At 44.1% G+C, this 144,179-nt stretch overlaps 5 protein-coding genes and 1 long non-coding RNA gene across 15 annotated transcripts; 3 read left to right on the top strand and 3 right to left on the bottom strand.

The window, feature by feature from the left end:
- The first annotated feature begins 1,084 nt into the window (after positions 1–1,084).
- SLC19A3 (solute carrier family 19 member 3) lies at positions 1,085–12,336 on the top strand. The gene is made up of 5 exons (XM_069975581.1): positions 1,085–1,313; positions 3,912–4,695; positions 7,067–7,259; positions 10,035–10,176; positions 10,651–12,336. The coding sequence occupies exons 1-5, from the start codon at positions 1,164–1,166 to the stop codon at positions 10,780–10,782; spliced, it is 1,401 nt and encodes a 466-aa protein (XP_069831682.1). The 5' UTR covers positions 1,085–1,163; the 3' UTR covers positions 10,783–12,336.
- AGFG1 (ArfGAP with FG repeats 1) lies at positions 12,196–62,001 on the bottom strand. Of its 7 annotated transcripts, none has more exons than XM_069975575.1 (15): positions 61,550–61,994; positions 38,899–38,992; positions 35,844–35,959; positions 35,065–35,227; positions 34,299–34,364; positions 30,129–30,309; positions 26,989–27,108; positions 22,766–22,948; positions 20,820–20,901; positions 19,643–19,719; positions 19,327–19,410; positions 17,657–17,758; positions 14,354–14,506; positions 14,130–14,221; positions 12,196–12,964 (listed from the first exon to the last, which is right to left on the bottom strand). In XM_069975575.1, exons 1-15 carry the CDS (start codon positions 61,714–61,716, stop codon positions 12,905–12,907), a joined length of 1,740 nt encoding a protein of 579 aa, XP_069831676.1. In that variant the 5' UTR covers positions 61,717–61,994; the 3' UTR covers positions 12,196–12,904. The 7 variants fall into 7 exon arrangements, with proteins under 7 accessions (XP_069831676.1, XP_069831674.1, XP_069831680.1 ...); XM_069975573.1 differs by having other exon boundaries at positions 14,354–14,521; XM_069975579.1 differs by lacking the exon at positions 22,766–22,948 and having other exon boundaries at positions 14,354–14,521; positions 61,550–61,997.
- Positions 62,002–72,783: 10,782 nt separating this feature from the next.
- Positions 72,784–85,992, top strand: TM4SF20 (transmembrane 4 L six family member 20; the record flags this gene model as incomplete). The annotated part of the gene is made up of 4 exons (XM_069974247.1): positions 72,784–73,029; positions 79,468–79,533; positions 81,336–81,487; positions 85,566–85,992. Coding segments are annotated over 4 exons (780 nt in total), but the record flags the coding sequence as incomplete, so codon positions are not given.
- A 9,297-nt stretch (positions 85,993–95,289) lies between these two features.
- Positions 95,290–98,033, bottom strand: MRPL44 (mitochondrial ribosomal protein L44). Its single transcript, XM_069975582.1, has 4 exons — positions 97,807–98,033; positions 96,554–97,022; positions 96,290–96,468; positions 95,290–95,622 (listed from the first exon to the last, which is right to left on the bottom strand). Exons 1-4 carry the CDS (start codon positions 97,953–97,955, stop codon positions 95,451–95,453), a joined length of 969 nt encoding a protein of 322 aa, XP_069831683.1. The 5' UTR covers positions 97,956–98,033; the 3' UTR covers positions 95,290–95,450.
- An 11-nt stretch (positions 98,034–98,044) lies between these two features.
- Positions 98,045–108,146, top strand: LOC138795891 (uncharacterized). Its single transcript, XR_011363682.1, has 3 exons — positions 98,045–98,149; positions 107,551–107,740; positions 107,831–108,146. It is a non-coding gene; the product is annotated as an uncharacterized lncRNA (long non-coding RNA).
- MFF (mitochondrial fission factor) lies at positions 105,973–119,831 on the bottom strand. Of its 4 annotated transcripts, XM_069975583.1 has the most exons (8): positions 119,687–119,831; positions 116,227–116,444; positions 115,944–116,116; positions 115,608–115,696; positions 111,226–111,384; positions 110,978–111,040; positions 108,929–109,013; positions 105,973–108,017 (listed from the first exon to the last, which is right to left on the bottom strand). In XM_069975583.1, exons 2-8 carry the CDS (start codon positions 116,441–116,443, stop codon positions 107,886–107,888), a joined length of 918 nt encoding a protein of 305 aa, XP_069831684.1. In that variant the 5' UTR covers position 116,444; positions 119,687–119,831; the 3' UTR covers positions 105,973–107,885. The 4 variants fall into 4 exon arrangements, with proteins under 4 accessions (XP_069831684.1, XP_069831686.1, XP_069831687.1 ...); XM_069975585.1 differs by lacking the exon at positions 110,978–111,040 and having other exon boundaries at positions 119,687–119,828; XM_069975586.1 differs by lacking the exon at positions 111,226–111,384 and having other exon boundaries at positions 119,687–119,826.
- Positions 119,832–144,179: the final 24,348 nt, after the last annotated feature.

A 144,179-nucleotide genomic window follows, 5' to 3' on the forward strand; every position in this document is an offset into this window, starting at 1 on the left:
TACTGCAGTTAAACAGCAACGTGTGTGAACACAGCCTAAGGGGGAGGGAAATTTAGTTTTAAATAATTCATTATGGTCTGCGACTTTGCTTTTGCCTAAATATTCAAGAAAGCTTAGTTAAAAAAGGGAGTGTGTCATTGGAAAAAGGTATATTGAATAAATCAAGTGTTTATGTTAAGCATAGTATGTAAGTAAGTATGTATAGTGTCACCCCTTGCCTCCATCCCTTTATAGTGTCACCCCTTGCCTCCATCCCTTTATAGTGTTACCCCTTGCTTCCATCTCTTTAAAGTGTTACCCCTTGCCTCCATCCCTTTATAGTGTCACCCCTTGCCTCCATCTCTTTATAGTGTTACCCCTTGCTTCCATCTCTTTAAAGTGTTACCCCTTGCCTCCATCCCTTTATAGCATTACCCCTTGCCTCCATCCCTTTATAGTGTTATCCCTTGCCTCCATCCCTTTATAGTGTTACCCCTTGCCTCCATCCCTAGAACATACACAACTTGAATTTTCTATGTCTCTCACTACCCTATGCCCCACATCACTGTCAGACTTCCCCTTCTGGTAGCTGCAAGAATAGTTCCCAGTAAGTTCCCGGTCAGTCATTTTCCCTCTTTTGGTATCTATAAGTATAGTCCCCGGTAAGTTTTCCTGCAAACAGAAAGTACTTGTACTATGGAGTCTGAAGCAGTGGAAAAAGTCAGTGAGGTAAGTGACTGAGCATGAGTGTCCATAAGCACTTAGCTTAGTAAGTGGACTTACATGCTGATGTATAGTTTGAACACCAGGTGACACTATTCTATGAATACTCAATAGCTCTTCAATGAATCCTTTTTTATACCTGTAATTTGAAAATATTCAGAATGGGACATGAACATCTGCCTACTGGACAATAAGGAAGAGGTCACTTTATGTTTCTTGTATTCATTTGTATAATGCTATTAAGCCATAGGGATTGTCATAGATAAGCAATATGCACCTTAATGGAGATATTTTGTAATCCTCTCTACCATTGTGTATCCTTGCTCCTCCCATATGATGCATAACAATGTACTTTAACCTCCCTTAACTGTTACAGCTCCAGCAGCCTACAGATCACTGATTCCTCAGTGTGGGAAGAGATGAGGCTTTAACTCAACTTGTGTCTCAAGATTCAGTCAGCTATGGGATTATGTACGAGGAACGGAAATGATAACTGGAAGTACCCCACCATCCTCCTTTGCCTATATGGATTTTTCACCTACTTCAGACCCTCAGAGCCTTTCCTCACCCCTTATCTGACGGGACCTGTACACAATCTCACACTTGAAGAGGTAAGTAAGGAAGCTCACATGTTGCCTACAACAGGGAACTATAATCCAGTAGTAATCAGGTCATTAATATGTTCACAGAGTCCCCAAACTCATCTTTCTTCTATATAAATGAGGCAAAACAACCTACTGTATACAGTACTGTCCACCTGTGCTAATGTGTAATATATTGCAAAATATATGTCAACTGGATTTATCCTTGTTGGCAATGCAGGCAGGAGAATAGAGCCCCAAGCCCTAGTAATACATTATAGTATAAGAGGGTGGGGGCCTTGGGCAGCTGACACTTTTGCCCTCCCGATGATTCAACCTTGAAGGTCCATAAGAAATCAAGTCCCCAATGAATATAACTCCATCACAGAATATTGCACCATCCACCTGCCATAGATGTAGATGGATCTGATTATTTGCTGAACCTAAAACTTAAAAGAATGCACCTCTATTCACACCGGGCAGAAAGTGTCAGATATAGGGGCCGCCTCAGTCCCTTTCATCAGACCATACGCAATAAAGATACTGACACCACAGTTTTTGCTTAATCTCTCATATATAATCTTCTTTGCAAAAGTAATTCAGTACAAATTCAACATATATCACCCGTGTGAATCACGCTCTCATGGGACCTTGTCTTGGCGTCCTGCTTAGGTTGCTGATAAAGTCCGCATGTCGGATTGGACGGCAGAGACCTCTATGACGGAAAGGAAGTGATTCTGAAACGTCACGTGATGACGTAAGACGCTACTACCTGGCCTCCTTTCCGTCATAGAGGTCTCTGCCGTCCAAGCCGACATGAGGACTTTATCAGCAACCTAAGCAGGACGCCAAGACAAGGCCCCATGAGAGCGTGATTCACATGGGTGATATATGTTGAATTTGTACTGAATTACTTTTGCAAAGAAGATTATACATGAGAGATTAAGCAAACACTGTGGTGTCAGTATCTTTATTGCGTATGAACCTAAAACTTTCCTGTATGTCCCCTGCCTATAAATGGGTGAGGACAACTCCCAGCACTTCATAAGTCTAAAATTAGTTTTCTAAAATTATACTCGACCTAAATACTGTAATAGAAATAAATGTGAATGGACATCCAGCCCTTCCTCCTTATGTATATCATTGTCTCATTGCACTCCTAATATTGTAGGTAAATTACTATAGGTTATTAACCTTATACACAGTTTAGGAAATCCTTTTTTCAATGGATTATCTATAAAAACAAGGTAAGAGATAACAGACTATACCTATAGGGAACATAGCTGCAATTACTCAGTAAGGTTGCACAATAGTTGACACACTGCTGAAGTTGCAAAATGTATTTACTGGTGTTCTTATGTATAGGGTGAAAGGTGTAATTTATCGGTCGTTTAACCACTTCATGATCAGTAAACTTTGGGCTGTGTTCCCACTTTCGTAATTTTGTCGCATTTCTTTCTTTGTTTGCATTTTTTTGTGTGGATTTGCCTTAGAGGACTGCAGGGGAGAAACCTTTTTTTTTTTTTTTTTTTTTTTTTTTTTTTTAACTCAATGAGAAGCAGCAACTGGCAAAACATGGTTCAGCAACAGAGCTTCATAAGCAATCTGACATGTCTGGTATTGGTAACCACATTGCGGAACCCAGACATACAACTGACATTGTAGTTATATGAATAAAGAAATGCAGCAAAAGACTCAAAAAAAAGTGTGAATGTGGGAGAACAGATGAAATTTAAGCACTGAGGAGGAGATTTATCAAATATGGTGTAAAGTGAAACTGGCTCAGTTGCCCCTAGCAACCAATCAGATTCCACCTTTCATTCCTCACAGACTCTTTGGAAAATGTAAGGTGGAATCTGATTGGTTGCTAGGGGCAAATCTCCCCCCGAGACTCCAAATTGTATCTTATTAGCATTGCCAGGTTTAATCAGATTAAGGAAAACCAGATTAAGGAAAAATTAAGCCTGGCAATGCGAATAACATTACAAAGCCACAAAGGCAATTCAGATAATATTGCAATGTCTGCTCACTGCAGCATATCTGCAATAAATGCTGTTGGCTCTATCCATAGGTATACATAGCATTTCTCAGGGAAATGATGGATCCATGTATCTTGCATTTTGCAGATGACACTATGTAGTGTTATAAATGTCTGGTGAGGTTCATTAGTGATTCATCTTGGGTTAAAAAGTAAGTGATACAGCAAGGACGACACTAGTAGACACTTGTAGATCACATGGTTATATAGACTGCAAGGGGCCATTCACACGTCTACAAAATACTGTCTGTGCACGGACAGGCCGGACCTCGGGGCTCTCGGCATCAGCATTCATTATGATGCTGGGAGCTCCAAAACTGTTTAAATATTTACAGTACTGTACAAAGTGTGTCAGTACAGTAGCACAAATATTTAAATAGTTTCTGTGAGTAGGTAATACCCTTTAAGAATATGATTCAGGGTTAAAGTTTATAGTCATAGCCTGGGCATACATCTTGCCCTTCCTTTAGTTTTTCTTTATGTATATGACTGATATATGTTTTTGTTAATTATAATATACACATATTGTATGATGACCGAATCATATACCAGCCAGTGTAACGTTAACACACCATATACTTATGTCACAGGTAACAAACAGTGTCTTCCCAGTATGGACATACAGCTACCTGGTAGTATTGTTCCCGGTATTCCTGCTCACAGACTATGTAAGATACAAACCAGTGATAATCCTGCAAGGCCTGAGCTATATAACTGCATGGATCCTCTTGCTCTTTGCCCGTGGTGTTCCTGCCATGCAAGGCCTGGAATTTGTCTATGGCATGGTCACTGCCACCGAAGTGGCCTATTTTTCATACATCTACAGTGTAGTGGATACAGAACATTACCAGAAGGTCACCAGCTATTGCCGCAGCATAACATTGGTGGGATTTACTCTTGCCTCTGTATTGGCGCAGCTTCTGGTCTCTCTCGCTGGACTATCTTATTTCTACCTCAATGTAATGACTTTGGTAAGTGTCTCAATAGCCTTTGTGTCCTCCCTGGCACTCCCCATGCCAAGAAAGAGTATGTTTTTTCACAAAAAAGCTATAGGAGACTCTGTGGCACCATCATCTGCAGAACAAGAGGAAACTGGTTATAAACCAGATGTGACAAATACAGAATCATCGGCAACAGAGGCTTCAAAGGAAAATCCTGACCTAAACTTCTGTAAAGTGCTCTGGCTCCTGTGTAAGGACACGAAGGAATGCTACTCCTCAGCCCAGCTCATATACTGGTCTCTGTGGTGGGCACTGGCTACAGCTGGATATAACCAAGTGGTAAACTATGTGCAGGTTCTCTGGGAACATGTGGAACCCTCTCAGAATTCCACTATCTATAATGGAGGAGTAGAGGCCATCTCCACGTTTCTGGGTGAGTACATCAGGCGATTTCTTATACATTATATGAAGGGGTACAACTAGAGGTAAAAAAAAGGAAAATAAACTTGCTGCAGAAGCATATAACATTGCTTACCTGTCTAACCCAGTTCTGAAACTACCAAAAATCCATTTGTTTGTGGGGTCTTAGTTCTGTATTGTGTGGTTGTACTTCCTAGTTAAACAGTTCCTCAGTACCACAAGTTCCAGAATGCAATGCTTTCCCTCAGCTGTTCATCACAGTCCTCCACCCTGCCTATTCCTCGCCCAAATTTGTTGCAGAACATCTAGGCTGTGTTCACACATTGCAGTTCAATGTGTTACTGAATTATTTAATTGCTGTACTTTATCATTTCATTGTGGCCCCTTCCCCACAGCGCACTGTTACTACCTGTAACACCACACACCACGCTGTTACTACCTGTAACACCGATATTGGAATAAAGTAATGATCTTTTTTAATTTAATTTGTGCATTTTTTTTACTTTTCATTTCCTCGCACGTATTATGATCAAGCATGTTTTATCTTTGCAGTTGAGCCCCACAATAAGGACTTTATCCGATATTATCTTACATACTATACACTGTTTATGCCTTGTTTTTTCTCCAGGTGGGACTGGCAGTGCCCAGCTCTGATCCTTTGTGGCGTTTAGCATTATTTATTTGCATTACAGCAAAATTTTTGTGAAGATGCTGCAGTACTGCAATGAAACTCCAACATGTGTGAACACAGCCCTAATTTCACTGCAGAGTTTTGCACAATCAGTGAAGTTGCAGCAGCTGCTTTTGTCACTCCTTGTCTGCTCAGGTGTAGGCTAGAGGGTCTGGTAAGAGATGGTGAATCACTCAGGGCAGTGGGAGATCCATCCACGCCTCCTGTGACATCAGAGATGATGCATTGACACAGGGGAGAGAAGCTGGGGCTCAATACAAGTTTTGTAGTCCTTCCATTTTCCATTGCCTGTCAGTGGTAAAAAGCCACTGAAGTCAGGACTATTGGTAATATTATATTAGAAAGTTATATATCTTGGGGTGATAGTTTATGCTGGAGAACCCCTTTAAATGGAACCTGTTTTATTTGAATTATTGTAATGTTAGAAAGCCAATAAAACATGTTTTAAAAAAAACAAAAACAAAAAAACTATTTAATATAAGAGAAGACTAGTCTGCTGGAATCTCTCTATGGCCATAGAGACATGTCAAAGGTTTTGATCAGTAGGATTCTGAGTGTCCAGACTTCCACAAATTTCTAGAATGGCTAAGCACTGCTTCACCTGAGCTGCGCATGCTTAGATAGTGCTTTGGTAAATAAAACAATAAGCATATTAAGGATTGGACTTTAAGGCCTACTTCTATTTCCTATCTAATTTCATTCTCATAAAATATGTGGAGGGTTCACAAATAGAGATGAGCGAACCTGGAGCATGCTCGAGTCGATCCGAACCCGAACTATCGGCATTTGATTAGCGGTGGATGCTGAAGTTGGATAAAGCCCTAAGGCTATGTGGAAAACATGGATATAGTCATTGGCTGTATCCATGTTTTCCAGACAACCTTAGAGCTTTATCCATGTTCAGCAGCCACCGCTAATCAAATGCCAAACGATCAGGTTCGGATGGACTCGGACTCGAACCCGAACCCGGTTCACTCATCTCTATTCACAAACATGTGGGGTCTGGGAGATAAAGGGACATAGGATAACCATGAGAAAGCAGCTATAGGATTGCGCATGCTCTGGATGAGTCTTCCTTATTAATGCTCATACTGGGGATAAAATCAAGATAACATAATGTGAAGACCCTTGGTCTCCAAAAACAGCAATTCCTTACTCAGGATGGAGACATGTTTGTTATTCATACAGGGTATTGGCTGCTAGACATCCATAAAAACTGAAAAATCCATAAAATTCCAGCTGTGGCTAACATAAATAAGACTGTTCCCCAGGTGTCAGACGCCTACACATTACTGAAAATATATAACATGATATTATCTACATACAAGACACTTTATTATGTGAATAATACAGTTATGCTCCATCGCCAGCAAAAATAGGAAACTCCCAGAGTTTAAGAATTTTAGCACACCTTAAAGATAACAGCTCAGTGTCTAGGCCTGAATTCTTATAAGGGTCTGTGCTTGTGTTTTTATGATAGAAAGTTTTATATCCCAGTTACCCAGAGCATTATGCAGTGGATATTGCTCAAATTCTGTTAGGAGCAAACACTAGGGGGCGCTCCCTTCATATGGATTACCATGGGCTTTATTGAACTTTACCAGCAGTCAACTCACCACAGAACAAATCTGGTAACACAAGGGACCAATGTATAAAGTTTTCCTGACCTTAAATATAACGTTGTCTCCTGCAGGCGCAGTCTCCTCATTCTCAGTGGGATATGTGAAGGTGAATTGGGAGTTGAATGGAGAATTAGCACTCGCCATCTTCTCTGCAGTCAATGCCGGCAGCCTGTTTCTCATGGACTACAGTATTAACATCTGGATGTGCTACGCTGGCTACCTGATATTCAAATCCTCCTATATGCTTCTTATCACTATTGCTACGTAAGTAGATGCTTAACATCCATTAGGTGTACCCCAAGACCAGAATTATTAGGCCATGTACACATGACAGCTTTGTGCATACCTCCCAACTTTTGCGGGGAGGAAAGAGGGACAGTCACGGCAATGTGCCAGGCCCCTCATAACCGCATCACCTATTACCATTACATAAGAAACAAATATCACCAGATCTTCACCACAGTCACTTATCCTCCCCCCATACCATTACTACATAACATCCACTAAACACAGAGCAGTACTCGCCCTCAGCAGTGACCATATAGCGGTAGGTGATTGTATTGCAGGTATTCTGTGACTTACAGGGGATGTCTTCTCTGCTTCAGTTTTGTGTTTCTTGCCATCGTTCCTCTTCCCCTGTGCAGCAGTCACCATAGAGTATAGCCCTTCCCCGTAGCAGCTCCTATATAGAATATGCCCCATTCCTATGCAGGAGTCCCAAAAAAGCACATGGTATAGCCCCCACATAATATAAACCCTTTTTTTTATCCCCCACATGGTATATAGTATGCCACTGTTGTATAACTCTTAGTATCCCCTTAGTATGCCCCCTTAGTACTTAGTAGGTGTCGCTTTGAGCGCTCATGAGGAGCGCTCACAGTGAAAGGGCTGCAGTCTGCGAACACCAGGGCCCGTCCGGGGTGAAGGACAGCGGGACACATGGGGACCGTTAGGACATCACCGCAAAACCAGGATTGTCCCACCAGATCCGGGACGGTTGGGAGGTATGTTTGTCGGATTGATTTCTGACTAGTGTGTCAGGAAAGTAAAAATGGGCCATCATGTCAGGCTCAGAAAGCCAAAGGCTGTGTTTAGACACGTTGCACTTTCATTGCAGCACTATTATGGTACTGCAACATTTTCTCTGATGTGACACATCACCACAACTAAACTTCAATGTGTGCAGACTGCCTAAACCTCCAGCACACTACTAACCCTTGCCCTCTGGTTACAGGCCGGAACAAAGCCAATCATCCTTTAGTTTACCACAAGATAACTTATTATGGGATTATGAGACTGGAAGTTGAGATGATTTGCATGCTCTGCTATGTGCAGATTTACCTTTATTAGTGGTGTGTGTCTTCTTTTAGGTGTCACAGAGGCAGGGCTTTTCTTCTGCTGAGTCCTCTCTCTACCGCCCTTCTTACCTTGTGATGTCGCACGAGAGGTGGTCCTATTCCTAGTGAAGCTAGCACTGGACTGGGGCGTGGAGAGGAGACTCAACAGAAAAGACACTCTCACCCTGGTGACACTAAAGACGACGCACACCACTAATAAAGGTAAATGTGCAGCAGCCGCTGTGATCACCACCTGTTCCAACAATCCCTTTAAGTCCCTGTTCACACAATGTATTTTTTCAATTAATAACAGCCGCTATTTATTGAGTGTCAAATGACACTGTATTCTATGGAATCCCAGACAGAGTGTATACACTCTGGCCGGGATTCCATGTGGCTGCACTGAAAACTGACGTGTTAATTTTGTGTCGCATGAAATTGACAGTGCAGACAATGTAAAGTGCGTCTCCGGCTGTACTTTAGATTGTCTCCTATGGTTAATTGGAATGCAGGCACACCTGAATGTGACCGCATTCCAATTCAAAAGAAGTGATGTTCACCGGTCGGGATGAACTTCACAGACATCGGCCATTCTATGACACGGCCATGTCGCAGAATTGCCGCTGTAAGGGCGGGTTCACACTACGAAATTCTCGTGGACAATGTCCGCGGAATTCCGTCAGCTGTCAGCCCGCACGGGCACGCGCTTTTCCGCTGGCTCCATAGACACCATTCTATGGGCCGGCGTATTCCGCGATCCGCTAAAAGAAGTGACATGACACTTCTTTCAGCGTATAGCGGAATACACCGGCCCATAGAATGGTGTCTATACGGCCGGCGGCAATGCGCCCAAATGTGCGGGCGGACAGCTGACGGAATTCTGCGGACATTGTCCACGAGAATTCCATAGTGTGAACCCACCCTAATACAGAGTGTGAACGAGTCCTAAGAGTGCATACACAAATACAGGATCTGCAGAAAATGTGATGCCGCAGATTTGAATCTGCAACTTCAAATCTGCTGTGGATCCTGTACATGTGAACACACCCTCAAAGCAAATCTGCTGAGGATCCTGTACGTGTGAACGCACCCTCAAAGCAAATCTGCTGCGGATCCTGTACATGTGAACGCACCCTAAACAGGTGTTTAGATAACAGCTGAATCAAGTGACTATTATGCCATTTGCCGATGCAGTTTATTTAGCTGTAGACTGGTCATGGTTATTCTATGAAAATCTGCAACCAGGTACAATACACTACATGTCTTAGTCAGTGGGTCATTTGAGCACTGTTTCTGGGAATTACATACTCCTAGATGTGCAGCTTTGTATCTGTGTAGGATGATATTTGGGTCCTACTTCAGCAATATTGCATTCTTGTTCTTGTAAACACATTATGCAAAGTCACCAAAAATCTAAATGAAAAGCTCCTCCATCGTGATGATGAAACAGTTTTGATGCAGAGTACAGTACACCAGTCTCTCCACTAGATGGCGATATATACTCCTGGTAAAAGTTAGTTTAGTTGATGGCAATGCAATCAACAATTACATTTACTAATCCTATTATTTTCTGCTACCACTGTATACTAGAATATTTACTTTACACCTTAAAATAGCTCAGTGACCGTGAATAACCATTTTCTGGTTTCTGACCAGGCTAGGGGATTTTATGTCCACATAACCTAAATGTGTTCGCTTACAGGTTCCAGATTGCAGTAAACCTGACCATGGAACGCTACGCACTGATGTTTGGGATGAATACATTTGTTGCCCTTGCCCTTCAGACCATACTGACCGCTATTGTAGTGGACAGTGGAGGCCTTCATCTGGATATCATTACCCAGGTGCTTACCATGCTCTTTCTTACAGACTAATGCAGTGCTTTATAAAGGGTTAAACTTTTGGATTCAAAGGGTATCTGTCTGCTACATGGCGTGCTCAGAGCTGCACTTTTATTGGTAGTCTCTCCTACTGTATGATAACCTCACAGACCAAAAATTACTAGTCTGTAAAGTTTCAGAGGGAAATGTATCAATGGTTTTGATGCCAATGTGTTGCAGAAATTAAACAGTCTCTTTTTTTTTCCCCATTAAGCACTACACAAAAAAAATCTTTTTTTAGCTAGTTTTCTGGCAAAAACATTGATAAATTCCCACTGGTGTTATCTGTTGTGCTGCTAACCTTTTCACTATAGTAACTGAAAATCAGTGACAGGAAATCTGCTCTGGATAAGGGGGTGCATTTCTTAGGAAATATTGCACATAGTTGTGTAACACAATACCCAGGAACTTACATCAGTTACCTGTTTCTCTCCTCAGTTCCTGGTGTACGGAAGTTACTTTGCCGTCATTGCTGGAATATTCTTCATCAGGAGTCTGTATATTATAATATCATATCACAAAAAGAAGCACAAAGAGAAGCAGCAAAAGAAGGCCGAGACTCGTCTTTAGTGTTTGGGATCAGCGTGCCGTGTACATAGGGATATATGGTGGTTATAAGGTCCTGTAATAGAGCATGCACATCACACAGGCTATGCTCACATTGCAGAAATGCTATGGATTTTGTGATTGCATCTACAGATTCAAATAGAAAATTCATATAGAATTACCTATAGCATAAGATATATGGAAATGTACAGTGTTCCTCCAAAGTTTAGATCCAGCATTAACAGGTACATTTTACACTGGGTGCTGTGACAACCATATGTCACCCAGCCAAGTTCCATACACCGCCCTTTTCTAATAGGAATAAACTTCCTGGACGTTGGGTGGTTACCCCAGCATGGACTGCATCTCTCCACACCCTATACAAAGATCTGGCAGGATCTGTAATATGGAGATACACTTGAACAAATCTCATCCACACGCTGCAGAAATTATCCTACATGCAGATTTTCAAGTCCATTTACATTGCACAAAGATCATGGATTGGTTGTGAATATTCCTCATGGACTTCAATGGAAACTGAAAACGCACAGTGAAATGTTAACGTTGCAGATTATGCCGCAGCTTGCCTGTGGATTTGTATGTGAAACTGTAACATTAAACTAAGTCTTACAGAGTCTATCACCAGACTGAACAATGTTCATAGTCTGGAGAAGTTTTTGTATCAAGAAAATAGGCACTACCTGGAAGCAATGGTGAGATGCCTTTGGTCTTGCCTCTCACTCACTTACTGTAGATACAGTGTCACTGCCAATGTGTGTGTGTGTGTGTATATATATATATATATATATATATATATATATATATATATATATATATTCCTCAGACATCATCAATGAGCTTGTATTTTCTTTTAGCCAAATAAATAATTAATAATAAATGAACTGGCTAACATACCATACATTTACTATGTGTTTGTTTGTTTTTTTGTTGTTTTTTTTTTTTGCATGTCCGAAGTGAGTGATCAGCTGATGAAAGAGTAAACTGTGTACTGTACAGAATATGATATTTTTATTAGTTATTTGCTTTAGTGATTTTTTTTTTATACAATTACCAATTCTCTGTAGATTTATGGCCTTAAAATGACCACAACTCGAGCATATTCAAGTCGGATCGTTGGGTATTTGAATACCGGTGGCTGAAGAAGTGGGATGCAGCCCTACAAAGTCTAGGAAAACATGGATATACTATGGCCTAAGACTGTCTCCATGTTTTCCAGGACTCCCTAGGGCTGCATCCAACTTCTTCAGCCACCGTTATTCAAATACCTGCTCAAGTTGTGCTTATCTCTAATAGTCTCATAATACAATGTATTCACCTTACAATAATCACTCCAAAACTAACTAATCCTGTGGCTTCAAGGAGATTGGTAATCAGTTAGAACAAAATAAAAAAAAAAAATTAAAAAAAAACTCACTATTGCCATTTTTCTAATATTTTAATATTTTTTCACCTGCAAACTGTAGCAAAACATTATTAGCTTTATTATGCAGAAATGAGTCCTCAGTGTGGAGAATTTAGGCGTATAGAAATGGATAGCTTTATTGGGCAAAATAAAAGTTTATGGGATTGTTTTGTTTCCATTTTTAAGTGAATAAAATTTATATATTTTCATCATTTAACATTGACCTCCCGCGTCCCTTTAAGCCGGATTGCTAAAATTACTGAAGTCCTCTTTTTTTTTTTAGTTACATGGTGGACTCGTACACCCACTTGTTTGCTCTTCCACATAGCATAAAGTGTTATGAGTTAGAAATACTGATATGAATAATTACCTAGTCCCTAAGAAAAAAAATATATACAGTACTGCAGCTTAATGAATATGGAATCTGCAATAACTTACCAAATTTAATATACATGATACGCCTTCAATTAACCCCTTGGCTCCCCAAAGTCTTGATAGTTATCCTCCAGGCAGCCAGGGATTGAATGAAAAAGAAAAGGCTTCCTAATTGCACATATTACCTTGTTTTTCGTCTTTTTTTTTTGTTTAAATACAAAAAAAATATAATTGCAGGCTCTGAAAGAACTCCCTGTGTTTAAAGCTTACGCTGGTTAAACAAGACAAACAGTGCAAGAGGCAGTACATGTACGGTGATGCCTGGTAAGCTCCTGTGTTAGTCTAAGGCTATAAGAAAGGATTTGTCGATGAACTTCCTGCTGGAAACTGTCCCGAGGGTGCCCCGGCCTGCAAAAGATAAAAAAGGAAGAAAAAAGTCATGGCTCAGCAAAGCATATAGTACCATATAACAAGGTCACACTTAAAGGGAATGTGTCATCAGAAAATAATCTATTGTTAAAATCACGTTTTCCTGTTTTAATATGTCATAAAATAATCCTGAAATCCTGCAGTTTTCTTTCCAACCACAAGGCCTAAAAAGTAAGCGGAGGCTGTTCTGTGCAGATAACCTTTCACCACTGTCCTCTCTACAATCACAAATAGGAGTACAGTTAAAGGATATATCAGTATATATAAAGGACAGGGTCAGGCCATTCACGGGACAGAGTTCAGCATCCATGCTTAATTACCTTTGCACAGATCACAGAGCATGCCTAGAAAACTAACAGAAGTAAATCTGGTCCATTCCAGTCTATTTGTATTTATGTCCATGTTGTTTGCTGTAAAGCATGTGTCTAAATGCTGTTTAAGACAACATAATGTAGAAATAATAATAATAATAATAATAATAATAATAATAATAATAATATACAAAAAGAAAATTACAATCACAAAGTAGAACCTCATTAGATAAAAAAAAATAAAAAGCACATGTTTCAGTATCTGCCTGTAACCCAGGCGCTACATTCCCTCCAAAGCTACACGGAAATGCTTTTGCTGCGCTCTGACAAACCTTTAATGGACTCATTTAAGGACTCTGATGACATATGCATTAGATGGACAATTTTTTATTTTCTCTATAGATCTTGAAATGTTTTGCTCTGCATAAATCATAAAGCTTAATTTTATGTACAGGCAAAGTGTGGAAAAACAGCACACAGAACAACCAGATCCAAGAGACGAGTGGGTGAAGTGAACCAATAAAACATCAGTATGACTAACAGAATGGGTACTGATTACATCTGCCTCCAGACTGGCATCGAGCTCATTGCTATTGATCTTACAGGAACGTGCTGCCTGACAAGACACAAGGCGACTTGCAAATAATTAAAATTATTCTAAAATGATTCATATATTGCCGGGGCTGGTTATTAAAAAAAAAAAGGTAAGGAAAAGAAAATAATTTATCTCCCCCCCTCCCCTACAGTTCCCGCTGCAATATATCAATATTAGAACACAGCAATCTCCCCCTGCAAGCAATGTACAACCTTTGTGTGCCCATGAATGCACTCACCATGAAAGGATTACTAGAGACTGCAGGAGCTGCAACCTGTCCAAACGGAGTAACCACTGACTTCGCTGGAGCAAACACACCAAAACCAGCTCCTTAAAAAGAAAAGTACAAAAGTAATATAGATACTACAAGTAATTTATTATAACAGAAATTTGTGTTCTGGCAATACCCACATGCTATATGTTGGTATGTAAGTAGAAGCTTAGTTAATGCTCATAACGTACCTTGTATATTACCATTAGGCTGCTGTGAGTATGCAGTCTGTTGAGGGAAGGCCGTCTGAGGGGGGAATGCAGGCTGATGAAAAGTGCCACTAAAGCTGGTAGGAAGACTGTACGAGGCCGATGTCCCGAACCCAGCGGGCATGCTTAGTGAGGCTGTTCCAAAAGAAGCTGTTTCAGATACAATCGATAACACATACATTAGGATGTATAAGAAGGCCAGCAGACTGCCTGTGCCAGGGCTCATAGTGGGGGAAAGAGTTGTATCTATAATACCAAAATAGTCTCTGACTACCCACCAAGTTGGGTAACATGGAAGGCAATATGACTAAAAACACTATGCTGAAAACATTAGACTGATGAGGGGGGATGGTGGGATTTATTCTACCTATAATGGCCTATCCTTAGGCAAGACCATCAATACTAAGATTGGCAGGGGTCCAACTACTGACACCCTCACTGATCAGCTGTTTGCAGGGGCTATACCAGCACTCATACCTGCAGGTACCTGCAACCAGCCTTGTTCTATTCAGGTGAACAGAGAAACTAAGGGTCCTATTCCACCGGACGAGCAACAACGTAAACGAGCGCTGATCTGCTAGATCGGCGCCCGTTTACTGGGCCTATTCCACGGCCCCGATGATCGTGAAACAAGGGCTGCAGGGACATAGTTACCGATGCCCTTGCTTCATACATTACCTATCCGGGCGCAGGTCTTCTTCTCCCGGTCCCACAAGCCGCAGCAGCTTCGGAGCGGGGCTGTCTGAACTGACAGACCGCTCAGCCAATCACTGGCCGCGGTGGTACCGGCCAGTGATTGGCTTAGCGGTCTGTCAGTTCAGACAGCCCCGCTCCGAAGCCGATGCTGCCGCGTGGGACAGGGAAAAGAAGGCCTGCAGCCCGGACAGGTAATGTATGGTTCTGCTGAAATCGTCGGTCGCCGCCGCGCACCGCTATTCAACCGTACCGATGCGCTGGTGGCGAACGACGATTTTTAGGTCTGAACCTAAATGAACGATAAGCCAAAGACACGATCATTGGCTGATCGTTCTCTCTATTCCACGGAGGGAAAATCGGCCGAATGGGATGATTATCGCTCCGATTCGGCCGATTATTGCTCCTGTGGGATAGGCCCCTAAGCATCGTGATGGATTTAAAATGCATTTTATGTGAAAATCTTTTTGACTCCTTGCTTTAAAATGGACAAATAATGTTTTCAGTTGTATTACATGCTGGGAGCTGGGGATTTAATTCTTCGTATATGTGAAACACTGCAGTACCTTACAATGCCACAGTAGTACAGCAATGCAGGTACTGAGCACATGTAGATATTAAAGGGATGCAGCCCTTCAAACTGTTGGTCAGTGGGAGTGCCTAAAGTGAGACCCCCGCCAATATAGCTTTGATGGCCTAATCTGATGATAGAATGAATTATAGGGGTAAATACCTGCAGGGAAATTGGAGTCCTGTACCAGTTCAACTGCAATACACTAGTGCATTGGCAATTTTTTAGGACCCACAACCTTAGAAGATAATACTGGTGAATGCTGCTACTGAAGTCATCGGCAGGCATTCACTGCTGCCTCTGCCTAAGGGCATGGGTATCCATCCATAATAAGGAAGAAATACCATCAGTAAGTTATCAGTATTGCAGTGATATTTCTGATGCATAAAGCTGAACTAGATTCTGAAAAACAAATACTGATGATATATGGATGCCTACGTATTTTAAGGGAATAGCTGCTTTGTGGTAAAATATCATAAGGGAGTTTGGTAAGCATGAAAACATAGCAGATCCACCATACCACAATGTCTGCTGTAGGAAAATCCGAGCATAAGCTCCACTGGCACAGAGACAGACATGAAATAATTCTGTGAAACAGAGCCAAGTTATATGATCTCATCATATAACCACTAAAACATGGGGAGGGTGAGAATGATGGCACTATGAGGTGTTTTTGGAGAAACAATGATATTGTGGCCTGAACAAAAAGCAAATTGAGTGCTTTACAATGTATGGCTATACATCTGTGTCACAAACACAAAGTAGACCTGAAAACATGCAAATGAGGCAATACTCCATACAGAGGAGGGAAGCAGAATGCATTGAATATAGGTCACGCAGTAAAAACCCAAATCACAACAACAAATAAAAAGAATAGTTTGGAGACACTAGCTAGCTCCCGTAGATTTCTAAAAATCAACTAAGACAGGTTCATGCTAATATGTTTCCACACACAGGAAATAAAAGGAGCTGCAACAAGAAGTCCTGGGTAGAAACATGCAGTGTTCACCTGTATTTATGGTCTGGCATGTAAATGGGAAGACTGGGAATGTCCTCGGGAAGAAAACTGAAACATTGCAGGATGCGTTAACCATAAAGTTCAGTAAGATTTACACCAGTGCTCCCCGACCTGTGGCTCTTCAGCTGCTGCAAAACTACCTTCACATGTCAGGGCATTATGGAAGTTTTGCAGCAGCTAGAAAGCCAAAAGTTGGGGAACACCAATCTACATAGTGTGCAGAAAGCCGCTGCACTACATAATACTGTCTTATTATAAACTATAAAAATACATGGAAGAGAACGCACCACAGTGACCATGGCCTGTGTGCAGTATTGCAGCTGAGCCCCATCCTAGTGGACAGACTGCAATATCAGACACAGCCCACCGTTTCCTGACTGTGAGGACAGCAAAGTTTTTTTAATTCCAGAAAACCCCCTTTAAATCCGCAAGCTTTAGACACATGTAAGGCTTCTCGGTAAACCTAATATGTTTCAGGTAATTAAACATGCAACCCTATCCAGTAACAGGAAGCCAATAAAAGTTATCAGTAGATACTCTACAAAGTAAGGTCAGAAAACCTATTCAATGTCTGAGCTGCAATGGACTGTATCTATCCTGCCTTGATGCTGCATGGCTGCAGTGTGATCCTCATTTGCACTACATGCATCTCTTGGGTCATGCCACCTTGTGAAAGCTTTATCAAGGCTATATCATTTTAAAAAGGGAGCTGGTTAAAATAATGAAATTCTGGGAAACGTGCAAACTGTGAGCTCTGCAGGCGCATTGGTGTCACCGCAAATCTTACAGCAAAAATGCTGATGGTTCAATACTCAACATTAATTCAAGACAAACAAAAAGATAAAATTTCGATGGGTTGGTAAAATGTTACATGCTGTGGGTGGTGGTGAAAAATGAAAGGTCGTCTTGAGCTGTAACATATAATATGCATGCCAAACTTTCTACAAAGCCAAAAAAAGATATCCGCTCCAGGGCGGGATAAAAACTGGGGCAGACTACTCACAGACATCCATTGCTCCTGCAGCTGTCGGTAGTCTGGCCTGGTGGAATGGGTGATATGGGGCACCCTGGTAGTCCATCTCGGTCGTGTGACCATCACGGACTCCTGGTTAAGAATTTAAGAAGTGGTCTTCCAAGGCTTGTAGTTTACCAATACAGTACAGAGCAGGCATGCCAAATGTCAAGGACAATGAGGGCAGAATTCAGTTGAGGGGATAAAGCTCAAATAGAGCCGTGATGAATCTTAAAGTAACAACGAGGTTATACCTTCAAAGGTTTCCTTAACACATCCTGATTTGCCACATTTTGAGCAATATACCACTTAAAGAGTCACTGTCGTATTTTTTTTTTTTGCAGAAATCAATAGTCCAGGCGATTTGAAGAAACTTTGTAATTGGGTTTATTAGCCAAATCTGCCATTATCTGCATGTAAAAAGCCTTTTCCCAGGCCCTCCCCTCCTTCCTCTTTTTTATCCACTCTGAAAAATCTGAAAATTGTGACTTGTTGCAGGAGACGTCCCCAGTCTGCTCTAGGGAGAGGGGAGGGGGGAGGAGGAAGGAGGGAGTTAGCCGGCAGCAGAAAGCAGATAACAGAGGATTATAGGCACAGAGCTGGGTGACAGCTGTAATCCGAGCTCAGACAGGTCACTGGTGATGGTCAGAACAGATAACGGGTGAGGGATTTGTAGATTAACTCTTTGTTGTCCTGTTTTGGTCTTTTCTTTAGCTCTCTCCATAGGAGAACAATGAAGACAGGGGGGAGAGCTTCAAACTGATTTTTCATGATAAAAATGCATTTTTCGGATAATAAACCCAATTACAAAGTTTCTTAAAATCGCCTGGACTATTGATTTCTGCAAAAAAAAATTTCATGACAGTGACACTTTAAAGGGTTTTCCAAAGTGATTACTCAGTCTCCTGTGTTTGGAGGGAAAGGTACTCACCCTTAGGCCTGTTGGGATCTGTGAACAGTTAGCTCCTCACCAGTCATAGCTGTATGACATATACTACTTTGACACTACCATTAAAGGGGTATTCCAAGATAAAATAACTTGTCCCTTATCCACAGTATAGGGGACAAGTAAGAGATTGTGGGGGGGGGGGGGGGGGGGGTTTGTCCTTTACACTCCCCCCAACAATCCTCGTATTGGCCTGCGGCTTTGCCACGTGACCCGCGCCTCTATTCATTGCTATGGAGCAGTCAGAGATGTCTCTCCGGCAGCTCCATAGAGAATAAACTGAGCCAGTGGCACTATTCAAAACAAAGAAGCTGGGGACCGGTACAAAGATCACCAGGGGTACAGAGTTTATACAGCCCTAAACCAAAGCAGCAGCTTCTTCATTTGCCGCAATCCTCATGATATGCCATCCCTTTATGATGGGAATAACTGAAGTGAAAATATGAACATAGCTATAATGAAAGGATCAGAATTATGATATTTTCTGCTTGTACTGAGTCCTACAGGGTCAACAAATCTACTACACTCGTAACCCTTTCCATGTAAAGGATTCTATAAGTCCCCACAGAGAAGGATAATTACCCAACAGATCTTTTTGTACAGCACAGCAAATTCAGTAAGATAGCCAGACATCTATGACAACTCCTAAAATACCCTCACTGAGAAATGATTTGGTATTACGTACTATCGTACATAAGACCAAGTCCATGTATACCTGGAGGCGCTCGCCCATTTGTCTGGAACGGGTTCACAGCAGGTGCAACAGAAGCGGAAACAAACGGGTTCGTTGAGGCAGGGGCTGGAAAAATAGAACATAATGGTTAGCAACTGCTCATATATAAGTATATTTCACAGCAAAGTCTAAATATATGAAAACTTATGTAGGAGACAAAGAGGGATGGTATGTTAGTGTACTGTATATTCAGAATTACTGCAGGTGGATTCAGCCATATTTAAATAAATATGATTCATTGGCGTTCCGGCTTCAATCCACTGTGGCAACATTAAGACGGCTTTTTAAAGTTTCTTACCTCCAAATGCTCCTGCAACGGACGGAGCTGGGTGTGTGTGCGCTGCTGGGACTGCAGCTGGGATCCCAAAAACATTGCTGCAAAAGGCATGGAACAAACCATAAAATATACAGGAAGATCATGCACTTGTAAAATATCCCTTCTAAAAGCTTTCTGCTTCAATAGAGCACCAATCTTTAGGCCATACATAAGTTGTCGACATTCAGACCAAATCAAGCATATGGCAATATGCTGGGCAAATGTCTGAAAGTCTACTAAACACACGGATGACTAAAGCGGCCTCTCTCTGTCAGTCATATTACTGCCATATGGAAAGGAATAAAGCAGGCAATAAAAAAGTGATTTGCTTCTTTTAGTTGCACTCTGACCCAGGCAAGCAGATATATACGGCCCTATAGAGCTATAGAGAACAGCAACATCCCAGCAATGTGCCATCACTTTATAGAAGGAAAAATTAACAAATCATGGCAGGTAAGGATTTAAAAAAAAAAAAAAAAAAGTTTAAAAAAGAATTCTGTTTCAGCAACTTAAAGGGGTTATCCAGCGCTACAAAAAAATGGCCACTTCCCCCCTACTGTTGTCTCCAGATTGGGTGGGGTTTTGAAACTCAGTTCCATTGAAGTAAATGGAGCTTAATTGCAAACCGCACCTGAACTGGAGACAACAGTAGGGGGAAAAGTGGCCATGTTTTTGTAGTGCTGGATAACTTAAAGGGACTCTGTCACCTCCCACCCACCCTCCTCAAAACCCGAAACTAAAGTCATCTGTAAGTAGGATAAAGGATGCCAATTCCAAATCTATAATGTGTAGCTTTCTACTCCTTTGTATTTCCCCGCTGTAAGCCTACAAACTGGCCATGTTGCTGCATAGAGAGAACTACTTAGCTCAAGAATATAATGGAGAGGACTACTTAGACTACTTGTGGCTTATAGCAAAGGAAAGCAACAACATAGAAAGATAAAAATGCAGGTATAGCATCAGCGTTGTATACTCTACTGATAACTTAAGTTTAGCAGGTGTTTTGGAGGCAAGTCCCTTCAAAGAAAATCCTGGCCAATATATGCATAGATTTAATACTTCTACCTAGGTTTCTAGACCCCTCCACAACACGACTGAAGCTTTTACAGCTCTGTAGATATCATGAAATAAAAGATCATAGTTTACTCAAGAAACATACTTATCTGTTGGGGCTGGAGCAGCAGGGACTGGGGCAGAAGAGACGGCTGCACCACTATAGTTACTTCCTTGTGTGCTGCCTCCTGCAAAATAGGAGTCTGGGTAAGAGGGTATTGTGAGAACTAGAACATAATAGGTGATCAAATTATAGGATGGACATGCACATCTCTATATCATAATCCTACTAATGACAGGGAGGATTGCTGGTGGACTGGTCTGGAGATCTTTTGCAGGACAACCCTGCAGCCTTCTAACAAGTTCAACTCTGACACTCAGAAAGTAATATATTTACTGGTTCCACAGGGGATCAAGACCAATGGCTGGGAATGTGCTGCAAAGCTACAGGAGTGGCCTGCAAAATTAGCTCTATACATCCCTAAACACTGACCAAGAAGATACGTGGAGTATTACTTATAGGTAATAGACCTGGACGAACATTACTGTCACTTCAACTAAATTCTGACATTTCGCATTATCAGTATTGGGACCCCTGGGTTACAGCTACTCACAGGGGGTGGGCTCCATTATAGTCTAGTAATCAGACAGATGGGGAGGGGGGATGTTTTTACACTACTAAACACAGGATAGAGGGGGAGGCTCCTGCTGCAACCAGTTTTCTTACATCTAGACAGAGGCCATGTCTGATCAGTATTAATACATGAGACAAATAGGATAAAATGAAAAGTGGAGATTAAGGAAGGAAGAGTATATAAATATCTAAACTGCTCAAAAAATATAAAGGGAACAGTAAAAAGACCACAATCTAGATCTCAATGAATAAAATATTCCAGTTGTAAATCTTTATTCATTACATAGTGGAGGAAACTCATGCGTTGGGACCAATAAAACATAAAAATGATCAATGTAAAATCAAAATAAATCTCCAATGTAGATCTGGATTTGGAATGATGCTTAAAATCAAAGTGGAAAATGAAATTACAGGCTGATACAACTTCAGTGGAAATGCCTCAAGACAAGGAAACGAGGCTCAGTAGTGTGTGTGGACTCTCTGGGGGACAACATGGTGCTGGTGGATGGAATGAGACAAAACATCCCAGATGTGTTCACTTGAATTTAGGTCTGGAGAACGGGCGGGCCAGTCCATAGCTTCAATACTTCATCATGCAGGAACTGCTGAGAAACTTCAGCCACATGAGGTCTAGCATGGTCATACATCAGAAGATACCCAGGGCCCACTGCACCTGCATATGTCTCATGCGCTCGGTGTCATCCGTGAAGAGCCGGCCAATCTTGGTGTTCACTGGCAAATGTCAATGCCCTGCACAGTGTTGGGCGTGTATGTCAGGCTTTAATACCATGCTCATGGAGTCTGTTTCTGAGTTTGAGCAGACAGTTATTAGTGGCCTGCTGGAGGTCATTTTGCAGAGCGTTGCTCCCCCTGTTGCCCTCCACATCTCCTGGTATCTGCTCCATGTTCTGGACACTACACTGACAGACACAGGTAACCTTCCTAGCACAGCTCACACTGATGTGCCATCCTGGATGAGCTGCACTACCTGAGTAACTTCTGTGGGTTGTAGACACCGCCTTATGCTACCTCTAGGGGTAAGAGCAATGACAAAATGCAAAAGTGACCAAAACAACGGCCAAAAAGGATGAGAACAGAGAAATGGTCTGTGGTCACCACCTGCAGAATCTCTCCATTATAGGGGTTTTCTTGCTTGTTGCTTATAATTCCTACCTGTTGTCTGTTCCATTTGCCCAACAGGAGGAGAGAGTCACAATCTGTGCTGCTTCATAACTGGACAGGTTAATGTCACAGAAGTGTCATTGACTTGGACTTACACTGTGTTGTTTAAGTGTCCCCTTTATGTTTTTGAGCAGCGTACACTGGGACATTTTATAGGTTTAATGTTCCTTTTAGTTCTATCCATCACACTTTGTAATCTTTTTTTTCCCCTGAGCCCCATTTATAAATAATCTTACCTTGCACACTGCCGAAGATATTGTCTAAGTCTGCGAGAGCGGCATATTTATCTGCTGAAGGCTGACTCGGTTTACTAGCAGCAGCCGTTTTACTAGCTCCAGTTGAATTAAAGGCCCCAAAGTCAGCACTGGAGGACTTAGGAAAGTTGTCGAACTGAGCAAAGTTTGCATTTGCATTAGTACCTACAAAATAAAGAAGGAATTCTTGGAATACTATGGACTGATGTTCAAACATTGACTCGTAACAGTGGGATGTCAACCTTTGTTTAAGTATCAGCTGGATAGAGAGACAGCAGGCTGTTACAAAACAGTGGTCTCATGCCAGAATGCTTTGAGCTAAGTTTTTATTAGGTTTTTAGAAGATAATGTGAATAAAATAAACACATCATCCATAATCCATCTCCTTAAAAGGGGTACTCCGGGCTGGGGTTATTTTCAGTGTACGGCTGGGGAGGGGGTGGATATAGAAGCCGCCAGTCACTTACCTCCCCGGTTCCAGCCCCGGGTCCCGGATCGCACCGTCTGATTCCCCCGCCCGGCTGCCGCTTCCTGGTCTGAGCTGCGGCTTGAGACGTAACGTCTCAAGGCAGCTCAGCCTTTCAGTGGTTGTAGTGGTCCCGCCTCGGCCGCTGAATGGCTGAGCTGCCTTAAAGATGTCATCGGACCCATTGCTGGAACCGGGGAGGTAAGTGACCGGCGCCTTCTATATCCACCCCCTCCCCAGCAGTACACTGAAAATAACCCTAGCCTGGAGTACCTCTTTAAGTGAAGTTTTAAGGCCTAAATAAGAAAAAAAAAATTTAAAATATAACTTTTGAAAATAATGTCTATTTGCCCCCAAATTTTCACTTTATTGGTCTCATTCTAGAGATCCCCCAGTTGTCCTTTTTCTGCTGAAGCATGTTCTGGCCATGGCCACCAAGCAATGCTAATATTAACTATGGAATTCATATGGAAATGGCAATTTCCAACTAGTGCTGCCAACACTAAGATGCAGGATGAAAAGTGTCTGATCCTGAGGGTCCCCCTGTCCCCACAGCTGAATGAAGCTTTCGTTCCATTGAACCTCTTCGGGACATAGACATGAGCTCTATTCTGCTTCTTCTGAAGTCCCATAGACTTTGAAGGGAATGGGAGTGCATACCTGACCGCAGAATTAGAACAGGGAACTCAAGACCCCCATTGTCATAAGAGTGAGGATGTATTCAGCCGGACACCGATGGGTGCACACTGGTGGTGAAGACAAAAAGAGGTGGGAAAAAAACGGAACTACAAGGGACATGAGGTCAGAAGCAAGTCTGGGAGATTAGAGGGGACCTCTGCAGCACATTGCAGTCACAAACACAAGTACAACTAATCTACAGACTACAGCAAGTACAAATACAACATTAGTAGTCATCCCATGGAGGGACGGGTAAGACTTACGGTAAGGGGTCTGCAGAGAGAAGGCAGACGTAAAGTCACCAATACTGCAGCTGGTAGAGAGCGTTCTGAACGCTGAGTGGCCATGAAAGGTGAAAATGAGGAAGATGGAAAAAGAAAAAGGGAATTGCAGAGAAAAAAAAAATCAAGATGCCATGTTTAAAGAAATGAAAAGATCAATAAACAGAACTAAAACAGAAAACAGCAAGCAAAGACCAAATGAGAGAAGATGCAATAACATGCTGCATAGCATTAACACAACCAGGCTGTAGGGAACATGTCACAAACACACAAGTGTCCTGTCTTGTGTAGGGGGCCAACACTCTGCTGAGAACTACAAAGGGGGACACCATGGTGGTGATCAATACGATAGAGGAAGACTATCTTCTGTCCAGGGCTAGGACAATGACTTATAATAGGCTGTTTACTTTCCGGACCACCCACCACTACTCTCATCGGGAAACGCAGGAAGGCAGTGCTATAACCTTGAGCTCAGCGAATTCCTCCAGGTCTATGTTATTATACAAAAGCTGCAGGAAGCAGGAAAGCTGGATGCTGTGAACAATCCCCTACAATTACTCTACAGCTCAAGACAAGAGGGAGCAGGAAACTCCAACACAGGGAGAGACCACCACAGTGCCAGGAGCTGACCGTGATGGACAATAAAGAACTTGTGTTATTTTAATTGGTTCAAAATAAATAGTTTGGGCAAGTGACTGCATCATCAGTGACCTGCACAGAATGTATGGATCCCACAGAGACTTTCCTTTATCAGTAATATATTACATGTTATGTGGAGAAGTTGTGCATCACAGATTATGATAGGGCTGACTACCTATAATACAAGAATAAAATGTTTGGGCTACTTTTATACTAGTCAAAAAAAAGTGGTCTATACAGTGATTCCTCAACTGAAGGTCCTATTCCACGGGCCGACGAAGAGGAGCTCCTCGTACCCCGCTCGCTGCCGCCATTCCACGCGGCAGCAGGTCAGGGGCAGCCGCGGGGAAGCTGCCCAGGTGATCACTAGATTGTCCGGGCAGCCCATAAGAGGATAACGGCAGTCTGCTGCCGCTGCTCCTATTTCACGGGGCGACGGCAGCAAATCGCTGCTATATCAGTCGCTTGTTTTTCAACATGTTTGAAAAACAAGCAATGCAACAATCAGCCGAAGTGAACGATGTCGGCTGATCATTGGTTCCATGGGGTTCCGTGGAATAGGGACTTTACAATGGCCTCAATATACAATATTTTCAACATACAATGTTCCTTTCTGGACCATCGTAACTTAAGACCAAACTCAACATACAATGCTACAGACAGTCAAGATCTGCGGAACATGTAAAAAAAAACTAGTTGATTGACCAAAGAAAGTGGCCATTTTACTAATAAAATTCCAGTATTAGTGAAGTGCATGCACTGGTTGGCTGTCTGGTATCTCCTCTATACAGTATAGTGTGATACTACATGTCCTGTACTGCTGTGTGTGTCTAGTATCTCCTCTCTACAGTACAGTGTGATACTACATGTCCTGTACTGCTGTGTGTGTCTAGTATCTCCTCTCTACAGTACAGTGTGATACTACATGTCCTGTACTGCTGTGTGTCTAGTATCTCCTCTCTACAGTACAGTGTGATACTACATGTCCTGTACTGCTGTGTGTGTCTAGTATCTCCTCTCTACAGTTCAGTGTGATACTACATGTCCTGTACTGCTGTGTGTGTCTAGTATCTCCTCTCTACAGTACAGTGTGATACTACATGTCCTGTACTGCTGTGTGTGTCTAGTATCTCCTCTCTACAGTTCAGTGTGATACTACATGTCCTGTACTGCTGTGTGTGTCTAGTATCTCCTCTCTACAGTACAGTGTGATACTACATGTCCTGTACTGCTGTGTGTGTCTGGTATCTCCTTTCTAAAGTATAGTGTGATACTACATGTCCTGTACTGCTGTGTGTCTAGTATCTCCTCTCTACAGTACAGTGTGATACTACATGTCCTGTACTGCTGTGTGTGTCTGGTATCTCCCTCTCTACAGTATAATGTGATACTACATGTCCTGTGCTGCTCTTTACCTGTGCCAGGATGCCTTTGGGCACCAGGTGAGGGTGGCTTCATTTTATTTTTCTAGGCCCTTGTGTGATCCCTACAAAACCCTGAAAATGCTCCAGTCCTTTACATAGAAAGAAATTTAGAGCCTCTTGTAGCTCTTTCTTACTGTTGTATGAAAGGACTAGCTGTATCTATATTAGTTAGCTGCTTATTTTCCTTTAAAGTTTTCTTTTTTCTCATTTTGGGGGATTTAGAACCAATTACCAGTTTTCCTCAACAGTTTTGGCCTCACCATACAATGGTCATCCTGGAACCAATTAATATTTTATGTTGAGGGACCACTGTATATGGAGAGCCCATAATATAAGTTTAGCGAGTGCACATTCTAGAAAAAAACATGCAGAGCCCTTGAATGGCGACCATACATTAACATCTACACATAATACAGTCATAAAAGAAGACAAAAGCAAACACAGATGGCTGTGGTCATAACTGTTAAACAGGAGGAAAGCCAAGCTGCTATAATAAAATCATATGTATAAAGAGGGGGGGGGAAAAAGAAACATACAAAAATGTGCAAATTCAGGACACACACATGGCACAATACATAATAAAAAGTAATTTATGTACACAGCATAAGCAAAATGACAGGCACAAACAAGCACATAGAGGAATGGAGAGGTCAGCACCTTGCTGTCAGCTACAGCACAAGGCTTTTCCTAGGCAAGCTGCAGTAGAGGCAAGACTACCTGTATTTAAAGGCTGGGTGGGTGTCTGACTTGATGGGGGGAACGCTCCAAAACTACTGGTGCCACTAGACTGTCCAAATGCATCAAAGTTTGCAAAGTCTGCATTGGCAGAATTGTGAGCTGTAAAATGTGAAAAACAGAAGGAAAAAGGAAAGCAAAAAAGAAAGAAAAAAACACAACATAATGGGGTTAATGAGGATGAGGAACATAATAAAAATACATGCAAACATCAAAAGAAACTGTTCAGTAATCCATGAAAACACAAATGTCATGTGACACACAGTGAGGAAATGGTTTTATTAATACTTATCATTGTATTTGGTAAAGGAAGAACAGCATAGTTTGCCTGATGCAGCCATCTACCATAACTTGATCCCTCCTGGTCTGGAGTGCGGCCGGTAATTAATATGTTTTATAGGTAATGCTCTCAATGTACATGCGATAGCATCAGCTACCAGCCCCAGCATACATTTCCATGTGGTTTTCAGTGATAATGGTTAGAGATGAGTGAACCTGCTGAGGTTTGGGTTCGTATGAACCTGAACTCTCTGCGTCTGATTCCCTCTGTCTGCAGCCTCTGTGAAGAGGGTGGATACAGCCGGAGGACCGCCTGGAAAACTGGGATACAGCCTATGGCTATGGCTGTATGCCTCCCTCTCCATGGAGCGGGCAGACAGCGGGAATCAGACGCCAAGAGTTCAGGTTCATACAAACCCGAACCTCGGCAGGTTCGCTCATCTCTAATAATGGTGTGGGTCATTAGAAAATCAACAATATGCAATCAATAAAAGGTTCAATCACAATAATGAGAGTTTTACCAGAGACTGCCCCCTTCTCATCCATGTGTTGTGTTTGGCATTGCACCTTAGGCATAGTTCCCTCCAGGAACCATCTGTCATCGACAGACTCAAATCCTATAGATATGGAATGGTGTAATCTATTATACTATTCTATACTTCCTTTTTTCCTTTTTGTGGCATACTGAAATGCACTGGCCCAGTGGAGGCTAAACATATATAGTTTGACCTCCGCCAAGCTAATGTCACCCTATAGAAACATTAAATATGTAAGTTGGGAGCTTTCCTACATACTATATATAAATTATCTGGTAGTGGCTTATTCTCCATTCAGAACACATGCATGCACGGCCAAGTCAAGTGTGCATGTGTATGGGGGGGGGGGAATAGCTGTTCGGCTGACAGCCATCTTATATGTATGGTCAGCTGTAGCTGTCAGACCCCCAAGGATTACATACTAATGACATACATTATCTATGAACCCCATTCATTTTATACTGAACTGAGAATGGTAGACCAAAGATATACATCATGAAAACAAATTACTTTAGAATAAAATCAAATTCATATATATATATATTTTTTCTGTAACTGCAAAAAACTCCTAATAAGAAAAAGTAGCACAATACAGCAGATGTGTTACAGCTTTACATAAAAGAGAGAAAGGAGGAAAGTGGAAAACAATCGGGCACAATGAGGTGTGATGGCAGCTCACCTTACAGCTACAGGACACTGAGAAGGACGGGATGTCATGATAGACATAGGATGCATTATATTCCCTAGCAACTGGCCAGAATCCAGAATAACCTGACACTGCTTCTCAGGGAACCCTAAATTATGCAACAAGCCCTCTGCATTATTAAAGCTGCCCCTTGACCAAAGCAAACAAGCAACAAGTAGGGAAATATGGAGCCACGGTGCTATGACCTCCAGATATACCTCCTCCTGCATCGTACTTCTATCCAGTACTCTTTTGATTCAGGGATGGCATACACTTCTCAAAGGGAGGGGGTCACACCACGATAGTCTCTTACGTCACACGTACACATTGGTAACCTGTTAAAATGGGATTCTGAAATATACAGGCATGCACAGGTACAGGCCCCATTGACTTTAATGGCCCACACATATATAGTCAGCCAGGGATGATTCTCAGGTCATATTCCGCATGAATATGTTTTTCTCCACAGACCCAAAAGTGCAGAAAACCATGGGGGACATTTATGAAAGTTACGGTAAGGGCATACCGCAGAAGGCATAGATTCGCCCCTTCTGCCTGGAGTATGCCGGCCATATCCCCGGCTGGCCTGATGAGCGGGCAGCGGGGGTTCAGCAAGGCTGGGGGGAGGCTTGGTCTCCTCCTGCCTCTCATTTCTCATGATTGGATCAAAAATCATGATCCAAATCTACACCTCAGGCTTGGGGCGCCCGGCCAGGTTCCCTAGGATGAGCATGCCTCTTAGTGAATTCGACCGGAGAAAGGGAGGGCCTAATTTAAGCCGGTCCAGCCTTGATAAATCAAACAATCAATTGAGCAGCAGGAAGCACAAACAATCACTGTATTGTTTGTTTACCCATTAACACTCACTTTTTATTGGCAGCACATCTCCTATTTACATAAAGAGATGTGCTGCCGATAATACATTTTATCACCACATAAAAGATATGATCAGCTGGTGCTTTCCCGCTCCTCGGCTGATTGCTGACACTTCTACATGAAATAATTATTGCCCCCCCCATCAATCTTAGCATAACTCCTTCAAAAGAGGACCTGCCATAAGTGCCTAACATACACATTCCATGTAATACATATTCTAGAGCACCTTCTGGAGATGGTGAGTCCTACTACATACTCATAGTCCCAGACTATGTGCAGTCACACCCCACTGAGAAAGGGAATGATAACAATGAAGATCTCTGGGAAAATATAATCCAGCACTGTTATTTCAGGAAGAGTGCAAATCATTTCTAAGTAGGAGAGGAAAAACAGATGACAGATCCTCTTTATACTAGTTCACTTGAAGAATAGCACCAAGAAAGAAGCATCAGTTATGTTGGAACTGTACAGTACTGGGACTTATGGGGACACACCATTTTAGGCCAGCATTATAGCGACAACATAAAACTGCAGGAAGCACATGGTCAGATTTTATTTTTTGCAACCTTTTATCTCGCAGGGAAAACAAGTTGCCAGTGCTTTTCACAAATGCAGCAATTTTGCCAAAAGTCTCCTATTACGATAGAAAATGAAAGGCAGAAAAGAACCGGAAGTTCAAAGTACAAATTATTGTCAAGCATTAGTATAACTCAGGGATGGAATAATGTTGAGAACCTTTTTCCTACCTGTGTGACTGTTGAAGTTTGCAAAATTGGCAAAATTAGCAGTTGCAGCGGGCTGCGGTGCAGGGGCGGCAAAGATGTCCGCTCCGAGGTCATCCAGGAGGTTAAACTGTTTCTTCTCTTGATGGTGGTGGTGATGGTGCAGCTGCTGCGGGGGCATCTGGTTGCGAGCCACAACAGGAGACTGAAAACAAGACCTTTGTTAGCTAACAAGGAAGCTACTTAATCCATGTCATGATCACTTCAGCTACAGGCTATAAGGCTTATCTACTTTCCCAACAGACACATCAAAAAAAGCCGGCTGAACTAGTCAATTTTGCCAGAACGACCGAATGTCCGATGTGTGTGGGGCCTCCCGACTCTCCCACAACAAATAGGACATGTAGAATTTCAAAAGCCGAGGAGATAAACCTCCAGGGGTATGTCAGCAGCTTTCTTCCCTCTTCCAAATCAGAACACATGAACGCTCATGCCAAGCCAGGTGCTATCAGGAGGGATAGTATTTGGCTGACTGCTATCTTATATGTATAGCTACCTTAAAGGGTGTTCCTATCCAAAGAAGATATCGCCTAGTCACATCATAGGGATAACAAGCTGAACATTCAGGGTTCAACAACTGGGAGGAAAAAATACAAAACTGTCCTCAGAATGGTGCGCACCTCGGGTGCACCCCCACCACTCTATTGTCTGTGGTGCCACCTCACATTTCGGCGAAGTTCAACAGCCCTATAGAGAATGAATGGAGCGCTGGAGGTGAATGCACAGTGCACAACATTCAATTAAAGGAAAATCTGCCCCATTCCCATCATCAGTGGAGGTCCCAGCCATCATACCCCATCATCAGCTTGTTATCCCCTATTCTTTAGATGGGAATCCCCACTTACGTTTTAGTAACACTAAGATCTGGATTACAGGTGAACCTGCTTGCTTATGCATTCAGTGTGTACAGACTAAATGAGTAGTTGAAAATATCACATTATCATATACAGCAGATTACTAAAACACCGGAATTAGAATTACAACTACACACACAATTACTACTCTATATACTCTATCACTGTATACTACTATCTGCTATACTATATAATACTAGTACAGCAATGCCCAACCTCTCCAGTTGATGCAAGTCAACAACTCCCAACAAGACCTGACAGTCTGTGGCAGCCAGGGGATGATGAGATTTGTAGTTTTACAGCAGCTGGAAGGCCCTGGGCAAGCAACCACTACTTTACAGACAGGACTACTAGTAGTGGGGTTCCACATTGTAGCATCATTTGGAGAAATATTACTGCACAGTGGAAAACAGAAGTTACCACTGTCCATTATATCACATGCATCCATATTCCTAGTCGCTGGGCAGCGATATGGACAGGAATAATTCACCAGCTCCTATGTATCTGTCCCCCGAGATCACCCTTGTGTTCTAGCAGGTGGTTGAGAGAGGTAATAATAATGGGGTGGCTCCTTAGGGCTGTACTTATGGGAAAAGCACAGCGACATCTGCAAAGTCACATGACCAGGCAAACTATTACTACTTGTGGAGAATGCTACTTCCAGGAAAAAAGTGGCCACTAAGGGATTACTAGGGAAAAGATTTTTAGGAGAAAGCAATGCTGGAATAAAAGGTCGTGCGCTGAGGGATGACAGTGAATCACTGACAGGAAAAACAAGAGGAAGTACTCATTCACCGCCCCGACGATCCGAGACTCTAGAGGGGAAACAACATAAAGAAAAGGGAAATGCAATTGAGAGAGGGGTCAGAGGTCGCCTCAGCATTTCTGACATGGAAGGGGACAAATAAGAGCAACAAATACCTAATAAACTACAAGGACTGAGCTCCATGCTAGTTTAATGTCTCAATCTACCTACAGACTCTGGAGTGACTGGAGTTACCCGGAGCAGCCCACTCTGCCTCTATGTACATGGGCAGATCAGCAGCACATGAGCCTTCCTAGGATAACTGGCCTGGGATCAGCCTATAAATGAGGAAATGCTAGTTCTTCAGCTGACCGATGCCGACATTAAAGGGAGTCGGTCACCAGAATTGAGCTTAAAACCCACTAGCTGTGCCCAATAGAGGTTGGAAGGTTTCCTACCAAATCTTCTTTACATGAAGTGATAACAGTAGATGTGGGGTTAGTGTGTTTTAATCCAATATGCAGGATATGCAAATCCCTGCTATGTAGGCTTCAGAACAGAGACCAGGCTGTGACTGGCTGTGGTCAGTGGGGGTGACCGAAAGGCAAAGAGGCTTCTACGTTGCACAATGCCTATATAGCGGGGATACCCCGTCCATCACTGACAACCCTTTTCTGATCTGGCCATTTATTTCATAACAAGGAAAGTAAAAAATATCATTCCTGGGCAGGGAAAAAGAAATCCATCCTGGCTCTACAGGTATAGTCTGACACTAAACCCGTATTAACCAACTAAGTTTTTTTCTTTTGCCTTCTTACAGGTCACCAGCCACAATTTTTATGCGCTGTTTGGGGGTAAATATAAATCACTGCATGAAGTATATAAAAAATAAATAAATAAATAAATAAATTGCACCAATAGTATAGTATAGTCTTCTGATATATATATATATTTATTTATTTTTAAAAGGGATATTCCCATCTGGACAAGTTCTGCCCTTACTAGAGATGAAGCGAACCCCAAGCACGCTTACTAACAAAATTATAGTAGATGAAAATGGTCTCAATAATAAGTCCAGACATCTCCAGAGAAGAACATCATGTGATGTCACATTCACCACTGAACAAGAGTGTCTATGATTGGTCAGAACGCTAGAAGCTCCACTCCATATAGACCCTCAGATATAGGCCAATCCCTAAGGGGTGCTGCCAGCTAATTAAATTTCCTGGAAATAAATGGTGCTAAAGGACAATGAAGTAGTAAGAGACGTCAAGAGAATATTTAAAATAGCCTCAAACTGTAAGAGAAGCTTTAATGAAACGGTAATGAGTATGAGCTCTCGTGGGGCGCTGCAGCAGCTGAGGTCATCTGTCAGGTGTGCATTAGGTGCGGCTAAGTGCTTTATGCTCACACACCACATTTACATCAAAGCACCAGTCACTTTCAAGTAGTATATATAAAAAAAGAGGCTTGATCGAGAAATCTCATTTTTTCCATCGGTGATTCTGGACAGCGTGAACATGGAATGACTGAGATGTATAGCATAATGTGATGTGGGCAGCTCTCAAAGGGAATGAAATGCTTTCAGAAAAGTAGGTTAGTGGAGCTCATTCCATCAAGTGGCTCAGGCGGACACAGGGCAGATCCTTCCACAATGTGCGGAGTAGTACATTCTCATTACAACTCTTAGGGTCTGTTCATACTACGCTTATTGTCAAGAGTTAAAGAGGAAAAAAACGCCAGGCAGACTGGCTGGGGTGGGTGAGAATAACAAAAAACAAACAAAGAACTCACCCGTTTTCCCAGGGTCCAGTTCTTCACCACTGGTTGTCATATTCTGCAGGAAATCGGGTATGTCACGTACCCGGCTCCTACAAGAGCAACGTTACAGCTTGGCTGAGCGATTGCTCGCTCAGCAAGTTATTGAGTGGGGTCGTGTCCCATCTCAGTCACAGATTAGCCGGGCGGGCAGTCACTCAGCTGGGGTCGTGAAGTTGCAGCTAGCAGAGCAGCAGGATCCCAGCTGATGTGAACAGGACCTGGAAGCGGTTCTACAGAGGCACGAGGAGGGGTGAGTTCACTTATTTGTTATTCTCTCACCCACCCCGCCTGCCTGACGTTTTTACAGTTCAAGGAACTTCTCCTTTGGAGGCGTTTTAGTTATTTTATTATTTTATTATTATTTATTTAGTATTTTTCTTTTTTTGGGGGGGGGGGCTGAAATAGATCTGTCTACAGCAGAATGCAGCAGATGTTAACGGAGGCTTCCTTATAGGCACAGTAGACAGGCGTGTACATGAGGCCCTGGAAAAAGGTCTCTACTCATATACACACATATATACTGATCAGTAACTTGGAAATATCAATGTGTTATTATGCACTCTCAGTGCTGTGCAGATGAGAAGATGACACCCAGGGACAGGTGGGTAGACATGAAGGAAAGGCTGCAGGGGGCACTAAATGTTGTAAGGAGCGCATCAGTCTTCTACTTTGACAAACATTTTAAAGCCATACATGACCTAAGATGTGGCCTACATGATGGACGACGTCTAAGGCGCCAGACAACCTGTGCCTACAGGCTCCTGAGTTGTAAATCCAGTACTGTATACAATAAAAAAAGGAAAGGGGTATGGAGAAAAGAAAGGTCTTATTAATAGAAAAACATTAAGATTAGAAATATCTACTACATGTAGACTGCATCAATATCTATGAGAATGCAGATGATCCTTATAACTATACACATAGGTCAGCCTCAGATCCCTGCAAAAGTCGATGGCTATTAGCACTATGCACAGAGAAATCAAGATGGGGTGTATATAAAAGCAACAACAGCAAAGATCTCATTCCACTAACTTTTGCACCTTTGGGCTGGGTTCACACTATGTATATTTGAGGCTGTATTTGGTCCTCATGTCAGGTCCTCATAGCAACCAAAACCAGGAGTGGATTGAAAACACAGAAAGGATCTGTTCACACAATGTTGAAATTGAGTGGACGGCCGCCATATAACAGTAAATAACTTCCATTATTTCAATACAACAGCCGTTGTTTTAAAATAACAGCAAATATTTGCCATTAAATGACGGCCATCCACTCAATTATAACATTATGTGAACAGAGCCTTTCTGTGTTTTCAATCCACTCCTGGTTTTGGTTGCTATACAGCCTCAAAAATACAGCCTCAAATATACGTAGTGTGAACCCAGCCTTAGAGGGCAAATACATATCCTGGTGTCAGTCTTGTGACTTCTATAGAATTATACTGTATATACATTATACATATGCACAGCAAGGTGCTGACCTGGCTAGGGGTCCCCTTGTTCAACTGTAGAGACGGTGCAGTTTCCCCCAGTAGAGTTTTTAATGGTTTAACTTCTGGTGTACTACTGGCGCTACTTGCAGAGGACCCGGATATAGAGGCATGAACAGAGGCCACCACCCTGGCCTGTTCTGGAGGAACATACCTGTGGAAAGTATAAAAAAAGTCATGAAAAAACAATAAGAGAACAGTGATGGGAAAGGAAAAGGCCTATATATGCTAACTGTAAAGCTGGACACACATTACTAGCAGGACAGGCCGTGTATGTGGGGGGGGAAACTCTCTTTACAGGGGGACAGAGGAATCAGACATGTTTTAAAGTGCCTGATCCTCCTTGAAAAAATAAGCAACGCACAGAGGGGTCTGGCAGAGACTTAGGGTGGTATTACACGGGCCGATGGGGACCCGATAATACCTGTAAATGAGCAGTGATCTGCTAGATCGTCGCTCGTTTACTGGACCTATTACACGGCCCAATAATCGTTAAACAAGGGCTGCAGGGACATCTTTACCGATGTCCTTGCAGCCCTTGCTTAATATATACATTACCTATCCACGTTCCAGGGCTGCTGCTGCGGTCTTCTTCTACACGGGTCCTGCGCGCTCTAACTTCAGAGTGGCCTGCTGGCTGACAGCTATCTTATGTGTATGGTCCGCTTATGAATATAAACCTTTATGTCCAAGTGGTCATAACATCTCTTATTATTGACCTTCATCCAACAAATCTCTTTACCTTAGGACTGCAGGCAGGTCAAACTTACCATCGCTTCTTCTCGTATTTTTCCTGTAGGAATTCTTTCACTTTCTGCGGATCTCTAAAGTCTGGGATAGCAGAAGACCTATCATCAAATAATCCTAGCCAAATCTGTTTACACACCTAGAATAATAAGAAAAATGGATATTAAACCCCAGCTAAAGGTAATAAAGCTTATAACAGCCATTACGTTCATAAGCAGGACACAAGGTGAAAAGTTCACTGAGTGAGGCAGAACATTTAGTACCAGTCAATGTGGTTAAAACTCCAACTGGGAAGGAATTACAAGAGGTAAAACTCCAGGTGATTGGGAAAAGCTCCAAACTCAATACTATTTACTCTACAACTGCTTGCTGCGTCCTCTGACAATAAGAAAGGGATGAAGCTGTCAAAGGAAGACCCTTTCCACACTGCGGAGATCTAAGGGTCCTATTAGACAAAGCGATTTTGTTTTCTCCAATAAACGATCGTAAATGTGCGCTTTGCGAACAACCTTAAAGTGACACTGTCACACCCTTTTTGCATTAGGACTTCTCTACACAGGTATAATGGGTAAATTTACCAGTTTTCACGCCTTATTGTATATAATACGTCGTGGTGCTTGTTCAAGTAAAAAGTGATCTTTTATCAACTGCAGATTATGCTAAGTGGGCCACAGCAGCGCCACTTAGCCCCGCCCCTCAGTGACGTCATAGTCACACAGACCCCTGGGCCTAGACTTTTAGGCCAGTCTGTTCCAATGGTCAGCAAGGAGAGGGGCCTATGTGCCTATCACGTCATGGAGGGGCGGGGCCACCGATGGCGCTGGCACACTTAGTACAATCTGCAGTTGATAAAAGGACACTTTTTACTTGAACAAGCACCATGACGTATGATATAAAATAAGGTATGAAAACTGCTAGATTTACCCTTTACACCTGTGTAGAGATGTCAGAATGCAGAAAGGGGGTGACAGTTTTACTTTAAGTCATTCACCATAATACAGTGAGCTACAATCGTTATTAGGATCGTTCGTATACTCTACTGTATATGAACACTTGTAATAACGAATTAACAATGTGTTCATACACCAAAAGATTTGCAAACAATTAACAACGATTTTATGGTTAGCTCAAAAGATGAGGTCAAAGACACACGAACAAATTTTCTGTAGTCATTTGTCATCTTCATACACTTGTACAGATTACCGCTTAAATCCGAATAATAAAACATTTTTTTGCACAATAATCTTTCTGTGTAATAGAGCCCTAAGACTAGGTTCTCATCAGTGTCGGACTTCGACAACACATCTATACATATGCCCACATATGTATGTGCTAAAGTGACAGCCTATTCTATGTAACTTCAGCAGCAGACGTGTGTCCGGGATAGGAAACAGATGCATATAAGTGCACTTTGCTTTCCGTAGACCAGGCAGTAGCTGAGTTGGCAGAAAACATAAAGGTCACCATGTATAATTTCCCTTCTATAGACAGGTCTTCCTGCTAGAAAACAAAGACCCGCACAGAGATCAGTAGATCAGGACTGGACAAGGTAGAGCTCCACACCCAGAAAAAGTGCAGCAAGGACATGAAAGAACTGGGTGAGACAACCCCATGCTTACACATGAAACACTCCAGACATCATGGCAAGAGCAGGATTACACTGACTGAAAACAATCCTAAAGAGTTTACATCAATTCATTGTGTTTACATAGTTTGACATTTTATCACCAATCTAACCTGGAATAATAGGCACAATGTCAGGGTTATCTCCTGCAGATCACAATTTCCACAGTCATACACAGAACGCCCTTCAGTGTATTAGAAAAACAGGCACTAAATATTTTACTGTATACTAACAACACCCCCTATTCAAAGGGCATCTATCACCTTCACAAACATTCAACTCATGTCGAAACAACTTTCTGCTTGGTTTTCTCAGAATGTGTTAAAGGACCAGTGCCATGAAAAACTTTTTCCCAGTAATTGAAGCACATTACAAAGTTATATAACTGTGTAATATACTTCAATCACCTATCTGCCTCCCTTCCCTGTCTTTTCCCCCCTCCATCCCCCACCAGGAAGTGTCCTAACTCACACAGACCTGATTACTGCCGTCACCGTCACCAGGCAGCTCCTTCTTGTGAGGATTAGTCATCAGCAGGAGGGCTGCTCTAGCTCCTGTTACACCAGCCTCCCCCTCCTTGTCAGGTGACTCAAGTGATGGCTTGCAGTTGTTCAGCCAATGGGAGCTGAGCAAGCTCAGTCACCTGACAAGGCAGGGGAGGGGGAGGCTAGTGTAACAGGAGAAGGAGCGGAGAGAAGAGCTTGGTGACGGTGACGACAGTAATAAGGTCTGTGTGAGTCAGGACACTTCCTGGTGGGGGGTGGAGGGGGGAAAAGACAGGGAAGGGAGGCAGATAGGTGATTGAAGCATATTACAGAGTTATATAACTTTGTAATGTGCTTCAATTACTGGGAAAAAGTTTGTCATGGCACTTGTCCTTTAAGTACAGATTCATAGAAAGTCTCATTGACTACCTATAAATCCATACACTGAGCATATCACTCTTGGAGCAGAACGGAAAATTAAAAAAAAAAAAAAAAAAAAAAAGAAGTGATGCCCTCCCTGGCCGGCCATTAAGTCTCATAAACCTACATTGTTGGAATTAGGCATTAGGGAGACACAGTCGGGAAGTGGATTGCACTGCTGCCGCGCTCTCTTTCTGGCTAGATATCCTGTTCACATGTCTGATGACTTGTCAAAAGTTATTTAGAATTTTTACTCTTTAAAGTGCTCATGCCCCCATAACAGTGCCACTGGGAAGCACTCAGAACAACTTAGTGGGCCTCATGTAGCCCAATGCTCCATATAAACATAACACAAGGAACTGTGTTATACTCACAGGGTCTATGGAGGTGGAATATTGTTACACATTAACCTAAAGAGCTCTTTTACACTACCAAATATATTCTGCATTCAGAGCAGCTCGGTTACATAAGACTGCTGCCTCCACATGATCAATCTGAACGTGTGATCTGAAGGGGGGAGCGCTGTACGGGGAACGTGGTGACACTTACGTCATTGCCGTGCTTCTGAAGGAATTCTATTTCTTGTTGTGTAAACGTGGTCATAGAAATTGACTTCACTCGGTGAGGTGGGTTCAAACCGCGCCTACAAAAAGAAAAGGAAAAAAGCATTTTAAACAAGAGGAAACAAGCAGATACTTGAGGGGTAATCCCAAGAAGACTGAAAGTTATCACTACTGGATTGCTGGAGGTCCTTGCTGACTGCCAGGACCCCTACTAATCACTAGAAGTCCCATACAGAAAAAAAATAGAGCAGTGGTAAAGGATAATGCAGCCCCACCATTTACACTGGAGAAAAGGGGACTTCAACTCTAATCAGTGGGCGTCCCAGTGGTTGGGCCCTTACAGATGAGCTATTTACCATCAAATGATGAAACATTTCCATTTTATTACTGTTCACTAGCCAATGTTTCTTTTTTATTTTTACTGCTGACAGCTTTGCTGTGTAGACTAGGACAGAGGATGATCACATAACAGCTCTATGTAACTGCTGGAGGCCTAGATATAGATGGCCTTGCAACATACAGTCAAGCGACCGATCATCAGATGAACAATTGTTTTACCAATACAGTCATACACATTTTCGTCCCTACTGGCCATACATATCAATGACAATAGGCGAAGAATCTTTCAGGAACAATTCTGAGAAGATAGTAACACCAAACACTCAGATCAGCCTCTACTGATCTATTTAGCCATACTGTCTATTTAGTGCAATAAGATGCAAGAAAACATGTGTGCCAATATGCCGCCGCCCCCCCGCCCCCCTCTTTTTTTATCTAAACCTGAATACCTCATCCATAACACATTACTTTTAAGGACGGAAAACAGAAATACATAAAATGTTTATTATAAAGGCATTGCCTGGTATTAAGGCAATTAACATGAAAATCTGATTTTCCTGTAATCTGAGAAGCACAGACGCCATGTAGCCTGGTCAAACGCCAAGGAACATGATTAACCCAAGAAGACAGAAACACGGCACAGTATCAGCAGCACCACTACTACAGGTCCCCACAATCTTATACTAATGAAGATCTGTCTATTACAGATAACAGGTTATATACACCCCGGCAGATAGGATATCCGTGTACAGTTACCTGTATATGTACCTTGCAGCATGGCAGATGCTGTAGGTGTATAATACCCAGGACAGCTGGCACACTCCGCACATACAGAATATATAGCAACACTATATTACAGTCATCACAAAGCCCTTACTCCCTTACTGCTCAATAATGTATACAGGGAGAGGAAAATAAGGACACTTTTCACAATAATTCTCCTGTTATAAAGGTATTCAATCAATTCTCAATGGGAAGTTCAGAACCTGTATCTTAGCCGAAGCAGTAAACCTTTGCATTTACTTCTGCAGTCGTGCAGCGCTTCTGGCTTTTACAATTACAGAACTAGATCCAACAGCCCCTTGAACTACCAGCTTATATGACTCTGTATACATTTGCACTAGCACTCTTAAAGGGAACCTGACAACCCCTGTGCTGGGGCAGAGCCCGGCTGACCCCCGCTAGAGACCCTTATACTTACCCCGGAGAACGAAGTCCCGCTCCTGGAGCCGCTCCCGCTGCCGAGATATCAACGTCGGAAGCCCGGCGCGCGCGCACGCATCGGAGATGAGTCCGATGCTCATAGAGAATGACGCCTCCATTCATTCTCTATGGGCATCTGACTCATCTCTGATGCGCACCAGCCGGGCTTCCGACGGTAATATCTCGGCAGCGGGAACAGCTCCAGGAGCCGGACTTTGTTCTCCGGGGTAAGTATAAGGGTCTCTGGGGGGGTCGGCCGGGCTCTGCCCCGGCACGGGGTGTGACAGATTCCTATTAAGCAAGACATTCAATGGTCCTTCGCCAGCCTGGAATAGGTACGGTACGGACAGGATCTGACAAGATCAGAAAACAACTTCAGGTGGTAAAGCAACAGATACACACGCACATCTACATATATACACACTTCTATTTACATACAGGGAGGATTTGCGGTTTGCAATTAAAGGGGTACTCCAGCGGGGGGGCTATTTTAGGATCTGGCCGGGGAGGTGGTGGCTGAGAGAAAAGACGTCCACTCACCTCCCCAGATCCAGCGGCGGGTCCCGTATCGCGGCGCTCCGGTCCCCGGCCGCTTCCTGGTGTCTGACACGGGCTCGAGACGTGACGTCTGCCAGTTAGTGGCAGAGGCGGGATCTGAGCAGACTTGAAACGTATCCCACCTCTGTCATTGACTGGCTGAGCGTCAGACATGAGGAAGCGGCCGGGGACCGGAGCGCCGCGATACGGAACCCGCCGCTGGATCCGGGGAGGTGAGTGGACGTCTTTTCTCTCAGCCACCCCCTCCCAGATCCCAAAATAGCCCCCCCGCTGGAGTACCCCTTTAAGCTCCATTCACTTCAATGAAACTGAGCAGCAAAACCCCGCCCAAGCTGGAGACTAGAGTGGTGCTGTCTCTGGAAGAAAGTGGCCATGTTTTTGTAGCGCTGGATAACCCCTTTAATATTTAGGCTAAATCCCAGAATCCTGACAACACAGGAGTGACCCTAAAGGGGTATTCCCATTTCAAGAAGTTATCCTCTAGCCAAAGGAGAGGGGCAATGCTCAGGGGCCATATTGAGAATCAATGAGTGCTGGCTGCACATAGGCATTCATTCCAGAGACGGCTTTATCCCCTTCTCAGGACTGTGGTGGTCAGACCCCCGCTGATCTGCTAGTAGCAGTTTCTTGAAATGGGAATACACCTTTAAAGGGGTTTTCATTATGGAAAATTCATATAATGTTAGCAGCATCCCCTGACAATGAGCAGATCACAAAGTAGAAGGGGAACCTGGTAGTAAATGTTTAGTTTCCTTGTAGCGTCACCACAGGAGGGCAGGCATAACAGTGTTCATTCAAATTGTCAGTGTAAGGGTACAAACCCACTTGACGTATTTGCTGCGTGAATCAGTCTTAAAAATAAGCAGGCAAAACGCAGGTTGGCTTTATACAATTGTTCTGTGCTAAAATACGCAATTGCGTATTTTTGAAGCATGAAGCTACATGCGTTTTTCGCACAGGTTGTTAACAACTGATGCTTTGCTAACAACAAGCTTCACGCTTCAAAAATACGTAATTGCGTATTTTAACGCAGAACAATCGGATAAAGCCAACCTGCGTTTTGCCTGCTTATTTTTAAGACTGATTCACGCAGCAAATACGTCAAGTGGGTTTGTACCCTCACACAGGATCGGGCAGGTCCTCTGGAGTGACAGGCGCTCTTTGTGACTCTGTCCACTCAGACCACGCGAGCAATAAGGAACATATGACTCCTCTCTATCAGAATTCCTAATAGGGTATATGTTTCCTACACAGAGTGGTGCAGTTTTTGCTGCAGTATCCTGAGCCAAGGCCAGGAGTGGTTCCAGCGGAAAGAAGTCGTACAGACGTGTCTCATTTATATTCTCATCCCATTTTGGCTTAAAAAAGCCGCATGAAAACTGCAGTGGTGTTTTTTCAAATATCACATGTGTGAAACCACCTTTAATGTTCCCCTATGAGGGATACAGATTTAGGTGACAACTGCTAAACTTTTGTCCATGCCTGGACTCAAGTGTCAAAAGACTTTTCTCTGTATAGGAAAGCACTAGTGTTACAGTAAGAAAAAAATAAAAAAAGGACAATGACCAGCTGGTATTCTCACCTCTAGACCCCATATCACATTAAACACAGTCATCCATGAACACGGTGACGATGATAAAGTAGTCCTACCATCTCCATGCTGTGACACTATGGTGTCCTTATGACTAGGGGTCCACACAAACGTCTGCTGACTAGCTGCTGCAATAGTGCCGATAGCATTCTGAGTCGCATGCATCCTAGGACTCTCTTACTCCAGAGAAAGTGATTTACGATTACTGGTCAGGAAGGGGAAGTCCCATAATGTCACAGTGAATCCGTCACCCCCTGTATAGATGGATCAATAAAAGCCTCTAAGGTCTGTATTAAACAGCATGACCCTGCACTGTAAGCGAGCGCTGCTCTGCCAGTTTGGTGCTCACTTGCCCACCTCTGTGCTCAGCTCTCCAGCGTCTCTATACAGAATGAATGTAGATGTGGCTCTGAGGTCAGACCCCCGCGATCTCATACTTGCCCCCTATCTAGTGGATGAGGGACAAGTTATTGTTTTTTCTTTTTTCAGAAAACCCCTGTAAGATAACCCCCCTTCCTTGGTTTGCTCCTGCTTCGGAATATTTTCTTTGCTCACATAGCACCTTGCAAAGCCTGCGCATCAGTAACCCCCTTCTCCTTTCCAATGCTATCTTTCATATTGTACTGCAAGGCCCTGTTCACACTGAGCAAGAACGTCAGAATTCCGTGGCGGGAATCCCGCCGTGCTCGGTGTCCTCCTTCACTCAAAGCAGCCTACTGAGCAGGGCGGGATTCCGCGGTGGAGAGCTCGGACTTTCTTGCTCAGAGTGAACAGGGCCTAAGGGTATGTGCATACCGAGGAAAATGTGAGGAATAAGGTGAAGAATTGAAGAGGAATCCGCTCTTATTTCAGCTTGAAATTCCTCCCGTAAAATATGTACAGAGCAATGTCCCATTGTGTTCAATGGGATTTCCGTTCTGTTGTTCACACTGCACAATTTCAGAGCAGAATTTTCTGCCTCAGATCTGCTTTTTGCCCAAAGCAATGACATGTCAATTCTTTGGGTGGATTCTGCTAGAGAAATCCTATAGAAGTCAATGGGGGCTTGAATTCTGCTTGAGTTCTGCTTGCATTCTGCTCAAATTCCGCTCGAATTCCGCTCAATTTCTGCTCCTATTCTGTCAGAGCTGAATAGGTGAGGAATTTCAAGCAGAAAACTTTTCCATCCTCCAGCCCGTGCATCAGTTACCCCCTTCTCCCTCCACATGCCATCTTTTATATTGTACTGTAAACCATCCTCCAGCCCGTGCATCAGTAACCCCCTTCTCCCTCCACATGCAATTTTTTATATTGTACTGTAAACCATCCTCCAGCCCGTGCATCAGTAACCCCCTTCTCCCTCCACATGCCATCTTTTATATTGTACTGTAAACCATCCTCCAGCCCGTGCATCAGTAACCCCCTTCTCCCTCCACATGCAATCTTTTATATTGTACTGTAAACCATCCTCCAGCTTGTGCATCAGTAACCCCTTTCTCCCTCCACATGCAATCTTTTATATTGTACTGTAAACCATCCTCCAGCTTGTGCATCAGTAACCCCCTTCTCCCTCCACATGCAATCTTTTATATTGTACTGTAAACCATCCTCCAGCTTGTGCATCAGTAACCCCCTTCTCCCTCCACATGCAATCTTTTATATTGTACTGTAAACCATCCTCCAGCTTGTGCATCAGTAACCCCCTTCTCCCTCCACATGCCATCTTTTATATTGTACTAGTATAAACCATCCTCCAGCCTGTGCATCAGTAACCCCCTTCTCCCTCCACATGCCATCTTTTATATTGTACTATAAACCATCCTCCAGCCTGTGCATCAGTAACCCCCTTCTCCCTCCACATGCCATCTTTCATATTGTACTGTATATCATCCTACAGCACACTGCAGCCTTTTAAGTTCAGCGCACTTTCACCAGCACTATGTCATGGCATAGCAAAGAAGTGGTGTAATGCAAAGCATAAAAGGGTGTCTGCTGTAAACCATGGATGCCTACACTGTGCATGAACGTCCCAGCAGACCTCCACTAACAAGTGCACCTTTTAACAAGTTATTCATTTCCCCCCACTGACTGTCCGTGGTGAGAGAAGGAAGTGGGTTCCTGCACAGATGTCTTCTCTACCCACCATAGGTTCCAGTAACACTCAGCTGATATATACAAGCAGCTCCTTCTCTGTGCTCATACACATTTAGAGTGTGTAAATAATAGTAAAATAGTTCTTCTTTGTTCTAACAGAACATAACACTTACTGATTCCATTTTTTGGCAGGAAAACAATACCTGTATTGAGAGCATCCTCATAGCTTTGCATTACTGTCAGTATTAGAAGTCACACAATTACCTACTATACACATCAAGTATCATATTTTGTATACATAGGGCTGATGCACAGCATTGGGCTCCTTTCACATGGGCATATTGCAGCATGTCGGAGGTTTCCATAAGAAAACCTTGGGCACATACATTTATACAGATGTCACTTGGAGGCTTATGACCCCCATAGATTCCCATAAAAACCCATGATAATGCACAGCAACCGAACAACGGCTACAGGAAACTTTTTCGGCCTCCATCCTCTGAACGTGATCCAACAGATTTATCTTACATTAGAGGCAGGAGATTTTTTTTAATTAAAGTAAATTACAGCTCTCTGGTAATTTGACACTAGTTGTTTTGAAAGAGAAAAAAAAAAAACTAAATCGGTAGAGCAGCTTTTTAAACGGATTTGTAAATTAGTGCTGTTAAAAAATCCAGTACTTCATCTGCTGTATGTCCTGGAGGAAGTGGTGTAGCCTTTCTAGTCTGACACAGGGCTCTGTGCTGCCATTCTTATCCGTGACAGGAAGGTAGAAAATCCCCATAGCAAATCTCTATTGCTCTGGACAGTTCCTGACATGGACAGAGGTGGCAGCAGAGAGCACTGTGTAAGACTGGAGAGAAAACACCACTTTTTGCAGGACATACAGCAGCTGGTAAGTGATGGAAGACGTGGTTTTTTAATAGTAATAATTAAATAGTAATAGTAAAAAGTAATTTACAAATCTATATAACACTGTCTCGTATAGGCTGTATAATAGGTGTGCTCCTCAGATGGGTGCCATTCAACCAGACTAACAGGGTTGACAAGACTAAAAATACTCAGTACCTGAACAACATGTCAGTGAATGGCCCAATGATATTGACAATGATATTGAACAAACACAAAGTAAGTGATCAACCAGAAGAAGTTGTCCTCTCCTCAGCTTATAACTAGTCTACGTGCCCTAACATAACAGGTGACAATGACTTCCACCAACATTAAGCTATGAACCGACCAAGTGTTCAAACCAATAGGACACCAATGTCTCAGAAAGGAGAATCCCTATGAAGATTTTCCTGTGGTTAATCTACCCCTATATACTTAGGAAATGCCTAAACTTCAGTGGTTACCCATGAAGAATCACTCCCTTCCTCTGTCAGATCACATACAATGGAGGAACCTGCACAGGACAGTCATTGGGAGGACACAGGATATTTAACAAGTGAATATCTGCGGCAACATAGTAAATGCCATTTTCAATAGTGCAGAGCAATGGTGGGTATCCAATACACTTACCTCACTCTAACACCAGATCTCTCCCACTCAAACAGATGTATATTAGGAAATTCCTGTTTATGCAATCCTCTAATGGATAATAGTAGGCTGACCTAATGTGAACACAATCATGATATCAGTTGTTCTTACTACAGTATTGCAACTTACTCATCTCAAAATATGGCACCCCATTATAATTGGTGGGGGTCTCACCTCTGGTACACTCACCGATCCTGAGAAAAAAGGGAAAGTGCAGCAAGGCTCCGTTCAGGTTAAAGGGGCCAATATGGTTGCCAGCTCACTGGGGACCCGGAAGTGCAAGCATTGAATTCCCACTGACCAAAAGGGGACTGCATAACCTAGCAATAAGAGATGACAATACCCTTCTATGCTACGGACCAATAATCATCTAAGGTCTAGCTAAAAAATGGCCTCTGAATTGGTCACAAGTCCTTAAAGGGGTTAACCTGCGCTACAAAAACATGACCACTTTTCCCCCTCTCTTGTCTCCAGTTCAGGTGCGGTTTGCAATTAAGCTCCATTTACTTCAATGGAACTGAGTTTGAAACCCCGCCCAATCTGGAGACGAGAGGGGGGAAAGTGGCCATGTTTTTGTAGCGCTGGATAACCCCTTTAAAGAAAAATTCCTGCAAAATTCAAAAAAGGGAGGAAGCAGGAGGTTGTGGGGAACTTTATTCAGTAAGGGGGTGACACAGCTGCTACCAGTGACTGTCAGGGTGATGGTGGTGACTGACAACTATCCCAGCTCTCTGCTCTGTAGAAGTAAAAACATATCTACAATTTCTTTGAAAAAAAAGTTATATTACAAAGTCATATAACTTCCTTAAAGAAATGTAAAATAATATCATTTTTATTTGCTGGATTACCCCTTTAAAACTGAAATTCACATTGGATATTGTTTTTTAGCCAGTACTACTTTATATTCTTCTTACTAGACAGCGATAACATATTTCACAACAGTGTAAGGAGACTGTCATCACCCGCATCAGTTCCTATCCCCGGCAGGGTTTATAATCTAATCCCTGTATCTCCCAAACATACTAGGGCAAATGCCAATCCTCATCTGTAAACTGACATTCACAGCACACCCCACCGATCTCTGGCTGACAGATGTTATAGTGCAGCAGCTTCCAATAAGAAGAATATCTGTAGTGGGATAGAGCAGAACTGCAGTCATGGAAGGAGACAGCGGGTCACTGTAATGTCAGATGTGTAGAAGGCGATGAAGGGAAAGCACACACCATGGTGATACAGGAGCGTTTATCACCAGCAATAAAGCACTATTCTGTGGAAAGTGGCTAGTGGTGTATGCAGGTGAAGCCCACTGGTGTCTCTGGATAGGAGTATCCCCTTTTCCAGGAATGATCAGCACATGTGAGAAAATATGTGCAGAAGCGGCTGCCAGCGGCAGTACAGACATAAATCTGTCCACTCCAGGTGCATCCAGCCACTGCCGAGCTACAGACAGAGGAGACGGCAAAGACAAAGCCCAGACAGACAGCTAAACCTGTGTGCAGAGGGGGGACGCTGCTGTCACTATGCCAGGAGTGCCCACACTGTGGCTGCAGCTTTATATTCTGCTCTCAAGATGTCTGATGTTATTTCTGGATGGGTAAGACGGGTTGCTAGGAGGGATACAAGTGCCCACGCAGTACAAAGGGGGGCTACATCACTTAGCCAGAAGGTCGGGCACCTACAAGTAAAGCATTCAGATAACTAAAATGTGATGGTTTTGGGTGTAACCTAACAGTAAGGGTAACACTACGTCATGCTGAAGGATTCCAGACTCTACAGACTTTCCACAAATCGCTGATAAAACCAAAGAGGAAAAATTCTGCTTGTTTTTCTACACCTGGTTTATCTAATACCCACTACACAGTACAGAGCCGGAGCAGATAATGTACTGATGCCAGGCTGGCGTGGGGCACCACTGCCAGGAGGAATAAGGCCATTGTCACAATCAACATTCTTTCTCGTGTGCCTAAATGTTAAAAAAAAAAAAAAAAAAAAAAAAAAAAAAATGGTGGCGCTGCTGTTTCTTTCTTTTCTGTCCACATAGCACATTGCAAACCTAGTGCATCAGTAACCCCCCCTATGTTTTCTAGTACTGTACTGTGTCAGTGATCCTAGAACAGTGCCAGCTTAGTCAGACCAGTGCACTTTCTGCAGCACACTCACTGATCAGAGCCGACATGTGAATGCTTATCAACACATTCCTAGAGGTTGTAATGCAGTCCTTCTCACACTGTGAGGCGCCCCCTAGTTGTTGGGGAGGCACAGCTGGGGGTGACTATGAGTTGCACAGTTGTAACAATATCTGGTTTAGGAACATTATTGACTCATTTTGTACTTTATTGTTATACAGAGATTAGGAGACAATGGGTAGACTGTTCCCTTTGTCTTTATCAACTCTTATGAAGTCGTGGCACTACAGGTTGCAGCTAGCCCAATACATATCTCTGCTGGAATATATTAGGGCAGAAGGATATGCCTTGTACAGGGATCACCAATACTGCTAGTTACTCTAAGGGAGACATATACAAGGACTGGTAGTGTCATCAGACACCTCTCCTCCAGTCTGCAGGGACAGTCCTCCTCACTAGCACTGTGCGTGTCCCGGTAGTGGCCTCTGTCACAGGAGCGGGCTCAGGCGGGGTGCATGTCCTTGTAGTAGAGATTAGTTTTTGCGCAGCTGATGCGGCCTAGGCCTGAACTCCTACAGCCCAGTTGGCGTAGTAGTATGGCACTAGCGTAGTGGTAGGTGTCATACCGCGTCCGTCTGATTTCTTCTGCTGGCAAGTAGTGTGGGATTTAACTTGTGTTACAAAGGTTGCAGTCTATGATCTATATAAATATAAATATATATATATATATATATATATATATATATATATATATATAAAAATCTTTAGTAATAATTAGTGCATAGGAGTGGTTTGCAGACGTGTTTCTGGGTCCTACTTAGACCCCTTCCTCAGTGGCTATAATATAGAATATATTTCAATAATACAGCCCCTGAGGAAGGGGTCTGAGTAGCTTTTTCACCATAAGAGCCCTACGGTTATATTCAGGTCTACATGTTCTTGTTTGTCTTCTATAAAATTCAGTGGTTTGATTTTAATAGCAGCATCTGTGCAATTATTACATAGTCAAGACATAGGCCCCGTTCACACTGGGCAAGAATGTCGGAATTCCGCGGCGGAACTCTCCACCGCAGAATCCCGCTGTGCTCAGTGTGCTGCTTTGAGTGAAGGAGAGGGCGCGTGCGCATCCGCTGCCACCGCTCTCTGCTCAAAGAAATTACATGTTACCTCATGGAGTGGAGAGCGGCGGCAGCGGAGGAGCGCTCTCCCTCTCGTTCACTGAAAGCAGCACACTGAGCACAGTGGGATTCTGCGGTGGAGAGTTCCGCCGCGGAATTCCAATGTTCTTGCTCAGTGTGAACGGGGCCATACAGTAGAACACTCAACTGTCTAACACACAGATATAGATACAGATATAGATATATACACACACACACACGATTTTCTAGCTGTATACAACAGCATAGCTGGCTATGCTTATGTATAAGGCAAAAAGTAATTAAATATGAACACAAAATGTAATGTGAATGTAGCCTAGGTATGAAAGGTGTGCAAGACTTCCTTTTCAGCTTCTAAAGACACGTCCATGAAGATTCCCTGTTACCACGTTGTTGCATTTTTCCAGATTCAAATAGCCACAAAACCATCGGGTCTGAGCCTGTAGTGCAGGGATGGGGAACATTGGTCCTTCAGCTGTTGCAAGACTACAATTTCTATCATGCCTGGACAGTAAAACTACTTTGGCTGTCCAGCATAACGGGAACTGTAAGCTGCGGGGCCAAAGATTCCCCATCCTGCTGTAGTGTATAACAGTCTAATCTCCTCTCACAAGGTCAGGATAAACCCCAGCTATGTGATAACCAATGAGCCTAGACTATGGGGCAATTACTGTTCACGACGACTATGAAATCTTGACTGTTCAGTAAAAATGGAATGGCTGATAAGGTATGTAGCCTGGTCCCTAATACATCAGAAACCACTATTATGTGTGCGACCATTGCCTTCTGTCTACACAGCTGCTGATTCCAGGCTGCAGGGTGATGTTTGTGGCCTACAGGCTTCTATTTTACAGCAGGTATATTACAGCTGCAGATGCTTCTTGGCCCCCGGAGGAATATACATTGTAAAGATGGAAACCACTGCAGGTGAATTCCCATGTGTCATAATAAGGCCGGGCATGATGGGAAATGTGCTAAGCTGGATCCTGTGCCCTGACCACCCTGCAGACATGAATATGCTAATGGCAGAGATTTGTAGATAGGACATGAACGCCAAGCTGGCTGCCCGGCGTTGTGACGCAGGTAAATATTAACAGACCTAACTAGCGACAAACACTTGGAACCCGTTCACATCTTATTGATAAAAATACAACCTGCTCAGCAAGAACAGCCGGACTGGCTTCACAGTCGATGTGGCAGGATTGTTCAGCGGAATTATCTAGAGCTTTCTATACAATGTAAAGCAATGTTAACATAACACAGAATACTATAGCACTGTTGTCACACAAAGCAGATTTACACTAGAGAAGATAACATTTTTAGCAATGATGGGATTACAGCAAAAGGTAAACCGAGTGTATAGTATAGATAAGACAGGATCAGGTCATTCACAATAGGTGAACACAACTAACTCTTCCCTGCACAATGACCTCTGCATAGGTCACAGAGCATGTCTAGACAATAAGGGCCCTATTACAGGGGATGATTATCATGCGAAAAATCGATAAATCGTTTAAATTTAAACGATAATCGTTCTGTGTAATTGCAGGCAACGATCGAAAAATCGTTCGTATGTTGTTGATTTAGATCCGAACCTAGAATTATCGTTAATCGCTCGCTAATCGTTCGCTGTAATTCCACGTACGTTCGCTCAAGTTCCAAGTTTTTTCACTAATCGTTCAGTGTAATTGCACATTGTTCATTCTTTTTCTGGGATCAGAAGGAATAAACGATCATAGTAACGATCGCAATAGCAATCATAGTAATGATCGTAACTAACGATTATCATTCTGTGTAATATGGTGAACGATTTCAGGTTAATGATAAACAATCTCGTTTGCGTTCGCTTATCGTTAGTCGTTAAAAATCGCTCAGTGTAATAGGACCCAAAGTCTCCTCTATCGTTTCCTATATCCATGCGGCTTGGGCAAAAACCTTGGGCAACATGACTGCGATCCAGTGATCTTTCATGTTATTACCAAGCAGTCTAATAGGCTCTAGTTGAACGGTGACAAGTTGGACAGCAATATTTCAGTTTAATACCACCATAAAGCAGACTGATATATCTACTTACATAGATATTCAACATTGCCTGTCGTCTGCCACATAACGGGACTGGGGTCTCTTTACTAAAAGAAAAAGATCTGCTATAAAATGGTAATTATGCTGACATCAGAAAAAGAAAAAAAAATGATCAAAATGTCACCAAAGGTTACAAGTGAAAGGTTATCAGCGCAAACCCATGATGTGAAGTATACAAGAACTTCCTTTTCTTCTATCGTCCCTTTACGCCATGCATAATCCTAGAGCCATTACCAATACCTGCAGATATAGGATGTAAAGTCCCACCGCAGGAGGCAATAAAGATCAAAAAAGAAATCTCACTTGGATTTTATCTATGACATTTACATCTTTTTCCCAGAAGAGTCAGAACTTTCAGGAGAACCAACCCAGCAAAAAAGATCCTGAGTCGGGGAGGGGGTACAAACGGGCTTTACACACATCACATGCTGTGGAAAAAAACTCAGGATTATCATCACACAGGTACCAATGAAAACATCACAAGGAACAGCGGCCACAGCAACCAATCATAGTGCAATTTTCATTTATTAAAGGGCAATGATGTGGAGTCTTATGCCCAACATGTCCATTCCTCATTGACATCTGCCGCTACCGCTCCTACCCTCCTGGCATTAGTGGTCAGACCCTCCTGGCATCACCAATCAATATACATAAAGTTTGTGGTGGAAAAAGAAGCTATATGAAGAATATGTTTCCACTGTCCGTCCACACTCTTGGATCAAAAACATGATCTGTACTAGACCTAAGCCATTGTTAGCCCAGAGGACAACAGGTTTTGCTCAAGATAACAGTAAGGTATAATTACTTGCCCCTGATCCCTTACATCTCCCATCCACTAGTGCTCTCCACTTCTTCCTACCTCCAATCATGTGTTGACCCTGCAAGAACTGCTCACTGGGGTGACCCAAAACAGCAAGTGATTGGCTGAGGACTTCCTGCAGTTGGCACATCACTGGAATAGGAAGAAAGTGTTGGGGACAGGAAGCCATCAGAGCACCTGGTCCTCAGTGGAGAAAAAAAAACCTTTAAATAAGTCTTAGGCTAGGTTCACACTGCATATTTGCTGTCCATTTAGCATACATGAAATCTGTGGGTGACATTGCTTTTTTCAGATAAAAAAAAAGCTGCACAACAGTTTACAGTGTGCAGATTCACATTAAAGCGGCACTATCAGCAGGTTCGGGCCAGACGCCTCTGGATTCCCTGGCCGTCCTCCGTATAACGGTGCGGTCAGGTATACCGGTGTTTTCGGCTAATTCCTGGTATGCTAATTAACGTGCTCAGTGCATTTGGGGGCATTTCCCATGCTCCCGGAGCACCCACTCGGGCCGCCTAGCCTGCCGCCTCCCGGCCCGCCTACTGTGCATATTCATAAATGCATAGCTAGGCCGCTTGTTACGGGCTGCTTTCTGCATATGCGCCGTAACAAGCGGCCTAGCTATGCATATATGAATATGCATAGTAGGCGGGCCGGGAGGAGGCAGGCAAGGCAGCCCAAGCGGGTGCTCCGGGAGCATGGGAAACGCCCGAAATGCTCCAGGTCTGCTAATTAGCATACCAGTAAATAGCCGAAAACGCTGGTATACGGAGGATGGACAAAGAGCGGCTGGCTCCTATCAGCAGGTTCACTGGCCCGAATCTGCTGATAGTGCCGCTTCGAATACAAAGAGAAATTCCATAGACTTTATGCAGATCAAGTGTGAACATTACCGAAGTAGCCAGGGAGCTGAGATTATTCGGGCGTTTCTGTAAGGTCTCTTGCACACGGCCATAGAAGATGGTCCATACACTGCAATTGCGGATTCTATTGGACCTATTTTCGTTCATGGGCCAATGCCCATGACTGTAGATTCCACAGTCTGTGCATTTACCTGGACATGAAAGGCCAGCTTGCAGTCTGGGCTCATATACTTTAGGTCTCTCTCGCACATGCAGGATCAGTGACTGTAGGTGTCCCATGGATGACTCTCTATGGGCCGTCCCTACCCTATGGATCCACTTTGCCTGTGTGCAGGAGGCCTAACAACCATAGATCTTTATTCATTATCCCCCAGAATTATCAGCTTCCACATTAGGCAAAAGGGTTCTACCTGTCCCTTTTCTTTCCCAGGTTGGGCTCCTATCAGACATGTATGAGATATTCTGTGGATGACACTGAAGTACCTTATTCTCTATTCAGTAAATCTTTCAATTCCAGAAACAATTGGATTTTATTCCTCTATCCACTGCAGCTCTGCTGCCATTCCCCATCATGTTGTCTAGGCAGCTCCTCTGTACATGCGGCCCTTCCATCTGGACGCCTGGCACCGCGCACCCCGCTGAAGCCTCTCTATACTGATGTGATGGCATTCTGTCCATAATTTCTGTCATGCTGCAGTAAATTATTTCTATGTTTAATGAAATAACCAATATCAACCACAAAGGCGGCATAACCTGGTTGCTCTGGTGCTAGATAAGTTATTATGGTTATGAGTCAGTGAACTCCACAGCCTGGCGTCCCTGGGGTTATCGGCTCATCTCTGCTATGTGCTATTACACGGAGATATACAGATGTAAGGTAATGACAGGAGACATACTTCAGGTTAGGTTACAATGATTTTCATACCAGCTATACATACGCTTACACCATGATAGTTACACTATAGATCAGCACTACAGCCCTATTCATCTGGCACAGGCACAGCGTTCTGTAAGATCATCAGTAAGAAAACGCCAATCCAGCAGTTCTGTGCTCGCTTCCGCCACACATTGGGCCGTCCTCAAGACTGTGTTTTTATATCCGTATTCTGAACATGGCTGAAACCACAACCCCATTTGTTCCCGAATAGCCGCACAATGTTGCCGATAATCCCAGCAACATCCCAAAGCTATTGGGGAAAAAAAAGGGGCCTGGTTTTGGTTACGTTGCATGCCGAACACAATTGTGAAGACACAACCTGAGGCCAGAGTCACATGTACATGTCAGGGTACTACTCAGGGCTGTGGAGTCAGCAAGCCGCAGCTCCAACTCCTGAATTTTATCAGGGACCGACTCCAGGTCCTCCACAGCCCTGGTACTATCACACCAAACTTGGCCGATTACTGGCCATTCCAGCCAATAATTGTTTAGTGTAATAGGTCACGCGTATGCTGCGTTTACACGGAACGATCGTGCGAATTTGCACGATAACGATCGAATTCGAACGATAATCGTTTGTGTAAACGCTGCGAACGATCAAACGACGAGCGAGAAAACGTTCATTTTGATCTTTCAACAACTTCTCAAATCATCATTGATCGTTCGCAAATTCAGATCGTTCCGTGTAAACAGTCGTTCGCCGATTTAACCAATTTGTGAGATAGGCTTAAGCGATCGCAAAACGAATTTTCTGTACGCTATATCGTACCGTCGAAACGCTGATTGTTATGAAAAAAAAATGTTACTCCGACATAGTTAATCGTACGATCGGGCGAATTATCATTCCGTGTAAACGTAGCATAAAAGGTAACAATCAGCCTAAATGTACAATGTCGGCTGATCGTTTTCTTTAAAGCGACTCTGTACCCACAATCTGTCCCCCCAAACCACTTGTACCTTCGGATAGCTGCTTTTACTCCAAGATCTGTCCTGGGGTCCTTTCGGCAGGTGATGCAGTTATTGTCCTAAAATAATACTTTTAAATTTGAAGCCCGTGCCAAACGGGAGTATCTGTGCCCTAACTTTGCACTCCCTCCTCCCCACCCTCTCCATCATTAGGAATGCCACTGAAACATTTTCTCCATGCTGAACATTGCACAGGTCCTTAACGATCCAGCCCATGTGCCGGGCTGCCACAGGTGGGGAATAGGAGGCAATCTGCCTTGAGCATTCCTAATGATGAGGAGGGCAGGGAGGAGGGACGGAGGGGTGGTGCAAAGTTAGGGCAAAAAATACTCCCATTTGGCACGGGGCTTCAAATTTAAAAGTATTATTTTAGGACAATAACTGCATCACCTGCCAAACGGACCGCAGGACAGATCTTGGATTAAAAGCAGCTATCTGAAGGTACAAGTGGTTTGGGGGGTCAGATTGTGGGTACAGAGTCGCTTTAAGGCTGGGCTCACACTACGTTTTTGCAATCCGTTTTTTTTGTGTGTGCATCCTTTTTGATGCGTTTTTCCATTATAAAAAAAAGGGATCCTTTTTTTAAGGACAAAAAATGAGGTTGACTAATTTTTTGTGCACGTTAAAAAAACGGATCCGTTTAGCTCTTTTTTTATAATGGAATTCAATGGGAAAACAGATCAAAACGGATGCACACACAAAAAAACTAATTGCAAAAACGCAGTGTGAACCCAGCCTAATCCTGTTGAAAAAAAAAAAAAATCATCACAATAGCGATGGTTTGCTGCCTGTCGCCCCAAACCACCACTCTCTTCTATTTATGGGCCATCTAAACAACATCCAGGTAGAACCCCCAATCTCCCAAGCCCCACCCCCCACCTGCTCGATGTCTGTGTGTGTAATAGCACAGACAGTGAGTAAGGGACGAGAAGCAATCGATCGCTGACCTGACAGGTCGGCGCTTACTTGCTTCTAAATATCGGGATGTGGAAAACGTACGGTCTGTAAGGTGACTGTATATCACAGACTAACTTTTCAACTCTTGCAGGACTCCCTGCATCATAATTCAATATGATGCAGTAAATACCGAAACAGTTCAAGCTCCCCGCTGTGTCAGAACAGCAGCATAGTGCTTTAACTATTTGGGACCAACAAATTCCAATACGAGCACCAATCTTGTAGATGGGCGATGTGTAAGGAGCCAACTAAACAGCTCAGTCATGGCAATGATAGGCTGTTATCTTCCTTACGGTTGCACATCCCCATTTCCACGGAGAGATTTCTAAGCCTGCAGTTCCCAGACCCTGCTCTGATCAAGCATAGCGCTACACAGAACAGACCTGTATCCAGCACCTGTTCAGGCCTATGGGAGCCTATACAGCTGGCTGTAGCTGAACAACATTCTTACAACTACATGAGAATACAAAGTAAAAAAAATGAAGAACTGAAACTTAAACAGGCACCATCACTAAAACTAACTTTTCACATGTTCTCAGACATGCCTAAAGTAATTGATCAGAGTGGATTTGACTGCTGAGATCCGCTCTGATGAGAAGACATAGGCGGGGAAAGATCATGGCAGCACGACCCTCTTCCAGACGGGCCCTGTATTCCATCAATTATTTCTCATAGAAGTCCATGGGGAATATTGACGGACGGCAGGACTGCCATCGCACAACCGCAATCTTTCCCTGGCTACATCTTCTGATCAGTATGGGTCTCGGCAACGAGACCCGCTCTGATCAATAAAATTTGGCATGTCTGATGACATGTGAAGAGTTAGTTTTCCTTTTAAAGGGTACTAACTTCAGATGTCATCAGGCATCAAGTTATTGATCAGAGCAGGTCTTATTGCCGAGCCCCGCTCTGACCAGAGAATATAGCCGGGGAAAGATCGTGGCAGGTTGATGCAATCCCCGGCTGGCCCGACAGTCTGTCAATAATCCCCATAGACTCCTATGAGAATCTATTGATAGACTATAGGGCCAGCCGGGGAGAGGGTTGTGCTGCCATGCTCTTTCACCGCCTATATCTTCTGATCAAAATAGAGTCTCAGCAGTGAGACCCGCTCTGATCAATAACTTTAGGCATGTCTGATGACATCTGAAAAGTTAGTTTTAGTGACAGGTACCCTTTAAAAGAAAACTATCTGGATGTTTTCACATGGGAGAAAGTATGCAAACTGAGGCTCTTTGGGTCATACAGACATACAGAGCGCCGGAGAGTTTTATTCTTTCTGGAGGAGGGATCATTTGCATACGATTTCCCTGTATGATAATTTAGCTCTATGAAGCACATGGTTTGGGTGACACAGAACCACTGACATCATGGATCAAGAAAAATATGTCACATCAAGGACAAAGCCATGAACCATGAATGAGAAGAGAGCAGTTGACAACTTCCAGCACTCTACTACATCTCCTAGCATGGAGAGCTATAGGTCTATGGGTCGTCCTATTCAGATAGCTGCCCCTTACTGACCCAACAATAAAAACATAAGATACCAACAATAAGAAACAACATAGTATGGTTAAACCACTACAGAACTAGAAGCTAGTCAGACCTGTCCAGAAACCAATGTTATTTTATTAATGGCCAAGTAAAAAGTTCTATAGACATCTATAGAAAACGCTCCAGTAAGTTGCCTGCCTGCACTGACTAGGGTCACTGACAGACTGCATACCTGTACACACACACAATCTTAGGGATATCTAGCAAAGCCCATGGTCAACACCATCCAACAGGCACCGTTTGGCTCCATGAGAGCAGTTTATCTTCTTGATTTCATAAACATACTCTCACACACACATATGTGTGTGTGTGTGTGTGTGTGTGTGTGTGTGTGTGTGTGTGTGTGTGTGTGTCTACGTATATATCAGGACATGCATAGTGATCGGCTGTGTAAAGGTATAAGAGCATGGTATATATGTATGGCGACAGGTTGCACACCTATGAAGCACATACTATAAATGTAGGGTGACAGCCTGTCTATAGATATGAATGGTGCCAGGCTGTATACATGTATGAGGACATGTATGGAGCCAGGCTGTATGAGGAGATGTATGGTGAAAGGCTGTATGAGGATATAGTATACATGCATGGTGACAGGCTGTATATATGTATGAGGATATAGTATACATACATGGTGACAGGCTGTATATAGATATGTATGAGGATATAGTATACATACATGGTGACAGGCAGTATATAGATATGTATGAGGATGTAGTATACATGCATGGTGACAGGCTGTATATAGATATGTATGAGGATGTAGTATACATGCATGGTGACCGGCTGTATATAGATATGTATGAGGATATAGTATACATACATGGTTACAGGCAGTATATAGATATGTATGAGGATATAGTATACATACATGGTGACAGGCTGTATATAGATATGATGATATAGTATACATACATGGTGACAGGCTGTATATAGATATGATGATATAGTATACATACATGGTGACAGGCTGTACATAGATATGATGATATAGTATACATACATGGTGACAGGCTGTATATAGATATGATGATATAGTATACATACATGGTGACAGGCAGTATATAGATATGTATGAGGATATAGTATACATACATGGTGACAGGCTATATATATGTATGAGGATATAGTATACATACATGGTGACAGGCTGTATATATGTATAAGGATATAGTATACATACATGGTGACAGGCTGTATATAGATATGTATGAGGATATAGTATACATACATGGTGACAGGCTGTATATATGTATGAGGATATAGTATACATGTATGGTGACAGGCTGTACATAGATATGTATGAGGATATAGTATACATACATGGTGACAGGCTGTATATAGATATGTATGAGGATGTAGTATACATGCATGGTGACAGGCTGTATATAGATATGTATGAGGATATAGTATACATACATGGTGACAGGCAGTATATAGATATGTATGAGGATATAGTATACATGCATGGTGACAGGCTGTATATAGATATGTATGAGGATATAGTATACATACATGGTGACAGGCTGTATATAGATATGTATGAGGATATAGTATACATGCATGGTGACAGGCTGTATATATGTATGAGGATATAGTATACATCCATGGTGACAGGCTGTATATAGATATGTATGAGTATATAGTATACATCCATGGTGACAGGCTGTATATAGATATGTATGAGTATATAGTATACATCCATGGTGACAGGCTGTATATAGATATGTATGAGGATATAGTATACATCCATGGTGACAGGCAGTATATAGATATGTATGAGGATATAGTATACATACATGGTGACAGGCTGTATATATGTATGAGGATATAGTATACATACATGGTGACAGGCTGTATATAGATATGATGATATAGTATACATACATGGTGACAGGCAGTATATAGATATGTATGAGGATATAGTATACATACATGGTGACAGGCTGTATATAGATATGATGATATAGTATACATACATGGTGACAGGCTGTATATAGATATGATGATATAGTATACATACATGGTGAAAGGCTGTATATAGATATGATGATATAGTATACATACATGGTGACAGGCTGTATATAGATATGATGATATAGTATACATACATGGTGACAGGCTGTATATAGATATGATGATATAGTATACATACATGGTGACAGGCTGTATATAGATATGATGATATAGTATACATACATGGTGACAGGCTGTATATAGATATGATGATATAGTATACATACATGGTGACAGGCTGTATATATGTATGAGGATGTAGTATACATGCATGGTGACAGGCAGTATATAGATATGTATGAGGATATAGTATACATACATGGTGACAGGCAGTATATAGATATGTATGAGGATGTAGTATACATGCATGGTGACAGGCTGTATATAGATATGTATGAGGATATAGTATACATACATGGTGACAGGCAGTATATAGATATGTATGAGGATATAGTATACATGCATGGTGACAGGCTGTATATATGTATGAGGATATAGTATACATACATGGTGACAGGCTGTATATATGTATGAGGATATAGTATACATCCATGGTGACAGGCTGTATATAGATATGTATGAGTATATAGTATACATCCATGGTGACAGGCTGTATATAGATATGTATGAGTATATAGTATACATCCATGGTGACAGGCTGTATATAGATATGTATGAGGATATAGTATACATACATGGTGACAGGCAGTATATAGATATGTATGAGGATATAGTATATACACACATGGTAACAGGCTGTATATAGATATGTATGAGGATATAGTATACATACATGGTGACAGGCTGTATATAGATATGTATGAGGATATAGTATACATACATGGTGACAGGCTGTATATATGTATGAGGATATAGTATACATCCATGGTGACAGGCTGTATATAGATATGTATGAGTATATAGTATACATACATGGTGACAGGCAGTATATAGATATGTATGAGTATATAGTATACATACATGGTGAAAGGCTGTATATAGATATGTATGAAGATATAGTATATACACACACATGGTGACAGGCTGTATATAGATATGTATGAGGATATAGTATACATACATGGTGACAGGCTGTATATATGTATGAGTATATAGTATACATACATGGTGACAGGCTGTATATAGATATGTATGAGGATATAGTATACATACATGGTGACAGGCTGTATATACGTATGAGGATATAGTATACATCCATGGTGACAGGCTGTATATAGATATGTATGAGTATATAGTATACATACATGGTGACAGGCAGTATATAGATATGTATGAGTATATAGTATACATACATGGTGAAAGGCTGTATATAGATATGTATGAAGATATAGTATATACACACATGGTGACAGGCTGTATATAGATATGTATGAGGATATAGTATACATACATGGTGACAGGCTGTATATAGATATGTATGAGGATATAGTATATACACACATGGTGACAGGCTGTATATAGATATGTATGAGGATATAGTATACATACATGGTGACAGGCTGTATATAGATATGTATGAGGATATAGTATACATACATGGTGACAGGCTGTATATAGATATACATGGTGACAGGCTGTATATAGATATGTATGAGGATATAGTATACATACATGGTGACAGGCTGTATATAGATATACATGGTGACAGGCTGTATATAGATATACATGGTGACAGGCTGTATATAGATATACATGGTGACAGGCTGTATATAGATATACAGGGTGACAGGCTGTACACCTATGAGGCACATAGTATACATGTATGACCGGCAGATGAGGAGCAGCAGCAGCGCCCCCGCCCTCCCGATCCCCCGTGTATCCCCGGTGGCCCCGGTACTCACAGGATGCCGGAGCACGACGTGCACACGAAGGCCCCCGCCGTCATATTGGCGTAGGTCGGGCCGCGCTGGTCGCAGTCGAAGCACTTGCGGTTGTGCGGGAGGCTGGTCATCTCCCGGAGCAATTTCAGGTGCTTTTCCTCCTGCTTCCGTTTGGCGCTGGCCGCCATGGTGAAGCACCGGGCGGGGGCGACACACCGGGAGACACCGGGCGGCACCTAGCAGGCACAGTCAAGGGCCAGTGACGTGTTCTGGGGGCGTGGCCTCGGAGCGTCACGTTCCTGAAGGCGGGGCCCAGTGACGTTAAAGGGCAAGCAAGTAAGAAGAGGAATGGTAACGGCGCTGTATGGGGCAGAGGGTTGCGGCAGAGGACGGGTCGTGCGACTTCTTCTAACGATTTCATGTGGATGAACGGGATTGAATGAAAGTTCTGTCAGGAAACGTCAGAAGGGAGGGAGGCGGAAGTCGGACAATAAACTTCCGGATTCCTTCACTGGTTGCTAAGCAACGGGATGGGAAGCGGGCTGTACAGTAGCGGGCGGCAGGGCTTGGTCCATACGCCGTGCGCTCGTGGATGCGTCACGTGGGGTGGTCGTCTGCTTCTCAGTGATGTGTCAGCAGCGGCGCCTGGAGCCAGAAGGGGGCGGTGCTGCGCTCCTAACCTCTACAGCAGGGATGGGAACCTGTGGTATTCTAGTCATGCCTGGACGACCAAAGCTTTCACAGGCATGCTGGGAATTGTAGTTTGCAAGAGCTGGAGGTCCATAGGTTGCCCATCTCTGCTCATAAAAGATTGGCTGCAGAAAAAGACCACCGGGTCCATCTAGTCTGCCCCTTTAGTATTTCCCTTCTTATTATCTTAGGATAGATATATGTATATCCCAGGCAGGTTTACATTCTGTTATTGTAGATTTACAAACCACCTCTGCTGGAAGTTTGTTCCAAGCATCTACTACTCTTTCAATGTTCAATGTACATATAAAGCTCTAGGATGTTCTGCGACCCTACAGACACAGAAAATCTTTCTCTCCAATGGATGTTTTACTACTTTAAGGCCTCCGCCAATTGTGGGTCACATTGAGGCCCTGTTCATCCGCATGAGTGTCGGTTTGCGGTTATCACCCAGCATAGCAAAGTGCAACATATAGGAGGGGCCGCTGATAAGTCTTTGGCTTTTCCCCGAAAGAAACAAGATAGGAAGATGAAACTTTACATTTATTCCACATACTCTCCACTGATGTCAGCACACTTCTTACTGCGGTATTCCAAGTTCTGTAAACCTTACAAAAAGAAGGATTTTGGTTGGGCCTCAAACTAGTCACCCGTAGCAGCAATGGCATAAGAAATGGGGTGAAATTTGGTTCCCCTGAGGTGTTTCTTCAGGTTTGGAAACAGATGATAGTCGGAGGGAGCGATATCTGTTGGGTGGTCAGCCAGCTGGAAGCCTGGCTCCATCACATTTGCCGTGGTCACTTTTGCAGTGTGAGCGGAGGCGTTGTCTTGAAGGAACAACCTATTGGTTACTGCATGAGGGTCTGGCATCTGCTGCATGTGGGGATGTACAAGGAGGGCCCGATCAACTATGTAAACGAGCGGCGATCTGCTAGATCGCCGCTTGTTTACTGGGCCTATTCCACGGCCCGATGATTGCTGAGCGAGGGCTGCAAGGACATCGTTACCGATGTCCTTGCAGCATCATACATTACCTGGCTGCAGGGCTTGTCCTTCGCTCCGTCTCCTCCTCGGGTCCCCCGCACTCTATCTTCTGAATGGCCGGTCAGCTGACAGGCCACACTCAGCCAATCACAGGCCGCAGCGGTCACGGCCTGTGATTGGCTGAGCGCTCCGTCAGCTGACCGGCCATTCAGAAGACAGAGCGCGCGGGACCCGAGGATGAAGACAGCGCAGAGAAGAAGCCCTGCAGCCAGGTAATGTATGATGATGCTGCTGCTGTTTCTTCTCAAATCGTCGGTCGCCCGCCGTGCACCGCTATTCAACCGTAGCGATGCGCGGTGGGGGAACGATGATTTTAGGTCTGGCCCTAAATGAACGATCAGCCGATGATACGATCATCGGCTGATCGTTCTCTCTCTTTCACCGAACGATAATCGGCCGAATCGGGCCAAATGGGGCCGATCCGGCCGATTATCGTTACTGTGGAATAGGGCCCTAAGACTGATGAGATATCAATATGATGTTCAGAAGATAGAAGATCTGATAGAAACAGCTGGTAATACAGCCCTGAGTACACTGACTAGTTAATTTGGTCTATAGGAGAAACATTTATTTTCAAAGTTATGTTGTGGACTTGCAAGATATCTGCAGAAAAAAAATGCCTACAAAAATTCCCATAGAGATGTGTCAGCCATAGAAGGCTAGTATCAATGGTCCACGTTAGGGCCCTTTAACACAGGCCATTATCCGTGGTCAGCTCAGGGATTCTGTCCTGATTTCTATGGGAGCTTCAGAGCAAAAACAGGCAGAAAAAAAGTGACATCATGTCTCCTGCATATTTCACCATCTTCTATCGAAATCAATCAGAGTGGACTTGGATCTCCCCTGCTTTGGCCTATGCAGATTGTTGTAACATTACATGATGACTGCATCACGTGGCCATAAACAGAGTTTTTACCTTCCGGAGAGATAAGAGAATTAAAGTGTGGAATTTGTCCCTGCAGTGGAATAATAGAGCTGGACATAGCAGACGTTGCACAATAACACATGCCTGGGCTTCCTGTGGGATATCACACTGCATCAGATAACTCCCAGCTCATTGCTGATTAACCAAATGCTGCAGGCAAATTATTCTAATATCATGAATATTAACCGCAGTGAGTTAAGGTCAGCAAGGAGATCTTCTTTAATAGATCCTGAAAATAGCTGGTGTTCTATATTGTGCGGTGGAAAATGATCATTATGACCACTAATAAACTTACTATGAGAAGTGATGGAAACTGCTGTGAGATGTGAAGTTATAGATGTATGATCCAGTGCTGAGTTCACATGACATCACAGACATCCCATGATTAAAACAAACAGTTTCATCATTTCTGGGTATGCTGAGTGCTATCGTGACCGTGAAATCCAATAACAAATGTTCTTACATCGTATTTAAGTGTAATATAAGCACTTTCTTGTGTCCTAGCCCAACCCCGGGTCTAATGACTCCAACAACATTATAGATTTATGTGATAAACCAGCAGCCGGGCTGGGACTCACAGCTATAATACAGGCACAAATACAATTCCATATTATGTGTGTGTGAAACCAGTCTTGCATAGATGTCTTAAAGTGTCATTATAACTTTCAAAATCTAAATCAGCAGTAAATGTGATATAAAGCAAGTTTGCAATTAACATACTTTTTTTTTAAGTTATCATGGAGAACACGGCACTTCCTGTTTTCTGACTTTTTTTTTTATATCTCAAAAAACAGGAAACCGTCAGAAAACAGGAAGTCCTGTGTATCCCAGGTCATATGAGCGCTCACAGAGAGAAGGCAGTCATGTGATTGATGGACACACTGAGCCATGACTCTGTACTGGGCGAAATTCCTGAGTTTAGTCTGTTTTTTGCAACCAGCACAAGTCAGAAAATCTGCCTTCAGGAGACTGGACCTGGATTTCTGGTGAGTATAGCTTTGTATTACAGCATGATAACAACAACAAACAAATAATTAACCCCTAGACGACCCTGGACGTAGGGTTACGTCATGGAAGTCTGTCCCCAGACGACCCATGACGTAACCTTACGTCATGGGTGTTATTCCCGCTATGAAGCGCGCTCCGGAGCGGAGCGCGCTTCATAGCAGGTGGGGGCCGGCTGCAATCAGCAGCCGGGACCTCACCGGTAATGACACGCTGCAGCGATCGCGCTGCCGCGTGTCATTAACCCCTTAAACGCCGCGATCGCGGCGCGACCGCAGCGTTTAAGTGTAAGTGACAGGGGGAGTCCCCTGTCACTTACCGATCGGGACCCCCGCAGTGTGACTGCGGGGGTCCCGATCGTTGAAACGGACTGCTGGAGGTCTCTTACCTGCCTCCATGCGGTCCGATCGGCGCTCTGCTACACTGAGCCTGCACAGGCAGGCTCAATGAGCAGAGCGCCGATAACACTGATCAATGCTATGCCTATGGCATAGCATTCATCAGTGTATAAATCAAAGTACTGTATGTAGAAGTCCCCCAAAGGGACTTCAAAAGTGTAAAAAAAAAAAAGTTCAAAACACTATTACACTACCCCAAAGCCCCTCCCCCAATAAAAGTCTAAATCACCCCCCTTTCCCATTATATAAATAAAACATATAAAAATGAATAAATAGATAAACATATAATATACCGTAGCGTGCGTAATTGTCCGATCTATTAAAATATAACAAGCGCCATTGCGACCGGTAAACGGCGTACACGAAAAGAGGGGAAAAAGTGCGCAGATTACCGATTTTATGTTACATTATATATTAAAAAAAATCAATAAAAAGTGATCAAAACGTCCGATCTTCACAAATATGGTATTAATAAAAACTAGAGATCATGGCGGAAAAAATGACAACCCATACAGCCCCATAGGTGAAAAAATAAAACCGTTATAAGCGTCACAATAGGCCCATTTTATTAATATTTAATTGCCAAAAAAAAGGATTTCATAAAAAAATATATATATAACATTAGAGAATCAGTGTAACCTGCATATGGTTGTGTTCGTACTGACCTATAGAATAATGGTATCATGTCGCTGTTACCATATAGTGCATTACGTAGACACAGGAACCCCCCAAACCTTACCATATTGCATTCTTTCTTACGATTTCACCTATTTATATCTTCATAAATAATATATTTGGAATTCCATCATACATGTTATGGTAAAATGAATGACGCCATTACACAGTACAACTATTCCTGTAAAAAACAAGCACTTACATGGCTTTTAGATAGAAAACTGAGAGTGCTAGAGCTCTTAGAAGGGGAGGAGGGAAAAACGAAAGCACTAAGATCAAAATTTGCGCGGTCCACTGGGTCATTTTGGGCCTGGTCCTCAAAGGGTTAATGTAAATAGCAAACTTGCTTTATATCACATCTAATTTTGATTTAGATTTTGAAAGTTATAAGGACAGTGACACTTTATGGCTGGGTTCACACTACGTATATTTCAGTCAGTATTGTGGTCCTCATATTGCAACCAAAACCAGGAGTGGATTAAAAACACAGAAAGGATCTGTTCACACAATGTCGAAATTGAGTGTATGTCCGCCATTAAATAGCAAATATTTGCTGTTATTTTAAAACAACGGCTGTTATATTGAAATAATGGCAGTTACTTACTGTTATATGGCGGCCATCCACTCAATTTCACCATTGTGTGAACAGATCCTTTCTGTGTTTTTAATCCACTCCTGGTTTTGGTTGCAATATGAGGACCACAATACTGACTGAAATATACGTAGTGTGAACCCAGCCTAAAGAGAACCAATGAGCCCAATTCGGCTGATATGGTTCCCTGTCAATCATCCTGCCGAGCACGCTGACAGGCAGAGAGCGGTGACTACACACAGGTGGGAAGCCACCCAGGTGACTACCTGCCCGCCTGTCTTAATTTTCTCCGGTATAGAGCTTCTGCAGCAGCTTCGGTCGGTACATACCGCTGGCTGCTCAGGAGCTGTATACAGTGCTCCATAGCACTGTATACATATCATATAAGCCCAATTGGGCTGATTGGTTCCCTTTAAAGGGGTAATCTGGAGAATAAAATGCAGGAATAGGTACAGAACCCTGTATTATAGCTAAAGCGTTCATTTTACATTAGCTTCTGAGGTCGTGGAGCGCGTCCTTTTTTCACAATCAGAACTAGATCTGACAGACCCTTGAATTATCATCTTATATAACTCTGTAAACATTTGCACTAACACTCTTCTGCGAGATGTCTATTAAGTATTCAATGGTCCTTCACCAGCCTGGAATATGTACGGACAGGATCTGACAAGATCTGATAGCAGCTTCAGATAACAGTGAGTGGAGGCAAAGAAACAGAGATAATAAAAACATACACTACCGTTCAAAAGTTTGGGGTCACCCAAACAATTTTGTGTTTTCCATGAAAAGTCACTCTTCTTCACCACCATACGTTGTGAAATGAATAGAAAATAGAGTCAAGACATTGACAAGGTTAGAAATAATTATTTGTATTTGTAATAACATTGTTTTTACATCAAACTTTGCTTTCATCAAAGAATCCTCCTTTTGCAGCAATTCCAGCATTGCACACCTTTGGCATTCTAGCTATTAATCTGTTGAGGTAAGCTGGAGAAATTGCACCCCACGCTTCTAGAAGAAGCTCCCACAAGTTGGATTGGTTGGATGGGCACTTCTAGCGTACCATACGGTCAAGCTGCTCCCACAACAGCTCAATGGGGTTCAGATCTGGTGACTGCGCTGGCCACTCCATTACCGATAGAATACCAGCTGCTGCTTCTGCTGTAAATAGTTCTTGCACAATTTGGAGGTGTGTTTAGGGTCATTGTCCTGTTGTAGGATGAAATTGGCTCCAATCAAGCGCTGTCCACTGGGTATGGCATGGCGTTGCAAAATTGAGTGATAGCCTTCCTTATTCAGAATCCCTATTACCCTGTACAAATCTCCCACCTTACCAGCACCAAAGCAACCCCAGACCATCACATTACCTCCACCATGCTTAACAGATGGCGTCAGGCATTCTTCCAGCATCTTTTCATTTGTTCTGCGTCTCACAAACGTTCTTTTTTGTGATCCAAACACCTCAAACTTGGATTCATCCGTCCACAACACTTTTTTCCAGTCTTCCTCTGTCCAATGTCTGTGTTCTTTTGCCCATCTTAATCTTTTTCTTTTATTGTCCAGTCTCAGATATGGCTTTTTCTTTGCCACTCTGCCCTGGAGCCCAAAATCCCGCAGCCGCCTCTTCACTGTAGATGTTGACACTGGTGTTTTGTGGGTACTATTTAATAAAGATGCCAGTTGGGGACCTGTGAGGCGTCTGTTTCTCAAACTAGAGACTCTAATGTGCTTATCTTCTTGCTTAGTTGTGCAACACGGCCTCCCACTTCTTTTTCTACTCTGATTAGAGCCTGTTTGTGCTGTACTCTGAAGGGAGTTGTACACACTGTTGTAGGAAATCTTCAATTTCTCGCATGGAATAGCCTTCATTTCTAAGAACAAGAATAGACTGTCGAGTTTCAGATAAAAGTTCTCTTTTTCTGGCCATTTTGAGCATTTAATTGACCCCACAAATGTGATGCTCCAGAAACACAATCTGCTCAAAGGAAGGTCAGTTTTGTAGCTTCTGTAACGAGCTAGACTGTTTTCAGATGTGTGAACATGATTGCACAAGGGTTTTCTAATCATCAATTAGCCTTCTGAGCCAATGAGCAAACACATTGTACCATTAGAACACTGGAGTGATAGTTGCTGGAAATGGGCCTCTATACACCTATGTAGATACTGCACCAAAAACCAGACATTTGCAGATAGAATAGTCATTTACCACATTAGCAATGTATAGAGTGTATTTGTTTAAAGTTAGGACTAGTTTAAAGTTATCTTCATTGAAAAGTACAGCGCTTTTCCTTCAAAAATAAGGACATTTCAATGTGACCCCAAACTTTTGAACGGTAGTGTATACACTCACCGGCCACTTTATTAGGTACACCATGCTAGTAAAGGGTTGGACCCCCTTTTGCCTTCAGAACTGCCTCAATTCTTCGTGGCATAGATTCAACAAGGTGCTGGAAGCATTCCTCAGAGATTTTGGTCCATATTGACATGATGGCATCACACAGTTGCCGCAGATTTGTCGGCTGCACATCCATGATGCGAATCTCCCGTTCCACCACATCCCAAAGATGCTCTATTGGATTGAGATCTGGTGACTGTGGAGGCCATTAGAGTACAGTGAACTCATTGTCATGTTCAAGAAACCAGTCTGAGATGATTCTAGCTTTATGACTTGGCGCATTATCCTGCTGAAAGTAGCCATCAGATGTTGGGTACATTGTGGTCATAAAGGGATGGACATGGTCAGCAACAATACTCAGGTAGGCTGTGGCGTTGCAACGATGCTCAATTGGTACCAAGGGGCCCAAAGAGTTCCAAGAAAATATTCCCCACACCATGACACCACCACCACCAGCCTGAACCGTTGATACAAGGCAGGATGGATCCATGCTTTCATGTTGTTGACGCCAAATTCTGACCCTACCATCCGAATGTCGCAGCAGAAATCGAGACTCATCAGACCAGGCAACGTTTTTCCAATCTTCTACTGTCCAATTTCGATGAGCTTGTGCAAATTGTAGCCTCAGTTTCCTGTTCTTAGCTGAAAGGAGTGGCACCCGGTGTGGTCTTCTGCTGCTGTAGCCCATCTGCCTCAAAGTTGGACGTACTGTGCGTTCAGAGATGCTCTTCTGCCTACCTTGGTTGTAACGGTTGGCTATTTGAGTCACTGTTGCCTTTCTATCAGCTCGAACCAGTCTGCCCATTCTCCTCTGACCTCTGGCATCAACAAGGCATTTCCGCCCACAGAACTGCCGCTCACTGGATGTTTTTTCTTTTTCGGACCATTCTCTGTAAACCCTAGAGATGGTTGTGCGTGAAAATCCCAGTAGATCAGCAGTTTCTGAAAAACTCAGACCAGCCCTTCTGGCACCAACAACCATGCCACGTTCAAAGGCACTCAAATCACCTTTCTTCCCCATACTGATGCTCGGTTTGAACTGCAGGAGATTGTCTTGACCATGTCTACATGCCTAAATGCACTGAGTTGCCGCCATGTGATTGGCTGATTAGAAATTAAGTGGTAACGTGCAGTTGGACAGGTGTACCTAATAAAGTGGCCGGTGAGTGTACATGAGCACTTCTATTCACTTACAGGGAGGATTTATTCATGGATGATTAAAGCGACACTATACGCAGGCTCTTCCCAGAGAACCTGCTGATATGCCGCAGTAGGTGTGTCCCTCCAGTAGTATATGGCCATTACTTTAACCCCTGTCCTCCCCCGCATTGTTTCTAAAATCGCTAAATGCTCTTATGCAAATTACAAGCATAAGAGCATTTAGGACGTTGTTCGGGGCCGGAGAGCATCGCCGTGCCCGCCCCCTCCCGTCCCACCCACTATGCATATTCATAACTGCATAGTGGGCATTTTACACGGCGGTTGCGCAGGGAAGCAGTCCTGTCGGACTGAATCCCCCAGCCGACGAACCACCTGGAGATCCCTCAGGACGTACGTATAAGATAGACTTATATTTACGTCCAGAGGGACCTCCGGGAGGATCAGCGGCGGCCCGGAGGATTCACGCATGCGCGTGAAGCAGCCCAGTCTCCAACAGGACTGCTTCCCTGCGCAGCCGCCGTGTATAGAGCACACTATGCATATATGAATATGCATAATGGAGGGGGCGGGCTGGGTGGGGCGCAGCGATGCTCTCCGGCCCCGAGCAACACCCTAAATGCTCTTATGCTAGTAATTTGCATAAGAGCATTTAGCGATTTTAGAAACAATGCGGGGGAGGAGAGGGGTGAAACTAATGGCCATAAACTACTGAGGGACACAGCTACTGCAGCATATCTGGGAAGAACCTGCTGACAGTGCTGCTGTAAGTTTAAAGGATACTCCAGTGAATTTTTTTCCCCTTCACATCAGTTGTATCAGAAAGTTATACAGATCTGTAATTTACTTCTGTTTAAAAAGAAATTCCAGTACTTAGCTGCTGTGTGTCCTGCAGAAAGTGATGTATTCTTTCCAATCTGACACAGTGCTCTCTGCTGCCACCTCTGTTTATGTCAGGAACTGTCCAGAGCAGGAGCGGTTTCTTGTGAACAGTTCCTGATACATACAGAAGTGGCAGCAGAGAGCACCATTTCAGACTGTAAACATTACACCAGTTCCTGCAGGACATACAGCAACTGATAAGTACTGGAAGACCTGAGTTTTTTTTTATAAATGTAATTTAAAAATCTGTATAACTTTCTCGTACCAGTTGATTTAAAAACATTTTTTTCCCCAAAGTTTCCCCTTAAAATATGAAATATGTACCCCTATGTCACATTACTGTGTTACTTTCATTTGGAGTAACTCTTGATATGTCATCACTCATGATCCAAAGCGTCCAACGGTATCCAGTTAAAATAATCTACAAAACTTTATTCAGGTGCGTAGAAAGAAAGTATCAACAATGATATATAGAAATCCTACCAGCGGACATTTCTTTCTCCCAGCAGCAGATGTCAGGCTTTACTACTTGTAGCTCTCTGATCACTGGATGATTTGCTTCTTCATAGATACAGTGATCCGGTATTCATGGGGATCACGTCCTACCAAATAAAACCATGGCTGAATATAATTATTATTTTTTTAAATCCAGGTAACCTCTTTAACCTTACAATCTACTTCTCGTGTACTCCTCTTTTCTTATGACTCCATACAAACACATCAGGTGCTGTCTGTCATGTACAGCTGACACCCGCTGCTAAAGACCAACATCAGTGATCAAAACTGACAGCGGCATAAACAGTAGTGCTGTGCATCGTTGGTAGTTTAGGGGATGAAACATCCCCCTGTGATCAGTTCTCCATGGCTGCCATGACTGATCTGCTCATACTTTCTGCCATCCCACAGGCTGTACCAGCAGGACAATGGTAAATGGATTTAATGCATTTCAATAGTAATGCATTGAATTGAATAAGCATATATATGAAACACCCCCGAAAAAAAAAAATTTCAGTTTTTCTGCACATTTCATGATAAAATGAAAGGTGTTATTAGAAAGTACAGTTGGTCCCACAGAACACAAGCCCTCATATGGCTCTGTATATGGTAAAATAAAAGCATTATGGCTATAGGCTTATTTGTTTAGGGACCACAAACCCTTAGTTATCGTATACAGTAGGAGATAAAGGTGCGAAGATTACTACATAAAGATCAGTCAGATATGGGGCAGAACTAGCTTGGATATGATCATTCAGTTTTGTTTATGGGGGGGGGGGGCAGGAAGTACAAGAACTAAGCTAAACTAGTTACATAACAAGGTTAAATCCACGATAAGAATCTAATACCATAAACCAATATAACACAATTTTATAGCTTAATTGAGAGTCTTGAAGAATTATTCCTTATTTAGTTCCTCCTCTATGTGGACTCTAGCCCTCTTAACACCCTTTATGCATTTGATCAATTTGTTACTCTGGTAAACGTTAACTGTTGTTTTTAAGAGGCGTTGATCCCATTGAGTCTCCAGCATTAGTAGTTACTTCGCTCTCCACCAAAATTACTTGCACAGAAAAGTGGTCGTCCTGCAATGGTTTCTTTCTGCTGGTGCTGGCTGTGTTGGCGATCGCATTTAACTTAACTCCTCTAGTTGCTGACTATGTAGAAGAAGGGCGGCCATTCTATAGTCCAATTTCATGTTATGAGTGGTGGCTTCCAGGACTGGTTGGCGGAGGCTTACTTGTGAGTATCACTTAGAAGCGTGAATCTATGTGAGTAAATGTGGCTTTACGCAACCAAATCTAAGCACGGTAGCATCTGCGTGACGCGTATATAGTCTCATGTTTCTGGAGAAAAGCTCTTACTCATAGATTAAAGGAGAAGTTTGACATGTTAAAAGTTTTGATTGTTGAAGACGATCAGTATAACCAGTCAACTCCATTATATGTCTATGGGGCTGCCTGAATGGGGATGATTGACGGCGGGGGAGTGCAGCATCTCTTTTGGCGCTTATTCCCACTCTTTCTCTTGATGAAGGACCTTCACTCTTCAAAACTGACACGTCCTTGTGACTTGTCCAAAGCTTTTTATTATGACAGTACTCTGGTACTTAAGGGGTGCTGTAGAGGAAAAAAATGTTTTTAAATCCTTTGGTGTCAGAAAGTAAAAGAGATTTGAAACTTTTAAATTATTGGGGGTAAAAGAAGTTTTGAGCAGCTCTGATTGAATGTGCCCCGATGTACCAGCAGGCAAATCATAGAGTATCAGGCTGGCTTCACACACTTTTCCCCCAGAGACGTGATGTCATCACAACCCGGGCGGAAAATGACTTCCGGCGGGGGTCCCAAGGCCGGTGCCACCGCTCCTCGTAGGCACAGAGAGAAGTAAGTTGTTACTTGAAATCAGTGTATCAGCGATACGCAGCAAATACGCAGCAAATACGCAGCAGATTAGATCTAAATAACTGAACACAGCATCTAATCTAAACCATCAAATCTGCTGCGTATTTGTTGCGTATCTGCTGCGTATATGGTGTGTGGGTTTGTACCCTAAAACAGGAAAAGACTCCCAGCATTCTAAGATTTCCTTGTCTGTTTAAAACCCCTTAACGACGCATGATGGGTATACCTGTCATGCGGCCGTTAAGGGGAAGCAGAGCCCTCCCGTGAGCCCTCTCTGTAGCCCGCGGTCCCCGGTTGCTATGTGCAGCCAGGGACCGCAGGTCTTAGCCGCCGCGGCTGATCGCCACGGCCGGCTAATTAACTATTCAAATGCAGCTGTCAAAGCTGACAGCTGCATTTGAATAGTGGTGGTGGCCCCTCTCCCTGGTGTCTAGTGGGGGATCTCCCCCCGCGATGCGATCGCGGAGCTGAGATCCGTTGTAATCAGCCAGCCGGGGCTCAGTGTCGGAATGATGCTGATCCCAGCTCGGCAATCTATGTAGATGGTCTGCAGCAGACCATTATAATAGAGCACCGATCTGATGGATCATTGAGAGATCAATGAGAGATCAGTGCCGTGTATATAGGAGTCCCCCTGAGGGCTTCTAATTACTGTATATAAAAAAAGAATTAAGTGTTTTTATTAATAAATAACCCCCTCCCCTAATAAAAGTCCAGATCACCCCCTTTTCCCATTTTATAAATAAAAATAAATAAACAAACATGTGTGGTATCGCTGCGTGCGTAATCGCCCGAAATATTAATTTATTTAATTCTTGATCCCTCATGGTAAACGGCGTAAGCGCAAAAAGATTCCAAAGAGCAAAATTGCGCATTTTTGGTCGCATCAAATCCAGAAAAATTGTAATAAAAAGCGATCAAAAAGTTGCATATGCACAATCAAGGTACCAATAGAAAGAACACATCATGGCGCAAAAAATTACACCTCACACAGCCCCATAGACCAAAGGATAAAAGCACTATAAGCCTGGGAATAGAGTGATTTTAAGGAACGTTTATTTTCTGTAAAAGGTTTTATTTTTTTACAGGCCATCAATTAATATAAAAGTTATACAAGTTGCATATCGTTTTAATCGTACCGCCTTGAGGAACCTATATAACAGTTTTTCCATAGGACACACGGCGTAAAAATGAACCCCTCCCAAAGAAAAAGAATTGCGTTTTTTTTTCAATTTCACTGCGCATATAATTTTATTCTGGTTTCGCAGCATATTGTATGCAAAAATTCAGCCTATCATTGCAAAGTACAATTAGTGACGCAAAAAATAAGGGCTCATGTGGGTCCATAGATGTAAAAATGCAACTGCTATGGCCTTATATGCACAAGGAGGAAAAAACTAAAACGCAAAACGAAAATTAGCCTGGTCCTTAAGGGGTTAAACATTCTAAAGACATGTAAGGAAAGAGGGGGAGATTCATCAAACATGGTGTAAAGCAAAACTGGCTCAGTTGCCCCTAGCAACCAATCAGATTCCACCTTTTATTCCTTGCAGACTCTTTGGAAAATGAAAGGTGGAATCTGATTGGTTGCTAGGGGCAACTGAGCCAGTTTCACTGTACACCACGTTTAATAAATCTCCCCCAAATGTTTTTAAATCTCATTAAAGAGAATGTACCACTAGGTACGTCCTCTTTAAACTGACACAGGGATAGAACGGCGCTGTAATGGGGACGGTTCCCTCGTACGGCGACATTCTTTCCCTGTGTCAGGTTAAAGAGGACGTACCTAGTTGTACATTCTCTTTAATGGTACTTTTACACGGTGCGATAATTCGCCCGATCGCATGATTAACGATTTTGAATGAACAATGTTTTTTTTATAACGATCAGCGTTTAGACGGAACGATACATCGTACGGAAAATTCGCTATGCGATCGTTTAAGCCTATCTCACACATAGGTGAAATCGCTGAAAGAATGTTTACACGGAACGATCTGCGAATTTTTGGCGAACGATCAACGATGATTTGAGAACATGTTGAAAGATCAAAATGAACGATTTTTTGCTCGTTGTTTGATCGTTCGATCAATCGTCCCGTGTAAAAGGACCATAAGTCTCAATTAACTTTCCAGCAGCAAATTGTCAGAAAGATTTGCTCTGTCAAATAAATGAGCTCACAGAGGACTGCCCCGACTGTTTTTACATATGAATGCAATATATTTGATTACATTGTTATTTTATTAATCTATATAGCACCAACATACTTTGCAGCAGTGTACAGAGATTTTCATTACTCACAAACTTGGGCTAGGGCCACATGGCAATTCCCAGTCACACAACCAGGAACCCCCGTGTTACACTACCTGGTCGCATAAACCCACCTTTTATTCAAGTGATTGGGATTGTGTTGCAACCAACAAGTGGCCGTGAACGTGACACCATAGTTGCAAAAAAAAATCTGTCCTTGGAATTGTCATGCAGCCTTAGGGCTCTATTCCAACCGACGATTATCGTTCGCATAATCGTTAACGATTAACGATCTCAAACGACCGCTATTGCAAAAGACCTGAAAACGTTCACTCATTTCCATGGAACGATAATCGTTACTTATGATCGTATTTGCGATAGTTTTTTCTTCACTATTTCTTTGCTATTGTGTTCGTATCTACTGCGAACGACCAAACGACGTCTTATTCAATGCGAACGATTTGCGAACGAGCAACGATAAAAATAGGTCCAGTTCTTATAAACCGATCAATGATTTCTCGTTCGGTCGTTAATCATTAACTGCGTTTCATCTGAACGATTATCGTTTAGATTCGAACGATTTAACGATAATCTGAACGATAATCATCCGGTGGAATAGGGCCCTTAGCCTTAAAAGGGTACTCCAGAGGAAAAAAAATTAAAAAAATTCAAAACAACTGGTGCCAGAAAGTTATATAGATTTGGAAATTGCTTTCATATAAAACGTTTTCTAGTATTTACCAGCTGCTGTATGCCCTGCAGGAAGTGGTGTATTGTATTCTTTCCAGTGTGACACAGTGCTCTCTGCTGCCACCTCTGTCCATTGCAGGAACTGTCCAGAGCAGCAGCAAATACCCATACGAAATCTCACAGTTAATGACATAGACAGAGGTAGCAGCAGAGAGCAGTGTGTCAGACTGGATAAAATGCTTTTAAAGCATTGTTCTGTTACATTAATAGTTTTTCAACATTGTTATGACACTTAAAGGGGTACTATAAAGAAAAAAATATTTTCAAATCAACTGGTGTCAGAAAGTTATATAGATTTTTTAAATTACTTTTATTAAAAATAAAAAAGGCAACTCAGGCCTTCCAGTACTTATCAGCTGCCAAATACCCTGCAGGAAGTGGTGTATGGGGGTATGCTACTGCTCTGGACAGCTCCTGACACTAACGGAGGTGGCAGCAGAGAACACCTGTCAGACTGGAGAGAATACACCACTTCCTGCAGGACATACAGCAGCTGATAAGTACTGGAAGACTTTAGTTTTTTAAATAGAAGTAATTTACAAATCTGTGTCACTTTCTGCCACCAGTTGATTTCTCCTTTTCTCTGGAGTACCCCTTTAAATAGATTGTTTAGGTCCTTTAAGGCAGTGCTTCTCAATTCCAATCCTCAGGCCCCAACAGGTCAGGATTTGAGGATATCCCATACACCGGTGATAAGACCTGATGCACTGAGTATAATTATATCACCTGTGAAATACTAAGGAAATCCTCAAAACATGACCTGTTGGTGAGGCCTGACGACTGGCATTGAGAAGCACTGCTTTAAGGTGCATTCACTTTTTTTGTATATATTTTAAAATACAGTATGTTATAATTAGAGATGAACGAATCGCTCATCTAAACGAAGCAAAGTGCTTTGTTTGATCAGTGCTCCGCTCATCATGCTGCCGGCCTTTCAGTGCTATTCCGCTCCCTGACACTCCACCCGGGGTGCCGGAAAAGCTGGATGCAAACTGTATAGAATAATGGGAATAATCGATTACGAATGTCCAAAAAATTTACCATCTGCTTTTACAATATTTGCCTTTTTTTTACCTGTTCACACATTGTTTTATTTTCACTCAAAATTACGGCCATATTTTGGTATTATTCTACTTTGTGTGACCCTAGTCTTGACATAGCAGCTTTCATTCACAAACAGTGCCACTCTTGTCTTCAGTGTGTGTGTGTGGTATTGCAGCTCAGTTCCATTGAAGTGAATGGCTCATACTTGTATTACTCAAACACAGATTCAGCGCTGTTTTTAGAAGAAAACTGAAGCCTTGAAAAAAAAAATGGTCTCATATGATTTGGGGTTAAATTTAAATAGGTCTTTTGAATAACTTCACCGCCTTTAACCCCTTAGCGACCCATGACGTATCTGATACGTCATGGTGCCGCTCGGGGTGTTCAGAGCGGGGTCCCGCCGGGACCCCGCTCTGAACGGCACCGATCCCGGCTGCAATCTGCAGCCGGGCAGTGCCTCTATTAGCCGGCGCGGGTCCCGTTGCCGCGCCGGCTAATTAAGCCCTTCAATGCAGCTGTCAAACCTGACAGCTGCATTGAAATGCTTTCCTCCGTGCATCCCTGGTGTCTAGTGGCACGGATCTCCCCCCCGCGATGCGATCGCGGGGGGGAGATCCGTTCTTCTGCCCGTGCCGGGCCTCAGCGTCGGAATGACGCTGATCCCGGCTCGGCAATAGATTGCTGTGGCCTGCAGTAGGCCATAGCAATCTATGACCGATCTAATGGATCTTTGCTGTGTATATACACAGCATTGATCTCTATGAGAGATCAGTGCTATGTATATACAAGCCCCCCAGGGGGTTTATAGTGTATGTAAAAAAAAAAAAAAGTAAAAAAGTGTTTTTATTAATAAAAAATCCCCTCCCCTAATAAAAGTCCAAATCACCCCCCTTTTCCCATTTTATAAATATAAATTAATAAATTAATAAATAAATAAACATATTTAGTATCGCCGCGCGCGTAATCGCCCTAACTATTAATTAATCACATTCCTGATCTCACACGGTAAACGGCGTAAGCGCAAAAAAATCCCAAAGTGCAAAATTGCGCATTTTTGGTCGCATCAAATCCAGAAAAAATGTAATAAAAAGCGATCAAAAAGTCGTATATGCGCAATCAAGGTACCGATAGAAAGAACACATCATGGCGCAAAAACTGACACCTCACACAGCCCCATAGACCAAAGGATAAAAGCGCTATAAGCCTGGAAATGGAGCGATTTTAAGTGACATATATTTGTTAACAATGGTTTGAATTTTTTACAGGCCATCAGATACAATATAAGTTATACATGTTATATATCGTTGTAATCGTAACGACTTGAGGAATATGCATAACAAGTCAGTTTTACCATAGGGCGAACGGCGTAAATGCAAAACTCCCCGAAATCAAAACAAATTCGTTTTTTTTTTCAATTTGACAGCGCAAATGATTTTTTTCCGGTTTCACAACATATTTTATGGAAAAATTATGCCAGTCATTGCAAAGTACAATTGGTTTCGCAAAAAATAAGCACTCATATAAGTCTCTAGGTGAAAAAATGCAAGCGCTATGGACTTTTAAACATAAAATGGAAAAAGCAAAAGCGCAAAAACGAAAATTGGCTTTGACCTTAAGGGGTTAAGCTTTTAAAAAAAAAAAAAAAAAAATCTGTCATGAACCCCCCCATACATGTGTATTGTTCACCTTCTGTACACTGCTATCACGTATTATCTACTTTTGTCATCCTCTCTTATAGGTTTTACCAGCTGTATCAATGATCCTGGCAGCAAGGAAGAAAGGAAGCTGTAATAACAGGATTGGGGTAAGTGCATATTAATTCTCAATTTTCAATTTATTAAATCTAAGAAATTATTTATCAAATTAAATGTTCTTTTAATGCTGACAAAAAATAAAAAATGATGTATCTACCTGCCATGATCCCCCATCAGTGCCCTGTCCTCGCCTCTCCACACTTCTGATCTCCTTCTTGGCACAAGGAAGTGCCGCACAACCAATCACTGCCTGAGGCTAGTCACTGCTGTGGCCAAGAATTGGTTAAGTGGGAATGTCCATGTGTAGAGACCAAGATCAGGAGCTACCATGACTGCATTAGGCTTCAGTCACACAGTCATATAACAACTATTGTTATTACTGTTAAAGAATAGTGGTGGATTGGTAAAGGTCTGAGGTTGTGGGGTCTGACCACTGGAACCCTACTGATCACAAGAGGGGATAACTGGCTGATCAGTGGGAATCCAACTGCTGGGACTCCCTTCGATCACAAGAACTGAGGTGACTGGTGGGGGTATGACCACTAGGACTGCTACCATTCAGCTTGTTATCCTCTACCTGGTCTAACTAGCTGATCCTGCGGTCAGACCACTGGAACCCCCACCATTTAAGAAAAAGAAAGTGATCAGTGGCAGTAGAAGCGATCAGACCCCACTGAACCAAGGTGATATGTGGGGGTCCCAGCAGACAGACCCCATCAACTAGCATACTATGGTCTATCCACCAAATTGATTGTAGTCTTCTGGAAACAGGATTCTGAGGAAGAAAATGTGAACAAAACAAATATTATATGTACCTCTCCCTGGAACAGCATAGACTCATTTGGCAACTTCTGGGAACTGGCTGATCAGGGACCGACTGCAGTTCAGTAGCAGTCCCAGCAGTCCCACTCCCACTGCTCAGCTAGTATGCTATTTCTTTGTTTACATTTTTCTTCTTCAGGATTACTACTAAAAGCCCTAATAAAATAATAATAAGGAGTGAGCAATCGTTCACTTGTCGGCTCATTATTACCTTTCAAGAAGATTAAAAATCACTGGCTTGGGGTACGCTGGCATCGTAGAGAGAAAATAATAAAGAAGCTATGCTTACCTCTCCATGCTCCCCCAGTGTCCTCCAGCCTTATGTCCGGGTCCCTTGCTGCCTGCAGCTGTCAGCAGGGATTTCGGTTCTGTCTCAGTCAGTGATTGGCTGAGCGGGCTGTCGCTTTAGAAACCCGGGGACCCAGCAGAAGGAGACAGGCGGAGTGTTAAGAGGTAATTATAACTTCTTTATTATTTCCTATATACTGATGCCCTTTAAAGCAAGGGCTGCACAGACATCGCTAACGATGGCCGCACAATTATCGAGCCATGTAATGAACTCTGAAGGTGAGCACCGATCTAGCAGATTGGCTTTCGCTTACCTCGTGCATGAGGACTGAAGACAGTAATAAGTGGAAAAAAACCCAAAACATAACACTAGAGAGAAAAAAAACACATTATTGAACTAACCAATTAACAATGCAGCAAAGAAAAAAATATATAGATCAGTTTAAGAAAAAAGACAATAAACAAAATAAACATTATTCTTACCTCTTCTTGGTTCAGCCATGTCTTACTACCACAGGGTTTCCTGGGCAAAAGCAGGCAATGTTCCAGATTTTGGTGCCCAATCCCTATAGAGGATATATATGTACCACCTGTTACATACAGTACTCAGCTTCATGCAAACTGCGTAGAGTCATGGACTGTAGCTAGTGCTGAAGATTGTGGCACCAAGATAATAGATGTAACGTATACCATTAGGTCATTTCTGTGAAGAAGCCCTGAACTCCATCTCTTTGCTCCACAGATGCTGTCCTCCTCTCTGCTGTGTGTTGTTAGCATTATAGGATCTGTTTACTGCACCATAATATCCATCTACGCTCTCGGTAAAGGACCCCTGATCTGTGAGAAGGGAAGCAATACTTTGGATCATTGTGATTTCACATTGGGTAACCTCAGGTAATTTGCATGCAGATTTCTGTAAGATTACTGTAAAGTCTATGGGGGAGATTTATTAACAATTTAAGCCATTATTTTGGCATAGAAAAGTCACAAAATTTTGAGCAGCCGCTTAGCTGCTCAAAATTTTGCAACTTTTCCCAGACATAGACTGATCATGCCTACTTCAGTTTATGCTGAAAGTAGGCATGATTTATCATGTGTGACTAAAATAGTTGCACATGTGTCGCAAACTAACTCCACACTAGAGGTGGTGTATTTCACCACCTATAATGTGGAGCCGGTATTTTCCGTGGGTCAGGTGCAGTGCACCCGGTCTATGGAGTGTAAAGGGTTAAGTAGTGATGCAGCAGCATCACTACTAACTCTCTGGGGCTGTACAGTAAGGAGGGGTGCACACCACCCGGCTCCTAATTAAGCCGGAATTCCCTGCCCTACAGGGTTTTCCACCCAGAAGCAGAAAGCAGTCTGCTTCTGAGCAGGAAATTTGAAATCCCGGCACAGAAGTTACAGTCTGGCTCCCAGGGGCTTAACCCCCTGTGGACCAGACTGTTCTGGCACTGCACCTGCACCAGCAAGAAAGGGGGTTAAGTGCCCCCTTCCTTGCTGGGGCAGATGCAGTGCGATCTCCATGGGGGGGGAGGGGGGTTATCTGCTGCTGCTTCCTCCATTGTTGCAAGCTGTCCCGGAATGTCCCGATAAGCTTACCGGAACATCCCGGAACAACTAGCATCAATGGAGGGAGCAGCAGCAGGTAACCCCCATCATCACCCCCCCCGCCCTCTCCAAAGTGCACTGCATCTGCCCCAGCAAGGAAGGGGGGCAGGTGCAGTGCCACAACAGTCTGGTCCCCAGGGGGTTAAGTCCCTGGGAGCCAGACTTTAACTCCCATGCTGAAGGTCACCCAGCTTTCCCAGGATCCTCTAAGGGTTAACCTTACAGGATGCTGGAAAAGCTGGGTGACCTCCAGCATGGGAGTTACAGTCTGGCTCCCAGGGACTTAACCCCTTACTTGTTGTTTGTTTTTGCTTGTGTTTTTTTCTTTTTCAGATACCAGCAAGCAGAGGATTACGTCGGATTCGTTTGGACTACGTGGATGACCAGCGGACTTTAATGTACAATAAAATGGTCAATGAGGGCTGTGGGGGTGTTTTTATTTGAATAAAAAAAAATTTCTAGGTGTGTTGTGTTTTCTATCAATTTTAATTTACAGACTTAGTAGTGGAAGCTGTCTGATAGACGGAATCCATTACTAAGTCAGGGCTTAGTGTTAGCCGGTATAAAATGGCTAACACTAACCCCCTCATTATTACCCCAGTATCCAATGCCACCAGGGGTACTGGGAAGAGCCTGGTGCCAGTAGCCCCGCAGCGTCAGAATTGGCGCTCCTGGACTGGGCGGCAGCAGGCTGGTATTCATTTAGAAAAAAGAAACGCATAGGATTCCGCCTCCTTTCCATAACCAGCTGGGTTAAAAACCAATCAACAGCAGCCTGGTAACATCAGGGTGGGAAGAGCCATTGGTTTAGGCCCTCCAGCCTAAATATTACCAGCCTGCTGCCACTCAGTCCAGGAGCGCAAATTTTGACACTCCGGGACCACTGGCACCCGACTCTTCCCAGTACCCCTGGTGGCATTGGGTACTGGGGTAATAATGGGGGGGGGTTAGTGTTAGCCATTTTATACCGGCTAGCACTAAGCCCTGACTTAGTAATGGATTCCGTCTATCAGACAGCTTCCACTACTAAGCCTGTAAATAATGAAAGAAAACAGAATACACCTAGAAATTTTTTTAAATTCAAATAAAAACACCCCTCCCCCCACACCACTCGTTGACCATTTTATTGAACAGTAAAGTCCGCTGGTCATCGATCTAGTCCAAACGAATCCGATGTAATCCTCTGCATACCGGTATCTGGAAAAGAAAGGGAGAAGAAAATGCTCATTACCCAGGAGGAGAACCAGGGCCAAAGAGACGATTTAGAGACAATTCTGAGACTATTTAGAGACAATTCTGAGCCAAACAAATCAGCACCACAGAAAATAGACCAGGCTTATCTCTGATAGTAAATTGCACTTTAAAGGGGTGCTCCAGCGTGGGGGCACTTTTTTGGGGGGACCCGGGAGGAGGTGGCTGAAACCTCCCCGGTTCCAGTGGCGGGTCCTGTATCACGGCGCTCCGGTGCCCGGTTCCCGGTTCCCGGCCGCTTCCGGGTGTCGTGACGCCGCCCGAGACGCTACGTCTTAGGGCCGCTCAGCCACTCATTGAAGGAGACGGGATCTGAGCGGACTTCAATCGGGGAGGTAAGTGGACGTCTTTTATTTCAGCCACCTCCTCCCTGGTCCCCCCCAAAAAGTGCCCCCACGCTGGAGCACCCCTTTAAATAGACCAGTCTTTTCATGCCAAAGCAGAAATAGACCACATCTTGTTGATAAATCTCCCCCTATGGACGCAGGGGTGTAGCTGTAAGTTATGCAGAGGTGGAAGTAGCACACTACTTGCTCGTGGTATCTAAGGGGTCCAAGCCCACTCTACCATGTAAGAAAATACCAATATCAAGATACTGCTTTAAAGGGGTTATCCAGCGCTACAAAAACATGGCCACTTTCCCCCTACTGTTGTCTCCAGATTGGGTGGGGTTTTGAAACTCAGTTCCATGGAAGTAAATGGAGCTTAATTGCAAACTGCACCTGAACTGGAGACAACAGTAGGGGGAAAGTGGCCATGTTTTTTTTAGTGCTGGATAACCCCTTTAACATTGGATTGCTTGATCAATATACTGCGTTACACTTCTTCTATATTGCGGTGTATAGTCCTTTAACTGTTTTATCTATTGCACCTTGCCAGGGGAGGGCTACCATAACATCCCTAGGCATCCAGTTGCATTGCAGGAGTACAATTTGATGACAGAGCAAGCCTACTTTTATGAATTACATTGATCAATTTAAAGGGGCACTCTAGAGGAAAAAAAAATGTTTTTGAACAAACTGTTGCCAGAATTTGTATACAGATTTGTAAATTACTTCTATTAAAAAAAAACTCAAGTCTTCCGGTACTTATCATGTGCTGTATATCCTGCAGGAAGTGGTGTATTATTTCCAGTCTGACACAGTGCTCTCTGCTGCCACCTCTGTCCATGTCAGGAACTGTCCAGAGCAGTGACAAATCCCCATAGAAAACTTCTGCTGTGGACAGTTCCTGTCAAGGACAGAGGTGGCAGCAGAGAGAGCCATGTAGAGACTAGAAAGAATACACCTCTTTCTGCAGGACATACAGCATCTGATAAGTACTAGAACACTTGAGATTTTAAAATAGAAGTCATTTACAAATCTGTATAACTTTCTGACTCCAGTTGGTCTGTAAACATTTTTTTTCTTCATAGTACCCCTTTTTTATGATCCACCCTATGTCAGGCTGTACTAGCAGGTGTGTCAGGATAGCCACAGAGGCTTATAGAATGGTCTGCCATGACAACTGATTGGCATGGGTACCAATTGGACCCCTGAACCACCCATGACACATTATAACTTTATAGATGCCAAAATTGCTATTGATTGCAGCATCTAAACGTCACCGCTCTCGGACAGCTGGCGGATGTCATTTTTGGCCAGCTTCCTGGTACATCACGGTTGTAGCTTCTGCTGCGGCAATGTCCTACTGCCCTGCTAATGGGTTTCCCACATAGCCAGTCCGTGACTACAGCATAGTCCCTACCCAGTCACTGATTGGATGAGCAGGCAGTCCATCAGCGGGGTACGTGACATTGCAGCTGCAGGAGGCCGCTGTCTGTCAGTGATTGGTGAGGCAGTGCTGCAGGGGCACAGGGATGGATAAGCATACTTTATTTATTATGTTTTCACACCACCACCCTGGCCTGTGATTTTTTTTTTCATTTATTTAATTTATTTATTTAATTTATTTTTTAAATATGTCTGTAGGCAGTATGTGAAGTCCTGATCCATCTTGTAAACCCAAGACAAAAATGAGCTGTGAATAATGAAGTTTTTTTCTCTGATAAGATATATTACAAAGTTTTTTGTTCTACTCACTTATGTATTGTCTCACTTTTCTTCAATAGTAACTTTCAGTACCTGACATTTGACCTCGCCTGGTTTCTGAATGATTCCTGCCTACCTACTCCACTACCTGATGACAACGTGACTACCGTCTTTCAGGGTTCATTGCCAGATTTTGTTCTGGATTTTGAAATTAATGAGCACACTCAAAAGATCATTCACATCACAGTGTTTGCAGGTTTGGCCATTGTGGGGCTGCTAGAGGCCATAGTGTCCCTTAGTCAGATCGTAGCAGGTCTATTTGGTTTTATTTGTGGAACCTCCAAACGCAACTCAAATGGTAGTTTTAACTATGGCTACAACCGCCATGGTGATTAGAACAGAAATAATAACTTTCATTTCTAGAAAATGAGCTTTTCTGCTACTATGATTATGTGTGTAAAATGTACTCGGTGGAAATTAAGAAAAATAAAAAGATTTTTAACCATTTGTGTATTTGTTTTTTGTTTTTTTTTATGGATCAGTTTGCGTTCATTTCCATGAAAACTAAGATGCCTATGTTCACATCACATGTATCCAGTATGTTGGAGATCACTATTTACTACAGTCCATTAAACTTGATTGGCCCACTCCCAGTGCACCACAATATTCATCAGACTACCTTTTCGACTCTGATGTACTGTAAAAACAAGACATCTAGTCCCGCTGTTTAATGAACAGCAAGAAGCCTTAGTGACAGCAGCATACTGTACATGTACAGCTACAGAGATAAAGCTGGTTGGCTGCAGTGAGGTCAGAACATCAGTAGCAGAGTAAGAAGAGCACTTCATCAGGAGAAGTAACCAGAGGGTCCTCTTGGACTGCAGCATCAGAGCTCGACTGGAGGAGGTGAGTATGCAATATTTTACTATTTGATAACCCTAAGAAATGACAGGTTGTTTTACAATTAAAAGGGGTACTCCGGGCAAAGATATAAAACCAGCGAGGTCATTGGGTGGTGGAAACATAATAATATAATGATACTTACCTCTTTCTAGTGCTGCTGCAGCACCACCGCTCGCTGGCATCCTCCGAGCTTCTCGGATTAGTTGGCTGTAGTCAGTGTTGATAGTTCTTGTGATATGATGACACAGGAAACCAGGGGAAACAGGAGACCGTATGGTGAAATGAATGGTGGCACTGCAGCTGTGGGGGCAATGGGATGGGTAAGTATCACTTCATTAATATGTTCCCTCCACCCCCTGCCCTCCCTGTTTTTTTGTTTTTTTTTACCTGGGTACATCTCTCAACATCCTTTGCCAACATTTAACATGACGGGTCCATCTAGTGGCAACTAGGCTGTTGGAACACATTACCCTCAGTTATTCAACCTGCATATAGTGACAGATCTCTAGTTTTAAGAACTCAGCATTACATTATTGGGAGGTCCTCATTGTGGAAATATTTTTTTTTCACCAGCCCAAGCAATATAGCAACAATTTTAGAACATTAAATACCCCTTTAAGGTGTTGTGGCCCTTTGGCGAGTGTCACATCCTGTTTTATTGTTTACAAGGCACAGCTGTGAACTTTTAGTAGTGCTTGTACCTGGTATTACAGCTCCCAGCAGCTCAGTCCCTTTTATCTATTGGGCTTTGCAGTATTACCAGTCACTAGAAAATGTCCAGAGCTGTGCCTGGTTATCACTGAAGGGGACATGGTAATCAGTGAAGCACCGCAGCCCTTTCAGTCAACTGGTGGGGGTGCCAAGAGTCTGACCCCCACCAATCCTATATAAAGGCCATCCCTTTCAAAGTCCCAGCTAACCCCTTTAAGCCTTATTGTTATACATATTGACCAATAATAACCCAGTATTACCTATTGTACATTATTATTGGTCGATACACCCAACAGCCTGCTCCCCATTGCCCAGCCTTATGTTATAGACCTTTCTAAATATCTCTAAGGCTATGTTCACACTACGTAAAACTACGGCAGTAGTTCTCGCCGCAGACGAACAGTAGTGTGAACATAGCCTAAATCTGTATCTCTTCCTTGGTTATTTATGCCTCCTACACTTTCCTTTCAAGCAGTCACAAGCGGACAGCAAGCTTCCTGCATTGGAGATACAGTTAATATGCAATCCTGTTGCAACCATGCCATCTAGTGGCATCTCACTATAATTACAATTGTGTCTATTGTGGTCTTACCTACAGTATGTGTCTATATAAGCTTCCTGTTATTATAGCACCACCAAGTAGGGAAAATTATGTTAATTACCATGTATCACCATTAGTCTGTACATTTTTCTTTAACTCCTGCCTGCCAGGGCAAATTATTTTCAACCTCACCTTTTGATATGCATGACTTTTTCTATAGTTGATGTAGCCACAAGCAGTGTCAGACTGGGGTACTTTGGGCCCACCAGGGAATTTAATTCTAGGGGCCCACCTTACATATACCAGACATAACCAGTGTCAAACCTTTCATATTACTATAGTGACTCTGCACAGAGAAACCAGAGAGCAGCACTACAGGGCACAGAGACTGGTAAGTATACTTTCTTTATTATCTTAACGCACCCCACTGCCTGTCTGTCATTTGTTGGTTTCACAAGACTTCTCCTTGAGGGTACAAACTCACTGGGCGGATCCGCAGCGAGTTTCTAGCTGCTAATTCGCAGCAAGACTCACTGCGGATCCCTGCCCTGTACCCCCTATGGGCAGACAAACTCGCAGCAGGATGCACATCCCACTGCGAGTTTGTCCACAGCCCGCCCCGTTAACACCCCGGCCGCCGGAGCCTATACATCACCGGGTCCCCGCTCCAGCTTGCTTTGGGGCTCCCGGTGTCTTCACGTTCCGCTCAGCCAATCAGTACACTGCGGCGGGGCAGCGCACTGATTGGCTGAGCGGGACCTGCCGGGAACCCCTGAAGCAAGCCGGAGCAGGGACCAGGTGACGTATGGGCTCCGGTGGCCGGGGGATTAACTGGACGGGCTGCGGACAAACTCGCAGCAGGAATTTGTCTGCCCATGGGGGTATGGGTCAGGGATCCTTAGCAAATTCGCAGCGAAAAACTCGCTACGGATCCGCCCAGTGAGTTTGTACCCTTAGGGTGCCTTTACACAGGACAAATCGCAGCAGAAATCTTGCAGCGAGTTTTGCATCGAGATCTGCTACGATGTAGGGCCTGGCAGGTCCCTGTGAATACATACTTGCAACTGTCTTTCAGACCGCTGCGAGTATGTAAATCATCCGCTCCTTAACCCCTTAATTGGCTCCCGCTGTATACATTACCTGTCTTAAATCCTTGCTGCACGGGGTCCCGGCTTCCTTCTTTCCCGTCCAACCAATCAGTAGCTGTGGCTGGGCAACACACTGATTGGCTAGGCGGGAGGGCAGAAAGCCGGGACCTCATGCAGCAAGGATTGCAGACAAGTAATGTATACAGTGGGAGCCAATTAAGGGGTTAAGGGGCGGGTGATTTACATACTCGCAGCAGTCTGAAAGACCTGCCAGGACCTTACATCGTAGCGAATTTCCGCTGTGATATGTCCTGTGTGAAGGCACCCTTAAAGGGAATCTTTCAGCTGTAATGCATGTTCCCAACTGCTGACACTGTTAGATGCTGTTAGGTCAAGAAGACACCTGGTACCTTAAATATATTTGTCTGTGCTTCAGTAGCATAGAAAATGCTTTTATTCTCTGGTACAAAGAGTCAAAGAGGCTTCTCCTTGCTGAAATGACACTTGGACTGGAGTGCCCAGCAGGTTTAGGTATGGGAGGGGAGTTACGAATTAGTGGACATATCATGTGCATACATATTACATACAAATATGCACAATGTATACACACATAATACACAGATATAATTTTATCATTTCCCTGCAACATATATATGATGTATATTTATGGTGGTGTCCATGTTGCTATGATATGCTATGATTGGTGTGATCCTGTCACTTGAAAAAAAAATAATTGACAAACCTTGCAGATGTAGGTATAAACCTTGCAATGGATTATTTTTCTTCAAGATTTAAGCCCGCCTTTAATCCAGGGATAAGCACATACATGCAGGAGTTCTATTATCCATTGCTGCATCCTATTTGTGCTCATTGTGCAGGTGATAGATCTGTGTAGCAGGCAGCTGTGTCCAGCTTTATGACTCTGCAATATGTAATGGATCCCCAACTCCCAAGCATAATAAGTTCAACCAAAGAACACAAAATAAAGACACAACACATTGTAATCAGGTGTCAAAGGGTCCCAATTTTATTTAAAATTACATGACACTGAAAATGGCAGACCCCGACTCACAAAGAGTCACCCTCCAGCACTCAGGCGAGGAAAAACCCCCTGTGGGGGAAACCTCGAGGGAGCCGTGGCTGGAGAGTCTCCCCTCCCCTGGGCTTAAAGGGCAATATCTGTCACCTTATTGATGGCTAGGCAGATGTATCTCTTCTCCCTCACAGATCCAGGTCCATTTCTCAAGAAGGTGGGGACTCGATGAAGGGGTAGTCTAAAGCAGACCACCCCTTTTCCCCTGCTAGAACCTCCAAATTACATCAAGGGTTGGGGCAGTAAAGTAGACAAACTCAAGGTCCTCCGGCACATTTAAGATGGCACTGATCAGGGTGCGGTGCATTGCTTTATGGAACCCTCTTTATGACATAAGCGCTTGTCATCACAGTGCACGCTTGCCATGGTTACTGCAGGTAAACACATCTGAAGCATTAACCCATTAATGACTTGTAATGCGCTTTACTGCAGAGGTCACTAAACAGTCTTGTGACAAGCAAACAGCTTATGGTTAGGCCACACTAAGAACAATAAATAATATGGTTTGATGAGGCCCATAGCAACCAATCACAGCTCAGCTTTCGTTTCTCAAATTACTCTGGTAAAATAGAAGCTGAACTGTGATTGGTTGCCATGCGCAACGTAGACTGCCTAACTTGCCCATAGCAACCAAAGCTCAGCTTTAATTTTATAAGAGCTTGTCAGGATAAGTAAGGGGAACTGTGATTGGTTGCTATAGGCGAATCAGACTGTGTTTTGTCTCTGGCAGATTGATAAAGCTGCTCCATTGCTGTAAACTGTAGATGTTGCAAGTAACTATAGTCCCACTGGAGGACTGGAAGGCCTGGCGTCATGCTTTCTGGTCTTTATTATCCGAGAATGGCTTCTTCTTGAAGCTTGAGGTATTGGAGTTTTCTTTGGGTTTGTAAGCATCTTGGTTTCTCTGAGGCCAAGTTCTTCTACCCCCTGGTGCCTACAAAAGGGCCTAAAACTTTTGGGCTTAAAGGACTGAGTGAAGGCAGAACCCTTAGGTGCCTATTCCACTGAGGGATAATCAGCCGAATCGGCTCGATTCGGGCAATTATCGCTCCCTGGAATAGAGAGAACGATCAGTCGATGATCGCGTCATCGGCTAATCGCTCATGTAGGTTCAAACCTAAATTCATCGGTCGCCACCCGCGCATCGCTACGTGGAATAGCGGTGCGCGGCAGGCAACTGACGATTTGAAAATATCATACTTTACCTGCCAGGCTGCAGGTCTTCTCCCCGTCCCGTGCGGCAGCATCAGCTTCGGAGCGGCCTGTCTGAGCTGACAGACCGCTCAGCCAATCACTGGCCGGGAGCGCTGTGACCAGTGATTGGCTGAACGGTCTGTCAGTTTAGACAGGCCGCCCCGAAGCTGCTGTGGCGCGAGATCGGGAGAAGGAGAAGACCTGCAACCTGGACAAGTAAAGTATGAAACAAGGGCTGCAAGGACATCAGTAACAATGTCCCTGCAGCCCTCGCTAAATGATTGTCGGCCCGTGGAATAGGCCCAGTAAACGAGCGCCGATCTAGCAGATCAGCGCTCGTTTACATCGTTGATCGGGCCCCCATCGGCCCGTAGAATAGGAACCTTAATCTTACTAATAAAATTGAAGATGTTATCAAATTGAGGCCCAAACATACTTTCAGGCTGAAGGGTAGATAGCAGAAATGGTTTTTGGCGGAAAGGTTACCAGACTATTCTTTTATCCAAACCGCTCTTATCACGGTAGTAACCTGATGCCCTTTTTTTGATCTCTGGGATGTCTTTTAAGAGATCTTCTCTTGGCACCCCTGCAGCAATGTCTTTAGCCAGCTGACTAATCCACACTCTGAGGGTGCGGGCCACCACAACTGTAGCCATAGCTGCCTTAGCATTGAGCACTACTGTAAAATAGATGTGTTTCAAAGAAGCCTTAAAGGGGTAGTGCGGCGCTAAGAAATTATTCACAAAATAACACACATTACAAAGTTATACAACTTTGTAATGTATGTTATGTATGTGAATGGCCCCCTTCTCCGTGTTCCCCGCCCCCCGCCCGTGAACCCGGAAGTGTAGTGCATTATACATACCTGATTCGTGTCGACCCCCGTCCGCATTTCTTCTGACAGTGATGTAATCTTCGGGAGGCCGGCCGACCCGCTCATGCCGGCCCCCCTCTGCTGCGTCATAACTGTGCTCAGCCAATCGCGGCTGAGCAGCTGATGACACGGCACGCGTCAAATTGACTTAAAACTCCCACCGACGGGCCACACAACAGAAGTCAGCGGATGCCGGCGGACAGAGCTGCTGAGCCTCCCCAGTCACCAGTTTTCTCCTTGAAATTCCTCGCCTATTCAGCTCTGGCAGAATAGGAGCAGAATTTAAAGGGACTGTACCACCAGGCCCAGGCTGAAGCACTGGAGGCGGGCCGACCCTACCTTAGTGGGAAGAAACCCCAGCCCCTCCATCATGTGACTCCATTAGAATCAATGGAACCCTATCATAGAGGGGCTGGGGTTTTCTCCCACTAAGGGTTAGTCAGCCCGCCTCCAGTGCTTCAGCCTGGGCCTGGTGGTACAGTCACTTTAAGCCCGATTGATTTCTATAGGATTCCTCTAGCAGAATCTGTCCAAAGAACTGACATGTCAATTCTTTGGGCAGAAAGCGGATCTGCGGCAGTAAATTCTGCTGTGTGAACAAAGCAGAAATTCCATTGAACACAACAGGACATTGCTCTGTTCATATTATTATACGGAAGAAATGTCAAGCGGAAATTAAGAGCGGATTCCTCTTCATTTCCTCACCCTTAGGAGAATGGGGGATATGACTAGCTTTCTCAGGCACCTGAAAAGCGCTGACACCGCCACCTCCTCCTGCCTGCAGAAGAAACAAAACAAGCTTTGTGTGGTCTCTGGGATTCTTTTAAGGAGCTCATTTAATTATTATGTTAATTGATGAATCATGTTGTTGCTTCTGCCTGGATGAGGACACTAAGTTAACCCTTGTGTACCTGTGCTGCTATAGGGCAAAAAATATATCATCCCCCCCACCCCCACGCATTCACGCGTTCTCAAATTTGCAGACGGGGAAGGAATGTCATAGATTTGTTCCCCATCCGGCATGATGTGTCAGTATCATGCTGGCAGTGGGGAAACTCTTTGAATCGCTGCAGCTCTATCACTGCAGTGCCGCAGTGATTCAGAATTTCCCTGTTGCAGGCATGATACCGACACATCATGCCAGGCGGAGAACGAATCCATGACATTCCTTTCCCGTCCATAAATTTGCGTGAATTCCCCCTTGGTCTTGCCAACACAATGCAATAATCCCTGTCTGGTTGTTAAAGAGGACCTGTCACCCCCCGTGCCGGGGTGACAGGCTCCTGACCCCCCGTTAGAGCCCCCTATACTCACGTGATCCCGCCGGGTCCTGCTTCCTGAGCCGGTCGGGTCACGGAAATATCAGCTCCCAAAGCCCGGCGCGCGCTGACAGGAGAGTCCGATGCCCATAGAGAATGACGGAGTATCGGACTCCCCATTCATTCTATATGGGCGTCTGACTCTGCTGTCAGCGTGCGCGCCGGGCTTCGGGAGCTGATATCTCCGTGGCCCGACCGGCTCAGGAAGCGGGACCCGGCAGGATCACGTGAGTATAGGGTGCTCTAACGGGGGGTCCGGAGCCTGTCACTCCGGCATGGGGGGTGACAGGTCTCCTTTAACCATCTTTGATATAACACATAATTTAGGGCGTGTTCACACTAGAATCCAGGCGGATAACCCGCTACTCGGCGGGGCCACAGGCGACAGGGGGTTAAAGCACATACTCACAGAAGGATGTAAATCCCGCTGCGAGTATGTTCCGCTGCGGATCCGGTAGGTGTGAAGGCACCCTTAGCAAGAATACCATCGGATATGACGACATGATATGATAGTAAGGTATAAGGGTGCATTCACACTATGGAATCCGGGCGGATAACCTGCCGCTCACACCCGCGTGCATCTCCGCACTAGACAATAGACTCTATTCTATGGTCGGGTGGATTCCGCCGTCCGCCCAAAGAATTGATGTGTCACTTGTTTGGGCAGACGGCGGAATCTGCCCGACCATAGAATGGAGTCTACAGCACGAGCGTAGATGCACGCGGGTGTGAATGCACCCTTATACCTTACAATCTTCGTCATATCCAATGGTATTCTTGCTAAGGGTGCCTTCACACCTACCGGATCCGCAGCGGATCTCACGCTGCAAGTTTGCAGCGAGGTCCGCTGCGGATCCAGTCCTATTAACTTCTAAACAGAACATACTCGCAGCGGGATTGACATCCTGCTGAATGTGCTTTAACCCCGTCGCCCGCAGCTGAGAGCATACATTACCTGCTTTGGCGACGCGGCTGCATGTCAGGCTCCCGGCCCCGCTGGGAGCCACCCTAAATGTACTTTGAAAAATGGAAAGACTTAAAAGGGGTTATCCAACTTTAGAAAAACATGGCCACTTTGTCTCAACTCTTGTCTCTAGTTCAACTGTGGTTAGCAATTAGGCTCTATTCAATTTAACGGAACAGAGTTGCAAAACCTGCAACCAAACTGGAGACAAGAGTCATGTTGTCTATGGAAGAAAGTACCAGTCATTGGGAATCGTCACCTGATTGGCATGCCACCAGAAGATTGCTTAACTATGGATACCACCACGGCGAGTAAGTTCCATTCATAAGCCCTATGACCAACCAGCATGGTCACATCCATAGTTACCCGATATGTGAATAGGATAACCTAGCGGATTTTAAAAGAGGAACCTTCCTGCCATAAAATTTCTTTCTACAAGCTAGACCTGAGAGTTGCTATAAAAACTGTGCTCATTGATCAGGTAGACTCATCCATGTGCCACATGCTTGGTAATTCAGTCTAACAGCCCTTTTTTTGAGCAGTCCAAGAAATGAATAGCCGACAGCATCAGTTCACTGGCAAAAACAGCAGAGCAAAATAAAATAAATGCAGTAATACATTCAAAGCTGTTCCCATGAAGACAACCCCTGTCCATATGTCCTGTTAGGTTATATGGATCCTGCTCAGGACTCCAATCTGTGAAAGCAGATACCTTATCATATGTAATACTAGATTACCCTGGCATGTTTTAGGATAGCAAAAACCTTTAACTGGACAATAATAGTGGCCATTAGAGATGAGTGCAACTTGAGCATGCTGGCTGGCTGCAGAAGTTGGATGCAGCCCTAAGGCTGCCATGAATACGTAAGATAAAGCCATAGGCCATAGGATATATCCATGTTTTCCAGGACTCCCTGGGGCTGCATTCAACAGTAATGAAATGCCACACTCAGGTTTGGACGGACACAAGCATGCTCATGTTGCACTCATCTCTAGTGGGCATTAATTCTAACCATACTAGTGATTAATATTAATACTCTTTATATTTCATAAAGAAAAAAGACAAAACACTAAATGTTAATATATTTTTCTTATATTAAGAATACAAAAAAAAAAAAAAACACAACTGAGTAAAAATCTGTCAAATGACTATGTAGTCCGGAGGGTGCAGAAGAGTCCACTGCTGCAACATGATCAGGAATCTCCATTTAGGACTGTAGATTATTTAGGCTTATGAATGTAAGCGCAGTCCATAAGCTCATATAGATAGTATAATGTCTATGATGCATGTATGGCCTTCTGATCACCGATATCCTGTCTGTGTGCAGAATAATCCCATGGACGCCTGTTTTCTGCAAATCCAAACATCTTCCTCAGGGCCACACGGGCCGCTTCCTCCTCTGCAGCAATGACAGTCTCACCAGGGCCTTCAGCAATCAACTTCTTATCACTGTGGGAAAGAAGTAAGGCAAGAATATTTTAGTGTCACCACATAGCTGGGGTTATTAGCTGGGGCTAAATTTGGTAGGAGGGCAAGTTTTCTGGCTTGACTTATTAAATCCCCGGTCATGTTGTAAAGCTTCTTAAAGAAGTAAACATATTGGCTTGATGGGAAAGCTACTGCCAAAAGAGCTTCTTTGCCCAGGTTTCTTAGTGGAGCGAGAATGACCTGTAAGTCTCCATACATCTTTGTGGTGCTCTATTAAAGGAGTCATAAGGGTGGTCCCTGGTGGCTTCTCCCCTCCCTGCCGGCCTTGATTGGTGGGTGAATCTATGTACCCAAACATGGGGAAATCGATCCATCAAGGCTGGTGGAAAGCCAACATGGACTGCCCCGAAGACACATGGTTCAGGCAGAAAGAAGAGCGATGACAGGTTCCCTTTAAAGTGACTGTACCACCAGGCCCAGGCTAAAGCACTGGAGGTGGGCCGACCCACCCTTAGTGGGAGGAAACCCTAGCCCCTCTATATTAGGGTTCCATTGATTCTAATGGAATCATGTCATGAAGGGGCTGGAGTTTCTTCCCACTAAGGGTGGATCAGCCCACCTCCATTGCTTCAGCCTGGGCTTGGTGGTACATCCCCTTTAAGCAGAAAGGAGAATATCCAGCACTTACCAATAAAGTCCCACAAAGTAGACAGGAAGAACGGTACTGGCCCCAGACTGTCTTGTGAGTCTGGGCTCAGGGAGAGCAATATTTCTTTGAGATAACTGCTCAACAAGTAAAGACATGGGGTCAATTACCGACCAGAGATCAAACAAGTCCTTCCCGATCATCTGAGGAATAAGGAAATCCTGGAAGGTGGAAATAAACAAAACTTTGTTAAGACATTAAGGAAAACAAAACCAGACTCCATATCACAATGACAATGGCATTTACCTGGAGGAAGCGGCCTGTTCTTTCAGGACCAGAACTTTTCAGCAGAGCTCCAGTGACTGCTAGGAAGGTTTTCTGTAAAGTGTCAGGAGACAAGGGGCACTCTGAGCTCAATGTCAGATCTTCTACGGAAAGATTTTGGGCTACATGACACATAACTTGCTGGCTAGTGAGATAGTCCACCAAGGCCTTGAGGCCGGGCCCGGGTAGACTAGGGAAGGCCTGCTGTAGAGTGCTGGTGAGATACGAGGTGGTAAAGTCTGCCCCCTCCTCTGTAAGCTTCTGATTGTCTTCAAGATTTAACGCAGCAGTTTCATAGTCCAACCCGAGCTCCCGCCGTTTCCTCTCCTCCTCCACCAGATAGGAATGGTTCACAAAGGCCGTCTTCAGGAGCTGGATGGAGAAGGTCTCATTCAGACGATTGGAGAACGCTACAATCTCCGCATGGTAATCAAAGGGCGGCTGCTGTGACCTGCAGAGGTAGAAGAGCGGAGGTTCTCAGCCTTACATCACCTATACTTAAAATGGAGGCCTTGCTCTCTGATCTGCTGTTCGTTGTTTTTTCTTTCACTTTAAGGTGAACTCCGGCAAAAAGTGGAAATCCAACGCAGGGGGGGGGGGGGGGGTGGGGGGGGGCGAGAGCATAATAAAGTAGTTATATTTATCCATCACCAGCTCACTATCACCCTCCAATCTTCTCCCAGGTCATGTGTCATCATGACCCTCCAGGAACCCTTCTCTCTGCCAGTCAGTGACTGCAGAGGTGTCCTGCTGCAGTCACTGACTGGTTGATTGGGCATCTCTGAGCCGGGTTGTGACATTGCAGGATAAAAAACAGGAGGCTGGCAGGGCCTGAGACAGGTAAGTATAGCTTCTTTATTTAGTTCCAAACCTCCCCTATCCGCCCTGGATTTTTACCTTTTGCAAGTTTTCCTTTGAAGCCCTTGGTGCCAGTATACAGGGCGCCCCCCAGTGGTCAGACCCCTACAATCTTAGTTATGCCCTATCCCTTGCTCAGTGGTCAGAGGTAAGTGTTACAGGCTGGAAGACTGGGGAAAAAAAAAAAAAAAAGGAGGCATGAATACTGATGAAAAGCATGCACTGATGTATATGCGGCCACTAGTGACTATGCAGAGCGCAGGATAACAAGCAGATGCCATGTGTCAGTAGGAGCTCTGCATACAGACAGCACTAGCTGCGCGCAGCACGCTGATCGGACTGACAGGGCTGCAGGATGAAGCCGCCGGAGACCTCACCTTGGCACCGGCTTAGGAGGCCCCTCCAGCGCCTTCTTCCTCTGTAGTTGCCGGAGGTAGGGCCACAGCCAGCGCTTCTTTCCCCGCACCGGGGGACAGCGGAGCCCCGGCCCGAGCACAGAGCGGAGGCCCAGCAGCAGCAACGACATGGTACACTGAGGTTACCGCACACCAGGACCTTGTAATGTGTTAGACTGCACACGATCCGATAGGCTAAAGGACCTTTGATGATGTCATGACCATGTGATCAGTCACGTGTGCGGGCGGTGTTAGTTACCAGAGGCCTAACAGATGGGGCAAGACTACAAATCCCATCATGCCCAGTGATCAGGGCTGGATTAAGGTTGGTGGAGGCCCCGGGCGACAATTTTGTTTGGGGCCTCTCATTCTCCTCCCCCCCCCCAAAAAAAATAATTTATATATATATATATATATATATATATATATATATATATATATATATATATATATATATATATACAGCCATCCATACAAATGGCTGCCTTACTGTGGGGTATTTATAATGTTCATGAACATTATACACAGCTGTGACACCAAGCTCTTCATGAATTGCAGTGAAAATGTTTGTAGATGTTTCATTTCTTTCTAATTCAACCGTCAGTTTTCATTTAATTTCATGCGGGGCCCCTCCCTGTTTATTATCAGTGTGAGATCAGGGGTCCAAAGTCAATTTTATGTTTAAATCATAATTTTGTGTTTTTACTTTGATGCCCATTTTTATGCCAACCGTGGGGTCCTTTTGGCCATATTTATCACCAATCTCCTCAGGGCAGCTCACTTACAAGCAGGTTATGAATAGTTTACATTTTCTGTAAGAATAATGGCTAAAACAGGAAAAATAAAAATCCTCTGAATAAAAAACTGCTAAATTAGCAACCAACTTCAGCTTGGCTAATCTAGATGCTATATAATAGCAACATGGCAGACATCATGTGGTTATGAGGACAGAGGCTATTTGTCCAGCAGTACAGCAATACTGTGCACTGTGCCACTGAAGGGGTATTTAGTCTCATCACAAAATGTGGGCATTGTTGTGGAAACTGGGGGGGGGGGCATTAAGGGGGCAATGTGGAGAGTAGCAGAGCTGTATGTGTGTGAGCATTAATAAAAGATATGTATGTGTAACAGGCAGGTTTGTGTGTGAGCAGGGTATCCCGTCCTGCAACTGCCCTGGTTTCCTGTCTCCAAGCCATATTAAAGTCCTCACAGGGAGAAGCAGGAGTCACAGGAAACACAGGCTGCTGCAGCCATGGTTAGCAGCAAACAGTGAGGATACACAACACTCTGTGTGAGGTTGTGTATCCTGTTTGCTTTTTTTCCTCAAAAACCCTACTTTCATATTTGGGCTGGTGGAGGCCCCCTAGTGGTGGAGGCCCCAGGGCACGTGCCCCTGGTGCCCTCCCTTTAATCCGGCCCTGCCTGTGATACTGGTAGTTATAACAGCTGCAGGTCCGGGAACACTGATGTAGTTGTGTCTGTAAGATATGTGCAGTATAGACCATAACAATACACAGCTCTGCAGCCTATATACATATACACACACAGCTCTGCACCCTATATACATATACACACACACAGCTCTGCAGCCTATATACATATACACACAGCTCTGCAGCCTATATACATATACACACACAGCTCTGCAGCCTATATACATATACACACACAGCTCTGCACAATATATACATATACACACACACAGCTCTGCAGCCTATATACATATACACACAGCTCTGCACCCTATATACATATACATACACAGCTCTGCAGCCTATATACATATACACACAGATCTGCACCCTATATACATATACACATAGCCCTCTCTATATACATACACACAGCTCTGCTCTCTCTGTATAATATAGATAAATATACAACTTTGTTCTTTCTATATACACATACACAAAACTGCACTCTGTATTATATACACTACCGTTCAAAAGTTTGGGGTCACCCAAACAATTTTGTGTTTTCCATGAAAAGTCACACTAATTCACCGCCATACGTTGTGAAATGAATAGAAAATAGAGTCAAGACATTGACAAGGTTAGAAATAATGATTTGTATTTGAAATAACATTGTTTTTACATCACACTTTGCTTTTGTCAAAGAATCCACCTTTTGCAGCAATTACAGCATTGCACACCTTTGGCATTCTAGCTATTAATCTGTTGAGGTAAGCTGGAGAAATTGCACCCCACGCTTCTAGAAGAAGCTCCCACAAGTTGGATTGGTTGGATGGGCACTTCTGGCGTACCATACGGTCAAGCTGCTCCCACAACAGCTCAATGGGGTTCAGATCTGGTGACTGCGCTGGCCACTCCATTACCGATAGAATACCAGCTGCCTGCTTCTGCTGTAAATAGTTCTTGCACAATTTGGAGGTGTGTTTAGGGTCATTGTCCTGTTGTAGGATGAAATTGGCTCCAATCAAGCGCTGTCCACTGAGTATGGCATGGCGTTGCAAAATTGAGTGATAGCCTTCCTTATTCAGAATCCCTTTTAGGCTATGTTCACACTACGCATATGTCCGGCCGCATATTTTTCGCGGCCGGACATATACGTGTAAAACTCCGGCTGGGATTTACGTAAGTTGCGGCCGACTACGTACGGTCCACGAACTTACGCCGTAAGCTACGTACGCTTCCCGAGCGGCGTACGTAGCGATCTGACAACGGTCTTTTACTTGGATATCTTCGGCTAGCCCCGGACACCCCACAGAACCTTTTGGATCGGCAAATCAAAGTGTAAAAATGAAGATATAACCACTCCATACGGGACCGCATGTTACGCTACGGGCGTAAGTTACAGCATTTCCGTCCCGAAACAATGGTCTGGTTCATTTTTTACGGCGCCGCATACGATCCGGGCGTAAGTTCTTACGTAGTGTGAACTGTGCAGCCGTAGATCGTATACTTTCCATTGTGCGCAAACTGCGTAAATCTCCGTCCGCTTATTCACGGAACGCGCTACGGCCGGAAACTTACGTAGTGTGAACATAGCTTCACCCTGTACAAATCTCCCACCTTACCAGCACCAAAGCAACCCCAGACCATCACATTACCTCCACCATGCTTAACAGATGGCGTCAGGAATTCTTCCAGCATCTTTTCATTTGTTCTGCGTCTCACAAACGTTCTTCTTTGTGATCCAAACACCTCAAACTTGGATTCATCTGTCCGCAACACTTTTTTCCAGTCTTCCTCTGTCCAATGTCTGTGTTCTTTTGCCCATCTTAATCTTTTATTGGCCAGTCTCAGATATGGCTTTTTCTTTGCCACTCTGCCCTGAAGCCCAAAATCCCGCAGCCGCCTCTTTACTGTAGATGTTGACGCTGGTGTTTTGCGGGTACTATTTAAAGGACAAGTGCCATGAAAAACCTTTTCCCAGTAATTGAAGCACATTACAAAGTTATATAACCCTGTAATATGCTTCAATCACCTATCTGCCTCCCTTCCCTGTCTTTTCCACCCTCCACCCCCCACCCCCCACCAGGAAGTGTCCTAACTCACACAGACCTAATTACTGTCGTCACCGTCACCAAGCTCTTCTCTCAGCTCCTTCTCCTGTTACAGCAGCCCCCCCTCCCCTGCCTTTTCAGGTGACTCAGCTTGCTCAGCTCCCATTGGCTGAACAACTGCAAGCCATCACTTGGACTGGGGAGGGGGGGGCTGCTGTAACAGGACCTAGAGCAGCCCTCCTGCTGATGACTCATCCTCACAAGAAGGAGCTGCCTGGTGACCGTGACGACAGTAATCAGGTCTGTGTGAGTTAGGACACTTCCTGGTGGGGGGTGGAGGGGGGAAAAGACAGGGAAGGGAGGCAGATAGGTGATTGAAGCACATTACAGAGTTATATAACTTTGTAATGTGCTTCATGTACTGGGAAAAAGTTTTTCATGGCACTTGTCCTTTAATGAAGATGCCAGTTGGGGACCTGTGAGGCTTCTGTTTCTCAAACTAGAGACTCTAATGTGCTTATCTTCTTGCTTAGTTGTGCAACGCAGCCTCCCACTTCTTTTTCTACTCTGGTTAGAGCCTGTTTGTGCTGTCCTCTGAAGGGAGTAGTACACACCGTTGTAGGAAATCTCCTACAATTTCTCAGGAATTTCTTGCATGGAATAGCCTTCATTTCTAAGAACAAGAATAGACTGTCGAGTTTCAGATGAAAGTTCTCTTTTTCTGGCCATTTTGAGCGTTTAATTGACCCCACAAATGTGATGCTCCAGAAACACAATCTGCTCAAAGGAAGGTCAGTTTTGTAGCTTCTGTAACGAGCTAGACTGTTTTCAGATGTGTGAACATGATTGCACAAGGGTTTTCTAATCATCAATTAGCCTTCTGAGCCAATGAGCAAACACATTGTACCATTAGAACACTGGAGTGATAGTTGCTGAAAATGGGCCTCTATACACCTATGTAGATATTGCACCAAAAACCAGACATTTGCAGCTAGAATAGTCATTTACCACATTAGCAATGTATAGAGTGTATTTGTTTAAAGTTAGGACTAGTTTAAAGCTATATTCATTGAAAAGTAGTGTTTTTTCTTCAAAAATAAGGACATTTCAATGTGACCCCAAACTTTTGAACGGTAGTGTATATATTTATACACATATACAGCTCTGGGGTTTCTATATTCATATACACACAAACCTCTGCTTTCTCTATATACACACAGCTCTGCTCTCTCTGTATCGTATAGATATACAGCTCTGCTCTTTCTATATACACAGCTCTGCACTATCTGTATGTTATTTGTGTATGTATATATATATATATATATATATATATATATATATATATATAGCGCTAGCTCTGGGGTTTCTATATACACATATCTCTGCACCTATCCCTTTCCTGTGGTGATACCAAATATGTGTATGTTTCTAATTTCTATATAAAAATATGTTGTTAGAGATGAGCAAATTTACATTATAAACGTAGTGCTTTGTTAGCTCGGCAATCCACTTCAACTCTATGCTGCTCCGCTGCCTGGAGAAGCTGGATCCAGTCCTGGGAAACTTCTCCCAGTTTCCCATGACTGGATCCAGCTTTCCCAGGCACCTGGAGCAGAGCGGCACAGAGTTTAAAAGCCGCCGGCTGATGAGAGGATTGTTAAACTAACAAAGGCCTTCACTATTACTGTAAATTCACTCATCTCTAATTGTGTCTTTTTTTGGGGGGGAAGGGGGGGGGGGGGGTCGAGTTTAAGGGATTTTCTTTATATGTAATATAACAAATTTATATTTTCCAAAACTTTAATTTTTACTTTTTATCAGTCCCACAGCGGAACTTTGAAGTGCAATCTTCCCATCACTAAAATAATACACTTTACTATTAATATAGTCCAGTGTATTATCCCGTCAACATAATGTTAATAGGTGACCTAACTGGCCTTACCAGAGTAGGCGGAAATGTATGGTATACCTGCAGGCTCCTTGCTGCTATAGAAAATTATCTGCATCCCCGTGATTGCATCACCCTGGTACTGGGGGGAGGACAAAAGCTCAGAAAACACAAATGCCACATTTTGACCACAGCATCTAAGGGGTTAAACTACAAGGATGGAAGTCTTCTTGGCTCTTGATAGTTAGAGCAGGGGCCCTGCTGTTATGCAACATCCAAGTTTTCACGATATTCTGCACAGGAGGCTGGTGCCAAGCTACTTTTGCCCCACGACAAAAGATGTATTGTGGTCATTAAGGGGTTAAGGGCAAATGCACATATACACAGCTCTGCGCTCTCTCTATACACATAGCTCTGCACCCTCTATATACACCTACACACAGCTCTACCCTTTCTATATACACACAACTCTGAACCCTATATACACATACACGTCTGCTCTCTCTATACACATAAACACAGCTCTGCCCTCTTTATATACACACGTACACACAGCTCTACCCCCTTATTATACACCTACACACAGCTCTGCCCCCTCTATATACACCTACACACAGCTCAGGGGCGTAGCTAGGATTCATGGGGCCCCCTCCCCTACACACTAATATATATATATATATATATATATATATATATATATATATATATATATATATATATATACACACACACACACACACACACACACACACACACACACACACACATACTGGTTGATGTGGCCAAAAAAAAATTCTCTTGTGGCCAGAGGCAGAATGCGATGGTTAAATACATAGGTGCAGGAGCAGACTACCTTTTGCTTAACCCTTTATTTACTACAGTGTGTAAGTGACCCAATGTTCTCTTACATGCTGCAACACAAAAAAGGGTTATTACAGAAGACAATTAGCTCTCTCCTTTGCTACTCCTGCACTGATAACCCCTGACCTCTGCAGAAACTCAGAGAACAGAGGTCAGAGGTTATCAGAGTAGTCAGGCAGAGAGCTAACTGTCTTCTGTATTAACCCTTTTTTTGTTTTGCAGCATGTTAGAGAACACTGGGTCACTTCCACTCTGCAGTAAATAAGGGGTTAAGCAAAAGGACACAGGAGGCTCTTATCTTCCCTGGGTCCCCTCCCTCCACGGCCCCATAGCAACCGCCTTCCCTGCCTCTATGGTAGCTACGCCACTGACACAGCTCTATACTCTCTATGTACACACACAGCTCTGAACCCTATATACACATACACACAGCTCTGTGCTCTCTCTATACACAGGTCTGCACCCTATATACACAAACACAGCTCTGCCCTCTCTATATACACATACACACAGCTCTGCACCCTATATACACACAGCTCTACCCCCTCTATATACACCTACACACAGCCCTGCCCCCTCTATATACACATACAAACAGCTCTATCCTCTCTATATATACACACACACACAACTCTGAACCCTATATGCACATAGCTCTGTGCTCTCTCTATACACAGTTCTTCACCCTATATACACATAAACACAGCTCTGCCCTCTCTATATACACACACACACATATATATATATATATATATACACACACACAAACACACACACAGACCTCTGCCCTCTCTCTATACACATCTCTGTATTCTCTAAGATCAAGAACTACAATGGTCTTAAGAAAACATTAAATTATATTTTCATCTCTTTGTAAGGAAACAAAACATGAACTTTTTTTTATTCTTTTTATTTGTCTTCTGTACAGTGACGTCTTTGTTGTTGTAAATGTAAACGCGACAAGCAGGACATAAAAAAGCATTTATTAAAAAAAAAAAAAAAAAGAAAACCACACAAAACAGAAAAATCCACTCTAAAATGAATTCTACTCAATAACCTTCAGTGTACCCCACCCCCAAATGAGTCCCCACTCTACACGTCGCCTTTCATGCTGCTGACACTTTTGTTCTGCATTTACATTTTTTTAGTTTGAGATTTTCACTTTTTTTTTTTTTACATTTTCCATACACTAAGAGCAGATCACTCTCTACCTACACTGGTTCTGCTAAATACATTTTAAAATATAAGCATTATAAATGGATTCTACTAGTCCCCATGTCCTGCTTGTCCAATCATGACAGATTAATGAAGGAGAAATAAATAATATATGCAGTAATATTGGACAGACTGCTGATCTAATATGGACAGCCCGAGGACATGCTACATTAGGGTGCGATCGAACATTCAGGTTTTTTTTTTTTATTTGCAATGGTTAAATACAAGTGTTAGTCTTTCTATATACGTGTCCTTTTATTATTGTTCCGGGCTTTGTGTTCAATAATTGCCGTTAAAAACCTGACTGTGTAAACACACCCTTACCCCTTTAAGGGAGGAGCTTTTAAAGGGAACCTGTCACCCCCCGTGCCGGGGTGACAGGCTCCCGACCCCCCGTTAGAGCCCCCTATACTCACCTAATCCCGCCGGGTCCCGCTTCTGGAGGTGGTCGGGTGATGAAGATCTCAGCCGCTGCAGCCCGGCGCGCGCGCTGAGAGATGAGTCCAACACCCATAGAAAATGACAGGAGAGTCCAGTGCTCCGTCCTTCTCTATGAGCGTTGGACTCATCTCTCAGCGCGCTCCGGGCTGCAGCGGCTGAGATCTTCATCACCCGACCACCTCCAGAAGCGGGACCCGGCGGGATTAGGTGAGTATAGGGGGCTCTAACGGGGGGTCGGGAGCCTGTCACCCCGGCACGGGGGGTGACAGGTTCCCTTTAAACTCCAATTTTTAAATGTTGTCTGCTGAAACCACCACTGTCCATATAATATATATTTTATTTTTTTAGATTTGATGTAATTCGCCAGAATCAAAAGGTGGATAACCCAGATATCCTCTAGCGACGAGCCATACCATACCTGCAAGGGGCCAGACAGACACATGCAGTTTTTGGTGCAGTTTTGTTCCCAAAAATGAGGACAAATATAAATCCCTTCTTTATATTTTTCTTTCTGGCCTTGATCTACCAAAACTAGTACATTAATCTTTATGTCCTGAGTATACCCTGACATACACCAACAGAGCTGATGAACTTCAATCACTACAGCAATGCACAAAGTGGCATGAGGCACAAGGATTATTAAGGGGGCTGTCCTACCAACAACACTTATCTCCTATCTACAGGCTAGGAAATAATTGTATGGTTGTAGGGGTTCAAGACTGGGGGTCCAAGTCCCCTGGAGAAACAAAGTAGTGTTAATGCATTTGCACTGCTGCTCCATTTACTGTCTATGGAACTGCTGGAGACAGCAAGTACAGCACTTATCTCCAATGATAATGAATGGAGCGACAATAAGCACTTATGACTGCCACTCTGGTCCAATGGGAGACTTGGGGGGGGGGGGGGGGGGGAAACTCTCATTCCCAAGATGAAAGAGTGTCTCGGTTATTAAATGGCCCCCTTCCCCGTATCCCCCCCACCCCGCTAGTGTGGTGCTCTATACTCACCTGATTTGTGTCGACCCCCGTCCACCATCTTGCCAATCGCGGCTGAGCAGCTGATGACGCGGCAGAGGGCGGCCGGCACTAGGGACGGTCGGAGCGGTTCGGCCGGCCACCCGAAGATGACATCATTGATGTGAGATGGCGGACGGGGGTCGACACGAATCAGGTGAGTATAGAGCACTACACTTCCAGATCTAGCGTAGGTGGGGGGGAAACACTGGGAAAGGGGGCCATTCACATACATAACATGTACATTACAAAGTTGTATAACTTTGTAATGTGTGTTATTTTGAGAATAATTGCTTACCGCCGCCCTACCTCTTTAAAACCCCTACAATTTTAACACTAAACCAGTATCCTGTGGATAGTGGAGAATAAGTAGTGTTGGTGGAACAAACCCTTTAATGGGAATGTCCACTATAGTCAACCCCGAAATTCCAATAAAGCATACCCCACATTAGCTGTAAGATGGGGAATGTTTCACTAAGAAGGGTCCATTAAAATGTATATATTATTTTTAAATAAATGGTTAACTTCACAGAGACTCTGTATATACAAACCTAAGAACAGATGTAGCAGAGCTGAAGCTGCCTTATATGTGCAACCTAAAAACTCTAAAGAATTATGTAAAACAGACAACACGCTGTTATAACATGAGGAGTGCTAAATAACAAACTTAGCTCTGCCACATCCATAATTTATATAAAACATACTGTATTTCTAGTGTGCTATAAACTCATTTCCTTCTTTTCATAGTTGAGATAGTTAACATCATCAAAATCTAGACTTGTTTTTTTTTACATGACCCCTTCATGCTATAGTGGTAATTTCATCTCAACCCAATCCCGCAGCTTATAACAAAAAACAATGGAAGTTCATGAGTATTATATATCAGGAATGGATCTTGCATGCTGTATGTATAAAGGAGGCCTTCAGAGACGACACAGACTTCACTCCAGCATAATATAGACGATGAAACACACATTTACATTAACCCAATCCCAGCCAGAACTGAAGACACTCATTGTGGCACAGCTAGAGGTAAGCCATGCCAAGTAGTTTTCCAATAGCATTCTGATGTCCGCTTTGGATTTAGGTCTCTCCCACTACTGTCTGTTGTTGTACGCTTAGGTGGGTCTTCCTGTATGACCTCTATGCAGTTTCTTGTGGGAACTGTGGCAGGATCTTAGCGTCTGAACCAGAACCAGCTGTTGAGGAGCCAGAAGGCCACAGTGATGGAGTACATGACCATTTCTCTCTTGACTCTCTCCTTGTTCTCCTCTTCCAGGAGGAGAAGGCGTCTGTTCAGCTTAATTATCTGCAGATTCAAAGAATAACGGTATGTAGATTCAGGCCGTATCCTATTATATGCCCAGCTCATTCAATCATTACTTGCCCAATTTACACAAGAACATTTATTATCCCATCTGTCATAGAATCACATTAAATACAGTTAAAAGTCAATAGATTCTGTATATACTATGGCTGTATACCTAAAGCTGTGATACTGAGCAGTAGTGGAGGTCCTGGGCGATGTTTTCTGCATTTACAATGGTCTCCATTTACAATGAAACTACTCTATGGTCAGCAGGTGAAGTCTGTGATGTGCTGTCCAATGCAGAACTACATTATAGACCACTAGCGTGGAACAATATCCAAACTTTGTGCTCAAGAACTGAGGCACATGATAACTGGCTGCATGCTACTCCAGTGTCCCTATATAGAATAAGTCATATAGTAGGGTTGGCTGGCTTGTTGCATTAGGGAAGGCAAAATAAGGGATAATTATTATTCTGGAGACTCAGTCGTGGGGGCATAGCAACACAGACCATAGATGTGTTTAGATGTATATCCCTAGCCTATTTTCTTAAACGTACCTCTAAAACATGCCAAGATGTCCTATCCATATGCCTATGGATACCATATGGAAGGTCCACTATGCTTGAGACCTCATCTATGAGCTACAACAGTGAGACCCTATGGCAGACTGGTACTATGTGTATGTTATATTCCTTTGTATGGAAGCCACATAATCCCCCTAGACCAGCTGCTGCGGGTGAGATGCCCAGCTGGTGGCAGGTTGCCCTGGCAGCTCTTTGCCAGAGATGCCAGGGAAGGACCCACTGCAATCAGGAGATCACCCTGGCAGCCACATTTTCTGAGGGGGCTTGTATATGATAAGGTAGTATATCCCACAAAGTTTTGGACCCATACAAGATGTTGACCAACCTGTCTTCTAAGTGAGGCTGCATCCACTAGTGACAGGTCATCTGGAGTCCCATCCATGGTGGAATCCAGTGATGAAACTGCGTACCTACAAGAGAACAATGGAAACACACCTTACTGCCAACATGGGTTACAAGAGACGTAAAGGGGTCTGATCACAGGTCTTGTGATGAGAGGTTAGTGCCATGAAACTGGTGAATCCCTCCATGTGTCTATTAACTAGCCATAGCCCTACTTCTCTTTGTAAGAAGCCCTAAATTTAGCTGAAAGGTTTTCTTCTCATGTTTATGGGGTGTGTTGTAACTAACCACTTTGAGGTCACCGAGCTATGAGATTTTCCATGTTACCCTATGTGCTTTATACCAAGATCTCACCATGTCGCACTATAGAAGAAAAAAATGTGAATGCCGATTTCTAAAGGTTTTGGGTAGATAGTTTACAAAGATTCTTAGAGTAGCTACGTCTCCATTTCCTTAACTTTCCACTTCCCCATGGACTACACTGATTTTAGGCGACACGACTGTGTTGGTGGGTACAATGTGTTATATGGTGGTAAGGCAACAATGGATATACAAATAATTTACTTAAGCGTGAAATATTAAAGCAAAGTGATGTCACAAGCAGCAGTCAGAAATTCCTGTAAAATTAATTCATGATCATCATCGGATTCCAAAGTTAATGCGTGAAAAATTAACCCATTGTATCAAATCAGACCAGTGAAACATAAGCCAGCTAAACGCTGAGGACTGTGTCAGATGGGAAGCTTATCTGCTCAGACTCACTGCACCCCTGCCAGTCATGTCATGCAAAATACAAGCAATTTAAAGGAGGTTCATTACTATTAAAATGGGAATTCTAGTTTAGCAAATGTTATATTTATTATGATAAAAAGTTCACGTCAGTGTCAGTTTTTCCTGTCAGGAAATCCTGATCAGGAGGCCTTAAAAGGCTTCAGGAAACCATCAGGATTTTCTAACAGTGATCAGTTTTTATGTTCAGGAAACAATTAGCAGTGTCTTCAGGATTTCCTGATGCACATCAGGAAAGTATCAGGGTTTCCTGAGCTCCCATAGGCTTCTATGGGGGCACCCGTTCAGGAAATCCTGATGAAAATAAGACAGGTTCTATAATTTCCTGACCTGTTTTCCTGAACGGACACCCTTCAGGAAAACTCCTTAAAGTGTCACTGTCGTGAAATTTTTTTTTGGGGAAATCAATAGTCCAGGCGATTTTAAGAAACTTTGTAATTGGGTTTATTATCCGAAAAATGCATTTTTATCATGAAAAAGCAGTTTGAAGCTCTCCCCCCTGTCTTCATTGTTCTCCTATGGAGAGAGCTAAAGAAAAGACCAAAACAGGACAACAAAGAGTTAATCTACAAATCCCTCACCCGTTATCTGTTCTGACCATCACCAGTGACCTGTCTGAGCTCGGATTACAGCTGTCACCCAGCTCCGTGCCTGTAATCCTCTGTTATCTGCTTTCTGCTGCCGGCTAACTCCCTCCTTCCTCCTCCCCCCTCCCCTCTCCCTAGAGCAGACAGGGTACGTCTCCTGCAACAAGTCACAATTTTCAGATTTTTCAGAGTGGATGAAAAAGAGGAAGGAGGGGGGGACCTGGGAAAAGGCTTTTTACATGCAGATAATGGCAGATTTGGCTAATAAACCCAATTACAAAGTTTCTTAAAATCGCCTGGACTATTGATTTCTGCAAAAAAAAAAATACGACAGTGACTCTTTAAGGCTGTAAGTGTTCAATGCAACCCTATGGGTCTGAAAATCCTGAGAGGAATTCCTGATAAGAAAAACAGACAGATTTTCCTGAAGTGTGAAGGGGGCTTATCTAGTTTACCAACTGAGGCCATAGCTTTATTTTGGCCTTTAAATAGACTTAGTATTGGCACTCTACATAGCTCCGGTGATGGTTACTCCAGTCAAACAAACATCCCATTGACTTAGTCCTAGAACAGCGATAAGCAGAATTTTCAGTCCCAATTGAGATAAACAGCGATCTACAAGCAATAATTTATAATCGGCAAAAATTTCTGGTTACCTTGGATTATCATGATGAGGAGGAACAGGAGCAGAGGCTGAAGACCCTCCACGCAAGACTGGCCTGGAGTGTTAAGAAGGAAGACAAGGACAGAAGGGGAAGGTGAAGACAAGAAGGACAGGAAATAGGAATCACTCAATAGCTTTAGGTTTTGGAGCAACAAAAACCCACATTGGTGGATAAAAATCTGAATGCACTATGGGGTGTGGCAGTGGGGTATAAGGACAGGAAACGGGGAAGACATTCACCTGCGGTTTTCATCCAGCACATCGAGGACCTGCTGATAAGCCCTGCGGGTGGAGGTCTGGATGAGCGACAGAATGCCACGGGCAGAGAAAAGATCTGCTCCATCTGCGGGGAGCGAGGGAGCAAGGTTCGGGCGGCCTGTGGGGGCGGGTGGAGTCGGGCTGACCGGAGGAGAGCAGCAAAGAGAAACACAGAAGTCAGACCGTGTGTGTGTGTGACAGAGAAAGTGGATATATATGACTGCTGATATAGACATAGGGAATTACAGCAATAGAGGATGCAGAGCAGCAGATGCACAGGTCTACATGACAGGTAGGAATCTGTTCAGGGAGAAAAAGCATCAGAATAAAGAAAGAAAATAGAAAAGATAGAAAAAAAGCAGATACATTGTGAAAATCCACAAAACATTGAGCAGAAGAAAATAAATCAGAGAAAGGAGGGGGGAGGACGAAAGGAAGAGAGAAGCCACACAGACATGCATGTTCACAGATGCCAGGCATCAGACACGACACATGGGTAAAGAGTGAACAGCCAATCCTCAGGCAGCAGTAATCTACTACACACGCAGAAGGGATTCTCTACCATCCATATTGCTGCAAATCCACAGAAAAATCCATGTTTTGTATGTGGATTTTACTGTGGATAGCCAGAGGATTTCACACCTACTACACAGCGAAAGTGGCGAAATCCACAGTAAAAATCTGCAATAGTAGGAGCTAAAAACTTTGATGGAGCCAATTGTTTATCAAAAATGAATAAAATTATTTTTTTGTTATACAAGTGTCAAAGAGGCGGGGCCAAACAGGTGAAGCATCACAGCTTGGCAGAACTCCTCGCTCCCCCTTCCCTCCTTGATTGATGTACAAGGCTCTGTACTGAAATCCTGCACCAGAGCCATGGATGCCAATAGCAGTGTATGTATATTAAGAAACTGAGGCTGGTGTGTGCACCCCTATAGGCAACCACAGCACAGGTGTAGATTTACATTAGTCTAGGAGGTGTGCTGCTTCACACCTGAATGCAGCAATTTTATAAATTTTGGATAAACTACCAGCTCCATTAAATGGGTTAGCCAGGCTTAGAAAAACATGGTTGCTTTCTTCTAAAAACAGTGCCACTCTTGTCCTGGGTTTCGGTGTGGGTTCTGCAGCTCAGTTCCATTGAAGTGGAGTTGAATTGTAATATCACACACAACCTGAGGACAGGGGTGGTGCTGTATTTGCAATAAAGTAGCTTTCTGGTCCTGGATAATCCCTCTAAAAGATATCATTCAAATTATTACCCTAATAGCTGTCCAATGATGTAGTAAGCACAATGTATCATATAGAATTGAAAGATTCCTGTAAAATTACTCAAAGGTGACACAACACAGTGTTTAATGATCTGTTAACAAAGCGACACAAACATCTACATACGAGCTGTGCATACACAAAAGTGGAAGATTTGTATTTATTTTTCAGAGCTTCTATTTTCTATGAAGCAGGACCTTCTCTTTGAGTCCCTATTACTACCATAGGACCTGTAGCCAATTCTATAGCTTAGGGTACCCAGATTTCACACTTTTTACAGTTTCACGATACGCCCCTAAGATATAGTTTAAAGTTTGACAATTATAGTGTCAGTGTTGTTTGTAAAAACTTTTCACACGCCTAAAAAAAGAGTGAGGCTCATAGTGTAAAGGTACTATTACACGGAACGATAATCGGCCCTATATGGCCAATTATCCTTCCGTGTAAAAAAGACAACGATCAGCCGATGATTGTTGTCCTCGGCTGATTGTTGATAAAAGTGTGGACCTATAATAGTCGGGCGCCGACCATGCATCTCTATAAGTAATAGCGGAGCGCGGGCGGCACTGACGTTTAGCAAAGAAGAATACATTACCTATCCAGGCTGCAGGGCTTCTCTTGCTCTGTGCTTCTCCCCGGGTCTCGCACGCGGACCACCGCGGCCAGTGATTGAGCGGCCTGTCAGCTGAGACAGGCCGCTCTGAAGCTGCAGCGTGCGGACCCGGGAAGAAGTACAGAACAAGAGGAGCCCTGTAGCCTGGACAGGTAATGTATAAAGTTTAAACAAGGGCTCCAAGGACATTGGTGACGATGTCCCTGCAGCCCTTGTTAAACGATTATCGGGCTGTGTAATAGGCGCAGTAAACGAGCGCCAATCTAGCAGATCGGCACTCATTTACATATATTATTGGGCCTTCATCGGCCCGTCTAATAGTACCCTAAGTCTATGGAGCCTGACTCTTTTTCTTACACAGAGCGGGGAAAGGACACGCTGCAGCACGCTCCTCTCCCCGCTCATTCTGACGATCAGTACGGGTCTAAACACTCAGGCTTGGGCCCATCAAAACTTATGACATGTCCAAAGTTTTTACAAACAACACTGACACTTTAAGTTAATAGTCAGATGGGCATGAACTTAATTTTTATAATGGGAGTGAATATCAGGTGATGGCTGTAGTTATACAGTCCGGGGGTGAGCATGTTTTACACTGAAAGATATATATGCCTAACATTCCCCCCTGACTGTATAATTACTGGGAATGGAAGGGTATAACTAGAAAGTGTAAAAAGGATACCCTAAGCTATTTAAAGATACTAGTAACTAACATTTTTTTAATTGGTTACAAGTCCTTTTTAAATATATATATATATATATATATATATATATATATATATATATATATATATATATATATATATATATATATATATATTCACGTTTAGAAAAACATGGCCACTTCAGTTTGGGTCTGGTTTTGACAGTTCAATTCCACTGAAGTGAATGGAGCTGAACTGTAATACCACACACAACTTGACAGGAGTGGTGCTGTTTTTGGTAAAAATTAGCTGTTTTTTTCTAATTCTGGATAATAATGAATTCCCACACGGCAGCTGCATCACAGAAATTTCTGCAACTGTCCAATCCATCTGACATATCACCATTCCGATAAATGGAACGGATTTTCAGCCGCAAACATTTGTGCAGCAGATCTGATGTCAGATACAAGTTGGTAGCAAACCCAACATTAAATCATTGATAGGGCAATATAGCCAAAACAGTGTAAACAATACAGAAGTGGTACATAGAGAGAAATGTTATCTGTAATACAGTTTAGGTTCATGTAAAATGTCATTTACAGGAACAGAACACCACAATTTTTCATTATTCCAAGATTCATCTGTAACATTATTTCTAAGACAAACATTTCAGGGAAATACATGTAATAGAGCACTATGTGCATTAAAATCTAATATGTGCTATTGTAATTTGTCTTTCTTAGTGCATGCTGAAAGGGGCAACAACATATTATTAGACTATGTACAATCCTGGTTATTGCCCATATAATGTATTCCCCACTGGCATACAAACCTCCTCTACATCTCATTCTAAGGAACAAACCACGACTGTCTTCTGTTTATTACATCCGAGCCCTTCTGTATACCTGCTGTAGAATAGAAGCCTTTCTGAGTGTTTCTTGTGCATGACTGATCAAATGCTATACCATAGACAGCATTTATAACCTTATCTAAATGTGCGATTTGTATTGGAGAAAACAGATTAAAAGCAGCAAATCAATCTGTTTTTACATGGGTATAAACCCTTCAGGTTGTTCTTTCATTTTCAACTAAATAAATAAGAAAGCTCAGTGATATCTGTAAGCCGCTGCTTCCTAACCTTCAGAAACAGTGCTAATCCCGCCACTGAGGTTTGTCTAGTATAGTCAAGTGAACAGAGCTGAACTACATTACCAAAGCCCATGCACTGGTGTGATGTGGTTTCTGTAGGGGGGGGGGGGGGGGGGAGCAGATGCTTTTTTTACCCCGATATGACATAATCCTTATAATAAAGTGGTTGCCATGAATAAGGACAGAGAGTGAAGGCCCTTTCAAATAGGAACACTTGTTCCAACAATGAAGATATCAATGGGCCGCAAGAACAATCCAGCGATTGAGCCTGCATGAACCATGTGCTGATCTCATTGGTCGTAATTCATTATTGTGCAGCTGTCAGCCTGCATAAAAGGGCCTTAAAGGGGTTATCCAGGATTAGTAGAACTATAGCTATTTTCTTGTAAATAAACAGCACCACCCCTGTCCTCAGGTTGTGTGTTGTATTACATTTCAGCTTCATTCACTTCAATGGTACTGAGCTGCAAAACCTACACCCAAACTGAAGACAAGAGTGGTGCTGTATATATGCTTGTATTGTAGTGAATTAGCAGTCGGAGAGAGAATATATATTCTAATGAGTAACCGAGATTTCAACATTGTAATACAGAAAAGAAATTCTTAATATAGAGTCTTGATGCTGGAAGGATAATTTACACCACTACAATGAGGTGGAGTGTAAGGTCCAGACCTAGTATTGTACTTACATGGAATCATTTCGGACCAGTTGTCCATTGTGTCTTATGGTGTTCTCGCTGATGGAGCGCTCTCTCTTCTGCCGTCCTGTGACTCGCACCTAGGCAATTGATTCAGATGCAATAATGAGGAAGAAATAAAGTAACACTTAATATTTCCCCTGTAACTTATATAGAACTAACATCAACTTGATTCAATGTCATTTATCTGCTAATGAATAGTGGAGAATCCAGTCATATCTAAGGATGCCCACTGGCAATGAATAAAAAGCAATAGCCACTGTCGCCTACCTGACTCCTAGACCATACCAACACTAGTCTTCTGAAAACTCATGATGTAACACTTGCCTCATCATTTTGGGGAGTGACTGGTGTGGGTCTTTCCAAGTCCAAGAAGTCCAGTGGTCTCTCACTGAGGGTCAGAACCCGGGGTGGGGTCTTCAGTGCTAAAGGTTCAAAAGGGGTCGTCTGAATAAGATCCAGGTCTGCAGGCCTTGAAAAAGATGCTTCCTCATTCTGACCTGTAAAACAGACAGACCTTGTATAAAAGAGCACCAAGTGAGTGCTGGGTTTCATACTCCTGAGCATAAAGTCTTAAAAAGTCTAGAACTGTTGAAGACAATCCACTCACCGGCCACAACAATTCTCTCAGGAACCTGCATGATGGCACCAGACATGGGAACATCAACCGGAGGATTGGAACCAGCTTCTGCGTTGCTTGGAGCCACTTTAAGTTTCTCCGGGACTCTCATTCTCTGGCTGATGCCCTCCGTATACTCAATGTCGTACTGCATACGACTGATCTCCGCCATCTCTGCCGCGGGAGGTGAGAATCCTGCACCGTTCATCCTGCAAAGTAATTGTATTTTACAGCTGTAGTCATAGTAAGGAATGGGGATAAATGTGCTGCTTCACTACAGATGAGACACCAGCCCTTCCATGAATAATAGAGAATGTAATCCATATTACTAATGCGCACAACATGGAAAGTGAACATATCAGAGGCCTCATGAGGCCTCAGTAAATGGGCTCTGTGGAGACAAGCAGCCCATTACTGGGCGGGCTAAAGCTATAACAGGGTGAACTCCACAAGACACTGCTCAAGAGTCAACTACTGTTTAACCCTGTCCCGCAGCTGGGCAGTTAATTAACATTGCTGCAGCGACGTCAATTCACGCCGCTGGATGACACAGGCACAGGAACTGTGCCTGTGTCATCCGCGGGGGGTCCTGGCTATCAGTGATAGCATCTATAGCGCACCTGACAGAATTCTCTCTATACAGAGGGAGAATTCTCTGTCCGGTGTCCATCAGGGCTCTGCGAAGTGATCGCAGAGCCCCAATGGTAGCCATGGAAACCGAAAGCTTTAGGCTTCTGGTTTCCTGGCTACGGAAGCTGGCGGGGGTCGGGAGGGAAGGCAGGGCACGCGGTCGTGAGCTCTGCCCCCTTCCCTCTCTCCCCTGCCGCTGTCACAAGATTGTAACAGCGGCAGGGGGCAGACACAGGGACATCAGCTTATGGAATCATTATAATCGCATAAGCTGATGTCCTAAAACGACCTGGGCATTGAGGAATCAATGACCCCAGGTCGTGAAAGGGTTAATTGCCCAATGACCCTGGATGCAAGGTTTTACATACTGCCATACACTATAATATAAGCTGGTCTTATGGCCAAACACTTAGCAAATGTAGATTGACCATGAAGACAATAAAACCCTGAAGCAAATCTATATAAAGAAGAACAACAAGGGTTATCACACTCACCTATAACATCCATCTATGTGGACCTCAGCTTCTCCAATGCTATGATTTAGAAACTATCATTGATTGTTTTCAGTGACGTCACAGGACTGGGGGGGGCACAGTGACAATTTATGCAGTTCACAAAAGGCCAGCAGCATCCACACAGGTTCAGTGATCTTCACCAATTTATTGAAGCATCCAGGTAAGATACAACGTTTCGACCCCTTGTGGAGTCTTTGTCAAGTATACAAAACCAGTGTTTGTGGATGTGGATGTGTGTGTGGATGCTGCCGGCCTGTTCTGAACTCTGTTTACCGGCTACTACTGAGATTCTAGCCTTCCCAACGTGCATCCCCTACGCAGAAGACTTGGGTCTATTTGGTGCTGTTGGAATCTCCTCCTGTATTCAATTTATGCATAGTGACTAAATAAATTTCTATTGGGTCACGCACACGATCAGTAGTTTACTGACATGTCCTAGTATGGATCCAGATTTTTCTACGCATTTGCCATTTGAAGTCTATTTTTTGCGGATGGTAACATTTTTGCATCTGCAAAAAAATAGCAGATCTGCCCTTAAAGGGGTTGGCCACTTTATAGTAAAATAGTTCAGTGTACAGTATTAGTAGCTATACTCACTGTATATATTGACAGCAGCTCCCTGTGTACCTCATAGAGCTAATATTAGACTCCCCTCCTCCAGGCTGTGCTGCCCTGCTCTGTGGTGTTTCTGTCCATGAGATGGCCGACATGGAGCATGTCCCCCTAGTGTCCTCCATAGACATATACAGGCTCAGTGGTGGACACTGGGGGGGCGGGGCATGGTCACATGCTCCTCCATGTCAGCAATCTTATGGACAGAAACACCACAGAGCAGGACAGCATAGCCTGGAAGATGTTAGCTCTATGAGATACACAGGGAGCTGCTGTCAGTATATACAGAGAGTACACTTACTAATACTGTACACTGAACAATTTTACTATAAAGTGGCCAACCTCTTTAATCACAAATTCAAAGGTTGGATCTCTAATGGTGTGTTTACACAGAGAGATTTGTCTGAGATTTTTAAAGCTAAAGCCAGGAACAGACTATAAACAGGGAACAGGTCAAAGGAAAGACTAAGATTTCACCTCTTAAATCTATTCCTGGTTTTGGCTTCACAAATCTGTCCGATAATTCTCTGTGTAAACGCACCCTTAGTAACTGGAACCAGGAAGCATAATTAACACATGCTTTTCAGCAGATCGACAAAAAAATACTGATTAGGAATGCACTATACTGATTGGGAATGCTTTATACTTAGTGTGAATGCACTATACTGATTGGGAATGCTTTATACTTAGTGTGGATGCACCATACTGATTGGGAATGCTTTATACTTAGTGTGAATGCACCATACTGATTGGGAATGCTTTATACTTAGTGTGAATGCACCATACTGATTGGGAATGCTTTATACTTAGTGGGAATGCACCATACTGATTGGGAATGCTTTATACTTAGTGGGAATGCACTATACAGATAGTGGATGCACTATACTGATTGGAAATACAATTGTGGATGCACTATACTCATTGTGAATGCACTACGGATGCAGTATGGGCAGTACGGTGGCTCAGTAGTTAGCACGGTAGCCTTGCAGCAGGTTCACATCCCACCAAGGGTAACATCTGCTAAGAGTTTGTATGTTCTCTCTGTGTTTGTTTGGGTTTCCTCCGGTTTCCTCCCAAACACATACAGATAGGTGGATTTAGATTGTAAGCCCTAATGGGGACAGGGGGCAATAATTGGCAAAAACTATGTAAAGTGCTGCGGAATCTGTGAGCGCTATACAAATAAAAGCATTAAAGCAGTATACACTGACTGGTAACGCACTACAGACTGAGGATAGGAATAGCCGGCATAATATCCATACCAGAAAACCCTGGAGGTGTGAATGAGGGCTAAGGCTGCACTACTGTCTCTGCCTTATTACTCAGATTCTTATTCTACTATGTTATTCTTCAGAACCTGCTTATTGGATAGGAAACCTCTATGTGTGTGTGTGTATATATATATATATATATATATATATATATATATATATATATATATATATATATATATATATGAGCTGAAATAGCAGACATATACATGCCGCCTCCTCTAGCTGTACACCGCCATAACGTTTCTCCATTGTAGACATGTCAGTCAGCAGTGACAGCTGCAGAACAATGGAGGGACGTGTGCTGCCTCATACAGGAGAACCACACGCACCTCAGCGCTCAGCAGGCGGCACCTATCCCCGCTCCTCCATACATACATACATACGCTCCCAGCTTATTATTATTATTATTATTATACTCACTGGATATCGCCCTACAGTAGCGCAGATGACCCTGCTCAGCCTCCGTATCCCGGAAACTAGGAGCGCTCACTCACGTGACCTTAGCGGAACAGGAAAAACGGTCCGCAAGGAGAGGAGGACGGGTGACGTCATCGCGACAGAGAGCAGTCCCGCTACCCGGCAGCTCTCTGCTCTGTTCACATAATCAATAAAGTTAAGAAGGCGAACAAACGCACACTGTACATGTCATTAACCCCTTGCGGAAACGTCGTACTCCCATTGCTAGTAAGTTACGGTCACAATTGGAGCAGGAAACAGTGAGCGGCCACTAGATGGCGCTGTAGCATCACTCGTTTCCTAGAAGCCGTGTAATGAGCCACATTGTCCATAGGAACCAATCAGCGCCCACTTTCTATGTTGTGGTTGGGTTTAATAAAAGAAAGCTGTGCCAGACATGACACTCAGGGGGCCTCGTCTTTTTCCTGTAGTGTCTGCTGTAGAATACAATATGAGCACTGCATAAACAGCTGGGTGAGATGTAGGATAGTAACTACAGGAGGGCAGAGGTAGTAGTGTGAACAGGGCCCTGCTAAGTGACTGAGGGCCCCAAAGGCCTCTGGGCTGCACAAGAACACTCTGCTTTTCCATGAAAGAAAATAACTACTAAAAGGAACATATATGTGTGTGCTAGGAATGTATTGGAGCAATCTCACGATATATGTGAAATACAGTGGTACCTTGGTGTAAGAGTAACTTGGCTAAGGAGCGATTTGCAAGAAGAGCTCACAGTTTTTCAAAATTGTGACTTGGTTTAAGAGCTTTGTTTTGGTTTAAGAGCTCCCTGTACTGGGTGGAAGTGGGGGAGGGGTATGGTCTGCATAGCGGGGTCTACAGCACTGTACTCTGACCCAGGAAGTCTCCATCACCTTCCAAATCATAGCAGATCCACTTCAGGCTGGGGCTTGCATCAGGGGACAGGACTGTGGAGGTAATCTCTTCATAGCTGTAACCCCTCTCTCCCTGGACAGATAGTGCTGCTATACTGTGCCCACATCTGTCCTGCTCATGCCTTCATGCTTCCTGCAGTCCCTGTCAACCAGGGCCGTTTTAATACATTGGTGGGCCCAGTGCACAGGCCTCAAGAGTGGGCCCCCCCCCCAACCCAGCGTTATCAGAATCGGAGCTCCACACACAGTATAATCCCCTGAAAATGTCCCCACACTGTATTAAGAGCCCCAATACATATGGTAGTTACCTCATAACGATATCACCAATGATACCATTATATAATACCGCCACACCATGACCACTATCACTACAGCCCTATAACAGTTACATCCATTTACTCACAGGTGGTGTCTTCTCTCATCAGAGTCTTTCACCTTTTCTTTCTCTCCATCCAGCATGGGCCACCTTGAAGTCTTCCCCGGCTGTGAATCTTCTCTCCAGAATCTGCCAGAGAAATATTTTAGGCTCCAACACATACAGTAGTAAGGTCCCCTGTACCCCTACACAGTAGTTACCCCCTATGTACCCCTATATAGTAGTTACCCCCCTATTTCCCCTATATAGTAGTTACACCCCTCTGTGCTCCCCCACAGCTGTGTGCTGCCCCCCCGTAGTAAAGACAGTTGTGTGCTGCCCCCAGTACTATAGACCACTAGGTGCTGCTCCCAGTAGTATATATACCCCCTGTGCACCCCCCCAGTAGTATATAGACCCCATTGTGCTGCCCCCAGTAGTATATAGAACCCTTGTGTCCTGCCCCCAGTACTGTAGACCACTAGGTGCTGCCCCCAGTAGTATATAGCCCCATCTGTGCTCCCCCAGTTATATATACCCCCCCGTGCATCCCCAGTAGTATATATACCCCCCATGCATTCCCCAGTAGTATATATACCCCCCTGTGCACCCTCCAGTAGTATATATATCCCCTGTGCTCCCCCTAGTAGTATATAGTCCCCCCGTGCATTCCCCAGTAGTATATATACCCCCCTGTGCACCCTCCAGTAGTATATATATCCCCAGTGCTCCCCCCAGTAGTATATAGTCCCCCTGTGCACCCCCCAGTTGTATATATATCCCCTTTGCTCCCCCCAGTACGCTTTCCCATTTATATATAACCCCTGTGCACCCCCCATTTATATATATATATATATATACACACCCTGTGCATCCCCCAGTTATATATATATATATATATATATATATCCCCTGTGCGCCCCCGAGTAGTATATAGCCCCCATGTGCGCTCCCTGTTATATATACCAGTTGTATATATATCCCCTGTGCGCCCCAGTAGTGTATAGCCCCCCTCTGCACTCCCCCAGTTATATATACCCCCCTGTGCGCTCCCCCAGTTATATATATATATACCCCCTGTGCGCCCCCCCAGTTATATATACCCCCTGTGCACCCCCAGTTGTATATAGCCCCCCTCTATGCTCCCTGTTATATATACCCCCCTGTGCGCTCCCCCAGTTATATATATACCCCCTGTGCGCTCCCCCAGTTATATATATCCCACTGTGCACCCCCCAGTAGTATATAGCCCCCTTGTGCAGTCCCCAAGTTATATATACCCCCTTTGCACCCCCAGTAGTATATAGCCCCCCTGTGCCCTCCCCGAGTTATATATACCCCCTGTGTGCCCCCCCAGTTATATATGCGTGCTATCCCCCCCCAGTAGTATATAGGCCCCCCTGTGGCACCCCTAGTAGTATACACCCCCCGCTGTGTGCTGACCCCCCCCCCCCCCCCGTTATATAGCCCCCCTCCCATATAGCAAATTTAAAAAAAAACACTTTATACTCACCTGGGTCCGCGCGTTCCTCTTCTCATCACTTCATCCTTGTGGCCGCAGGCAGTGCTTTGCCTGCGGTCACAAGAGGCCGCTCTCCCGTCTCGTGGTGTCAGCGAAGAGCGGCCTCTTGTGACCGCAGGCAAAGCACTGCCTGCGGCCACAAGGATGACTGACAGGGAGGGAGCCAATGGCTCCCGACCTGTCAGTGCCGCTGCTGCTGCCTGTACCTATGAGCGCTTGTTACGAGCGCTCATAGCTACAGTGCAGAGCGCAGCAGCAGGTGTGGGGGCCCTGCAGGGGGCGCCATGGATGGGTAACTTACCCATCCCGATGGCGCCCCCTTGGCAGGCTGGTGGCCGGAGCCCTGTGCGACCCCACTGGTCGCACAGAGCAAAAGTCGGCCCTGCGCAGGGTGGGCCCCTTTAACCAGTGGGCCCGGTGCACGTGCACCATGGGCCCTCTGGTTAAAGCGGCCCTGCTGTCAACCCTTGTGTTTCCCATCCTCTCCATTTCTGCTATAATATGCCTGCACCTACACTCAGCTATACACACTTCTGCTATAATGTGCCTGCACTCACAAAGCCCTGCTTCTCTATTCTAGCCTATTGTACTGCGCTACTGCCTTATGGGGATCTGCAGTTCCATCCTGTATCTACAAACTGCTGCTGTTTTTCAGGTTTATGCACTTACTATGCATTATACACCACATGCTGATTGCTATACTGTACAGTAACTTATAATATCACATATCCAGCTGTTTTCAAATGTTTGTTTCATTTGTTTTCCATGTTATTTAGAATTTAAAAAAAATATTATTTTTTTTTTGGGGGTGTGGAACCAATTGTCTGCATTTTAATAATTTCTTATTATTGGGTGGAATCCAGAGACCAGCAACCAAAGCAGCAAAAGAGCTGGATATTTTACCCCTTTAAGAGTACATTCACACTGCCGAATACGCACAGAGACTTCGCCTTGACTTGAAGTCCCGCCCTTTGCATAGACTCTGTGATATTTTTCGGCAAATTCCGCCATCCACCCAAAAAATGTCAATTCTTTGGGTGTACAGCAAAATCCACTGGCAAATATCATTGAGTCTATGGAACAGACAGAACTTCAAGCAGAGGCTGTCCGGTAGAAGAAGCTTGAAGTTTCGCCAATCACTAGCTTCAGTGGTGACCACCTGATCAGACAGAGCATTGGTGATCACCAGGTTTGGATGGGTAATGCTTTTATGTGATCGGGTTGAAAGTGAACCCCAAGTGATTTTTGAAGAATAGCTTTAGTGCTGCACTGTGTGTCATTCTCTAATTTGCATCAGTTATTAAAGGGGTATTCCACTCAAACATAACTTTTCATATGTTGCTGCCCATGGTAAGACTAACCATTCATTCCATACTTTTTATCAGGGCTGTGGAGTCGGTAGGCCGCAGCTCCGACTCCGACTCCTGAATTTTATCAGGACCAACTCCGATTCCCGACTCCGACTCCTGCTCCTTCATAAATGGCCAGTCATATACTAGGGGAGTTATTTATCACACTGGCTCAGCAGCTTCTCCCTAATGTCCTACATGATCCTGGGGCGACTTCTGAGGGAATAAAGGAATGCTGTATATAAAGCAGATTCTCCTGTGTGTGCAGTGGATGCAGCAAGTATCCAGCCTCCATGTCCTAAACTACTCACAACTAGACTAGATGTTTTTGATCATTGGTAGACAGTGTCACTGAGGCGGGGAGTGGATTACAGCGCTGGACTGAGGCGGGGAGAGGGGGCTCAACACCCAAGAAGCTGCACCTAGGTGACACTGTCAACCAATGATCAAAAGCGTTTTTTACCTAAAGAAGGTCCAGAACACCTTTGTCAAAGGTACAAGGGGCCGCTGATAAGTCTTTGGCTTTATCCAGAAAGAAACGAGATAGGAAGATGAAACTTTACATTTATTCCACATACTCTCCACTGATGTCAACACACTTCTTACATCGGTATTCCAAGTTCTGTAAAGCGTGCAAAAAGAAGGATTCTGGTTGTGCCTCAAACTAGTCACCCGTAGATGCCATGGCATTAGAAATGGGGTGAAATTTGTTTCCTTTGAGGTGTTTCTTCAGGTTTGGAAACAGATGATAGTTGGAGGGAGCGATATCTGTTGAATAAGGTAAGTGGTGAACCAGCTGGAAGCCTGGCTCCACCAGATTTGCCGTGGTCGCTTGTGCAGTGTAAGCGGAGGCGTTGTCTTGCAGGAACAAGATTCCTTTGGACAGCTTGCCGCGCCTTTTGGCTTGTAGAGCTGCCTTCAGTCGGTCCAAAATTCCAATGTAATACCTGGCATTGATGGTGAAACCATTTTGAAGGTAGTCCACTAGCAGCATACCCTCCTTATCCCAGAACATAGCCGCCATCACCTTAGTGGCTCCCTGAACTTCTTTGAACCAGGAGAACCACTGTGCCTCCACTCTTTTGACTGCTCCTTGGTTTCAGGGTCATACAAATAAATCCAGGTCTCATCCATAGTGACTAGAGATGAGCGAACCTGGTTTGGGTTCGAGTTGATTCGAACCCAAACTTTCGGCATTTGATTAGCGGTGGCTGCTGAACTTGGATAAAGCTCTAAGGTTGTCTGGAAAACATGGATACAGCCAATGACTATATCCATGTTTTCCACATAGCCTTAGGGCAGTGGCGTAGCTACCAGAGTCGCAGCGGTCGCCGCCGCGACCCGGCCCGCTACGAGGGGGGGCCCGCGAGGGCCCCCCCCTTGCCACTGCACTGCTCCCCCCTTAAATTACTCTTGTGACCGCAAGCATTGATTTGCTTGCGGTCACAAGAGCGGGCTTGTCCGGGCCCCCGGCTGATGCGCGCCTGCCGGGGGTGTCCCGTCCTATCCGCGGCGCATCAGTGAGCTGCCTGGGGCCCTGACTTCCGGCACAGGAAGTGCACGTCAGAGACGCTTCCTGTGTCAGAAGTCACAGCCCCGGCGTACAGGGAGCTCACTGATGCGCGCGCTGCCGGGGATAGGACGGGACACCCCCGGCAGCCGCGCATCAGCCGGGGACAGCGCCTATAGAAGAAGAGGACCGCCGGGCCATCTATAGGGGAGCGGGGGCCATCTATAAGGGGAGGGGGTATCTATAAGGGGGGGAGAAGAGGGGGCCATCTTCAAGGGGGGGAGAGGGGGCCATCTATAAGGGGAGGGGGTATCTATAAGGGGGGGAGAAGAGGGGGCCATCTTCAAGAGGGGGGGAGTGGGGGCCATCTATAACGGGAGGGGGGCATCTATAATGGGGGGGAGAGAGGGGGCATCTATAATGGGGGTAGAGGGGGTCATCTATAAGGGGAGGGGGGCATCTATAATGGGGGGAGAGGGGGCATCTATAATGGGGGGGAGAGGGGGTCATCTATAAGGGGAGGGGGCCATCTATAAGGGAAGGGGGGTGCAACATGCAGTGGGGGCCATCTATATATACTATAAGGGGGTCACATAGAGTCAGGGCTACCCACCAAATGAGGGTGTAAAGGGGACAGTACAGATGTGCAGTGTGTATAGAGATGAGGATGGTGTCAGTGTGAGGAGACTAATATGTCTGTCTGGCAGATTCTGTGGATTCGTGGCTCGGAGAAGTTCTCATAACGGCCCAGGACAGATGGAAAAGAAGATGAAAAGGAAAGAACTCCGATCAGAGAAGACGTCCCCTGTGAGTCACCTGATATATCTGCGCTGTAATTTATATGGTGTATACAACCTGTGTGGAGCTGCTTCCACCTCTATATGACTGTATGAGGTGATAGTGATCTGTGTACAGTGGATCTTATTCAGTAGCAGAGGTGGTGTTAGTCAGTATGTGGCGGTGTTAGTCAGTATGTGGCGGTGTTAGTCAGTATGTGGCGGTGTTAGTCGGTATGTGGCGGTGTTAGTCAGTATGTGGTGGTAATATTTGTTACTTGTTATCCGGTACTGTGTTTTATTGGTCTCAGTATACTGGTTTTGGTCAGTAACAATGTGGTGGTGATGGTAGTGGTTGTGGTGTGGCGTTTATATTTGCACCTTGTATACTTGTATTATTGGCAATATTGGTCTCAGTATACAGTAACAGTATGGTGGTAATATATATGGTGATAATATTTTCACTTCCTATATGCTGGTGTTATTGGTAATATCTGTCTTGGAGTGTATATATATATATATATATATATATATATATATATATACACATACACACACATACACCTACCAGTAGCATCACTTGGTCGTGAAAGGGGGGGGGGCCCAAGTTGACCTCTCGCACCAGGGCCCAGGAGACATTAGCTACGCCCCTGTCTTAGGGCTTTATCCAACTTCAGCAGCCACCGCTAATCAAATGCCGAAAGTTCGGGTTCGGATCGACTCGAGCATGCTCAAGGTTCGCTCATCTCTAATAGTGACCAGTCCATCCAGGAAGTTCTTATCAGTCCAGAAACGCTGACAAATGGACCAGGAAGTTGTCACTGACAGGCTTTTCTGATCTGTTGTCAAACATTTGGGGACCCACTTTGCAGCTGGCTTCTTCATGTTCAAATGTTCATGCATAATGACACAAACACGTTCACGAGAAATCCCCATCATGTCTGCTATTCCTTCAGCTGAAAGTAGCAGATTCTTCAGTCTGAGGTTGTGCACGGCATCGACGATCTCTGGAACAACCACCACTCTCGGATGTCCAGGACGTTCCTCATTAGTTGTGCTGAAGTGGCACGTTTTAAATTTGCAACCCAGCTCATAACTGTAGAATATGAAGGGCATTGATCCCCCGATGTCTGCGACATATTACCATGAATATCGTGATATTCCTGCATGCCTGGATCACTATTGCAATAAGCTGCAAACACAAAATTTTTACAACTTATACAACTTTGTAATGTATGTTTGCGATGCCCTGGCCCCTGGGGGCCACTTCCGCAGTGCTGGTGTTATGAGCGGGCCATGACCGGGGCAGCTGCAGGGTGTATACTTGTCACGGTATAGGCCTGAGGGCAGCACAGCTGCAGGGCCGGTCTGAGGAATCTGCGGGTGATGATGGGCATGCGATTCTTCGCTGCACTTAGTCGGGGCACCAGTTAGTGGACACCAATGCCAGGGTTCAGTAACAGCGGTTTTATTATAGATAAGGTAACTAGTAGCAACAGTTCTGTCCGGATGCAACCGGGTATATAGCAGGCTTTGACAAATAAGGCAGGAGTGGTGCTGCATAGGCTGTGAGAATACGTGCCGGATGATGGGAGTAGGAGTATGAGAGGAATAGCGTTGCTGGGTGGATTAGCTTGAGAATAATACTTGCTGTGAATCCTTGCAGCGATGAGGAGAGATATCGGAATGACACCCAGATGAGAGAGAAGAATCCGGTCACTTGAGCAGGCAGATACAGCCGAAGACTTGAATATAGCAGAGCACCTGATCCACACTTCTAGTGGTGAAGTGGGAGCTGCAGAGAAGAAGCCCAACTCCTCTGAGGCAGGAGAGGGACGACACACATCCTCCTTGCTTGGAAGCAGGGGGAAGACTAACTTGTTAGGAGGAAGTGGGAGGTCACATGGTTGCTCCTGGCCAGAACTAGTCTGCCATTGGAGGAACCATGGTTACAGGTCACGTGATCAACAGCCTTGCATACCACTGTACAATGCAATAATACACAGGAATACATGAGAATACACATGAGAATGCACATTACCAGAGAATACTAGGGGAAAACCAGCAGCAGTTGCAGTGCAAACACTTACCAGAACAGGCATTGACACAGCAAGAGAAATGGCCATAATAGGAGTAGTAGTCTGCATGTTCTGGGACACTGCATACCTCCCTAGCAAATTTGAGCCGACCTCGGCGAATCTAGAAGGCAGCAAACATGAATAGACTGGACAATCAAACAACAGGAATGAATGATGAGAGTGAGTGTGATGAGGTGTGTGTTTCCCACGCCCAAGGCACAGGTGAGAAGAGAGAGAATGAGAAACCCTAGTGGCAGGACTTCACCTAGGGGTGCCTAACATACTCTGGCGACCAGGTAGCTAGTGCGTGAACCATATGACATGTAAGCCAGGACAACTTAACTGCTGGCGGGTGACCCTCAATATTCCAGCCAGTTAGACAGTAGGTTTTCTGTTAAATGTGTTACCCTACTGGAAAAGAACGTGAAGACCTGTGTACTACCTTGGCGTGTCTGAGTAGTGTCTTGGATACCTGGAAGAGAAAAGAACAAAATAATAAAAGCAAACATACATGGGGAGCTCCCTTTCATACCCCTCAACCACACACACAAGCACTCCACAGACCAAACACACGAAAGATATCCAAGGTGCGATATGTATGGACCAGTGTGAAGGTTAGGTATGACTATGTGTGATAACTACTGTGTTGGGACAAGACAGAGGCGAACAAATACTGGAAACAAAAGGAAGGGAAACACAAGGGACAACAAATACTGCGAGGTCTTGAGGAGAACTGGCTCACATGAATCTGAATGAAACCTGAGAGAAATCTGAATGAAAATCTGAGAAAAAATCTGAATACAAACTGGCTCAACTAAATCTTTCCAGCTATAGATACAATAATAATACACAATAATGAGACTGGATGAGAAAATACACTCCTACATAAACTGGACTTTCTCTGAGGTATATGTAAACTGACTTCTCTTACTCAGAGGAGGAGCTATCTGACTTAGACACTGGAAAATATACTGTTTTACAAAAGAGGCGCTCTACTCTGAGGCTATCTAAGTAACCTTGTGCTTACTCAGAGGAGGAAATACAAAGACTTCAATAACACTGGAATGCAATAGTACAATAAGTGCAATAAAGAAATAAGTGCAATAATACCCTGTGTGGAACACACAATCACAGGAAAGTGCATTAGGAAGGAATGGGTTAAGTGTCTCTGTTAGTTAGAGTCTCTTTTAGGCAATTAGACATCGTCCATGTAAAAGGCTCTGGGACAGGCACTAGAGAACCTTTTGTTATTGTAAGTGTCCATCAGCTCATGGCTGGTTAGTACAGGGAACTTGGTCAGGAGGACCAGGCACGAACCTTGAACGTTGCATGAACTAAATGGTGAAACAGCACACAAAAAAAACACAGTCATAGAACTCAGCCCTTGGGAGGACATTTAACAGAAATGTCCTGGAGGACCCCAAGTGGCACCCCTCTTTTTCTCCCAGGGATAATACCGGGAGGAAGCCGGAGCAGGAGCATCATCTGCTGCGGTGGTGACCACGAGGCTAGGGGTCACGGTGGTCACAGGAGAGACAGTAGGGGCCACATGGTAGGTGACGGTCGTGGTAGAAGAGGCAGCCTTAGCCACAGCAGTGGGGGCAGTAGAGGGGACTGCGGTAGTAGACGGGCCCGCTGTAGTGGAAGCTGCAGGAGCAGCGCTAGGCATAGCGGTGGCAGCTGTAGTGGCAGGCGACAGGGCAGCGAGGGCCTGCTGAATGTCCTCGATCAGCTGCATAATCTTAGGCCCCGGCCCGAGCATCCATTGCGGCAGGGGCGGCGAATCACGCCCTGGAGGTTGCCACAGACCCGGGGATATGAAGGCCTTAGCAGAGTTCTCCCGTTTAGGGCCAGGGACAGAGGACAGAGGAGTCGGTCCACTTACAATCTGTTCGCTGTCCGGTGATGAGGACCCTCCGGTACAAGAAGCGAGGTCAGCGGTGCTGGAGTGACCGGGTCCCAGAGAAATGCTGGTCTCAGGTATGGGCCCCTCATTCTGATCAGCAGAGGCCGGGATGAAGGCCCGGCGAAGACTTCCGTCGTCCGGCGGGGCAGCGGCCCAGCTGGTGTCGCTGCAGGATGGGAGCGGTGCTAGCAGGCAGGCAGGATTGCTCCCCGGCAGCTCCGGCATCACTGGTGCTGCGGCTGCAGGCAAACGTTTCTCGGGGGCCGCCTTCTTGTCACGCTCTGGCCGGAACTTGTAGCAGGAAGGGGAGGAGCGCCAGGCTGGAGGATCAGGTTCCAGAAATCTGCCCAGCAACAGTGACGTCATCCGGCCCAGGCAGCAACCAGGAGCAGTCAATGGAAAGTCTATGGCGCCGGGCGATTCCCGCGCTTTGGCAGCATGGCTGTTAACCCCCTCCTCACCGGGGTATGGCGCAGCCAGAAATTGAAGAAGACGGCGGCCATCTTGTGTACAGTTTAGGGCCCAAACACTTCGATCACCCCCATAGTAATCGGCAAAGTCTCTGGGGGGGAGTAAGTGCAGTACAGTTCTGGGGACACTGACAGTTGGCACAACACAGTCTGGATCCTGTTCGTGACGCCAAATGCGATGCCCTGGCCCCTGGGGGCCACTTCCGCAGTGCTGGTGTTATGAGCGGGCCATGACCGGGGCAGCTGCAGGGTGTATACTTGTCACGGTATAGGCCTGAGGGCAGCACAGCTGCAGGGCCGGTCTGAGGAATCTGCGGGTGATGATGGGCATGCGATTCTTCGCTGCACTTAGTCGGGGCACCAGTTAGTGGACACCAATGCCAGGGTTCAGTAACAGCGGTTTTATTATAGATAAGGTAACTAGTAGCAACAGTTCTGTCCGGATGCAACCGGGTATATAGCAGGCTTTGACAAATAAGGCAGGAGTGGTGCTGCATAGGCTGTGAGAATACGTGCCGGATGATGGGAGTAGGAGTATGAGAGGAATAGCGTTGCTGGGTGGATTAGCTTGAGAATAATACTTGCTGTGAATCCTTGCAGCGATGAGGAGAGATATCGGAATGACACCCAGATGAGAGAGAAGAATCCGGTCACTTGAGCAGGCAGATACAGCCGAAGACTTGAATATAGCAGAGCACCTGATCCACACTTCTAGTGGTGAAGTGGGAGCTGCAGAGAAGAAGCCCAACTCCTCTGAGGCAGGAGAGGGACGACACACATCCTCCTTGCTTGGAAGCAGGGGGAAGACTAACTTGTTAGGAGGAAGTGGGAGGTCACATGGTTGCTCCTGGCCAGAACTAGTCTGCCATTGGAGGAACCATGGTTACAGGTCACGTGATCAACAGCCTTGCATACCACTGTACAATGCAATAATACACAGGAATACATGAGAATACACATGAGAATGCACATTACCAGAGAATACTAGGGGAAAACCAGCAGCAGTTGCAGTGCAAACACTTACCAGAACAGGCATTGACACAGCAAGAGAAATGGCCATAATAGGAGTAGTAGTCTGCATGTTCTGGGACACTGCATGTTATGTTAGTGAATGGCCCCCTTTCCCGTGTTTCCCCCCCACCCACGCTAGACCCGGAAGTGTAGTGCTCTATACTCACCTGATTCGTGTCGACCCCCGTCCTCCATCTTGTGACAATGATGTCATCTTCGGGCGGCTGGCTGAACCGCTCCGACCGCCCCTCGTGCCGGCCGCCCTATGCCGCATCATAATTGCTTACCGCCGCACTACCCCTTTAAGCTCCATTCACTTCAATGGAACTGAGCAGCAAAAACCTGCCCAAGCTGGAGACAAGAGTGGGGCTGTCTCTGAAAGAAAGTGGTCATGTTTTTGTGGTGCTGGATAACCCCTTTAAAGGGACAATGAACAACTACTTTCACTTCCAGCGTTTAAGCTGTATCTATTTTGTGCTTTATAAGACTGTATGATTATTGAACTTTTGTACAAGAAATGCTTTGTAAAGTTTACAGTTGTTTCCATACAATAGTCAACCATCTTTCAGCGCTTCAATGACAGGCGCCCAGAAAGACAGCAGTAATTTTTTTGTTGTGAGAACATAGCCTTAAAGGGAAAGACTGGCAACCAGCCCAAAATTATTTGTGGCTGGGGTGGGGGAAACATAAAAAAAGAGGTCATATACACCTGTCCTGGTCCCCGCACACTACCGCGTCCCGCTCCTGGACCCCTTTTTAGCTCCTCTCTGGCCACGTCATGACCCGGTTGACGGATGCCCCACTCAGCCAGTCAGTGACTGGTGCAGGGCACTTTTGCAGTCACTGATTGGCTGAGTGGGCTAAATCCCACCCGCTTGTGACATTCAACTTGGGTCATGATGTTCCCAGAAACCGGGAGAAGAGGACACCCGGCGGAGTAAGGGAGCCTGGTAATGCGGCGCAGGGACAATCAAGCGTATTGTCGTTTTTAATTCCCCCCCCCCCACCCCCTGCCCATAATGATCCCCCCCCCCCCCCCCCCCCCGCCAGACTTTTATACCTTCTTATTTTCATCCACTCTTTTGCACAGTTGTGCCTTTGTTTACTGTTTGTAAAAAAAAAGTTCCATGTTCTGACATGGAACACTGGGAAATGTATAAATCCACCAAGATCCCCAAATATGCATCACTAAAACCACTAAACACTGTGTGAAGTACAAGGTGGTGGATGATGTTTTTGAAGAACACGGCTGAGTAATAATTGTGCAGGGATCACGGCAAGTCTGGTCTTGCGTGTACAAGCAGGGGCATGTTAGGTCATATTGTGGTTTACATATTGTGCTAGGAACCATAATTAACACTAAATGAAGCTAAATGAAGTGATTTATGTAGAAACAAGCACAAATAGGAAAACATTTATCATGAAACGTCAAGTAACACGCAGCACTTCATAGCAATTTACACAGACAATGAATAAAGAGCCTAACAAAATGAGAGTATTTATACATTAGTCATATGGTCAAATATGTGCAGAGTGCATTGTAACCAGATGCAAGTAGTTTCTTTATTGTTGAACCAGTTCAGTATTTTTGGATATTTTTGGATGTGCTGGATACAGGGTTGGCAGGTATGGTCCAATGGACTGAAATGTTGTGGATTATCTGTACACATTTTCAATAGTGTTTTTGCAGGTAAATCCACAGTGCCAAAAATACCACATGACCCGAGTCAAATATGCCATTTTACAAGGTGAGGCTATGTTCCTACTCTGTAAGATACCGGCCGTTCCGTGACCTGGCCGCCGGTCACTTTGTGTGCACTGCCATTTTTCCTTAGACTTCAATAGAACAGATTATTAGGCTATGTTCCCACACAGTATTTTTGCCTAGTATTTGTGCTCAGTATTTTGCAACCAAAACCAGGAGTGGATTAAAAACACAGAAAGGCTATGCTCACACATTGTTAAAGTTGAGTAGATGTCCGCCATTTAATGGCAAATAACGTCCATTATTTCATAATAAAGGTGGTTGTTATGACATACCAGCCGTTAATTGCCATTAAAGGGGTTATCCAGCACTACAAAAACATGGCCACATTTCCCCCTGTCTTGTCTCCAGTTCAGGTGTTGTTTGCAGTTGAGCTCCATTTACTTCAATGGAACTGAGTTTAAAACCCCACCCAATCTGGAGACAAGAGAGGAAGAAAAGTAGCCATGTTTTTCTAGTGCTGGATAACCACTTTAACTGGCAGCCATACACTCAATTTCAACAGTGTGTGAACATAGCCTTTCTGTGCTTTTAACACGTTGTTTAGCATTGTTTGGCAATACTGATGGCTGAAGAGGTCAGATGCAGTCCTAGGTAGTCTGAAAAAACATGGATACAGCCTATGTTCTATGGCTGTAACCATGTTTTCTAGGACTACCTAGGACTGCATCTGACTGAAGCCTCCGGTATTCAAATAGTGAATGATCGGACTTGAGCAAGGTTGAGTTGCATACATCTCTTATAAGGATCTATTCACAGGATCTATACAGGATCTGCAGCCAATTTGATGTGGCAGATTTAGGCCCAGAAATGCTACTCTGCCACGTTCTGTGAGAACTTTCCCATAAAGGGAACCTGTCACCATCCTCCATACTTACCCCCTCCTGCCGGTCCGGCTCCCGATGCTGCTTCCGCATGCCCAATATGCAAATTAGAAGAGATGAGTCCGCTGTCCATAGGAAATCACTGCTCCAGTGAGTTTCTATAGACCTCGGACTCATCTCTTCTAATTTGCATATTGGGCATGCGGACAAGTGGGCGGCAATTTCTTTATGGCGGAACCAGCATTTGGAGCGGCAGGAAGGGGTAAGTATGGAGGTTCTATCGGGGGTTGCATGGGTTCCACCCTAGGTGCAAGGGTGACAGGTTCCCTTTAATGTAACACCCTGACACAAAAGATGAACGTTGTGTGTAAGGCCAGCCATATCTAGTTTCTGTTTCTATACTGCTTCAATAAAGTTAACTATTTTGCTCTATAAATGTGAATGGCTGTATTCTCTTTTGGTTTCCAACATAATAATAAAAAAAATACAGCTAATAAATTATTTTAAAAAAATCCAAAAATGTTTTGGCTGTGATGAAGCATTGCACAACATTTGGATTGGCTTTGGGCCTGTTCGTCTCTTCCCTGATCAGAGCCAGCCAGACGTCCTGTGTCTGCACGGATTCAATCTTTATGGCTCAAGAACTATGCGGGAACATCCTTGAGCCACCCATAGCTCCCCCTTTTCTAGACAAGAACTCCCATCTAGTCCTAATTAGTTATTTTTGATGACTAAAACGTTCGGAGACAAATACCACTAGGGACATCTGTAAACACCCGTCTAAAGAACAAAACCAAAAAACAGCTCCTTGCAGTTGATCTCATAGGATCTCAGCACTGCAAGGCAACAATGCTAACCACTGAACCACCATACTTCCCATGCAGGTTTTACTTGGTGAATGTGCCCTAATACTAACTAGCTTCTGCAGTGTGTTTATCACTGTCTTTTTCCAGTTCCTTATCTTCCACACCTCCCCTCATAGAAGTCTATGGGCAGTATGCAACCTTATCACTCAGTGAGCTGTTAATCTGCCTTTTCTCTGGATTATAAACTGGATATTAGCAATGAACTGAGAGTAAAGTGCAAAAGGAATAGGAATAATGCATATGTAAAAAAAAAAAAAACACTTTTCTCTAGTAAGATATATTATAATTGTTCCTTTATTTTCATATACTATTGATTTATGTAAAATTTGTTGAAAGGACAATGCCCATTTGAAGCCGACATTTAATCAGTCATTTTATCAATATTATCATCTGGCTGTGTATTCTCATAGCCAGAGCAATAACATCAATAGTAAGTAAGCAGTGTAATTCATCACAGCCTTCATCCCAATGTGTTTTCCAATTGTTAATCATAATCAGGCAATATATCATATTAGAGATTGCTGAAAGTTTTCCTTTCTGTCCATAGCCCCTTCTTCAGCTTCCTGCAATACCCATCTTACACAATCAATGTAAACTAGAACTCTGTGGACTCGATCAATCCTCTTGGAGAGTCCGGCTAATCTTCTCATTAGGAGCTGGTAACGGCACTTAGGGGGATTTGGGGCAGTAATGATTAGTGGACGGAGTTTAAATCCGCTAAGCTAATATCAAATAGTTTCTCCACTTCTTGTAAGAGGTAGTATGAGAAAACAGAAGCAGATGTTATGCTTACTAGAGCAGTTGTGTAAGCCAAAAAGTCACAAAACATTGCAAAAGTATAACAACTATAGCAACAGGAGGAATGAAGACCACACAAATACTATCACCATGGTTAAAGCGGACGCCCACTTTTAAGCAACATTTATATATAGATGTAATCTACAAAAAAGGTTGAGTAACCTTGTAAATGTTGTTGTATTGTATTAATTGTATTTTATTGTTTATTAATTCTATCGTACAGATACAGATTCTTAGGGCCCTATTACACTGGAAGATTATCGTGCGAATTATCGTTATATGGTGCAAATTGAAACGATAATTGTTTTGTGTCAATGCAGACAACAATCAAATGACCAACGAGAAATTGCTCATAGCTCGTATGGTGCTGACACCAAAATCATTGTTAATCGTTCGGTAATCGTTTACCGCTAGGAGGCATGGACTGATGTCACATGGTCATGTCAGCAGACACACTCATGGGAAAACGTTTTTGGCTGTTTGGAGGTACAGAGTGACCAGTCTGGGGTGGGGGTAGGATGACCAGTCCGCAACTAGGAGGGAACAAGGTAGGGGCTAGGACAGTGATGGCTAACCTTGACACTCCAGCTGTTGCAAAACTACAATTCCCATCATGCCTGGCCTACCAAAGATTTTGCTTTGGCTGCCCAGGCATGATGGGAGTTGTAGTTTTGCAACAGCTGGAGTGTCAAGGTTAGCCATTACTGGGCTAGGATGACCAGTCTTGGGAGGTGGGTGGAGCGGAGAGGTGAGAGGAAGGACCCAGAAGAGCAATCAATGAGTTTGAGAGAGGTGCAATGTTTGTGTTTAGGAGGAGGCGGGGGTGTCTTCGGGTCTAATTTGTTTTTTTGGACATTTTTGGTGTCCTTTGTCTCTATTTAGGGGTTTATTGAGGTGTGAAGTAGTGTTTATTTATGGGGGAGGAGGAAGGGGGGTCACTTTACTTTATACTCAACCGTTTGATGACTACCCCCCCCCCCCCCCCCGACTAACATTTTTAGAAGTATTTAAAGAAAAAAAAGGTAGCTTAACACGTATTGCATAACAGTGGATTTCACTCTGCAGGTTTTGCAATAAAATCCGCTGCAATGCTGGATACAGTTACAGGCTATGACTCTGGATTCTCACAGCAGATTGTCATTCTGCTGCGAGAATGTAGCCACTAATGACTTCGTCCATTAGCTTCCAGGCTAATATAGGACTAACTCATCAGCTAATACCCTACCTGCCCCCTCTCAAACCTGCTTCTCCGGCTCCCGGGACACTGACGTCCCGCTCAGCCAATCAGAGGGCTGTTACCACTGATTGGCTGAGTGGGAAGTCAGTGACTCAGGGGCCAGAGAAGCAGGTGGGAGCGCGAGCAGGTAATGTATTAGCTGATGAGATAGCCCTTTACTATGGGCTTCAGCAGCCCATAGCAATCGAGCACTGGTCTTAGGGATCAATGCAGTACATATGTACTGCATTGATCTCTGAGAGATCAGTGCAGTGATAATAGAAGTTACAGTAAAAAAAAAGTTTTTCATGAATAATAAATCCCATCACATAATAAGCTTAAATCACCCCCTTTTCCTTTTTTATAAATAATAAATAAAAAACAAACTATTTGCTATGACTGTGTGCAGAATTGCCCTAACTAATAAATTATCACATTCCTGATCTCGCACGGTAAACTGCACAAGTGGAAAAAATTACAAAATGATAAATTGCTAAAAAAGGACCCATTTGGATCTGTAGGTGAAAAAATGCAAGCGCTATGGCCTTTTAAACGTGAAAAGGAAAAAACTAAAGTGCAAAGACAAAAATTAACCCGGTCCTGAACGGGTTAAGAAGGAAGCAGATGAAGGCAGTGCTAAAGCATAACCCAGGCTGAAAATCGTAATCAGTACAAGATGAGTAACGCAATAAGTATCCCCGACTTAGTAATAATTTATCCCTTAGAGCCTTGATGCCACCCTTAGTACCACTTACTTAAGATGACGACCCTTATTACTCCCACATAGTAATAACTAGAAAATGTACCCGGCGCTGCCCGGATATAAAGTTTCAGTGTGTTAATTAGATTTATTTTAAGGTGCCCAGGAGGCCAATCTATTTCCTTGTTTTTTTTTTTGTTTAAGGGGAAATCGCCAGTAGCCCTATATGCCTCTATATACCCGACAATTCTGCACTGTTTATGTAAATTGTAGCTTATGCACATTAGAAATGAACTAAAAACTTTAAACATCCATTCTGTATACCTGTAGTGTATAGGTGTGTGTGTGTGGGGGGCTGTATATCTGTAGTCTATAGTTGAGGGGGTCCTGTATAACTGTAGTGTGTAATTGGGGGGGGGGGGGGGTTGTATACCTGTAGTGTATAGTTGAGGGAGGTCCTGTCTACCAGTAGTGTATAATTGGGGGAGGGGGCTGTGTACCTGTACTGTATAGTTTGGGCTCCTGTATACCTGTAATATATAGTTGGTGAAGGTGCTGTATACTTGTAATGTATAGTTGGAGGAGGTCTTTTATACCTGTAGTTTATAGTTTGAGGGTCCTGGATAGCTGTAGTGTATAGTTGGTGGAGGTCTTGTATACCTGTAGTATATAGTTCGCAGGTCCTGTATACCTGTAGTGTATAGTTTTGGGGTCCTGTATACCTATAGTATATAGTTGATGGAGGTCCTGTATACCTGTAGTGTATAGTTTGGGATCCTTTAAACCTGTAGTATAGAGTTGGTGGGGGTCCTGTATACCTGTAGTATAGAGTTGGTGGAGGTACTGTATACCTGTAGTATAGAGTTGGTGGAGATCTTATATACCTGAAGTATATAGTTCGGGGGTCCTGTATACCTGTTGTGTATAGTTTGAGGGTCCTGTATACCTGTAGTATATAGTTGGTGGAGTTCCTGTATACCTGTAGTGTATAGTTTGGGGTCCTGTATACCTGTAGTATAGAGTTGGGGGGGTGCTGTATACCTGTAGTGTATAGTTTTGGGTTCCTGTATAACTGTAGTGTATAGTTTGGGGTCCTGTATACCTGTAGTGTATAGTTGGTGGAGGTCCTGTATACCTGTAGTGTATACTTTTGGGATCCTGTATACCTGTAGTGTTCTGTAGTATATAGTTTGGGGGTCCTGTATACCTGTACTGTATAGTTTGAGGGTCCTGTATACCTGTAGTATAGAGTTGGTGGAGGTGCTGTATACCTGTAGTGTATAGTTTGGGGTCCTGTATACCTGTCGTATATAGTTGGTGAAGTTGCTGTATACCTGTAGTGTATAGTTTTGGGTCCTTTATACCTGTAGTATAGAGTTGGTGGGGGTGCTGTATACCTGTAGTATATAGTTGGTAGAGGTTCTGTATACCTGTAGTGTACAGTTTTGGGTCCTGTATATCTGTAGTATATAGTCGGTGGAGGTCCTGTATACCTGTAGTATAGAGTTGGTGGAGGTCCTGTATACCTGTCGTATATACAGTAGTTGGTGGAGGTCCTGTATACCTGTAGTGTCCTGTATACCTACAGGGTCGTATTTACCATAAGGCACTCATGGTCTGAATAGGGCAGCACCTTGCATGGGCGCAGCTGCAGGGAGCAGGGGGAGGGAAACAACTTTTAAATTTTTTTTATTTTTCTAGTCTTCCACCTCCTGTTCAGACTGGCCAGAAAATCTAGTCTTTTTGAAGGGGGGTATGGTAGTATTGGTCAGGTCTGGCAGTGTTATCCAGTCACGGTATGGTGGTATTGGTCAGGTGTTGTATGGCGGTGTTATCCAGTCACAGTATGGCGGTATTGGTCAGGTCTGGTATGGCAGTGTTATCCATTCACAGTATAGCAGTATTGGTCAGGTCTGGTATGGCAGTGTTATCCATTCACAGTATGGCAGTATTGGTCAGGTCTGGTATGGCGGTGTTATCCAGTCACAGTGTGGCGGCATTGGTCATGTCTGGTATGGCAGTGTTATCCAGTTACAGTATGGCGGTATTGGTCAGGTCTGGTATGGCGGTGTTATCCAGTCACAATATGGCAGTATTGGTGAGGTCTGATATGGCGGTGTTATCCAGTCACAGTGTGGCGGTATTGGTCAGGTCTGGTATAGTATGGCGGTATTGGTCAGGTCTGATATGGTGGTGTTAAATTTGACCTCTGGAGCTATTATCTATCAATCTATCATGATGCTAATTGGTGAGTGGGGATGGGGCGTCCTCAGGTTTAGTGCTTAGGGCAGCACCAGCTGGTAACACTTGCCTGTATACATGTACTATATAGATGGAGTAGGGGTCCTGTATACATGTACTGTAAAGATGGAGTAGGGGGTCCTGTATACATGTACTGTATAGATGGAGTAGGGGGCCCTGTATACATGTACTGTATAGACAGGGCCGTTTCTAGAGGCGGGTGGGCCGGGCCGCCGCACGGGCCGCCGACAGCTAGGGGGCGCTGGTGGCACCCCCCAGACTCCACTTAGCTGCGCGCAGCCCCGGCCCGCCTGCTAGCTCGCTCGCCCCATCACCTGCTCCTCTGAAGAATCACCTCGCGTAGCTCCGCCCTCGGACCGCCTGGACCTCCGCTTCCGGACCGTCAGTAGCTCCGCCCCCGGACCGTCCGTAGCTCCGCCCCCGGACTGCCTGGACCTCCGTCTCCGGACCGCCTGTAGCTCTGCCCCCGGACCTCGCGTAGCTCCGCCCCCAGACCGCTCCGACCCAGTCGAGCACTCTGCACCTGCAGACATCTCCCTCCAGCAGCGCAATGACATCATTTCACTGCGTTTGCTGGAGAGAGATGTGTGCAGGGGCGGCAGCGGCCTGCTCCTCGCAGGCTGGAGAAGAAGAGAAGAAGAGAGAGGGACCCCTATGCCAGAATAAGGTGAGTATGATGTTTTTTTTTGTGTGTGTGTGTGTGTGTGTGTGTTTGGCAATGCAGGGGGAGCAGAGGGGATTATTACTATTTGGCGGGGGCAGCACAGGGAGGGGAGGGGTATGACAATGGGGACAGCAGAGGGGGGATTATTACAATGGGGACAGCACAGGGGGGATTACAGGGGGTGGTCACCCAGCTTTCCCAGCATCCTGTATGTCAGTGTAATGGAGGTCACACAGCTCTCCCAGCATCCTGTATGTCAGTGTAATGGAGGTCACACAGCTCTCCCAGCATCCTGTATGTCAGTGTGATGGAGGTCATCCAGCTCTCCCAGTATTCTGTATGTCAGTATAATGGAGGTCACACAGCTTTCCCAGCATCCTGTATGTCGGTGTAATGGAGGTCACCTAGCTCTTAGAGTATCTTATAAGTCAGTATAATGGAGGTCACCCAGCTTCCCCAGCATCCTGAATGTCAGTGTAAAGAATGTCACACAGCTCTCCCAGCATCCTGTATGTCAGTGTGATGGAGATCACACAGCTCTCCCAGTATCCTGTATGTCAGTGTGATGGAGGTCATCCAGCTCTCCCAGTATCCTGTATGTCAGTGTGATGGAGGTCACACCATGCAGACTTTACTGCACCAAGCAGCAGAATTTCTATAGTTTAGGAGCCTATAGGAGGGAAAAGGGAAGGAAGTTGCTGGATAAGTGCAGAGCCTGAGATGTTTGTCTGGCAGGTTCTGAGGAGACGAATTGTAGCTGCAAGAAATCATCATGGTGGTCTGGTTGGAGAAGAAAAGGAAAATGGTGCCGCAGATCAAAGACAACAGCACCTGTGAGTTTCTGTATGATGATTTTGTATTCGGTTGAACATTATCTCTTAGGGGTGCAACACTGCTCTATGCCGTAATGCACACACTGCTTCTTCCTAATAACCCTAATCCTGATAAAAGCCCCCCTCCTTCTCCAGGGCTGAACTGAGTGTGGTCGTGGGGAGGGAGGGGGGGGGGGGGCGCTTTTATCAAGATTCTCCCTGTTTCCAAAATGATCTAGAAACTGCCTTGTGTATAGATGGAGTAGGGGGCCCTGTATACATGTACTGTATAGATGGAGTAGGGGGTCCTGTATACATGTACTGTATAGATGGAGTAGGGGGCCCTGTATACATGTACTGTATAGATGGAGTAGGGGGTCCTGTATACATGTACTGTATAGATGGAGTAGGGGGTCCTGTATACATGTACTGTATAGATGGAGTAGGGGGTCTACCAGTTATTACTGTGGATGTTGTTAGGCAGCTGCTCTAGCAACCATTGCTCCCTGTGAAAATGAAAGCAGTAATCCTATTGGTTGCTAAGGCTCCCAACTGCCATTTACTGCTGGGCAAAGCTTCAGCTAATTATATCACCTGTGTGTGCAGTGTGGAGATTTTCCCATTCATCTCTATGGGGCGGTCTTCTGCATCCTCCTCCTGAGCCAGCTCTACTTTACACCAAAAACACAGAAAAATGCAACAGCTCACCGCAACAGCAAGATACAGACCCACCATAGACATGAAAATAATTAAAAGCAGCCCCCCCAACTGCCCAAAAAATTCCCACAAAAATAATGAGTCTCTTGGTTACTATTTGCAAACAGCGTAAACTGCCTCACCACGATAAGGTGGACTCATATCGAGGCAGACCCTACACTGTATGTACACTATGGCCTCTCCATGGCGTGTAATACGCCTATGCTCTGGGCATGCAAGATCCATCTAATACCTGCAAAAATAATTGCATCACCTGGGTGAGACAGGTGGAGTGCACGACCAAATAGAGGCAGCCACTCCCCCAACTGGAACACAGAAAAAAAGGAAAAAAATTGGTCAGCTCTCCTAGAATACTGTTCACACTAGGCAGGAGCACGTTGCCATGGCTGAAATTGCAAACACACAAAAACACAGAAAAATGCAACAGCTCACCGCAACAGCAAGATACAGACCCACCATAGACATGAAAATAATTAAAAGCAGCCCCCCCAACTGCCAAAAAAATTCCCACAAAAATAATGAGTCTCTTGGTTACTATTTGCAAACAGCGTAAACTGCCTCACCACGATAAGGTGGACTCATACTTTACACCAGTTTGATAAATCTCCCTCTATGTCTTATTTTCAGGGCATATCTTATTTCCCTCCCCACGGCCCCCCCCCCAGCCAAGGGGAGAGAAATAAGACATACACCCCAGACTACTCATTAACATCCTTGCTGAAGCAAGAGCGCATCAGCATTGGGACGTGCCGGCGGGATGTGGTCAGGCATGCGGTGTGAGGTGCCTCAAGCGTGTGGTGGATGTTGGGGCCATGGACCAGTATGCCTGCAGCACCGGCTGTGAAGGTCATCAAGGGGATAAGGTGAGTCCTAGGTGGCAACGGATGGCCTTACTTTTTGGGGGTGCCCTCGTTTAGAGTAGGGTGCCTTAATTTCGGGGGATGCCTTACTTTACACTAATTCGTAGGATAGTTGGGTGTCTTATTTTCGGTAAACACGGTATGAGCTCACTGTTATGGGGCTTGATGGGGGCTCCAGATGTACCATATCCTAGTAAGGCTTAAATACTCCTTTAATGTCCAGAGGGACTAGAAAATTATTTAGGGTAATGCCCAAATTGTGATGGGCGACTGCACCTTTATGCTTCTCCCCAAAAATTCCCCCCAATTTGCAGTGGTGAAACCTAATATATTCAACCTAGAAAACTGCACACGATGAGTAAACTTTTTCTTCTGCAATGAAGAAATTAGAGCTCAGACTAATCCCAGGAGGACTAATGTCAGCAGGAATCTCACCATCTCATTTCAATGCTAAAATGGAATCTTTGTTACTCTGACCTGTCACAGCAAAACATTTATGCAAGTTTCTCTCCTTTATGGATTTATGTAAATAAATCACAAATTGGGAAAAATCAAAGTGCATTGTCAAACAATAGACTAAGCCTTTAGCGGGATAGGTCAGGTCTCAGAAAGTCCTCAAGAAGTCTAGTGTGCTTGAATTAAACTACAGACAGCTTCAAACAGGGACAAGCTCTATCTATCTCTGATGCTTTGCAGGGCATAGATGGTGTCTGCTACTACAACAGAGACTCAGGTGCTGTTCCCGTCTTTAATACTGTAGTGTTTTACAGTAAACCATAGACTTTTGTTCTTATTTCATGCTTCCTTTGGTTTAGACACATAAAATAACGGCATGTTCTCAGGTAAAGTGAATCAATGCTTAAAAAAAAAAACCATACTCAATACCCCTCATCTCCTGCCGCTGCTGTTTAGAACAGGAACTGCCCAGGTGAGTCACGGCTGCTGTAAGTTCCTGAAGTGTCATCACATCACAGTAACCAGGGGATAAGGACGTGTGAGTATGCTTTCTTTTTTTTAGCACTTTGACATGTTTTTCGTTTTTTTTCTGGGGCTTGAATACCCCTTTAAGATAGTACTTTGACCATGGAAGAATTTTTGTAGTTAAA

Source organism: Dendropsophus ebraccatus, chromosome 6, assembly GCF_027789765.1.
Source record: "Dendropsophus ebraccatus isolate aDenEbr1 chromosome 6, aDenEbr1.pat, whole genome shotgun sequence".
In the NCBI taxonomy this organism is placed as follows: Eukaryota; Metazoa; Chordata; class Amphibia; order Anura; family Hylidae; genus Dendropsophus; species Dendropsophus ebraccatus.

Bases quoted from the DNA above. Each gene is read 5' to 3' on its own strand.
- SLC19A3 (XM_069975581.1), top strand. From the start codon at position 1,164: ATGGGATTATGTACGAGGAACGGAAATGATAACTGGAAGTACCCCACC. The intron at 1,314-3,911 runs GTAAGTAAGGAA...CTTATGTCACAG, and splicing joins ACAATCTCACACTTGAAGAG to GTAACAAACAGTGTCTTCCC. The intron at 7,260-10,034 runs GTAAGTAGATGC...GTTCGCTTACAG, and splicing joins CTTCTTATCACTATTGCTAC to GTTCCAGATTGCAGTAAACC.
- AGFG1 (XM_069975573.1), bottom strand. From the start codon at position 61,716: ATGGCGGCCAGCGCCAAACGGAAGCAGGAGGAAAAGCACCTGAAATTG. The intron at 22,949-26,988 runs GTAGTCTTGCCT...TTTATTTTGTAG, and splicing joins CACCCAGCCTTTAAATACAG to GTACTAATGCAAATGCAAAC. The intron at 14,522-17,656 runs GTGAGTAGTCTG...TATCTGAAACAG, and splicing joins TGCAGGAGCAATGGATGTCT to CTTCTTTTGGAACAGCCTCA.
- MRPL44 (XM_069975582.1), bottom strand. From the start codon at position 97,955: ATGTCGTTGCTGCTGCTGGGCCTCCGCTCTGTGCTCGGGCCGGGGCTC. The intron at 97,023-97,806 runs GTGAGGTCTCCG...CTACCTCTGCAG, and splicing joins CCTCCTAAGCCGGTGCCAAG to GTCACAGCAGCCGCCCTTTG. The intron at 95,623-96,289 runs GTAAGTGCTGGA...TCTTTCCCACAG, and splicing joins TACTTTGTGGGACTTTATTG to TGATAAGAAGTTGATTGCTG.
- MFF (XM_069975583.1), bottom strand. From the start codon at position 116,443: ATGAACGGTGCAGGATTCTCACCTCCCGCGGCAGAGATGGCGGAGATC. The intron at 115,697-115,943 runs GCAAGTGTTACA...TCAATTGCCTAG, and splicing joins TCACTCCCCAAAATGATGAG to GTGCGAGTCACAGGACGGCA. The intron at 108,018-108,928 runs GTTGGTCAACAT...TTGAATCTGCAG, and splicing joins CAGCCTCACTTAGAAGACAG to ATAATTAAGCTGAACAGACG.